The sequence below is a fragment of the Ixodes scapularis genome, unplaced genomic scaffold, assembly GCF_016920785.2.
Source record: "Ixodes scapularis isolate PalLabHiFi unplaced genomic scaffold, ASM1692078v2 PGA_scaffold44__24_contigs__length_19508400, whole genome shotgun sequence".
In the NCBI taxonomy this organism is placed as follows: Eukaryota; Metazoa; Arthropoda; class Arachnida; order Ixodida; family Ixodidae; genus Ixodes; species Ixodes scapularis.
The window spans coordinates 2,965,770-3,109,459 of record NW_024609873.1 but is presented as its reverse complement, the minus strand read 5'-3'; the positions used below and the strand labels follow the sequence as shown (position 1 = coordinate 3,109,459).

General features: G+C 47.3%; 4 protein-coding genes and 1 pseudogene across 5 annotated transcripts; 3 read left to right on the top strand and 2 right to left on the bottom strand.

Annotated features, from left to right (window-relative positions):
• Nucleotides 1–6,908: 6,908 nt before the first annotated feature.
• Nucleotides 6,909–9,601, bottom strand: LOC115311345 (annotated as a pseudogene).
• A 24,104-nt stretch (nucleotides 9,602–33,705) lies between these two features.
• On the top strand, nucleotides 33,706–128,264 carry LOC121837511 (polycomb group protein Psc-like). Its single transcript, XM_042293111.1, has 11 exons — nucleotides 33,706–33,821; nucleotides 81,883–82,024; nucleotides 82,096–82,192; nucleotides 82,275–82,330; nucleotides 82,577–82,624; nucleotides 85,303–85,408; nucleotides 86,793–86,859; nucleotides 112,978–113,088; nucleotides 119,581–119,661; nucleotides 124,407–124,765; nucleotides 126,690–128,264. The coding sequence occupies exons 2-11, from the start codon at nucleotides 81,922–81,924 to the stop codon at nucleotides 127,774–127,776; spliced, it is 2,115 nt and encodes a 704-aa protein (XP_042149045.1). The 5' UTR covers nucleotides 33,706–33,821; nucleotides 81,883–81,921; the 3' UTR covers nucleotides 127,777–128,264.
• Nucleotides 36,546–38,976, top strand: LOC121837491 (protein ALP1-like). The gene is made up of 2 exons (XM_042293086.1): nucleotides 36,546–37,281; nucleotides 38,376–38,976. Exons 1-2 carry the CDS (start codon nucleotides 36,605–36,607, stop codon nucleotides 38,974–38,976), a joined length of 1,278 nt encoding a protein of 425 aa, XP_042149020.1. The 5' UTR covers nucleotides 36,546–36,604.
• On the top strand, nucleotides 93,466–98,108 carry LOC121837512. The gene is made up of 11 exons (XM_042293114.1): nucleotides 93,466–93,747; nucleotides 93,933–94,040; nucleotides 94,284–94,389; nucleotides 94,536–94,625; nucleotides 94,712–95,078; nucleotides 95,412–95,576; nucleotides 95,901–96,087; nucleotides 96,842–97,081; nucleotides 97,159–97,330; nucleotides 97,393–97,538; nucleotides 97,610–98,108. The coding sequence occupies exons 1-11, from the start codon at nucleotides 93,648–93,650 to the stop codon at nucleotides 97,780–97,782; spliced, it is 1,854 nt and encodes a 617-aa protein (XP_042149048.1). The 5' UTR covers nucleotides 93,466–93,647; the 3' UTR covers nucleotides 97,783–98,108.
• On the bottom strand, nucleotides 99,674–105,893 carry LOC121047634 (P2X purinoceptor 7-like). 2 transcript variants are annotated; one of them, XM_042293112.1, is made up of 3 exons: nucleotides 105,273–105,893; nucleotides 104,640–104,861; nucleotides 99,674–103,109 (listed from the first exon to the last, which is right to left on the bottom strand). In XM_042293112.1, the coding sequence occupies exons 1-3, from the start codon at nucleotides 105,461–105,463 to the stop codon at nucleotides 102,956–102,958; spliced, it is 567 nt and encodes a 188-aa protein (XP_042149046.1). In that variant the 5' UTR covers nucleotides 105,464–105,893; the 3' UTR covers nucleotides 99,674–102,955. The 2 variants fall into 2 exon arrangements, with proteins under 2 accessions (XP_042149046.1, XP_042149047.1); XM_042293113.1 differs by having other exon boundaries at nucleotides 104,697–104,861.
• Nucleotides 128,265–143,690: the final 15,426 nt, after the last annotated feature.

Genomic DNA, 143,690 nt, shown 5'->3' with positions numbered 1-143,690 from the left:
TTTTTTTTCTTTTTCTTCGCTGTCTTTTTAAAACATACGCAAGGCATCTTATTCGTCGCGTACCAACAGTAGGGGTCGTTCTGACAATCGATTTTGGTCATTCCGTCTGTTTAGTAAAGAATTCTTTAGCTGTCTTTGATATCAGCAAAGGGAAGGGAAATCTCGTGATGGATTTCATTTCCTCCCCTTTTCCTACTCCTTCAAACTTTAACAATTTAATCCATATTACAAATTTTGTTTCTAGCTGAGCAGGTGCCACCCGGTATAAACCTTTATTTGTTCCGTTCCGGAGCATAACCTGAACCTAACCAAAATGTCTGAACCGTAACCCAAGCAGTAGCCGAAAAAAGTTTTGCGACACGTACCCTGTTTTGAAACGACCAGTAATGCATTTGTTCGCTGCTGTTCTTTCGTAAAGTTTTCCAGTGATTACTCACGGTTCCTAATAGAGCACCTTGGAGAAACCTGGGTTCATCGAGTACAAAGAACGGGCTCTTCTGCGTGCAGTGAGCCAACTTGCGAAGTACTTCCCGTCCCCCTTCCGAGCGAACGGAGTAGCGAGGCGCCGACCGATGACACCGGTGACCGCTTTCGGGGAGCCGGGATCAAGCGGGGAAACGCAATACAGAGAGCTTTCGTACACACACGGAGCCGCGTCAAGGCATGCGGCTGCAAACGAAAGTGTCAGAAAAGAAAACGCATTCTTTATATTCATTAGGGTCAAACCAAACCGCACTTCCGCGTCGGCTAGGGCAGTTTCCTGAAAGTTGTTTCAGCCCCCGCCGCAGGGTGGCGCCACTACATCGGCGCCGATGTGTGCGTCGATCTATATTCGTCCGGGTCATGTGGGGAGCGAGCAGAACTGGCAGAACCGCCGCCGACAGGAAAACAAATCGCAATCGCCACTCACAAGAAAAAACAAAAAGAAAAAGGAGGTACGGAGCATAAAAAAAAGAATTAATAAATACAAGAAGCAATAAAGTAAAAAGAGGAACAGCGCGCAGATGCCGTAAGCGAGGAAGGAAAAGCTACTGCAACAAAACACGAAAGAAAATCCTCCCCAAGGACGGGGAGGAACGTAGTGCCATCTCTGGGAGGTCGCTGTTACCAACGTTCGATGAGTGGTGGATTGCGGTTGCAAAGAGGCTAAACAATGACTTCCCCCTTTGTTTGCATTGTGTGTGCGCGTGGTAAATGTCGAGCGAATGTAATAAAGTGGCATAATAAAGGCTAGGTCCTCGTGCGGGATAAATCGACTTTTCAGTTAGTGTATAACATTTCTTTGAGGTTTCTCTCCCTGTGAGTTTGGTATTGCAGACAGAAACTTTTTTTTCACGCGGCATTCGAACCGCGGATATTACGCTGACTCGCGTTGGCCAACTGCCTTTTGTATGATGTATGTGCAGTGTTACCCTGGCTTAAAAAGATATCCCGACGTTTTCTTCATTTCCCCCGATGTGCCTGAAAATTTGACGAACACAAAAACAAACATCGCTGAAATTGTAACCCAACTATTGGGCCAAAATATTTTTGTTTGGCAAAGTTATTGAACTTGCAATTTCAGTCCTCGCAATAATTTTTTTTGAAGAGAAAGTATTCACTGGCAGGAATGAAAAAGTGCCGTCATGGGTAGGCAGGGGTTCGCTCTTTGGACTGTAGACTTTGTTCCCAACTGATTCCAAGCAGTTTCATGGAGCCAAATGAATGCCTGGGGAAGATCGCTGCAGCACCCTGGCAGAAGCAAAGGATAAATGCTTGTCCTAGTCCATTTTTAGACTGCCCACTGGACCTGCATGCAAGCCTGCCTTTCCCTGACGTAAGGCCACTGAAAGACGCGGGTCTCTTTGAATGTTGGTTTTGGCATCATTTTCACTTGCGGATTTCTAAAAAATAAAAAAAAACATTTTGAGTTTTGTGATACTAAATAGCATACCTGAAATAGTGGAGTTCGGTGATTCCGAAATTATAGTTAGTTGGAGAAGCTCAAAAAATCGCCGGAGTATACCTTTAAAGGTGTCCCCAGTTCTTCCGTTCTCTGTTTTCCACACAGAAAACCAAAAACTTCAGTCTACAGGTAAAATATAAATAAAGCGTGATATTCTTCCAAGACGAACATTTTCTTCAAGTGCGCGCAGTTCTTGTCCCCGGGGCCTTAGTGACACAAACAAACGCCTGTCCCCAACGCTGATCCCGTGGTTATATTTTTACCTTCAATAATTGTAAAAAATAATGAAAATACTTTCTTTGATTAGCCGACTTATCGTGACGAGTTTCTCTCTATATTATTTCCTCCTGGTCATATGCCTCACCTGCAAAGACCACTAAAAAACTCACTGTATATACTGCTACTCATTCCACTGTCGAAGCCAGTTGGTAGGGGATTACCAGGGATCCCATTCGCGTGTGAACAGCAATCCATACAACACCGCCCAAGCTAACCACACTTGTACGTAACGCGTTACAAGTAATAGATTGCTTGTAATCGATTGCATTTTACTGTAATTTTGTAGCGCTTCAATTACTTTCTCTAATGGGTAACGATCCTTGTGACTGAATTACTTTTTTGCTGTAATCGATTGCAAACTTACGCATTACAGTTTTTCTTAACTTTTTTTTTTCTGGGGAGCAGGGCGGGTGGGGGGAAGGGTGTAGGGGTCAGATGTGCTGGAGTCACTCAACTCTGGTCTATGGTCATTTTTTTTTTAATTAGTAAGCACGAGATTTTGAGGATTAGTAGGCCACTTCACTATGCTTCGTTCCCTGGGGACATTTTTTTTGTACACAGGAGACTACGTCCGTGTATAAAAAACGACTTTTTCCAGCCTCTTGTGAGTAATGTATTTAAACAGCGGTTTTTTATTTAATTATTTTTTCACGAGAGAAACTGAGTGTGTTAGCGTCACGCCGTCAGCTCTAAGCAAAAACAATCAAGGCTTACTATTTTTTTTGTTTTTGTTAACTGGGCGCAAGAGAACTATGTTGGAAGTAAATAAATACTCCCATTCATCCATGAACAGACTCCCGTACTAATGGGAGTTCTGTACTTACTCCCTTGCATCCCCCAAAAAACTCTCACCTGCGTGGGAGTTAACTCTGAACTCTCATCGGGCGGAGTTTATAAAGCTCTCATATGGGAATGAGCTAGAGGACAAGCGATTTACTCCCATTTGGGTATATTCTTGTTTAGTGTGTACAAGTTGTCGAGGATTTCGCAAGAATCTAAGGAAACTGCATCTATAGTTGACCTCGTTTTTGTAAGCGGTACAATTTCGTCTATATCTAAATGTGAGGTAATCCCTGGGATTTCTGATCGCAAAGCAGTATTGTTAACCTTAGAAGATATTTCTGTAAATAGAAAAATCAAGTAGAAGTGTTATCCCAATTTTTCTCGTGCAGATGAGGTCTCTGTTATAGACATGCTTTCATTTAATTTAGACGTTTTTGTAAACAGTACTGGTGATGTAAATGATCTTTTTAGTTTGTGTAAAATAATTGTAAGTGAATGTATTGACCATTTTGTGCCAGTAATTGTAAAAAAGCAAAATAAAAAGACCCCTGGATTTCTAGAAAGTCCTTACAGTTAAAAAGATAATTGAAACTATTGAAAAAGAAAATGAAAACAAGCGCCGACTCGTGTGAACTGACCGAAAAATTTCTTTCTCTTTCTTTGGAACCTAAAACTCAAGTTACATTACATAAAAGTCGTTATTTCGGCGAATCTTTGCCAAACTTCATATCTACTTCACGGAAGAAATTTTGGCGATTAATATCTCCACACTCTAGGGATTGTGATGTTTTTTTTTTAATTGGGGGTAACTCCTTAACCCATGAAGAAAAAATTATTTCAAACACATTTATTAGACTTTTTAAATCGGTATTTATTCCAGACAATGATGTGTTGCCAGCTTTTGACGCTGACTATCCGCCTATTCCTGATATTGTCATTAGTGAATGTGGTATATTAAATATACTTTTGAAATTTGATGTAAAAAAATTTCGTGGACCTGATAGTATCCCAAATGCATTTTTATCCAGGTATGCTGAATGCGTCTCAAAATATTTGTTTGGTCTGTTTGCACGATCGCTGTCCGAAGGTCAGGTTCCAGAAGACTGGAGAACGTCCTGAGTCAAACCACTTCACAAGAACGGAAACAAGCAGTGTATCCAAAATTACCGTCCAAATTCATTTATTTCAACTGCCTGTAAACTTCTTGAACATATAATATATAATCATTTATCAAAATTCCTAGACAAACAGAACATCTTGTCTAAAATCAGCATGGATTTCGAAAAGGCTTTTCAATAAGTACTCAATTAATTGAGACTGCACGACTTCTGCTGGGCAATAAACAATGGAAAACAAATTGATGCTATTTTTATGGATTTTTCGAAGGCGTTTGATAAGGCTTCTCTCACGAAAAGTTACTATACAAATTGGGAAAAATATGTGAGAACAGTTAGTCAAACGAATTTCAGCGTAGTTTTCAAAACGTCGACAATTCGTAGCTTAGGGTGAATATTGTCACGAGTGACAAGTGATGAGGCGACGAAAACTGAAGTAGACTAAACGTTTAATGGGGTGAACTTGTGCCCAAATAATAAAAGAAAAAGGAAACAGGAGAAAGAAGGAGAGCGTCGCGGGCGCCGATGTCGGCGAAGCCGCAGGATCGAACGCTGGGGCGAGACTGACTCGACAAGGTCGCGGGCGGCCTCTTATCTAGAGTGCGCGCGTCGCTATCTGGAAGATTTGGCGGAGAAGGTTCGAGCGTAGCGCGCTCGGGGCGAGAATGAACACACACTTTCTAGAACAACCAAAGCAGGGATAAACGATAGAGGGTATGTCCGCAGCAAGAATAAACAAGAACCTTCTACAAGCCTGTGACCCTGCGCGCGGCAATATTGCTCTGACAGATTTTTCCTTTGACTCTGGCGTTCCCCAGGGCTCTGTGCTCGGACCTCTCCCTTTCTTATTGTTTATTAATGATATAGCACAAGATGGTTCAAGTAAAAATCAGGTTATACGCTGATGATTGTATAATTTACTCAGAAATAGCTAGTGCTTCCGATCACCTTTTGTTAAATAGAGTTTTTCAAAAAATCCCGGAATGGTGTACGAAGTGGCAAATGACTATATTAACTTTGAAAAAACGGTTTTTATGAGAAGTACTCACGAAAAGAAATCCTTTTAAGTTTGTTTACAATACTAATAATATTCTTCTATTTGAAGTAACATAATATGAATACCTTGGACTATGGATCACTCATAATTTTACTTGGACAAAACAGATTGATTACGTAACATCAAATGCTCTTCGAAAGTTATTCTTTCTTAGAAGGACGTTAAGACTTTCTATCCCTTCCTTGCGTCGTCTAACGGATAAAGCTATAGTCTTGCCAACATTAGATTACGCGGCTATCATTTGAGATCCCAGTCAACTTTCCAGGGGAGGGTGGAGGGGCCGGTCAGTTAAGATGGTGACGACCGATGATGGTGTTCACCCGATGGAAGTCCCCCAGGAAGTTGAATAAGAAAAAAAAACTAAAAGTTGTTCGATCCCGCTGGACTCATTAAGACGTGGTTGGTTTACGATGGCCTGTGTGGCCACGTTTATTTTCAAAACAAAACGACAACAAGTCAACAGTAATTTACATTACAAAACTCCCAAAATTAAAACCCATACTTTAGTCCCCCGTCTCAAGAGCCGAATTCCCCGATCTCAAAAGCCGAATCTCCGAGAATCCTCTCGGCAGCCCTTTCCAAGACTCGTAGGGGCCTCCTTTCCCGCCAGAGATGGACCAATCACTTCAAATTTCACCACTCCCACGTGGTACACTGTCGCCCAATGGTCGGCGAGCTGTCAGCCTGACGCTCCAACCGCCAAATCCAAATTCCGTGTAGAGTCGGTCTCTGTAATTTTCTCAGACTAGTTGGCGCCAACAACTAAATTATTACATCGCGCAAAAAAAAAAAGACAATTTTACACTAAGCTGCAAAACCCTCTCAGGGGTGGGCAAGATACTTCGAAATTGTATCTTCGATACCGATACTCGATACCCTCGAAAATTGTATTTGAGATACCGATACAAGATACAGATGCAAAACTAATCTCCGATACAGATACTGAATACTGTATTTTAGATACCTCGATACATTGCTAAAACCTCATCCGAAGTACTTTAAAATGGGTGTATCTTATTGCTTTAGATTAATTAACAAAGGTATTAGTTGAATTCTTGTGTTTGTTATATTGCGTCTTTTTTTCAAACGTTTACACAAACGTACAAACCTCCGTAAAAATATTGCAGCCAAGAGAGCAGCGAGGTATAAAGATACACGCTATTTCAAATCCACAGAATCTACCAAACCAAAACGTTCTATCTATAATTGAGTTTTAGTCTCCGCAAGTTTTTTTTTCAGAAACACGGACTATGTGGTGTTAACGAGTTATAGTAGATCGTGTTTTCAGGGAAAGATATTTGTATTGGAAGCTCGCGCTGCCACATCGAAGCATGCTCTAAAGCGCGCGCATGGAGTGGTATCGATCCAATGAAAACGATATACTGAAATTCCCTACTGTCGCTGTCGGGGGCTGAAGCTCGAAAAGCAAATACAGGCATTGAAAGAATCAGGAGAGCGTGTTGGTTAAACATTCATGAGGAGGATTTAGAACGCAAGTAAGAAGGGACACACAGAAATATGAGACAGACATGGCAGTCGGTGTCTGTCTCGTTTTCATATTAGTCCCTTGAGTTTACCTGCGTTCTGAATCCTCAAGAAATGACAGACACTTTTAGATAGACGTACAAGTAGGAAACAATTTAGCACCATGTTTTGCGTCTTTTCGTTCTGGTCGCTTTATTGTAATATTGTCGCGCAAGAGCTTGCTGCCGGTTTTGCCGCCCTGGCGGTTGAAAAACCCTTCGGTCACGATGGCACCCGTGGGACCGCAGCCTTAAGCAGAAGCATTTGCTCAAAACGCCGGTCTGAAAGTCCGCCACGATGCGGGCGTAAGATTAGCGACGCGAAGGAGAACAGCCGTTCTACAGGAGCCGAGGAGCACGTTGGGGTGTATCTAATGAAGGCGCTTCTCAGAGAAGGGTATGAGCGGAGCGTATCGAATTCAACTCGAGGATCTTGCAGGTAGCTCAGGAACTCAAGTTTGACTTGATCTTCCTGACAACTGGGGCTCGTGCCGCAGTGGGCTTCAAAAGAAAAGAATGCATCAGCCGATACGTCAGAGGCTGCAGAGGTTGATGGCGCGCACGCCAAAGGACGCGTGGTATGCTTGGTTGCATTTACAAAGTCAATTGCAGCTTTTTCTGTGAGTTGCTGGCCATGCTCGCGGACATCTTGAGGTTCTCGTGACAACCACCGCAACTTAAAGTAAGGGTGAAGAACAGCAGCAACAGTCGCTTCATTTGCACTTGGTTTCATTCGCAGAAGCTCGTCAAATCTGCGAATGAACCCAGATGTAACCGCATCCAAAAGTGGTCTGCAGTAGACGAAGTCCATACCAGCCTTCTCCTGAAGCTTTGATTTTACGGTAAAAAGCGTTGGCAGCAGCTCCCCGAAGAAGCAATCGGACTGCGCTTGGAGTCGCGTCAGAGCGGAGGCGATGGGCTGCAGGATCTCACAGTACTCGGCAATAAATGCTAAGTCTCTTTCTTGGAATGTCTGCAGATTTGGTCCATCGCAGACATCTCGCAGTTTATCCTTCGAGCGAAGGAGGTCTTTCATGCTGTCATACAATGAATTCCAGCGTGTTACGCATGGCGTCTTCAGAGAATGCCCTAGGATGTCCACAATAACTTCAGACCACTTGGGTCTTCGAACGCAGTTCCATAGAGCCGAACACTTTGACATGACCGATGTGTTAGCACGTTCAAAGGACGGTGTCGACAAGGCTGCCTTCGCATCTGAAGTTGCCACAAGACTCAGCGTGTGACATGCGCATCAAAGATGACGAGGCAAGTTGATTTCAGCATCGTCCAGGTTGTCGGGTTCGACCATAATTTCAAAGGACAAGTCGGCGGCGACATCATCTGCCAGTTAAAAAGGAACACATTTAACCGAAATACTTAAAACAGCACTCAAGATTACATGTTTGGAAACATTTTACGGTGAATAACACATATTCATAGAAACTAAAAGAAAAACAGTTGTGCAATAATCAAAAACACTCTCGTTTGCATTAGCTCCAGTGGCTTCATCTTCAATTATTTGTATTGCGTATCAAAAGAAGAATTATATGTATCACAAAAATTAACCAAGTCAGCTGCACCAGACAAGAGGAAAATTAGAATCGGTGCATAACATGACGAATATTTTTCACACTTCTTGCATTTGTAATTGCACGTTACCCACTTGGGTTTAGGTTATTGAGACAGACGTAAATCAGTCCTTAAAAAATCTGAAAAAATGTTTGATAATAAGTACAGCCCTTACCCTGGTCAGTAATCTCAGAACAAAAGCCGAACTCCCTGAAGGCTTTGGCGAAGTTGCTGGCGTTGTCTGTGACCGTGGCTACGACCTTCTCCCGCGAGATGTTGAAGGACTGCCTAATGTCTTCCAGCATTTCTGCTATCCTGTCGTACGCGTGGCTTCCAGGAAACCTCCTGCAGGCCAGTGCGAGCGACCTCCGAGAAAGGGTGTCAGCATCGATCTAAATAAATATACAAATATTATCATTCATTAGTTACTTAATCATGATTTTTCACAACTTCTACTTTTTAATACAGAATATGTTATAGGAATGGCCTCAGGCACTTCCGGCGACGCCTTCTAGGTAACGAAGGTGCGGAACACGAAAATTGAAATATAAAAGACACCGGCAGCGCTCCGATACGAACCAGCGTCCCTCAGATTATGAATCCGATGTCTTAAACACTGAACTACTAGGGACTTTTTTACGAATCTCTGACCCTCATACTGTGAATCCGATGTCTTAACCACTGTACTACCGCTCTATGAGGAAACCATATGCTTCGATTCACCTTATACGTGGGCGAAGCATAAAATCTACGTGACCTACGCGTTCCACTCCCGCTCGAGCGCTACTTTTGGCAGGGCTTTCTTCCGGAGACGCTGTTTCCAGCAAGCTGATGGAAGCTCCCCAAAATAATGCGTACACATTCTGTGTTACCACTGCCTTTGCCACGGTAGTGAAGGAAATGGACACATTTTGTTTTATTCAAAACACAAAGCGCTTACCCATTGAACCGTGACACCCATGACGCTACGATGGTGAGTGGACCAGATGTCAGCTGTGGTTGCAACATAGCTTTGACCAGACAACTTCTCTCGCGCGTCATCCAGAAACTTTTTCCCATTCCTCGTCAATTCGCCGACCTAGGGAGCGTCGCGACATCATACTAGTCCCTGGGCGCAAGCCTAAAATAGAAAAAGAGACAATGTACAATTATAATGCAGTCTGATTTCGCATAGAATTGAAAGCTCACCTGTTACAAGCTGTATGAAGCCCGGCTCTTCGACTGTCGATAATGAATGCAACCCATCCACAACAAACTTGACGATCAGATTGTCTACTTTAGGCTGAGTCAGTTGACTCCTGGGAGAGCAAAACAGTTTCGTTTGGTGCATTTTGTCAGCAGGGGCGTCGGCCTTTCTCTTGACTGCTTGTTTTCTCCACCCTTCTTTGTACTCATCGAACCTTCTTAGCTCTTGTGGATGCACGCGCTGAAACAAAATAAGTATCGATTAATTATATAGCCGCCACACAAGTAATATCACACAAAGCGTACTTCCGTAAGCTATGCAAATGCACCGTTTTGATACATACGACAGCACTGAAAAATTAGATACATATAGATACACTCTGTTCGACTCAATGCATTTCTTGGCATGTTACAAGCAAACAAAAAAATCTAATTTATGTTGATTCTGCACCTACCTTTAAGTGAAGCTTGAAATTCGAGGTTGACGAGTAGGCGCCACAGATGGTCGCTTTACAAAACGAACAGGCAGCCTTTACTCTGTCGTCCCTAGATGAAATCACGGTAAAATACTTCCCGTCCAAGATGGCACAGCGAGGAGTATTGTCGTTGTCTGCCATTGCTAGCCCGTCGACGCGGCGGAACAAATAACTTTCAACTCCAACACTGGGACTGCGAAGTGCGCACCATACAGTCGGAAATATCAAGTGAAGTTCCGCGGAAAAGAAAACCAGGGACAGAGCTCAGCCTGGCCGCCTAGCGTTTTGCAGACGGCGCCCTCCTGTCTGGCTCCTGTAGTGCTCTGGGCGGCCGTGCAACCCGGGTTTGCTGTAGACACACAAAAAAAAAAGGACAATGCCCGTGCAGAGATTGCGAAACTGCTCGACTTTCTTTCGATCGTGTTTCTTTGTTTGTTGTTTTAGCCGCGGACACAAGATTTGTGTACTTGATGTTGTCTTTTCGGAGGCCTTCTATGCTCTAGCTTCCTCTGAACAAGAGTGAAAGAAAACGCAGCTTCAATTTAGAAGCGCACTTTTGCAAGTATCGGGTATTTTTACAATACACGATACTTTCAAAAAGTATCTTCGATACCGATACTTCAATACATGTTTTTCTGGCAAGCGATACCAGATACAAGATACTCAACTGTATCGAAAGATAGTATCGAAGATACATGTATCTTCGATACTGCCCAGCTCTGAACCCTCTATATACAGGCACACTCGGTTAAAACCCGCAAGCAGCTCCGCACACGTGTTCTCCCCTTACCGCCTCTCGAAACCCGAGACGTTTTTTAACGACCGGGGTCCGACTCTTCTCCACTGAGCCCCGCAGCTGCTCGAAGCCGCCCGCGCGTGGGGGCGGAAGACGCCCAAAATATGCAGACACAAACATAGGCGGATAAAAAAACACACTGCCGACGCAACTGTACAAAAATAGACTTTTCTAAAACAAATCTTACTTATTTCTAACAAAATCCTTCGTTACTTAACAATTCCTTCACCAAACTAAACATTAACAAGCTCGATCGTGTGCAGATGAAGGCAGCTCGCTACATTTATAATAGCTTTGGACGTACCTCGATAACCGAACTTTTAACCAGAGCTGACCTGAAGTCATTATCTCTCAGAAATCGGCATTCTCGACTAAAATGTTTGTATCAATTAATAAGTAGACATTATAGGATGGACCTGTCTTACTTGATAAACTTCTCATCAGGCTACGCTACTCGACGGAGGCATGCACTAACAATAACTCCTTTTCGATGGCATAATAATTGCTTCAAGTACTCTTTTTTTCCGCCAACAGTGACTAATCGGAATAGCCTTTCTGGAATTGTTATTATGCTGCCATCGTTGTCTTTATTTGAATCCCTCTTAAATTAGTTGTGTCAAAAAGGTAAGGGCACAAACGAGCTGCTGGTGGTTAAACATTTCGAAAAAAAAATCCGAGACTGGGACAATAAGGGACGGACAAACACAAAGTCTCTTCTTCTCTTTTGATTTGTGTAGGATTTGACGCGAGCACCCTTCGTTGTCAAATAAATTCAGCTGTGTTTGAGACTTTGTGTTTGTCCGTCCCTTATTGTCCCAGTCTCGGGGGTTTTTTTTTCGAAATGTTTAGTTGTGTCCCTCTGTAAATTATTTTTTTTTGCGACTTGTTTGCTGTATTGCATGCCTGCATGTCTTGTTACTCATATGTACCCATCTGCTAAAATTCCTTTCAGGGATTACAGTAGCAATAAATAAATAAATAAATAAATCACGGGTGTTTTAGGCGACCTACCTCACTTCGTGACAACCTTTTGATTCGGGTAAAATATGCGTGACTAAGGTAGACAAATACATGTTGAGTCGTATAGACACGACGTTCTGTATGTTAGTCTAGATTTTTTTTTTTTTAATTCTTGCGTTGTAGTTAATAAATGCAATTAATCCTTTTTGGAATCAGAAAATAAAAGTGGATTCTACGAAGCTGAACAGGAAGCCGCGAACCCGAACCGAACCGATAAAAATTTCCGTTCGAGACCCTGGGGCCACGCGACTTCGCACTACCGGGTTAAGCAGAAGATGCGTCGGCGATATTACACAGGTAGCTAATTCTAACAATCAAAATGTGTTATGAATTATGCTGTCAGTTTAAACGGAGAGCGGCCGAGGCCCGCAACTCCCGAGTATTATCACTTTTGACACCAGGCAATGAACTGGCGAGGGAACGAAGCCGCATTCATTGAAATGATAATGTAGGATGAAGTTCCAGTTGGGGCCAGTTGGCGGTTCTCGTTACCGGACTACGCGTGCGCGATGTGAGACCGAAACTATACGAAATAGGCAAGACGCCCTTTCCGGCAACTGATATGCACACTCGAGTCGAGAAAGGCGAAGACGGCTGTAAACGCGTGAGACACGGACGCATGTTCGCTACTGATGATGATACTTTTTTATGTAATTTCTTAACGGCCTACTAAATTAATTTGTGACTTTGTGCATTAAATTTTAATCTGAAGTACTGCTTCTGATCAATTTCGCACTGAAAAAAGAATGGGTCTTTCGGTCGGATAGCAACCCTCACCAAGCAGCAGCTTTGGAAACGTGTCCATACGCGAGTAGAACATTTCGTTACGCTATTAAAGGTAGCGCTAACGACGAGGATAAGTAGTAGACACAGGCACGGACAAGCGCTTGTCCGTGTCTGTGTCTTCTACTTGTCCTCGTCTTTAGCGCTGCCTTTAGGTGTGTAATGTATAACCGCCTAGAGCGGTCATATGATCTTAGTAGAACAGTTCAGTCTCACTACTAGTCCGTTTTAATTAGAAAAAAATACCCCGGTAGCAACATGCACCAACCAGTGCCGGCATGGGGAAGCAGTATCTTGCAGTCCGCCGATGTGGAGCTAGGATTTGTTCGAGTGGTGTGGCCTCCACCAGCGGTCAGCGATCGTAATGAATTCGTCGTATGTTCATGTGATCCAACTCTGCCTGGGTCGATGATCACAGGGTCCATTTATCTCAAACAACAGTTTTAGCCTTTTATTATTTAAAGATTCGACCTCTTAACGTTACTAGCCTAAAAAGAAAAAAAAAAAACTGCAAATTATAGTGAGCGCATTTTATTGGCATGTAATTTTAGATACGGCAATAAATTAAGCCCCGAAGACACGCGGTAGATATGTTATGACCTTTGCGAGTTAGTTTGCAGTAACGCGAAAGGAATTCAGAAAAGGAACAAAAAAAGTAGTCGATTACTTTTTACGGCGAGGAATTTATAACGGTAATACGTTACGTCAAGTAATTTTAATCGTAATTAATTACTTTTCTTCAGTAACGGGCACAAGTCTGTGTCCAAGAGCAACATATGAATAACTGAACCGCGAGGAAACTTGCCAGTTGAATTAGCTACCAGTACGCGTTCCCCTTTCTTCCGTGCCCGACCCTTTTCCAAGACCCTGGATCTCTCCAGCTGTAAGAGGAAGAGCGCCAGTAATCCCTCCGAGGAAGAGTAGAGACTGTGGAGTGCTCAAAAAGCCTCCTAGACTCTCGTTGTCGACACACTCCCTCTGAACATCGCTGGAGCGAACACCAGAGACCGCAGCAAGAAATGCGCACCTATTGCGTCCACGAGAAGGCTGAGAAAATGCATTTGAAGTCAACATACCTTAGGAAGATAATGCAGCTCATCCAGAGGTAGAAGCGAGCTGGACAACACTGATGAAAATAGTCCATGGAGAAGGGGAACAAGGGGGCAAAAAAGATGTGTGTCTGTCCTTTGTCCCCCTTCTCCGGGAATTATTTTCGTCGTACCTTAGGAATACCAGAAAACTAAAAGCGTGAGAGATAATACCCGCAAAAAGAAGGGGAAAGGAAAGAATCGCCATTTCGGGCGCACGCCCTCCGTCAGACTATGCGAAAACCATGGGAAGCCAACAAGATGAACGCCAGGGCTGTCGCCACTGAGCTCAAAGCGTACGCGCTATGAGCCTCCCTCTCTTCGATCCACGGGAAAGATAAATAGAGGGGAATAGGAGAGCGCCGTAATAGTCGAAACGACACCCACGCGAGTAACGCCAGGCTCTTTCCTCCTCGCAGACAGCGGCAGGCGGGGGACGAGGAGGCACGACCGCACAGGCAGGAAGGAGTCCGAGCGAGCGAGACGGGAGCCACGCCACTCGATAAAGAGCACTCAGTCCCCCACCCAGAAGAGAGGCTAGGCCAGGGGGGTCAGGAGGGCGGCCCCGCTCCTGAAATTATAACCAGAGGGGAGCATTCCCCTTGCCCTAAACACAATGCATACCGCTCCTCAGGACAAAAAGAGGAGGGCGCAGAAAGAGCAAACAGAAACCACGACTGATGAATGCGTTGAAGTATCGACCGAACGCCGCCACCGGAGCAGAACGGCGGCTTCGCGGAACGCTACCCCCTCGCTCTGCGTTCTGCGGGTGATCGACGCTGCGCGTCGCCACTTGCCGCCTGCCGCCGAGAGGTGCGTTCCAGAGGTGCGGTGTGGCGTTGCTCTTGTTGACGGGCTCTTCTGGAACCGGTTGAGGGCTCGAGCGGCACGGCGGTAGGCATTTGGCACAGCCGGCGCCTCTGTCCGCTCTGTTGCTCTGTCTCGCGACGCAGAGTCGGCATTGAGTAATAAACTAACCGTAACGAGTGGACACTTGGGCCCTTCGCGGCCGAGACAAGTACTCCATGCAGTGATATACTACGTAAAAAGTTACCATTTTTGCTTCTAGTGCCGCCTCTGCCGGCTGCTGACACCTCTGCTGGTAAAAAAGTTACATTTCTAGATTCCTGCTAATAATTTGCCTCGAAAAATTTGTATTAATAAACGTATTGTAATATTATTTGTATAAATACTGTAACCGCTTAAATTATTTGATGTTACATTATCAGTCCCGTCTTAGTAGCAGCCCCAGCCCAGGGACAGCACCGTTTGGTTGGGATATAGAGTTAGTATAATCTACGCTAGAGGTCCAACTGGCGCTAGTGTCTATGCGACTTTCCGGGGGCAAATTGAAGCAGTCAGGAACCGGTCTTTTGAACATGGATAACTCTTGTTATTTGGGTGGTACCGAATAGTCCATAACTTTATTAACATTGTAAAAGTGTAATTACATTAGTTACAGCATTTTTCTTTACCATGCTTAACGATGTTAAGCGTCGTCATATTTAAGGCCCAAACCTCCGTTTCATAGCATGTACGTAAAGTCGGCGACGATTCTAAGCAAAATAACGATCGAAAGGAATGTAGTGTTTTCAAGGTTCGCCAGCATTCCGGTAATGCTTTTATATTGCTAATGTGCAAGTCCTGTCACATATATGATGATGACCCCGTCGTGCATCTCTACGAGTGGTTGAAACATTCAAAACGTAAAGAATAAAGTATGTAGACTATAAAAAGTGTTTTTTTTTATTTCCTATATCAGGTAGCTTTTATCGGGCACGTGTTCTCTGGCTTTTCCCTATTTTCACATATTTCAAGCGTGCGGGTGATGGTTTGAACGCAGAACAAGCATCTCCGCGCATATTCATGAGCAGAAAGAATAAAGCATGAATTATTGATCGGAAATCGGGCTATATTACGTGCCTTCAATTTATTTTGACCATATATATGCACTGGGTGTTGCTGATCCAGTGTTACAGCGTATATAATTCTTGCCGTCTTTCTTGGTTTTCTAGTCCTTCGTTCGTTTGGCACGTATATCCCTCAGGCTGGAAAGCGCCGACGCCGTGTTCGCACTAACAGTGTTTGACAGTGCAAATAAATAGATATACGAATGTTTCAGCACAGTTTTTCATACCATGATTTTGCAATAAAAACGCCGTAACTAGCCAATTACTTCGTCTGCGCATGACTGAGAAATGTTCCAATCTACCTTGTACGTACGAATTATTCGTGACATTTGCTCTCATAATCGGGCGCAGAAAGAAAATGCGCTCGCTTTCTCCCTTAGAAATACACTACCGGAAGTAAGTTTCCGACTGGTTGCTGTCTGCTTCAATTTGCAGCAGCACACTAGCCCCATCTTAACCTCTGGCGTAAATTATAATAACTATTCGTTCAACCCATCAAATCAAAGCCAGAACAAGCAGCCACGTGATTTGGAGCCCGTTATAGGCCGCCAGTGGTCAAGGCTATTCGCGACGGCGACAGGTCGCTGCGCGTGCGTGCGTGTACTCGCCTTGTCGTTCTCTCCCTGCGCGGAAGAAGCCGGGCATCGACGCTTCCACCTGCCCAGGACGTGGGCTGGAAAAGCAGACATGTGTGCGTAACTCAAAAAATGTAAGAGATTACAATTATAAATTTGTCAGCCTTACAGGGACACTGATAGCCCTAACATCGATGTGTTTTGTTGTTTTCTTTTGGTCCCAAACGCAGATTCAGAAGCGCCTGACATAATTCCCCAAACATCTCATCGCAAAAACAAAACAAAAGAAGTTTTTTTTTTTGGGCTTGCCAAAGAGTTTCTTGAAGATCTTCGCCCTCCTCCCCCAAACCGGGCCCCTCCTCGCTCCTGTTTTATTTTTTTCTCCCTTTTCGACGACGTAAAAAAACAAATACATTTTTCAAAATTTTATGGATGTCGCAAGTGCAACAATTGTTAACGACATTCATCAAATAGGTTGTATATGACGCATATCAATTTTTGGATATCTCCTATCAGTTCTGATATAGATTCATATAACTTTTTCAGTAGGGAAGTAACCGTACACAAAATAATTATTTGCGAAAGTCTATAAAACAGCGTCCCTTTGTTCCCAGCAGCCTTGTTCGCGCTTCCCCGCATTGGCTGCCCCACTTTGCGTCTGCGCGTCTCCACGGCAACCGCATCGTCTATACGCTGTATTTCCGCTTCCTGGTCGATACTTTACGCTTTTACGGCTGCTGTCATGACCGAAGGCTGCTTCATGCCATCCAACCACCGAGAACACGGAGGCTGTGAAGAAGACGTTATGAGTGTCAAGAAGGAGCAAAGCCGCTAATGTTCTTGGACGGTGAAACACATGCCACTGAATCGGCCGAACAATCGCAGCCGATCGTTCGGCCGATTCAGTGCCCTATGACTCTGCGCATTCTAAGGTGGTAAAGAGAGGAATTGTAACGCTCTGCCTAGAGTCAGTTATCAAGAAGTCGTGTGCTCCTCGCATGCAGGCCAGCTTCCACAACCAATTGACTAGACTATTGTCAGCGGGCTTCCCTCAAACGGTGTTGACGAGTGTGGCAGAGGCCACCCTACAGAAAGTAAAAGGTCACAAAACCAGGAAAGTGACGCAGTCGGCACTGAGCAATATGAGGCCAGAGGTTGTACCATATGTACACAAAATGGCGCACAACCTCAAGAAGGTTGCGAACAGGTACGGAGTACCTCTCGTGTTTTCAGCGCCAAAGAAACTCGGACAACTTTGCCCTCGACTTACTGAAGAAATCAAGAACGAGCGAGGATGTGGCACGAAGCACGCCAGGCTGTATATCGAATGCGTCACAGGGGTCGTGTATGAAATTCCCCTAACGTGTGAAAAATCTTGCGTTGGACAAACGGGATGATGCACGAATGGCCGTTTAAGAGAGCACGCGCAAAATTTAAAGACAAATGACGGGGCACATTTGCCCGCGCACTGTAGGATCTGCAAATGCGAGCCACGCTTCGGTGATACCAAGATTCTCGGTAGAAGCAGAATTCAAAGGGCATGCGAACTGCAAGAGGCATATTTTATCAAGAAGAGGTGACCCCAGTGCGTCAGCGACACGTCAGTAGCATTGTATAACGCTGAGATTCGTTTTTTCGATAAATACATGGTAAACGGTTTTATGCTGTTGTATCTCGAGCATGAGTAGCCTGGGTGACGATAAGTAGCGCCCGTGTTTGTCTTCTATCTTGTGTACGTCTTTTTTTAGCGCTTTCAACCATGGTTCAATTCGATCGCAGTCGAGGGCGGATCCGGAAACGGGAGGACGCTCGGCACCAGCTCGTTAGGCCTATCCTTGGAGTAGTCCACGTCCACACACAGCGGCGGATGCCGGAATTTCTACAAAGGGGGGGGGGGGGGGGGGGGTTAGGCGTTGTTCTGTGTACCATATGTTCAGGACTCCCCCTCCCCCGTTTCCACACCCTAATTTTTTACACATGCAGAAATCAAGAGGAGGGTCACGATATCCCGACCCCCCCCCCCCCTCTAAATCTGCCCCTGTCCACACACACACTCCCCCAGTCGAGACTCAAGCGCGCGAACTTTAACTGTGCACGCCAACACGAGAACAGCACACGACAACGGCAAAAACGGCAGATTCGAATCGCAGAGAGAGAAAACATGTTCATTGGAAAGACGAATCGCAGAAATGAGTGTCTTGCAAACCGCAAACTAGGATTATAGTCCCAACCTGCTTGTCCTGCAATGTTGCCAAGCACATCTTGCAAAAGAAAAACATATATTAAAAAAAAAATACAAGTATTAAAAAAAATGATCCTTTCGTTCGTGTCTTTGGAAACGTTTTTAGCGCGTGCTGAGTGGCTATTTTTATCCCAGTTAAATCCAAAATGAAGGTAAAAACGCTTCCAAAGGAATGCAAACAAGAAGGAAGGTCTGAAGCCGCATGGCCATTACATCGACAATGACTGCGCTCGCGGTAGCACTGGCTTCCACGGTATGCTGAACGGAGGCTGCGATTGTTATAAAATCAGCTTGCATGCAACGTTGGCTCCAACTAGTGCCACTAAATAAGCTACGCTTCAGAGTAACGACACTTGGCCATATTGTGGCTTAAAATCATGGTTGCCAGTTATCTGAAGCTTTATCTGAAATCACAGGAAACGCTTTTCCGCCCTCCACAAATGTTTAAACCTTTCGCGACAGAGCAACGCAATATTACATTACATTCCTAACACCGAATCTAATGCTCAGGAAGTCGCACTTTTGAATCATGACGATCGGCCGTTGCGTCTGCTCTGCATACGAGCCAAAATGGCGGCGCCCACAACAATGTCGGGCAACGGAGTGCCGATACTCTAAGCGCAGCTTATTTAGTGGCTCTAGCTCCAACCTTTAAAGGGACACTGACAGCCCCCCAAACACACACCAATTACTTTCCCCAGGTGATTTATTATAGTGTTAGAAAACTACCTAATCAATATTTCCCTACAGTGTCTAGTATATGTTTAATAAAGTAAAAAAAAATGAAAGCCGTTTACAACTCCCTGTAACGCCGAATTAGAGTGCAGCTCTTGAGGAGGAGGAGGGAAGGCAACTGAGGGTGGGTCAAGTGACCTCGGTGGTGGAGGGGTCATGTGACCTTAGGGGGGTCGTGACCTAAGGGTTCACGTGACGATGACGTCATCAGTGACGTCACTGATGACGTCATTAATGATGATGACGATGCGGATGCCGGTGACGTCACTGATGACATCATCGGTGATGATGACGATGCAGATGACGTCACTGATGACGTCATCAGTGATGATGACGATGAGAACGCGGATGCCGGTGACGTCACCGATGACGTTATCAGTGGCGATGGCGTCAACGGGGTCACGTGACCTGTGGGAGGGGTTCACGTGACCTTAGGGGGTCACGTGACCCCGGGGGGGTTACGTGACCTGGGTAACCATCGCGACCCTCGTGAGGTTACCCAGGTCACGTGACCCCCAGGTCACGTGACCCCGGGGGGTTACGTGACCTGGGTAACCATGGCGACCCTCGTGAGGGTAACCCTAGTAACCCTTGTGAGGGTAACTTTCGTGACCCTCTTGAGGGTAACTCTCGTGACCCTAGTAAGGGTAACTCTCATGACCCTCGTGAGGGTAACTCTCATACCCTCGTGAGGGTAACTCTCATAACCCTCGTGAGTGTAACCCTTTTGAGGGTAACTAACCCTCGTAGCCCTCGTGATCCTCGTGAAGGTAACCCTCGGGAGAGTAACCCTCGAAACCCTTACGAGGGTTGCGAGGGTTACTCGCGCTTACGCCGACGGCGACGGCGACGGCGAAGCCGCTCAAGCCGGGAACGGGCGCCTAAGAGCCGCGCTCTGAAATGCAATTTCTCAAAACCGACACTGAAACTGGACTGGGTGGACGGAGAAGTATACGTGCCTTGCACATGACGTCATTTCCGATGCCCTCCAGAGAAAAGGGGAAGAAGGAGCTCCCCTCTTATGAGGAACCTTCTTTGTGCCTCCCAGATTTGCACAGGCGTCGCTATTCTCCTCCCAGAAGATTATAGAAGATGAACCTGTCACTCAAAATTCTTGCAAAAGCAGCTTCCCTCTCCTCTTAATTGGTCTTCAAAAGTATGCAATGTGACGTCAGAGCAAGGAGCCTCTACATGGCTTGCACATGACGTCATTTCCGATGACCTCCAGAGGAGAGGGAAGAAGGAGCTCCCTCTTATCAGGATCCTCCTTTGTGCCACCCGGATTTGCACAGGCCGTCACTATTCTCCTCCGAGAAGATTAAATGAGATTAACCCGTCAATCAAAATTCTTACAAAAGCAGCTTCCCTCTCCTCTTACTTGGTCTTCAAAAGTATGCAATGTGACGTCCGTGCAAGGAGCCTATACATCGCTTGCACATGACGTCATTTCCGATGACCTCGAGATAAGAGGGGAAGAAGGAGCTCCCTCTTATCAGGGTCCTCCTTTGTGCCACCCGGATTTGCACAGGCCGTCACTATTCTCCTCCGAGAAGATTAAATGAGATTAACCCGTCACTCAAAATTCTTACAAAAGCAGCTTCCCTCTATTCTTACTTGGTCTTCAAAAGTATGCAATGTGACGTCCGTGCAAGGAGCCTCTACATCGCTTGCACATTACGTCGTTTCCGATGACCTCGAGAGAAGAGGGGAAGAAGGAGCTCCCTCTTATCAGGGTCCTCCTTTGTGCCACCCGGATTTGCACAGGCCGTCACTATTCTCCTCCGAGAAGATTAAATGAGATTAACCCGTCACTCAAAATTCTTTCAAAAGCAGCTTCCCTCTATTCTTACTTGGGCTTCAAAAGTATGCAATGTGACGTCCGTGCAAGGAGCCTATACATCGCTTGCACATGACGTCGTTTCCGATGACCTCCAGAGAAGAGGGGAACAAGGAGCTCCCTCTTATCAGGATCCTCCTTTGTGCCACCCGGATCTGCACAGGCCGTCACTATTCTCCTCCGAGAAGATTAAATGAGATTAACCCGTCACTCAAAATTCTTACAAAAGCAGCTTCCCTCTATTCTTACTTGGTCTTCAAAAGTATGCAATGTGACGTCCGTGCAAGGAGCCAATACATCGCTTGCACATGACGTCGTTTCCGATGACCTCCAGAGAAGAGGGGAACAAGGAGCTCCCTCTTATCAGGATCCTCCTTTGTGCCACCCGGATCTGCACAGGCCGTCACTATTCTCCTCCCAAAAGATTATATGAGATTAACCCGTCACTCAAAATTCTTACAAAAGCAGCTTCCCTCTATTCTTACTTGGTCTTCAAAAGTATGCAATGTGACGTCCGTGCAAGGAGCCTATACATCGCTTGCACATGACGTCGTTTCCGATGACCTCCAGAGAAGAGGGGAACAAGGAGCTCCGTCTTATCAGGATCCTCCTTTGTGCCACCCGGATCTGCACAGGCCGTCACTATTCTCCTCCGAGAAGATTAAATGAGATTAACCCGTCACTCAAAATTCTTACAAAAGCAGCTTCCCTCTATTCTTACTTGGTCTTCAAAAGTATGTAATGTGACGTCCGTGCAAGGAGCCTATACATCGCTTGCACATGACGTCGTTTCCGATGACCTCCAGAGAAGAGGGGAACAAGGAGCTCCCTCTTATCAGGATCCTCCTTTGTGCCACCCGGATCTGCACAGGCCGTCACTATTCTCCTCCCAAAAGATTATATGAGATTAACCCGTCACTCAAAATTCTTACAAAAGCAGCTTCCCTCTATTCTTACTTGGTCTTCAAAAGTATGCAATGTGACGTCCGTGCAAGGAGCCTATACATCGCTTGCACATGACGTCGTTTCCGATGACCTCCAGAGAAGAGGGGAACAAGGAGCTCCGTCTTATCAGGATCCTCCTTTGTGCCACCCGGATCTGCACAGGCCGTCACTATTCTCCTCCGAGAAGATTAAATGAGATTAACCCGTCACTCAAAATTCTTACAAAAGCAGCTTCCCTCTATTCTTACTTGGTCTTCAAAAGTATGTAATGTGACGTCCGTGCAAGGAGCCTATACATCGCTTGCACATGACGTCGTTTCCGATGACCTCCAGAGAAGAGGGGAACAAGGAGCTCCCTCTTATCAGGATCCTCCTTTGTGCCACCCGGATCTGCACAGGCCGTCACTATTCTCCTCCCAAAAAATTATATGAGATTAACCCGTCACTCAAAATTCTTACAAAAGCAGCTTCCCTCTATTCTTACTTGGTCTTCAAAAGTATGCAATGTGACGTCCGTGCAAGGAGCCTATACATCGCTTGCACATGACGTCGTTTCCGATGACCTCCAGAGAAGAGGGGAACAAGGAGCTCCCTCTTATCAGGATCCTCCTTTGTGCCACCCGGATCTGCACAGGCCGTCACTATTCTCCTCCCAAAAGATTATATGAGATTAACCCGTCACTCAAAATTCTTTCAAAAGCAGCTTCCCTCTATTCTTACTTGGTCTTCAAAAGTATGCAATGTGACGTCCGTGCAAGGAGCCTATACATCGCTTGCACATGACGTCGTTTCCGATGACCTCCAGAGAAGAGGGGAACAAGGAGCTCCCTCTTATCAGGATCCTCCTTTGCGCCACCCGGATTTGCACAGGCCGTCACTATTCTCCTCCGAGAAGATTAAATGAGATTAACCCGTCACTCAAAATTCTTACAAAAGCAGCTTCCCTCTATTCTTACTTGGTCTTCAAAAGTATGCAATGTGACGTCCGTGCAAGGAGCCTATACATCGCTTGCACATGACGTCGTTTCCGATGACCTCCAGAGAAGAGGGGAACAAGGAGCTCCCTCTTATCAGGATCCACCTTTGTGCCACCCGGATCTGCACAGGCCGTCACTATTCTCCTCCCAAAAGATTATATGAGATTAACCCGTCACTCAAAATTCTTACAAAAGCAGCTTCCCTCTATTCCTACTTGGTCTTCAAAAGTATGCAATGTGACGTCCGTGCAAGGAGCCTATACATCGCTTGCACATGACGTCGTTTCCGATGACGTCCAGAGAAGAGGGGAACAAGGAGCTCCCTCTTATCAGGATCCTCCTTTGCGCCACCCGGATTTGCACAGGCCGTCACTATTCTCCTCCGAGAAGATTAAATGAGATTAACCCGTCACTCAAAATTCTTACAAAAGCAGCTTCCCTCTATTCTTACTTGGTCTTCAAAAGTATGCAATGTGACGTCCGTGCAAGGAGCCTATACATCGCTTGCACATGACGTCGTTTCCGATGACCTCCAGAGAAGAGGGGAACAAGGAGCTCCCTCTTATCAGGACCCTCCTTTGTGCCACCCGGATCTGCACAGGCCGTCACTATTCTCCTCCCAAAAGATTATATGAGATTAACCCGTCACTCAAAATTCTTACAAAAGCAGCTTCCCTCTATTCTTACTTGGTCTTCAAAAGTATGCAATGTGACGTCCGTGCAGGGAGCCTATACATCGCTTGCACATGACGTCGTTTCCGATGACCTCCAGAGAAGAGGAAAACAAGGAGCTCCCTCTTATCAGGATCCTCCTTTGTGCCACCCGGATCTGCACAGGCCGTCACTATTCTCCTCCCAAAAGATTATGAGATTAACCCGTCACTCAAAATTCTTACAAAAGCAGCTTCCCTCTATTCTTACTTGGTCTTCAAAAGTATGCAATGTGACGTCCGTGCAAGGAGCCTATACATCGCTTGCACATGACGTCGTTTCCGATGACCTCCAGAGAAGAGGGGAACAAGGAGCTGCCTCTTATCAGGATCCTCCTTTGTGCCACCCGGATCTGCACAGGCCGTCACTATTCTCCTCCCAAAAGATTATATGAGATTAACCCGTCACTCAAAATTCTTACAAAAGCAGCTTCCCTCTATTCTTACTTGGTCTTCAAAAGTATGCAATGTGACGTCCGTGCAAGGAGCCTATACATCGCTTGCACATGACGTCGTTTCCGATGACCTCCAGAGAAGAGGGGAACAAGGAGCTCCCTCTTATCAGGATCCTCCTTTGTGCCACCCGGATCTGCACAGGCCGTCACTATTCTCCTCCCAAAAGATTATATGAGATTAACCCGTCACTCAAAATTCTTACAAAAGCAGCTTCCCTCTATTCTTACTTGGTCTTCAAAAGTATGCAATGTGACGTCCGTGCAAGGAGCCTATACATCGCTTGCACATGACGTCGTTTCCGATGACCTCCAGAGAAGAGGGAACAAGGAGCTCCCTCTTATCAGGATACTCCTTTGTGCCACCCGGATCTGCACAGGCCGTCACTATTCTCCTCCCAAAAGATTATATGAGATTAACCCGTCACTCAAAATTCTTACAAAAGCAGCTTCCCTCTATTCTTACTTGGTCTTCAAAAGTATGCAATGTGACGTCCGTGCAAGGAGCCTATACATCGCTTGCACATGACGTCGTTTCCGATGACCTCCAGAGAAGAGGGGAACAAGGAGCTCCCTCTTATCAGGATCCTCCTTTGTGCCACCCGGATCTGCACAGGCCGTCACTATTCTCCTCCCAAAAGATTATATGAGATTAACCCGTCACTCAAAATTCTTACAAAAGCAGCTTCCCTCTATTCTTACTTGGTCTTCAAAAGTATGCAATGTGACGTCAGTGCAAGGAGCCTATACATCGCTTGCACATGACGTCGTTTCCGATGACCTCCAGAGAAGAGGGGAACAAGGAGCTCCCTCTTATCAGGATCCTCCTTTGTGCCACCCGGATCTGCACAGGCCGTCACTATTCTCCTCCCAAAAGATTATATGAGATTAACCCGTCACTCAAAATTCTTACAAAAGCAGCTTCCCTCTATTCTTACTTGGTCTTCAAAAGTATGCAATGTGACGTCCGTGCAAGGAGCCTATACATCGCTTGCACATGACGTCGTTTCCGATGACCTCCAGAGAAGAGGGGAACAAGGAGCTCCGTCTTATCAGGATCCTCCTTTGTGCCACCCGGATCTGCACAGGCCGTCACTATTCTCCTCCGAGAAGATTAAATGAGATTAACCCGTCACTCAAAATTCTTACAAAAGCAGCTTCCCTCTATTCTTACTTGGTCTTCAAAAGTATGTAATGTGACGTCCGTGCAAGGAGCCTATACATCGCTTGCACATGACGTCGTTTCCGATGACCTCCAGAGAAGAGGGGAACAAGGAGCTCCCTCTTATCAGGATCCTCCTTTGTGCCACCCGGATCTGCACAGGCCGTCACTATTCTCCTCCCAAAAGATTATATGAGATTAACCCGTCACTCAAAATTCTTACAAAAGCAGCTTCCCTCTATTCTTACTTGGTCTTCAAAAGTATGCAATGTGACGTCCGTGCAAGGAGCCTATACATCGCTTGCACATGACGTCGTTTCCGATGACCTCCAGAGAAGAGGGGAACAAGGAGCTCCGTCTTATCAGGATCCTCCTTTGTGCCACCCGGATCTGCACAGGCCGTCACTATTCTCCTCCGAGAAGATTAAATGAGATTAACCCGTCACTCAAAATTCTTACAAAAGCAGCTTCCCTCTATTCTTACTTGGTCTTCAAAAGTATGTAATGTGACGTCCGTGCAAGGAGCCTATACATCGCTTGCACATGACGTCGTTTCCGATGACCTCCAGAGAAGAGGGGAACAAGGAGCTCCGTCTTATCAGGATCCTCCTTTGTGCCACCCGGATCTGCACAGGCCGTCACTATTCTCCTCCCAAAAGATTATATGAGATTAACCCGTCACTCAAAATTCTTACAAAAGCAGCTTCCCTCTATTCTTACTTGGTCTTCAAAAGTATGCAATGTGACGTCCGTGCAAGGAGCCTATACATCGCTTGCACATGACGTCGTTTCCGATGACCTCCAGAGAAGAGGGGAACAAGGAGCTCCGTCTTATCAGGATCCTCCTTTGTGCCACCCGGATCTGCACAGGCCGTCACTATTCTCCTCCCAAAAGATTATATGAGATTAACCCGTCACTCAAGATTCTTACAAAAGCAGCTTCCCTCTATTCTTACTTGGTCTTCAAAAGTATGCAATGTGACGTCCGTGCAAGGAGCCTATACATCGCTTGCACATGACGTCGTTTCCGATGACCTCCAGAGAAGAGGGGAACAAGGAGCTCCCTCTTATCAGGATCCTCCTTTGTGCCACCCGGATCTGCACAGGCCGTCACTATTCTCCTCCCAAAAAATTATATGAGATTAACCCGTCACTCAAAATTCTTACAAAAGCAGCTTCCCTCTATTCTTACTTGGTCTTCAAAAGTATGCAATGTGACGTCAGTGCAAGAAGCCTATAGGGGAGGAGAAAGATACCAAAAATCACGTGCCTGTGCGATTTCTTTTTTTTTTTTTTAATTTCAACTTTGCAGAGTCTTAGAATCCACAGAAAATGGATATAGTTTTTTTTACCCATTTGTAGTATTGAGTGCGTGCCTTGGATGACCCATGACTTTGATTTTCATTGGTGGTTGTGTCTAAGCCATACAAAACGACACGTGACTACAGAGAAGAGAGTGAGCGCGTCTTTTAGCGCATTCACACTGCAGGTTGAGATGCGTTTGCGACGCGGTTGCGAATGCGGTTCGTCAGCGACTCCGTTCAGACCCACCGAGACGCGATTGTCGGCGATCAAGCGTGATCTTTTGAAACTTGCGTTCGGCAATTTTGTCTTGCAAACCAAAGTCCAGTTTATTCCACGATCCAAGGCCAAAATTGAGCTACTTAGCACTGTGAAGATGTTTCTTTAGGCTGTTGGGCACGCATTACGAGTTTCGGGCACCGAAATAGCCTGTCAGTATCCCTTGAAACATACCCCCTCCTGCAATATTTCATGGTATACGATCCTGCGTGAATACCTCCCCTTCGTACGTCAATAACGCTGGTCATCGGCGATGCAGCAGACGCCGCCATCTTCTCCGCCGGTTTGGAGTATAGTAAATGGCTAGTAAAAAGTAACAACGGTCAGAAAAAGACAGTGACTACAGCATTTACTAACTGTTTATTACCTATCGCGTGTTTGATTTAATAAATAGTAAAAGGCAAAAAAAAAGTAGTGACTGCTGCAGTTACTAGCTTTTTTTTTTTAAGGGAGTATGATCCCATGCTGAGGCTTACGGCCGGCGCGTCGACCCATCGGACGCGTGCTCGAAGTGACGGCCAAACAGAGCTCAGCAGCATGTAGGCCTCCCAAGCATTTCGCTCACTTGACTGATCAGGGATTTCATCTCCACTCTGGAAACACGCTACCAGTGGACTTGCAAGTCCACTGGTAGCGTGTTTCCAGAATGCCTTTCCCACAGAATGCTCCGCCCATGGGCGGAGCATTCTGTGGGAAAGGCGTCTAACGGTGGTGCACGAGCGATAGACGTCTTCGGGTAAGCAACGAACAATAGTAAGTTACAGGTCAAGAAGGTAGCAGCGAATACTTCTCAAAGGCATTCATATATCCTCCGTCACCTCAGCGTCCAATAGCGTCCCATCGTTAGCGTGACGTCGCGGGCAGCGCGGGAGAGGGTTTTGCCTTTCTGTACATATTTGCTTTTTCTTTCGACTTTGACTTACGTTGTGGAAGCCACGAGAGGGAGGTTGGAATTTTCCCCCTCGATAGAAATAAAAATGGCATTCGGGGGTTAGGTCCCCCCTCCGATGGATACAAAGGCTGCTTTCAGGGGCTCGGTTCCCTCTCCGATGAATACAAAGGTAGCTTTCTTAAAAAGTGGGGCCTGAGACAAGTTGGGCATCACTCTGTAGCCATTTTCAATTCATTGAAGCGTAACAAGGGGCATTTCCAGAGAACTATTATTTCGACTGCGGATGGATAGGAAACGGCCGCATCACGCTTGTGGAGCGTGATGCGGCCAGAAGGTAGGAGGAGCTTCTCCTACCTTCTTGACTTGTCACCGGCTGGAGTCAGTATCTTTCTGGAGAACTAGGAACACTGGAAACGTTCGTAAGGGCTCGCGTTTATGGTACACGTATCAAGTTTGTTGGACCCAACTGTACCTAAATCTACAATCTTGATATTGTATAAGCATGACAACCGTATGCTGTACGGATGGTTTTGGGCAGCGCGTGGGCATATTTTCAATTGCATAACACAGATGTCAGAGATCTTCGACATAGTCACTTCCACGTGTGTTATTCTACGTGAACTGCAACGTTCCCGGCCCTTGGAATGTACACACGTCGTCGAGCTATCGATGCGATGAAAACTAGCGTTGTGATTTGTGATAATCGATTTCACCTACCTGCCCACTTTGTTTTGGCCACGCGACTATGGAAGTTGTGAAATCGAAACCATTTTGACCAACGACACAAAACATCAGCATTTTGGGTCCGTGTTGTTTGATGTGCTATTTCTCCCTATCTCCGACGTATCTGAAGAAGCCTATCTTGTGAAGTATATGTCTCTAAAATATTAAATTATTTCATGTGGTTTCTCGGAATGTTTTGTTAAAAATTTTGCAACGCTCAATAATACGGTCTGGCCAGTCTGGCAACGCTCCGGAACTACTCATTCAAACCTGTCCGGTTTCGTCCGAAACACATCGAGGTTCGGTCGTCCTTCCGAAACTTTTTTAAATCTCCTCTTTCGGAAAAAGTTTCGCCCAATCACTAATGAGCAGTGTGCCCCCGGCTTTATGCTTGGTTACGAGGAGCTTAGGGTGGATCTGGACGCATTGCACACACGACGCACTCATGTGCTCACCGGGTTTATCGGAATGATCGAGGTACATGGGGCGTAGGAGGGTCAGGCACGTAGCCAGGATTTCGTTTCGGGGGGGCCCGCCCATGACAAAATGCTGTATGAGGGGGAGGTGGGAGTGGAGGTCCCAACAAAATGGGAGATTTCGGGAGGAGGGGGGAGCCGCTCCCCCCCCCCCCCCCCCCCCCGGTTACCTGCCTGAGAAGTTTTATGATAATTACGTGGTTATACAATCGCTTGAACGCAGTACCGAAGCACAGTACTCACATCCGAAGTCACTAAGCCAGCACGCACAGTGACGCTGTGAGGGTAGCACGTACCTGTAGGTAACACGCACAAACTACTCACAAAAAAATTTAGTCGTAAGTTGTTTAGACAGCAGGAGTTTCGTCTGCTCGAGTATTGCGACATTGTTAACAATGTATATGAGAAATGTATCAAGCGCAGTACGACTAACAGTCTTTAGGCGGCGTCACGCAGTTCTGAGACACGAACGACCCCATGCGATGCTCATCCAGATCGAAACGCCCATCTATACACCCACACCGCACGGCCGAACAACATGCCCGAGCGACTGAGTTGAAGAGGAGAAAGACAGCGAAGACCGGGCGAAAGACGATGAAAACAGAAAAGGACCTAAAAAAGTCAACGGGCGACTTTGCTGCATCTATCCATAATCTCCCGCCACGCGTTGAGTCCTTGGTCGAAAGAAATGCGCCGTTAACACATACCGTCTATTGCTTAACGTCGTTCTCGCATATAAAAATTACTAAATAATTCGCAAAATAAAGTGAACTTAATTAGGTTTAGAAAAAAACATATTCTACAAGTTTTACAAAAAAAAACCTTACAAAAAAAATGATTTGACTTTCAATTGAAAGTGTAAAGGACTCACTCAATAGACCGCATTGAGTCTCAGTTGAAACTTAATTGACTTTTTCTATTGAGTCGCTATTGATCCGTACCAGGGTATTGGCCACTGAGTCTTAATTGAATTTTTAGCAATTGCGTTTGAATTGAAATTTGGCAATAGTCGTTCAATGGAAATTTTTGCTATTGAGGTTCAATAAAATATTGCAATTGACTTTCAATTGAATTTTTGCAACGTGTTTCAATGGAATTTATTGCAACTGCGTTGAAAAAAAATTGCTCTGGTTGACAATTTTTTTTTTGTATAATTCTTTAAAGCATGCAACATGAACGAAACAAAGCACATAGAGGAAACGAACACAAACATCGTAACTAAGCACTCACAACCCACTAATCGTACTCCCCTTGACTACCCCACCGCCTTATATACCCTACATAAGAAAGGTATTCAATTGGCCGGTGACCACCTCAGCATCTACTAAGGTTCCCAGTTTGCTATTTTCCCCTTGGAAGTCTCATAAATGGTAAACAGTGTTTCGACGTCATTGGACTCTATCCGTTAATAGAAAATCATTGGTACAAGCAATAATCGTTCGGTGCACACGGGTGCAGTAATCCACAAACGACCAAACTCAATTGCATTCCTAGTGAGTAAATTCAATAGAATCGATATTGATTTTCTTATGACCAAACTGAATTGTACTCCTAATGAGTAAATTCAATAGGATCGATATTGAGTTTATTATGACCAAACTCAATTGCATTCCTAATGAGTAAATTCAAAAGAATACATATTGCATTTCTAATTAGCAAACCCAATTTCAATTTTAATGAGCAATCTCAAAAGAATGTATATTCAGTTCTTAATGACCAAACTCAATTGCATTCATAATGGGTAAATTCAATAGAATCGATATTGAGTTTCTTATTACCAAACTCAATTGCATTCCTAATGATTAAATTCAATAGGATCGATATTGAGTTTCTTATGACCAAACTCAATTGCATTCCTAATGAGTAAATTTTATAGAATCGATATTGAGTTTCTTATGACTAAACTCAATTGCCTTCCTAATGAGCAAATTCAATTAAATCGATATTGAGTTCTTAATGACCAAACTCAATTGCATTCCTAATGAGAAAATTCAATATAATCGATATTGACTTTCTTATGATAAAACTCTATTGCATCCCTAATGAGGAAATTCATTAGAATTGATATTGAGTTTCTAATGATCAAGCTCAATTGCATTCCTAGTGAGTAAAGTCAATAGAATCGATATTGAGTTTCTTGTGATCAGTCTCAATTGCATTCCTAATGAGTAAATTCAATAGAATCAAAATTGAGTTTCTAAGGATCAAACTCATTAGACATTGAGTTTATATTGAGTTTCAATTGACTCTATAGGAACACAATAGAAAGTCAATTGAAACTCATTGATCGTTTTTGTAAGGGAATATTGAAGGCTATAAAATCGCTTTAAAAGTGTCATTGTTGGGGACGTTCGCATCCCCGGCTAATCGTTGTAGAATTATACGAAAAAATCTAACTTACCGGGAAAGTGAAATGCGTTATGGTTCTTTGAAGTAACTTTATTGACCTTGCGTTACTTTTCAGGGGAGCTAATGAATCTCATTTACCCGAAATTTTATACTAACGAGTATAAGGCTGTTTCGCCCCTTTTTATTTTCGGCAACGGGTACAATGGGCAGCGAACGATAATAGGGAGTTGTAGTAGATCGTTTTTCTTATCCGCTACGGTATCCGTGAAGAAAACGCCGTAGCTGCGCATGCGCGATGCCAACCTTGTCTGCATAGTTCAAGGTCTTGTGGCGGATTACGGAGCCCCATCCGGGTGCTTAGCGGGCTGCGGAAACGGTCTACTACAATTCCCTATTAAGTATTAACCCATGAAAGTTTTGCGTCCGGGAACAGCGTGTGCTGAAACCCGTCTACACACAGCAACCTAATGGCTGCGACTTGCCATCGTCGTCATAAAATTTGATTTTTCGTGCACTCTCTAGACGCACAGCTACGCACTAAAAACGTGTTTTTATATCTTTGAATTGTGTCGAAAATACTACCTCATCTTTCTTAAAAAAATTATTTCCAAAAACGATCCATTTCAAACCAGAACCAAGTCTTCAGCTGGCATCATCATCACCACAGGGGTATCACGTGAAAATATCGCGTCCCTGATTGATTGCAGCCGCTTCAAACGTCTTCGAATTGCTCCTAGTTGCTCGCGTGTTCGAGCCGGGCCAGATCTCAGCAATTCGGGTCGATCTAGGGAAAGCTAGGGATCAACCTGCGAGCAACCACAAAATTACTGGAAAAGTTTCCCCGTCTGAAGCGGGCCTTAGCGGCATAGCACACAATCCACGGGGGCTGCTATACACGGGCATGGAGCCTGAAACGAGTCTTCGACTATAGTGGCGTTAATTTACCGCCTCCAAAACAAGAAAAAAAAAGACAAAACTGTACGGTCCTGAATTTTTTGTCTCATGACGTCATAAAAGTCTCACGCTCTTGCATGGAGAATAGAAGGGTAGGAGAGGGCATGACGTTGGCCGCGTAGCCTCCACAAGCCATGCTCCCTTGACGCCTCGCCTCTTTCTCATTTTCCTCCTTACTCTCCTCACTTACCATGCCAAGTGACCACACCACGTGACCGAAGCTATACTTCGTCTTGCTATGGGGGTACTAGAATACACCACAGTCTAGCCTTCGATCTGATAAAACCTACCGGACGGAACGCGCGCCAGCCTGCAAGGAGTCCTTCTACAATCAACCATCCATCTCACACGTGACATGTCACGCGCACCAATCGTCAGAGAGATTTGCGGTCACGCTGGGCACAAAATCGTTTAAACTTTTTATGACTAGGCTTCACCAATATTCCAACGTGCCCCCTCCTAGTACTTCTAACCTCCTTGCGCTCTAGTCGTCCGCCATGCTGGCGTTTTAACATGTGGCGGACGCGTGTTCTGCCACAACTAGTTCTTCAATTTGACAGCCCTCAAAAGCTTCAGCAGCCAGGATTTGGGTCTCTCTGATGACAGCGACACTCGCCTTCCCCCGTGATATTTTTTTTTTTTGGTTTCTCCAGAACTTAGATGCCCAACTGCCAGGATCCCGACATCCGACAGCATGACATATGGAGCGCCTAGATTGTAGAGAGGGTCCGTCTCAGGACCGCGAGGAGCGTTTGCAATTTAATGGCGGACCCCTTCCTCACCAATTGGTCGCGAGTGCGCATGCGCTGCGTTTTCATGACGACCACCGCATTCGTCACCTGCTCGTATTGCAAACGCGGCCCACAAACCCCCTGACCATCCTCGAACGGTCGGGCACTCTCTGTAATACATGCTGTCTATAGCATCACACGCCGGCTCCCGTGACGTCATTTGTCACCACTTCCGGTCCACTTTTGATGTATAGCACAGGGATAGAACGTTACGCTAGACACACCAGTTGGAGACGTCTTTGAGGCACTTCCTTTGAACACTGTTCATTGTCTTCCAGCATTCGAGCCGCGAACAATAGGTAAAAAGTGCGCGCCGCCAAAAAGAAATGAAAAAGACAAACACCGTCAATCAACCTCCGACGAGTGGGTCACCGGCCGCCCGACAATGCATCGCCGTCGCGCTCCCGCGCAATCCCCGACCGGAGACGGAGACGGCGTAATTGTGCCCCCGAGAGCGCCGACGGCGCGGAGCTAATGAACTCCGACGCGTCCTCGTTCCGGTTACAAATAAATAAAGTTTTACGCATGGTGCTGGAGCAGACGACCTCGCTCCCCTCTCCCGGGGAGTAGCGCGGCGTCGCCATTAGCGTCCGAGGGAGCGGGCACAGCCAAGACCGCCGCGCTCCCATTTGCTGGAGAGCGCCGACAAAGGCTCTACGGGAAGGTCCCACGTGACCTTCCCCAGCCAATCAGGGATTCGCAATGGGCTTCCATCCACCGCCCGCTCCGGAGGTTCTCCCTGCACCAAGACGCGGACGGCTGTGCCGCGGCTTCCTCCCCGACCGCACCGGCTCCCGCGTCGAAGCCGCCGTGCCGAGTGAGCGACTCGTCTGGCTTCATCTACAACCGCCGCTTCGGGCCGCTTCCGGGTCCCCGTCAACTCGTCCGAGGGTGAGTGCAGGTGCACGGACTCCTGGCGCGGATGCTGCCGTAAACGGCGCGTCGCTACGACGAGGCGTCGAGGAGTCGCGAGCGATTTCTCGAGCCCCGTCGGCGAGACGCTCTGGCCGAGCGTCGTCCCAACATGGCGGCCATGACGGCGCGGCGCTCGCTCGCGGCGGCGGCTGCTCCTTTTCGCGGCGGCTCGCTTCGGCGCTCGCCGGCCGCTCGGGCGAGCTGTCGGAGGTCGCTTTGGGGTCTTGGTCCGCGCGCGGAGACTTCGCCGGGGTCGCCCCGGCGCTGGGAGGGCGGTAGAGACACGATTTGCCGAGGCCCTCGTGGCAACTCGGCGGCCATTGCCGGCGTATGCACGCGGACACGGCCGAGAGTGTGCGCGTTCGGTGCCCCAACTCGCGGAAGGGCCGTCGACGACGGTGCCGCACCCCGGGGTCGGAGGTCGGGGAGTGCGGCAAAGTCGACTTGGTTGTGAAGTGGGTTAGCGTCAGTCGGAAGGAGGTGTTCGCGGCTCATGCGTGCCACCGTTGTGGCACGCGCGGGAGCTCCCCGTACAAACACTTCGCTTCGAGGAAGGTTCCAGTCCGCTTATCCGCTGCCGTCTCACGGGCCGACTCGACAACTACCCGGCAGAGATGCTGAGAAAGCAGCGTGGTCTCCTCCAACCGAAACTCGACCCGGGAGCGAACAGAAACCCGTCGCGTCCGCGGCGCGTGCTTTACGAACGGGGGGAGCGGGCGATGCTAGGCCGAACTGCGTTTCCCGCCTTCCGATGACGCGCCGCTGGCTCGATCTGCGGCGAATAGTTTCGATTCTCCTTGCGGACGTGGTGCTCGTCGTGTACGGTATGGCTGAAATTGTTCCGGGTATAGAGTCCCATCGGAGCAGTCGCGTCTGGTTCGGGCCTTTCGTGGTCTGCCAGACGAAGGGCCACCCATGAACCGTTTTACCCGGTCTCTCTATTTGTGCACCATTGATGGCTACGCGTGGCACCGCCAAAGGACGATTCGGTGTCGAAATCTTGCCCGCCGCGGGCCACCCGTCTGGAAGTTGCGGGGGTTTTTCGGGGGCGACTATGGCGGTACTCGTGTCCGCCCGGAGTTCCCTTCGGGGAGTGCCCCTTGGGCCCGTCTTCGCCCTGTCCCCTCCGGTGTTAAATTAGGCCCCAGACGGACTCACAACCAAAAATCTCTGTCCACGTTTTCCTCTGATTTGGAAGATACGCCGCGATGGGGACGTCGGTGCACCGCCATCTTTGGTCGAACAGGGCTTCACCCAGACACCACAATACCAGTAGACACCCGCCGCCAAGCTGCCCGAAAAGATAATCTTCGTCGAGGGTTTAAGAAATGAACAAATGAACGCCCCCCCCCCCCCCCCCTTTCCTTGCGTTCTCTGACCACCCACTCCTCGGCAGCAACGAAATGTCAAGAAAGAAACATGAAATGTTTCTTTCTTGGTGTTTAAGTTTAATTCTAAAGTTCAAGCTCATATATTTTCAAAACGATGCCTGGACATTATACCCTCAAAGTCGGAAACTTGGGAACTCAGTATTTGTGGAGTGAAAAACAATGTCCAAAAGCCGAATTTGAAGTTCTTGCGCGATCCGCGTCAGTGCAGTGACGTCAATTGAGTCGTCCTACAACTCGAGTTTTTCCCACGCCTCCGCCTGTCGTGTTCGGCCGCGTCCCGCGATCAACCGCTCCGTGCGTGCCGCCGATCATTGTGAGCAGACGACGATTCACTTTCGAGTTTGAAGTTCTTTTCGAGTTCTTTCAGCGATCTCAAATTCATTGACACGGTGTGAGGTCGAAGACAGGACACGGTGTGAGGCAGTGGACTTTCGTGAGCGACATAAGGGGCCATGTCGCGCTGGTTATGCGGGAGACGCTGCCCGGGCGGTGTCGCAACCGAAACTACGACACAGACGCCAAACCAGACATGAACGTAACGCGTTACAAGTAACGAGCTACTTCTACCTATAGTTACTATTTTCGGTAACGAGTAACGTATTTAGTTACTTCTCTAGAAAAGGAACGAGTAACGCTCTCTCGTTACTTTTGAAAAGTATTGTGTACAACAACGTTTAAACAGTCTCGTTTTTTTTTCTAACTTGAGTATCTGTCTATATTGCGAGAACGGTAGCTGGGCAACCCGAAAAACAACTAAATAGTATGGCAGCAACGTATATGGCTGAAGACGACAGTCAACAGTTCGACTCACGTGTCCAGAGATAAACGTTGCTGTACTGAACTGTATACAGCTGGGAATGTCCTTCACTTAGCGAACACAATAATACCCCTGTCAGACGGTCAACTCAAATGCCATTTAGGCCAAAGGCCTTCGAGATTCTCAAAGGTCATTCAAGCTTTCGGGTGTCAGACGTGTCGGAGAACATCTCGAATGCCATTTAGGAGATGTTTATTGCAATTGTATTTTTCGATTTGTTAGAGAGAGCAGTCACTCATTTATCAAAATAAATGGCTCAATAAAACAAAATTACTGATGTATTGCCATTTATTTGTGTAAAAAATATTATGGATTGTGTTTATATAGTGTTTTTTCAACAAATACACGCAGTGTTTTTGCTAGCGAAGCGACTTTTGGGTGGTACTGGCTGGTATGACCCGCTCTAAAGGCAACAATGATGTTCCCGCTCGAAAACTGAGCTTCTGAGCGACTGAGCTCGCCATCGTTCCTCGCGCTGCCGTGATTCCTCGTCTGCTCGGTCAGGACGGTTCCTCGTCTGCTCGATTTGTTTGCTTCTGAGAGTGTCAACAATGGAACATTCAGAGCCGCCAGAGACTCAGGTCGCTCTACTTTTATGCATGCACGCGCAGCAGCAAAGCTCTCTGGCTGCCGTCCGAGCTGCCGTGTCATCGGCAAAAAGTGAGGCCGATCGCTTGGAGGACCAAATGCTGGCAAATAACTTCGTGCTCGCAACAACAGCGGTGGACTGCCTCACAGTGCATCGGCAGGTGCAGTCCTTCGCGAGGCACGAGCGATGGTTCGAAGACACCCTGCCCAACATGCCGGAGTACTTTTTCAAACAGGCGTTCCGTGTAAGGCCAGCTACATTTCGCTACCTTGTTGATGTGTGCCGGCCTTACATGGAGCGACAAGTCACCTGCATGCGGGAGACGATCGCGATGGAGAAGCGGGTGGGAGTGGCCCTCTTCAAACTATGCTCCACGGCCGAGGACAGGACGGTGGCCACCCTGTTCGGTATCGGCCGATCGACAGTCAATGAACTGTACCGGGAGTTTTGCGAGACGATCGTGGCTGTCCTCGAGCCCGAATGGGTCAAACTGATGACTCCAAAGGAGCTGCCGGAACATATCCGAGAGTTCCAAGCTGCGTTGGAGTTTCCGCAAGGAGTTGGAGCGCTGGATGGGTGCCACTTCCCGGTGTCACCACCACAAGAAAATGCAAGCGACTACCACAACTACAAGGGCTGGTATGTAGTGGTGGTGGCCTGTTTGTGTTTAACTTTCCCTAGGTTACGCCAGCATCTAGCGCTGGTGCTGTCATTGGCTAGTTAAGGGTTTAGCCCGAGAGCTCTCTTGAACCATACGTCTCTGTATGCAAATTGTCGTCTGTTTACACAGCCGGAAGTTAGCCTGCCTCAGTGGGCGTCTGGTGTCTCAGCTGTAGATGAGCAATTTAGCCAGTGCGGTACAATCGCTAATCTGGGGTCTTTAACAAGCACCACGCAGTAGCAGTACATGACCACACGCCAGTACGATGCTCATCCAGATCGAAACAAGCAGTGATGGGGATCCCAGGATCCCTGGGTTCTGCAGCGCGAGCTTTCGCTCCACATGCTCCGAGCTGTTGTGCGCTAGCCCTCTCGGCCACTGATCCCTCCCTCCCTCCCTTCCCTCCCCTCCCCCCCCCCCCCCCACCCCGGGTCTCTGTTGTTTTGGTGTATTCTGCAAGAGTCCTTTACCACAAAAAAAATTCAAGGGTGCATTGACAGATGTTTCGCATCTTTTTAATAGCACCAGAAACAATATTATCCGTAGAAACTTGCCTCTTGACAGCGAGTCTGGTGTACACATTGTCCCTGTTCCTGTCATAATTGGGGCACTCGGTAATGATGGCTTGAAGTACAGTTTCTGCCGTCGGACAGCTATACTCCGGGCTCAGTCGTTTTCTTGTCTGGTTCTAGCGGGGTTTGTAAATTGTCCTAGGCCATCGCCAAGAGGGTCTTGTCTCTCTCCGTCCTACTCAGTTGCAGGTGTGAACAGGCCTTTACTTGCATGTTATTGGCACGACATTCCATTGAAGCTTTCAAGACATCCACGAGATGGTTCTTGGTTATCATTGTATTCAGTTCAAATTATGTTTTCTTGCATTATCCTACGAAATATTGGTGTTGGTGAAGTTCCATAAGCAAAGAGATGAGCTCCAGACTTTGGTTTCTGTATCCATTTAACATTTGGGATATCAACAATTAGAAGATCTCCGTGCCAAACAGCCAAACGAAGCATTTCAAAGTGTTGGGATTTTCATATTTAAATCTGCCTGCATGCAATGCTTCTTTTTCAGGTATAGCATCATTCTGCTGGCTCTGGTGGACCACCGCTACAGGTTCCGCTATGTCAACGTGGGAGCACCAGGGCGATGCCACGACGCACACGTCTTCCGCAGGTCGGAGCTTGCAAAGGTCTTGGAAGGACCGTTGTTTCGAGCTCCGCTTGTCACTGTGAATGGAGCTGTTGTGCCACCACTGATCTTGTGCGATCAGGCCTTCCCTCTCACATCAAACCTCCTCAAGCCCTATCCGCGCAAGGGCTTAAAGGATAGTTCTCCGGAAGCTAGCTTCAACAAGCAGCTCTCGGGAGCACGAAGGATAGTAGAGAACGCCTTTGGCAGAGTGAAGGCACGCTTTCGCTGCATAATGAAAAGAATGGAGTGCCATGTAGACAATGCCAGGGTCATCATCCGAGCCTGCTGTGTGCTCAACAACATCTGCGAGCACTTCAATGATGGGGTTGAGCCACAGTGGGTCACCGAGGTGCAGCTCTACGACCGCATGTTCCTGCAACCTTTCTGTAGAACGGATGTTGCCGCTGGAAATGGACAGGACGTGAGGGCAGCCATAGCAGCCTACCTCCATAGGCGGAACACGCAGCAGCACGCAACGTAATCTAGTGATGACATCACATGTACAAGTGGCAGGAAGGACTCGATGGAAGATCATCCAACTTCCAAACGAAATGTGAAGCCAACTTACTGCACTAGCCCTGTGCATGCCCACACCTCTTGGTGAAGCTAGCTGGCCTTACTGTTTGTTCGGAAGTTGCATGGTTTATCGTCAATCCCTCCCTGCCACCTGCATATGTGCTGGTCTGTTTACCGGTATGTATGTGCAGCATTACTATGTCCAAATTTCATACTTTGCTCATACATACAGTAATTCAGCTACCCAACATATTTGGAGAACAAGACTCTTAATGGAAACCTTTTTTTGTAATAGCTTCTTCACTTAGTACGACTGTTTCAAGGAACTTGCATATCTAATGATTTTTCTGACATTGACTTTCTGTGGCAGTAACTTAATTTATGAGCTTGAAGCGTCCCAAAAATTCAATAATTGCAATCATGCACATTCTATTTTCATATTAAAAGCTTGATCCAAAAACGTAACACACACTTTTATTTGAGATATTTCAGAACAGTGAAACGGTCGATAAAGGGCAAGCGATTGCGTGTGGCTGACCAACATAGTGATTATCAATTAAATGCGAATCAGACTCTTTTCAAAATTAATGACAATATTGATCAGAGCTCCGCATATTGAGTGCTCTTATTGATAGCGAAGACCTAGACCGCAAGAGATTATATCCGCATGCATTTCTCCCATACTGAGACTCGTGAGCGGTTTTGTACTCTGGTTGTGGAAATATTCATCAATTGACATCTATTGAACAATATAGCACTGAAAAATACTCTTTTGTATTTTCTTTTTTCAGGGATGTTTTTTTTGGTATGTTAGAGCTTTAGGAGGATTGGTGGCTGAGTAGGCTAGCACACACGAGCTTGGAGCACGTGGAGCAAAAGCTCACGCTGCAGAATTGGGGGATCCTGGGTTCAATCCCCACCCCTGCCTGTTTCGATGTGGATGAGCGCATTGTACTGGCGTGCGGTCGTGTATCACTACTGCGTGATGAATTTTAAAGACCCCAGGCTAGCGGTTGTACTGCACTAGCTAAATTTCTCATCTACAGCTGGGAGACAAATTGCCCATTGAGGCAGACAAAGTGCTAGGCTGTATAAGCATTCAGACACCCCAATTTTTTTTTGTTAGTGCTTTTAACCTAAAGAGAAAACCCTGCAATTTATTTTTATTATTCTCCCTGCTGAAGAAAGAAGTTGCTTTGTTTCAAACAATTATGAACACGATAGTTAAAACTTGCACTTTCAGTTTATCGACATATATCTCGGGCTTTTGCTTCAGTTCAAGCACAGGGTCAATGGTGGCACAACAGTGTTGTCGAGGGAAACAATCCTTCCAGACCCTTGGCACATATGTTCATACTTGTGGATGTTGCTTGATATAGTTATTCTATTATCGTTCCCATGTAAAGAAAACACCAAGTTCTTTTTTTTACAATGTTCATAAGGTGCACTAAGTAGTTCTTACTAAAATCCCAGAATTAGAATCGTAACATCATCGCCCTCTTCTCTCCTGCTGCATTTGATTGGATTAGCCCCTAAGAATGCCCTCTAGGAAAGAGGAGAGCCTTAACGTTGCTCTTTTGCATGCCGTGATTGGCGCCATCAGCTCCTGGCATCCGCTGCACTCTGAAGCCTACACACTGCATCGTCCGCCGTCATGTACTCTTTTCAAATTTGTTTGTGCTTGAAACATGTTTTGATATTGTAACAATGACTAACCACAAACTCCCATAAAGTATCTTGATGCACCGTATAAAGGGTGAAAATTTGTAAATGTCCGCAAGGAGTCAGACTTTTTTTTGTTGCGGTTCCAAAGGTAAAAAGAAGTATAGGAGAGAAAAAAAAAAGCTTTTCCAGAGTGTACTTGATTTAAGCGTTGTAGTAAACTTTTAAATGCTTTGATGTGATGATGTAATCAATTCTTTTGCTATGTCTCGGAACATTTCAGCTGCAGGCTTGGAAAGATGTTTTCAACAATTGGATGGAACATGCCTTAACAGGCTTGTGTGTGGCTTGCTCTTTTTTAATTTTTCTCTATCTAGTTTATGCAGCATGCCTGTTCATTGTATTTCACATTGTATGATTACTATTTTGCCGATGGTTGCCACACTCTTATTTACTGTCCACCTTCGGAATGTGGACCTGTGTATCTTTGGATCCCAGCTGTGGTGAATAAATACCCATTGTTGCTGTCACTGTTGTAATGTCATGCAAGCACTATCTGTTCTAAACTTGTTATTTGTGGTTTTAAGATGATGTTACTTCCCTGGTAAGCCCAAAATAATTTGTCAGCAAAGAAAAACAAAAAAAAAAAAAAAGCAGCACCACTTTTTTGAAGCTACAGCTTCCGCTCTAGCCTGTTTTATTGAAAAAGGCCATCATGGCATTCGCAAGCTTTTCTTGCACGGCCAGTGCTTTTTCTTGAATTTTGAGCTCCTGCTCCCGCAGAGTGAACTCACGGCCCCGAGCCGTTTCCAAACTTAAACGGAGCAACTTCTGCTCCTCAATTACCGCCTTTGCGAGGGTGGCAGAGGGGTGCGGGGGTCTTTTCCTTTTTCCTGACTCTGGCACCTGCGGCAACATGATAGTTGTGCCATTACTGGCACCACCGGCCTTCTTTCCACGGCCAGCAGGGTTGCTGCTGCCAGCATTGTGGCCGCTCCTAGATTTGCTGGTGCTCGCACCAGGCAGCTCGCCGGTACTTGCACCAGGCAGTTCGCTGGTACTCGCACCAGGCAGCTCCTGGGACGTCTCGTCGGATGTGTCGTCCCTCATGTCGTCTGACGGGACATCCTCTGCCTGTGTTTCTGAAAGCAACTGATAGGATAAATTTTGTTAGAAACTAGAAACACAGTAATCTCTCGTACCTTGAACACTGCAGCAAGTCAGCGCTCTGTCCTGTCCGTCGCTTCCTTTTATGACTTTTTGCGCCGTTTTATCTCATTATGTTTAACAACTACCAATTAGCCCAACCCTCAAACTCGTTATTCCTTCTGGTAGGTGCATGGCAAGTGTCATTTGTACACAGTCTCCCTCTGAAACTAGTTTGGCTTTCTACCTACTCTGTGTATAGGGTGGTTTCACGTGTACCATTTCAATTCAAAATCCGGCCGACATCCATCTTGGTGCGCAGCCGTTCTATGCTTTTTCAATGGGCAGAGGCAATGAAGGCCATATGTTTTCTCCTTGCTCTACTTTAGCATTTTGATCAACTGCACTTGCCGTATTTCTCAGCAACATAAAGAAGCAAAGGCCAGCACCCAATTTTAAATATTACCAGCCTTCATCCTTCATTCAGAGTTAATACATGCTAGCAAGTTAGCAGATGACCAAGATGGCTCCGGTAGACGTGCCCAAAGCTTCTACGATGGGGATAAAAACAGAGTAAATGAAGGTTTACATGACTCGAGAGCTATCCCTGATCGTGCTTCCAGAGTTCCGTCGTTGAAGAAGCCACTTGGGGCCGTGATTCTGAGGCTCACCAGAACAAAAATAGACACTAGCAAAGATTCGCTTTCGCGTAAAACAATATGACAAACGGCAGAAAGTGTACACCAATCTGCTCAAAACCTACATGCCCGAACGGCAAGTGTGTACCAATCCGTTTGAAAATTACGAACCAGAAGCGAAACAGTTTTATTAAATTGGCCTATTCTCATCTCCAAGCACATGCCCTCCAGCCCTCATTTGACAACTTTAGGCTTTATTCGCCAAGCAACCAGGAATCTTGAAGCAAAAAAAAAAAAAAATTGGCGCAAGACTGTCACTGGGTTGGTTAGAATTTAGAACACTTGGTGCCATATGCCCAGCTCGAGTTGCAGATAGTCCTTCCTGCACTATGATCATTGTCCAGACAAGTCCCCTGTTTATGTCCAAACATGACTTAGCAGGAGACAACTTCATTGCAGCATGTGATGTGTGTCTGTAAATCCCAAATGCCCAATTAGGCATGCACAAAGATTCACTTATAGCTTGATGATTGTGTGAATGAGGCACTGACTCCACTGGTGGATGGGATGTTTTTTAAACCAAGTAGACTGCACATCATCTCAATGGGCGCGTTCAGTAGCGGCTCCAGGAGTCAAGAGTCAGCGCTCCTTCTTAGGCGCTGACTCATTCACACATTTTCTTTGAATTTCTTTTCAGGTAAGGCTTTTTCGGAAAATGCATTGGACCGTATTTTGTTGGGTTTGAATATGCTAATAAACAATGTAAACGTTCACTGGACGGCATGTCTTGATCGCCGTTGCTCTGAAACTCGGTGAATATCGACGAAAATCCTGTCCGTGCTGAACAGAGCAAGGCAGGCTATGAATGCGAATTCGGTAGCCAGTTGGACACTCACACAGAGCATGATCCCGATTAAGGTTTTGTTTGCATAGCTAAATCGGGGTGCACGTTGGCCGACGCTCGCCTTGGCCGACAAAACCTAGATCGCCGAGCGCAGCCGAACTTCCCGGTGTGTATACGAGTACATTTTATAGGAAGTTTGTTGCGAAGGGCAGAACAGACGTATGGCCATATAAAAGTATCGCAACCGGCGGCGTAGATTTGCCGAGCTCCATATTTTGCGTCCGCTGACGACATTTTGTCTGTTTTTATAACAGTAGCTGCCTTTGCACCGCCAAGTGAAGTGCTTGATCGCGTTGGATCGCTTCGAACTGCAGCGCTGATGTGTACAGTGACTCGCTTTTTATTTAACGACCTTGTCAAGACTTTATGAATACCGGTGTCAAATAAAAGCGATCGTGCTCGCTATCGTCTGCTTCCAGTTTATTCGGAGACCGTCTGGCACAGGGGAGGAAGCGGAAATAGCGTAGAAGCAGGTTTGGAGCCGCGGTTTTTTTGGCCGTTCAGTAGGCGCTCTGAGGATTCCGACTCGAGTGACTCCGTTCGGAGCTGAGGGAGCCGCTACTGAACACGCCCAACAAATCATCCCTAATTTACAATTCTTGTAAGGCTCCGAAGAACCGCGACATAGTTTTGTCACGATTTGCGAAACATACGAGAGCGGGAACGAAAAACTAATCTCGGCAGTTTGGTTGATGGTGGGCGTGAAGAACTTTATTTACTCTCTCACCACTGCATCATTGGCTGTTTCGATTAAAGGTTGTTTAGTCCTCATTGAAGACGAAATTACGGGCGGACAGATTCATGAAGTGTTTTAGCTTACAACATCTGCACTAAAGTTTGTACTTTGTTACTGAGAGATTTTCTGTAAAGGAGATTACGAATGCATGCACAAATTTGGAGATTAGGAATGTTGTTAGTACTCTGTGGGTGAAACGTTAGTGCAACATGTACTGCCTACCTCCAACACAGCTGGAGTCACATCATCTGCACACAAGCTCTCGTCCACGAGAGTGTTGTCGTTTGCGGGCAGGGATCCCAGGAAACGGTGAATCTCCCAGTAGAACGGCCAGTTCACTCCTCCTGCTCCGGTTGTGCTGGCCGTCCGCAGGTGCTTCCTAATAATATAGCAAGCTCAATAAAATTTATAATGTATGCAAATATGTTTGCAAAGGCAACCTCCAGTGCAAGGCTGGGCCATTTTACAAAGCTAGTGACCACTCCAAAGTCTGCCAAGTTTTTGGGAATGCATAAGCAAAAGTGTCTTTTGTCACTTGTGATTTAAAGTCATAAGCATTGCTATCCTGTCATGAGCTGGATCTTGTAACCACCCAAAAGGCAGCATTCATTAATTGGTTCTAGGTGCTGAGGATCTGCTACTCCAACAGTTTCCATCTGATGCAAAAAGGGCAGCAAACAAGCAAGACATTCAAACAGACAAGAGGGCAACATTTAAAATACTTAAGAGCTTGCTTAGGAACGAGAATACAAGATTTTTGAGGTTCTGAGCAGTGACTAAGGACTGCATATCAAACTCGGTGGTGGAAACACCCAAGCGTAATGAGTCCCCCTCCATTGTCTTTTCTTAAATAGTGCTTTGCGTGTTATTGCCACGAGTCTCAACTAGTTTGTGTACTTCAGGAACTGGAGGATTCAACTTCTGGAAGCTTTACAAGCCACTCCGCTGAGTTTTGAGCACGACTACTTCAGATGTGGTTCAGAATCTTGCGGTGGAACAAGCAAATCTTTTCTCGCTAGCCACATGATCACAGCATTTAAAGACTCATGTTGCCAAGAAATCCTTTTTGGGGTGCAGTCATCCACTCAGCCTGTGTTTGCTGAGCCCTGTTAAAAATTGGTGCCCCATATGGTTCTCAATACCACCCATGACACAATCTCTGCGATACATATTTTGAATTATTTCACGTGTTCAGAAAGGAAAGCAAACGTTTATAGTGATCGTTTCAGGTAACTTCTTATCCTGATGTTTCGAGTAATAATTATTATTTTGTTCCCCAGCAATCGCTTATGCCATTTCCAAACAAAGCATTTTTGTTCCTCAGCAATCGCTTGTGTCATTTCCAAACAAAGCACGGTCGTCGGTTCCGTACTTCGGTAAATGGCAGACAATCCCAATTCAAGTTTGTTTTCGATCTCACCGCCCACGGGGCCGAACTCGGAGCAGACGACCCACTTTTTTTTTTTTCTCCCGTGTTAGCAGATGTTTTATTTTAATTACTCATAGCAGACGAACTCCCCCTTTTCCCTCACGTCAGCAGACGATATTCTGCTACGATATTTTAGTTCCGTGAATGCGAGCCGGCTGAGTTAAAAATCAATAGAGGCCGAGATCTTGCTCTCATCGTTGACCAAATCCGACCCTAGAGCCAGAGGCAAATATTAAAGCTACATATTTACGATAATATTTCTCCCAAAGTTCTTACACCCGATTTCGGGTCTTGGTGCACCATAATATCGAAGAAAACAGGGTTCATGAAAATTGCTTACCGGTAGACGCTCGTGAGGTTTTCGATCTTGTTGTGCACTTGATCCTTGGACTTGTGATGCCCAATTAACTTCATCGCCTCTGACATTTCGGCGTAAATCCCCCCATTCCTTTTTTGGCGTCGGAGGTCGCACAACCTATCCTCCCAAAGGCCGATCAAGGCCCAAATCTCGGAGACGGACCACTGGACTCGCGGGCCCTTCTGCGACGGCTCCGTCATCGTTCGACAAAATACAAACTAAATACAAACTATGAAAAAGGAGGAATTAAAACTTACTACTTAGGAATACAAAAGAACACTGCAAAATGAAAGTTAAGTAATAAAACGAAAGCACAAGCGAAGGAGAAGGAAGTACACAAAAACAAGATCAAAAGCGAAGAGATAAGGAGAGCGGCGAGCACAATGGCGAGTCGAGTTACGACGAACAGGAAGGAGCAGAGAACATGATTGCTGTGGTCGCGCTAAAGTCTTTTTAAAGTAAGCAGACAGCTTCGTAAATTGTTTTAAAATGTAGTCTAACTGATGAATTCCTAAGTGAGACTATCTATTTTTTATTATTTTCGTCGTCATCCGTGATCGCTGTCGACGAGAGTAGGCAGTTGGGGAGTTAACGGAGTTGTTGTAACTCCGTTGAACGTAAATGTCATTTAGCCCGAATGACATTTGACTTGCGCGTCTGACACCGCCTAAATGACATTTGAGTTAAAGGACCTTTACCCTAAAGGCCTTCAAGATGCCCGTCTGACAGGGGTATAAGGTTCGTTGGTTGAACCTGTTAGAACTGGGTATGGACCGAATGTAAACCCCGTGGTTGCGAGCACGGGAAGGCACAGAACCCATTTCCCGCTGCTGTCCTCAATGAAGGTGCAGTTCCCGAAGATTCACCAGCTCTTTCTGGAGCACAACACCGCCGTTCCTTCGAGCGCGTCGGTAGAACGAATCGTCGCCGGAGGTGTCTCAAGGGAGCGGTGAAGAATAACTGAGGAAAACTTGGCGAGGCAGCTACTGCTTAAGTTCGACGACTACTAAAAAGAAAAACAAAAAAACTATGAAACAAAAAAACAGTTGTGTATTCGGTCGTCAAAGTAACGTGAAAAGTAACCCGTTACTTTTGAATTAACTCGTGCGTTCCTTTTGAGAATCGGTAACGAGCAGACTTGTACGTCGTTCAACTACTCTACTCAAGTTACTGTAGTTGAACTACTTTTCTGAGTAGTTTAGTAACTTCCAATTACAATTTTATTTTGGTAATTAGTAGTTTGCTTTAATTACTTTTTTTAGTAACTTCTACTCAAGTTACAAATTACATTCGAATTTTAGTGGTTGTTTTGCTTATCAACAAACATTCCTGCACAAAGGAGATAAGATGTTCGAAGATCAGCTGATATTTGCAAAGAGATAGAGGCATGTGGCGTAGGAAAGGGGGGGGGGGGGTGAAAATTGTTTGTAGAGACCGAAACTCCCCCAAAAGACTCACAAGCCCCCCCCCCCCCCCCTCGCCACACACACACACACACTCACACACACTCCAACAACACTGCTACGAGGCTTGGGGAGCGAACAGACACGACGCAAGAGAGGCCGAGTAACTGCAGGATTTGCGCCGAAGACTGGCGTTTCTTTGTGACCCGAAGCTCAAGGAGACTCGACCCTTTGGAAGCAAGGGCTGGTCCCGCTTCTGCCAGCGTGGGAACTCTCGCCCACTACAGGAGGTGCACACACTGCATCCTCACTCAAAGGAGGCAAGAAAATGCAGCACCATGCTCTGAAACTCACCTTGTGCTCCCGTAGTTTGTGCTGTACTCGAAGAGTCGCGTGCTAGAGGTCAACGCAAAGGTTATCTTTTTGCGTTGCTTTCCCTCCCAAAACTCAGAATATGCAGATCTTCAATGATTCACAGATCGTTCGAGAAACGTGTAGTAATTCCCCCACCGTTTTTATATAAAAAATAATAAACAAGCAGTGTAGAGAAGTAATCTATGTACATGTTACTTAAAGTACTGTTTAGAAAAATGGTACTTGAAGTAAATTTTCTGAGCATGTACTTCTATTTTTTTGAGGAAAGTAGAACTCCCAGCTTCAATGCACATTCCTCGAATTTGGAAAAAAAATAATGGCGGTATCGCCGTGTGAAAACGCGCTCTTTCAAGACGTCATCTGGTCATTTCTCTGAGTGAAGTGATGGCGGCTGTAAGACCGATGGAAATAAGTGCCTTTAAGTTGATTGTGTCAAATAGCTCGTCAGCGAGAGTAAAACAACTACCCTGTGGTGACTTGACCTTATACAATATTTGCTGCCATTGTTGTAAAAAACTGATGCGCCTCCGATTATCCCTGGTGAAATGCATATCATTTAAAAAAACACAGCATAGGGAATGAAAGGGCACCATGAAAGATTGTGTTAAAATTGCTTGTACTTTACCGTGAAATATATAGTATTTATATACTTACTTCAAGTACATTGCAGCCGGTGTACTTACTACTTTACTTGAAGTACATAACCTCTCATTTACTTTGTACTTCAAGTACTTTTAGATGTACTTTATGCAACACTGTGAACAAGCAACACTGTCTAAAAAATCTATCTCAGACAGTGCTAAACCTCTAAGTAGAAATGACACATTCGCTGTACATCATTGACCAAACAAACAAGAAAGTACAAAACAATTAGGCACGCAGTAGCAGAACCAGCTATTAAAGCATTTCTGTTTAAAAAGAAACGATTCATATTTGGGTTGCACAATTTCGCTAACGGACCAAAACCTCTGTGCTTTCTTTTTACCATAAAAAAAACATAAAAGTAACTTCAAAAGTAATTCGCTACTTTTTTACGGTAATTAGTAATTTTTTCGATTACTTTCTATATGAGTAATTTCTACTCTACCCAAATTACTTTTGACGTCAATATTCAGTAACTTAACTACTTTTTTGAGTAACTTGTACATGCCTAGTAACGAGTAACGTACCTATTTAGTTACTTTTTCTTCGAGTTACGAGTAACGATATTTAGTTTTTTTGGGGGGTATACGTGTACACGTGTCTGGCGCCAAACCCAGTTGTCTTGACCGTTTGACGATTTTCTTTTTGAAGTCTGGGAGGTCGTGCGTGGGCACCTAAGAAAGAGAACTTCGTCCGATTCTCCGACTCCCCGATCACCCTCAGTGCTATACACTCTAAAAAACCGTGCCAACTAGCATCTTTTAGGGTTCTTTCGCTTGTCCAATGGGCGGCACCCCTATAGGTGCAGAAAAGAGCCCACAAAAAGGGTTCTTTCTAATGAACCCTATATCGGGGTTCTTTTCGGATCGTTTATTGGTTCTTCTTAATGAACCCTATTTTTGGTTCTTTTTAGAACGCTTCAGGGGTTCTATTTAATGAACCCTATTTCGGGGTTCTAGGTTCTTTTTTTGGTTCTTCCTAATCAACCCTATTTCGGGTTCTTTTCCGAACCCTTTTTGGTGCTCTTAATGAATTCTATTTCGGGTTCTTTCCAGAACCGTTTTTGGTGCTCTTAATGAACCCTGTTTCAGGTTTCTTTTCGTATCCTTTATTGGCTCTTCTTAATGAACCCTATTCGGGTTGTTTCCAGAACCCTTCTTTGTGCTCTTAATGAACCTTATTTCGAGGTGCTTTACGGATCCTTCTTCGGTTTTTCTTTATGAACCCTATTTCATGCTTTATTCGGAACTCTTCTTGGTTCTTTCAATAAATCCCGAGCGATTTAGATTATGTTATCTTTATTTTAGTAAACCATATTTTGTGCTTCGATCTAACCCTCTTTTATGACAAATCGTTTTGTTTTCACATTCCTAGTTAGTTTTTAGTAAATCGTATTTTGTATTTCTTGCTCCATAAGGCGAATATTTTTCTACCAACCAAAGTGTCGTTAGATTGTTCATTAATCACTAGCACTGGGCCTTTTCGACAGGTTGGCAAACATCAGTCTGGCCAGCGTCACGACACTTTATTCCTGTACGTAATTAACGAGCTGACAGGCAGAAAAGTAAACATCATGTCCATTCATATACTTTATTAGGGTCGCAAAAATTGATTCTTCTGTTCGCAGTAAAAAAACTAGCAAAATTTGAAACAATTTTAAGACGAGAGGGGTATCACTGCCAGCAATGTGCACACAGCTTCTACTGTCGTTCTTATGCCGCTCACTGTCAGGACACCATCCAAAAAGATGTCAAATTTATTTTTCTGGAGATGGATTAGTGGCATCATTGTCCGGACTTCCGACAACAAGAAAGCAAAAATCTAAACACATGTATTTTCCTCTGTATGATTATGCTGCGAGTTACTCATTCGCGACGCTTTCAGATCAAATATAATTGCATATGTTTCACTAAGCATTTTATTTCTCGTTTAGCCTTACGCTCTAAAACATTCCCGCAGATCTTATGTCCTTTAAAACATTTAGTGGGTCAATCAGTGCGATCTAGAGAGCGCGACCAGCGGATGACGAAGCGTGAAAGGAGGACTTTGCTCGGAAACGTTTTCTACGCAGGGACAATGAGCAAGCGAAGCGTATGCTGCCTGCGGAGATCGTGCTTTCGAACCAAAGTCGTTATTTAGGCGTCGTCTTTCGATAGTTCCGCTCCCTAAATTATAGCGGTTGACCCACCGCAACTTACGGAAAAGTAAGCATGAGAACATTTTTGGTGCAGTTAAAGGCTGCTCCTTTTGATTCCACTTAAATTGATGCAATCCATAGGTTTCCTGCTCTAATTCCTTTAGGAATATGTTTTTACAAATGAAAATGTCGTGCACTTATTAATAAAGCTATGTATGAACAGATTCAAGTACCTCTGAAGTGAAAAGAAGCTACCGCTTCTCATTGAATACGAGAGGCAAGTTTAGGAGAGCCACGTCCCCTGGATCCTCTGAAGAAAATATATATACAGGGTGCGGCCGTAAAAACTTTCAAATTTGGGACGCCTAGCTAAAAACGAATTTCAAACGTACATACCTGAAATTGGGCACACGAACGTCGTTTACTCCAAAGTTTTTTGTCTATTTTTTTCAGACGTCAACTCTGGACTAGCGAATTACTAGAAAGATAGCAAAAATGGCAGACGTGCATTTCCTATGGCCTATACCCGCCCGTTCGCCGTCTGCTATCTAATTCGCGACGCCGCTCCCAGATGGCGCACTGAACGCAAAAACGAGGGAAACGCCGCACGAAAGGCTGGTGTCGGGCGAGATAATCGCGATAAAAAGTGATTTTACCGAAATATGTGAACGATTATGCCCTTTTACTTGAAATTTAGAAACTGGCGGACGCCCTCGTTTAATAAAAATATGTTCTAAAGCAGACGAACGTGTGTCTTCCTTTGTCGTCTGCTTATCTGTTGACACGTCCGTTCCCGGTGAAAGCTCAACTTTGGAATCAAGAGTGCCGCTGCTGAGGCATCTTGATTGTTCCTATTTATTGTTTTTGTTGCACTACCTTCTGCAGTTATTATCAAATACTTTCCGCGCCGCCCTGCGATGCCGCAATACTCGGCAAGTGAGTGTGCCCAGGCAGTCAAGTGGTACGTGGAGCGGAACTCGATGGCCACAGCACAACGAAAATTTCGCACTGCACTTCATCAACGCCCGCCTTCACGCCCGACTGTTTTGAGTTGGACGGATCATTTTGTGAGTGGAGAAGACTTTAAAAAGAAGAATCCAGTCAGTGAACGTGAGAGCCTGCTGAAAAATGAGGAGCTCATTGAAGCGGTGCTTGCTGTCCTCGAGAGCGACCCGCAATTGTCAACAAGACGAGCAGCTGTAAATAAATGATCTCGTCGCATCATGGTGTCTTCTTGCTTGCATGACGATCTGTCAGAACTTGACTCGAAACAGGTAATTTCAACGATCGTTCATATATTTCGTTCAAATACCTTTCTATCGCGATTATCTCGCCCGACACCAGCCTTTCGTGCGGCGTTTCCCGCGTTTTAGTGTTCAGTGCGCCACCTGGGAGCGGCGTCGCGAACCAGATAGCAGACGGCGAACGGGCGGGTATAGGCCATAGGAAATGCACGTCTGCCATTTTTGTTATCTTTCTAATAATTCGCTACTCCAGAGTTGACGTCTGAAAAAAATAGGCAAAAAACTTTGGAATAAACGACGTTCGTGTGCCCAATTTCAGGTATGTATGTTTGAAATTCGATTTTCGCTAGGCGTGCCAAATGTGAAAGTTTTTACGGCCGCACCCTGTATATATATACAGGGATGGGCAGTATTTCAAATAGAAGTATTTGAAATACGTATTTCAAATACTTTGTGTATTTTGCCTTTGTATTTAATTACAAATTGGATATTGTATTTGACGTGTGTATTTAAATACTAAAATGTGGGTATTTCAAATACAATTGTAATTAAATACAATTTTGTAAGCGAAAATACATCTTGTTTTTATGCATGTGCTTGTAAGATATAGTCTCCATCCTTTATTCGGCCATGGGGCTTTTTTCTTTTTCTCCTCTGGCTTTATTTCAAAGGCACTCTCTAGAGCAGGAAGAAAACTACGTCCTGCACCAAATGCAGTGTCTTAATCAAGCACAAGCGTTTAGTGACTTTGTGATTACGGTGCTGGTTCAGGGCAAGAATGCGGAGGGCCAGTTCGTCTGCTTCTTGCACAGGGGGTAGCGGTGACGTCATAACGCCGAGCCCTGATTGGCTGATCGCGCCCTCCTATCTGAACGTCGTCTGCTCCTTTGCAACGTCGTCTGCTCGCAACGTCGTCTGTCTTACCTTTCCTGCGACTTTCGGAAGTGCATAGGCCAGATTCACGAAACGATCTTACGCCAAAAATGTGCGTAAGACGAAACTTAAGAACCAATTCGTATTCACGAAACAAAATTTTCGTGAGTTTTGCGCAGGTTACGACGAAATCCTACGACAGCTCCGAAGCTGTCTTACGCACTTCTTACGATCAAATCAGCATGGCCGACAGCGTCGCGGTGGCGACGACCCACGGACGTTTATTTTTCTACGTGCGCTTCTCACGCGTCCCGACTTCAAGCAGCAAGAAAAAAGTAAAAAGCACTCGAAACAGACGACGACGAACAAGAACGCTAGATCCACAAACACCCGGGAAAAGCTCCAACGGCCACGATTCCACCGAACGCGACCAAGCGAGCTTCGGCAGTTAGGCCTAGCAGGTACTCCGCGACCCGGCGACCGTCTGCCCACGACCGGCTGGCGTGCTGAATGGAATATGCCCGTGCGACCCTTGTGAACCCTTCCCGTATTATACTTTGATCGCTGACCTCCATTTTAGATTAAGAGGCCAATTTCTTCCTTTTGTTATCTCCTTGTTTCCCGAGGCAACGGTGACCCTCGCCGGTGAAAAAGCGGTGAATCTCCGACAGACGCAGCAAAGGTAAAGCAGCCATCGCTTTGAATAGCAGACGTAAAGCAGACGACGTTAACTGCGCCAACCTCTCACCGCACACGAAAGGAGGGAAAAAGTATTTGGGAGGGAACTTGCGGACACCATGCTCGGTTCTTAGCAAACAAACCTCGGCGCCTCAGGACACCTCGCCAGTGAGTCCTTCGACTTCCCTCCTTGTTGCGCGTCTGCTAGGTGTTCGACAAAAACAAAGTACCGCTCAAGTTATTTCGTCTTCCCTCTCTGAAAGGCGAAGTCGAGCTCGCTTGTAAAGACCTGCACTTCCGAAAGTCGCAGGAAAGGTAAGACAGACGCAGACGATGTTGCGAGCAGACGACGTTGCAAAGGAGCAGAAGACGCTAAGATAGGGGGTCGTGATCAGCCAATCAGGGCTCGCCGTTCTGACGTCACTGCTACTTCCCTTCTCATGCGCAGAAGACGAGAATGAGCCCACTTGCGAGGCGCATAGTGACGAAATTGACGTTCACAGGCAGACTGGCTAAATAAGTGCCTGTGACAGCTTGTGATACTTTCCAGCCTGATTTCCATTGATATTTTTGCCTGGAACATTCTAAATGCGCGGGTCATCCAGATTTTCGTAACTGGTGCGAGTTGCAACAATAAAAAATTCTCTAGCTAGTGCTGCGCCTCTTGGTCGTGTCGGTTCTTTGTTGGTCTATACCAAAATGTAATCGACAAAAAAAGCTCATTGAAGCTCTGTACTTTTTTCGCCTATTACGTCCAAGCTGATCACATTTTTTGTGATTATATTTCTATTACGTTACTAGAGCCTCGCACACTAACTCCCGAGTTTGTGATGCAAAATTAAAATGAGATACCCAGAAACCCGTTGCAGGTGCCCTGAAGTCGCGACGCAAATTTTGAGGAATGTATTTGAAAAAGTATTTGGAGGGGACCAAATACATTGGGTGGTATTTGTATCTTGTATTTAAATGCTTTCTTGGAAATTAATTAGATTTGTAATTAAATACATTTTTGACGATTTATTTTGTATTTGTATTTCGATACATCTTTGCATGTATTTTGCCCATCCCTGTATATATATATATATATATATATATATATATGCAGCCATTAAAATCTCTATTTGACTTTTTTAGGTATGAAATAATTGGTTCGCTCTTGTTGACAAATACTGTTATTTTATTTGTAATAATATAATGTATACTCTATGTGCTTTCGCCCAAACCGATCTTTAATCATTAGCCTCACGATGTGATCGCAGCAACAAAAAACAATAGGACTGTTTTGACAGGATTGTTTAACATTAAGCTAAATAGGTTAAAGGGGCGATGCAACGATTTTTGTATTTTGCGGAAATACCGCTTAGGATGGATCCCTGACGTTAATGACCTGTGAAATACTCATTCGTTTTTCACCACACGTAATCGAAGTCGCAGAAAAAACTAAAGAAAAACGAGCAGAGTTCACCCCCTCAACTCGCAGCCAGAACAAGCGGCCACGTGATCTGGAGCCGATTATATGCCGCCAATCTTGATCATAGCCATGCGCTGGTGTTGACAAGGCACAGGACACGCGCTGAGTTCCAGACATTGTTGTGGTTCGGCTGGTGTCGTGATTGCAGCGATTGGACACAGGACACTACCCGAATGCTTCTCGAGCTATCGATTATCACGAGCCCAAATCGAGTGTCCACGCCATGCTCGGGTCCAATCTATGAGCCGCATTCAAATATCGTCACTGGGCGGTACTGCTACTGCCCAGCTACGTCATCAGGTTTTGGGAAGGAGAGATTGAATGAAAATGATCACTTCTGTCCTTGAAATTACACCGCAGCAAATAAGTTTCTTGGCCAGTGGCGTTGGGTGCGAGTATCCTTGAGTCCCACTAGTGCCAGCAAGCTCGTGTGAAGTGAAAAACATTCCAATTGAATATCGTTGCACCGCTCCTTTAAGCTAGAAGAGACAGCGTGTGGATCCGTCACAATCTATATGGAGGTGAGCACAGGTGTGCTAACGGCGTGCATTCGTGTGAATGTTGCATGGATGGCCGTTAAAGAACCCTCGGGTTAATACCCCTTGTTTATCGGAGGAGGAAGCGGACAGAAGCTTGTAGGGGAGAGGAGAAACCTCTCCACTCCAAGCGTCCGTCGGCTTTCTTCTTTTAGATTTTTCTTAACCTGTCATTGACTTTAGTCGCTTATATACAGAGGTCGGCATTTTAGGTCGCCCTCACTCACCCTCACCCTTACAGCCACACTCACCTAAGCCCCTCACTCACCCTCACCCTCACAGCTACACTCACCTTGAGCCCCTCACTCACCCTCACCCTCACAGTCACACTCACCTTCAGCCCTTCACTCACCCTCACTGAACCTCGCGGCCCTCACGGCCCTCACGCCCCTCACGGCCCTCGCGGCCCTCACGCCCCTCACCGCCCTCACGCCCCTCACTCACTCATGGCCCTCACGAAACTCACCGCCCTCACGGCCCTCACCGCCCTCATAGCCCTCACGCCACTCACCGCCCTCACGGCCCTCACCGCCCTCACGCCACTCACCGCCCTCACGCCACTCACCGGCGTCACCGCCCTCACGCCACTCACCGCCCATTAAGAATACTAGTGCACCTTTCTGAAACAGTTTATTTCCAAAAAACGATCGATTTCAAACCAGAACCAAGTCTTTCGGTGTCATCGTCACCGGCACGAGGTATCACGTGAAAATTTTGCGTCCCTGATTGGATGCAGCCGCTTCAAACGTATTCGAATTGCTCCGAGTTGCTTGCTTATTTCGAGCCGGACCCTATCTCAGCAATTCGTGTCGATCTAGGGAAAGCTAGAGAACAACCCGTCATTAACACCAAAATTGCTGAGAAAGATGCTCGATCTGAACGGGGCCTCACGCACTCACCGCCCTCACGGCCCTCACACCACCTCATGCACTCGCCGCCCTCACGGCCCTCACTGCTCACACGCACTCGTGGCCCTCACACCCCTCACGCACTCAACGCTCTCACACCACTCACGCGCTCATGGCCCTCGCGCCACTCGCCGCCCTCACGCCCCTCACGCACTCATGGCCCTCATACCCTTACCGCCCTCACCGCCCTCATGGCCCTCACGGCCCACACCGCCCTCACGGCCCTCACGGCCCTCACCGCCCTCATGGCCCTCACCGCCCTCACGGCCCTCACGGCCCTCACCGCCCTCACGGCCCTCACCGCCCTGACGGCCCTCATAGCCCCTCACGGCCCTCACCGCCCTCACAGCCCTCACGGCCCTCACTCACCCTCACACTCATGAATTTTCCTGGTTCAGAAACTCACTCACCCTCACCTCACCTGTGAGGATGAGGGTGAGTGAGGGTGAGTGAGGGCCCTCATGAGTGAGGTTTGCCGAGGTATGCTTATATATTTCCTTCAAATTATCTTCAGAAAATAAAGCAAGGATTTGTTTTATATTACTAGCTCGTATATTGAGAATACGACTCTGACAAGCTTGCACTACCATCTGTGACAATGCACTACACTCGGGGGTGACTTGGGCAACTTTTTTTTGGCAGTCTAGTCGAAGTTAAAAACGCCCGCGCATCTTGAGCGCCAATCAAAGCTATGCACACGCACTCTTCACTTCAGAAACGCCACAGAAAGTTGTTTCCGTGTGTAAGTTAACCCTGTCTTAAACGAATGGCGCCGATAAGCGGTCATCAGTTCGTAATGAGGTAGTAAGTTAACCCAACATATTTATGCTGGACGAAGGTAAACCTCTGCGTCATCGCAGCCTGAAACTTGTGGTAGATTACAAAAACACCGACTAAAGTATACGTTCAAGCAGGTCTTAGAGGTTCAGAGTGACGTTTTTTTTTTTTTTTTTTTTTTTTTTGCTTTGCGGAACACCAGTGAAGAAGCTGTAAATGCCTCCATTTTGGCTCTCATGTCCTCCGGATGTCTTTGCCGAACGGCAATTTACCGTCTTGTAGTGACTGGAAAATAAACAACGAATGGAGAGTGTTGCTGGTTTACAAAAGTACATTTATGTGCTATTGATTTGTACACACGGTTTATATATATATGGGTGATTTCATCTCAAATCGGGCAGGCTAAAAGGGTGTTAATTTTTAATTTTCACGAAAAAAATATATGTTTCGGGGGTATTTCTCAGATGAAGGAGGGCGCAAACCGCATGTTCTCCCGATTTTTTGTTTTCGAGTTACGAGCCGTAGAAGCCGCAGTGGCAGAAACTAGTGTTTTTGCCTGCCGTCGCAGGTCGCGTGTTTGACACCGTCTGCTGACGCTATTGTTTTCTCTACACCCTTTTAACTTTTCCACCTCATTTAATAGGTATTATAAAGATAGCTTGATGTATTCAAATATTTGTAGGAATTTGATTGTTTTCTAAAACACATGTCAAACTCGTCACTCCGGTTGCTTTTCGGTCAAATTTGACAGGTCATTTAAGTACCTTAAGTACAGACTTTGTCTGTACTTAAGGTAAATTTTCTTTCTTTGACTCTACAGAAAGCCCAAAGCAAGCCCATTATAGATATAATGATAACATGATCTGTCGACTAGCCTCTCCGCTACCTTCACGTAAACGTTGTAAGAAATAACAAATGTTGAAAGTTTGAGATCGACTTTGTCAAAAACCCCATTTTTGTAAATCTTTATTTTTTAAATTCTTTTAGACATGCTAGTCGACTACAAGAAAAAACTGTCTAGAAATGTATATTTTGGTTGTATGTCCTCTGTTTGAGCCGCAATCGCGTGAAATGTGTGAACATTTGTTATTTTTCACAAGGTTTACGTGAAGGTAGTGGAGCGGCTACTCGTCATATAATAATGTAATTATTATATCTATAATGGGCTTGTTTTGGGCTTTCTGTAGAGCCAAAGAAAGAAAATTTACCTTAAGTACAGACAAAGTAATGACCTATCAAATTTGACCGAAAAGCGACCGGAGTGACGAGTTTGACATGTTTTTAAAAAAACAATCAAATTCCTAAAACAATTTGAATACATCAAGGTATCTCTATAATACCTATTAAATGAGGGGGAAAAGTTAAAATGGTCTATAAAATGCAATAGCGCCAGCAGAGGGTGTCAAACACAGGACCTCCGACGGCAGGCAAAAACACTAGTTTCTGCCACTGCGGCTTTGCGCTTCGTAACTGAAGAACAAAAAACCTGGGGAACATGCGGTTTGCGCCCTCCTTCATTTGAGAAATGCCCCCAAAACATATATTTTTTTCCGTGAAAATTAAAAATCAGACGTTTTTTAGTCTGCCCGATTTGAGATGAAACCTCCCATATCGGGCAGGCTGAAAGGATCCAGGTATTATTTTTACAAACAAAATACATATGTTATGGGGGCATTTCTCAAATGAATGAAATCGCAAACCGCATGTGCCCCAGATTTTTTGTTCTCGAGTTACGAAGCGTAGAAGCCGCAGTGGCAGAAACTAGTGTTTTTGCCTGCCGTCGCAGGTCGCGTGTTTGACACCCTCTGCTGGCGCTAGTGTCTTTTCTACACCATTTTAACTTTTCCTCCTCTTTTAATAGGTACTATAAAAATAACTTCACGTATTCAAATATCCCTAATAGTTTGATTGTTTTCTAAACAAAATGTCAAACTCGTCACTCAGGTCGATTTTTGGTCAACTTTGACAAGTCATTACTTTGTCTGTACTTAAGGTAAATTTTCTTTCCTTGGCTCTACAGAAAGCCCAAAGCAAGCCCATTATAGATATAATAATATCATTATAATCTGCCGAGTAGCCGCTCCGCCACCTTCACGTAAACGTTGTGAAAAATAATAAATGTTCACACATTTCACGCGATTGCGGCTCAAACAGAGGATATACAACCAAAATATTACATTTCTAGATTGTTTTTTCTTGGAGTCGACTAATATATCTAAAAGAATTTAAAAAATAAAAATTTACAAAAATGGGGTTTTTGAGGAAATCGATTTCAAACTTACATTTGTTATTTAAAACGTTTACGTGAAGGTAGCGGAGCGGCTAGACGACAGATCATAATGATATTATTATATCTATAATGGCCTTGCTTTGGGCTTTCTGTAGAGCCAAGGAAAGAAAATTTACCTTAAGTACAGGCAAAGTAATGACCTGTCAAATTTGACCGAAAAGCGACCGGAGTGACGAGTTTGACATGTGTTTTAGAAAACAATCAAATTCCTAAAAATATTTGAATACATCAAGCTATCTTTATAATACCTATTAAATGAGGTGGAAAAGTTAAAAGGGTGTAGAGAAAACAATAGCGTCAGCAGACGGTGTCAAACACGCGACCTGCGACGGCATGCAAAAACACTAGTTTCTGCCACTGCGGCTTCTACGGCTTACTCGAGAACAAAAAATCTGGGGAACATGCGGTTTGCGCACTCCTTCATTTGAGAAATACCCCCAAAACATATATTTTCTTCGTGAAAATTAAAAATTACACCCTTTTAGCCTGCCCGATTTGAGATGAAATCACCCATATATATATGTATAACAAAATGAGAAGGGACGGACCTTCTCCATCCCTTCTCATTTTATTCCTCAAGTTTAATTGTCCATACCAACCCGCTCGTTTTGTCCTTTCGTTTTTGCCCGTTTTCGGTTTCTGGTGTTATAGAGCCCCATGTGTTGGAAAACTCCGTCGGCCGCCATTTTCCCATTGAAATTTTCAGAAAATCACTTATAACTTTTGATTAAGTTATCGGATCGGGCTGAAACTTTGGCATCTGGTTGTGACCTTTATCGCTATACCTTTGAGCGGAGAATGAGCGTTCGGCGATGCCTAGTTTATTTTTCCCGGAAAAAAGACCGTGTAAATTTTCTTTTGTGACACCCTTTACATAGCAACTTGTCATTGTGCCTCATACAGAAGTAAGGCATGGCAAACATTTAAAATAAAATATCTGTACATATTTGTACAATAACAAGTTCAAATAGCAACTTGCCATTGTGCCTCATACACAAGAAAAACATGGCAAACATTTGAAATAAAATATTTGTAAGTTATTATTTAAACTTCTCTACCACTCTAGATACTATTCATATGAAACACTAAATTAGCCATGAGAGACAATTGGGTTATACACCCACAAAAAGAATTAAATGAGTATTCTTTTTACTTTTTTTGTTTTGTTTATAAGACTTTTCATTACTCTAAATTCAATTAATATGCCCATTAAACTCACTTGATTTAGAGTAAAGCAATAGTTAATTAATCGGAATGTTAATTAATTCATTGCTTATTCTTATTACGAGATAGAATTATATCATTTAGCATGTATCAAAAGCCCTTATCTCATTCAAAGGCAATAAAACGGGTAGTAAGAAACTTTCGAAGTCCTGATGACCTGTAAAAATCTCGAAACTTTAAGACTAAATATAAAGAAGACAATATTGAATTACCATTCCGGGAATCGTCATTGCCGGAAATTCCTCAAGGACTGTGCGGACCCCAGCCTCGCTGAGGACCAATTCTTGGCAATACTGAAACGTCCGCACCATGCGGTCTTGTATCAGGTCGACGTTCAGGGGCACTTTAGTTCTCTCTTCTTTCATGAGCAAGACATGACGGCGAACGCTCACGGCGTCTTCACATTTGTCAGTATCAACGAGTCCCTAAAACAAAAAGAATTTGTTTTATGCGCTGTTTACGCATGTAAGCTCTTGACATAATAGCAGCACTGGATGTAGGACCAAGTAAAACAGTTACTTTTATCAAACATACATCCACATTTGTGCAAACACAAAATGCACAAAAAGTTCACGCCTGTTGATTCCCGCACAACACTCCGAGAGCCAATCGTTACAACCTGCGAAGCCCGCACAGCGTATGACGACGCGGAACATACGTTTAGACCAAGAAATGGAGTCTGCGCTGTTATATTAAGCAATGCAAGCGTGACGTTCTGCATTCCTTAATGTCACAGCGCAGACTGCATCTTTGGGTCTAACCAGCAGCCGAACGCTGACGCGGCGCAAATGCCCAGTCTGCCTCAGCCTTTTCTATGCGTGACGTCGAAAATTTAGCGTCTCCTTTTTGTACAAGGTGCATGGTGCGCAGCGCGCTTTCCTCCGCGACAACGCCAAGAGAAAAAGAGAGAAGCGCCTGTTCTGGCGGCCGTGCTAATCAACGTCTGCCTGCCTCGCCTTCCGCTGGCGGCACGCACGTTGCGTCGGTCGGCCTCGCCGAGGGCTTCCCCCTCTCTAACAACATCACCTCGCTCGCTCTCTTCGTCCTCTCTTTCTCTCCCCACGGCTATCGATTTTCGAGGGCGTCCTCCGCATGGAAACGGCTTTGGCGCTTTTGCCGGATTCGGCTCGCTCTTCCGCCGAGGTAGCGTGGGCACGTTTCCGCAAACTGGCTCTGGCGCGTGTGTGCGGCGCGCGCTACTCGGGGCTCGGAAGGCTGCCTGTCTTCGGGACGGCTCCCTCGGGGCAAGTGTCGGCTTCTTCGGGAGCCGCCTTTCGACGACTGCTGCTCGTCACAGGCGGTGGCTTGGCATCGTATCCGATGTGCTCGACACCTCGAAGCTCGAGGGGATGAGCACCATTTTGTGAAGGGCTTCCCTTTGCAGGTGCCGAACACGAGCAGAGGTTATCGAATGGTGGCTTAAGCGAAGGGAAGAATAATGTCCGGTGCTTTTCCTGTCGATCCGTTGGGCGGAAGCTGGCACACCCAGTTGCGAAGACGTGTGTGGCGTTGACTTTATTATTTCAAATGGGAACCCTCGGAGGCGATGCGAGACTCAGGTATTCGAATAATTTCAATAAAGATAAAGGTTCAAAAATATTAGATAAAAAAAGGTAAATCTCGTCGAGGGCCACTGGCCGTGTCCCTCGGGGCACGGCGAGTGTGTTGTTGGCCAGTCTTGAGCATACCTCGGCAATCCTCACTCATGAGGGCCCTCACTCACCCTCACTCACCCTCATCTTCACAGGTGAGGTGAGGGTGAGTGAGTTTCTGAACCAGGAAAATTCATGAGTGTGAGGGTGAGTGAGGGCCGTGAGGGCCGTGAGGGCTGTGAGGGCGCTGAGGGCGGTGAGGGCCGTGAGGGCTGTGAGGGCTGTGAGGGCGGTGAGGGCCGTGAGGGCGGTGAGGGCCGTGAGGGCCGTGAGGGTGGTGAGGGCCGTGAGGGCGGTGAGGGCCGTGAGGGCCGTGAGGGCGGTGAGGGCGGTGAGGGCCGTGAGGGCCGTGAGGGCTGTGAGGGCCGTGAGGGCCATGCAACTCGGAGCAATTCGAATGCGTTTGAAGCGGCTGCATCCAATCAGGGACGCAAAATTTTCACGTGATACCTCGTGCCGGTGATGATGACACCGAAAGACTTGGTTCTGGTTTGAAATCGATCGTTTTTTTTTTGGAAATAAACTGTTTTAGAAAGGTGCATTAGTATTCTTAACGAGATTTAAATGCATAAAAACACGTTTATAAACGTTTATAACGCGTAATTGTGTCTAAATAGTGCAAGAAAAATAAAATTTTATGATGACGATAACAAATTGCAGCAATTCGTTGCTGCGTGTGATCGCGGGCGGCCCGTGTTGCTGGTGTTGCGACGTAAAGTTTCTGGGCGAAATTGCCCCATCTGAAGCTGGCCTGAGTGGCGTGAGGGCCATCAGTGCGTGAGGGGCGTGAGGGGTGTGAGGGCCGCAAGGGCGGTGAGGCGCTTGAGGGCGGTGAGTGGCGTGAGGGCGGTGAGTGGCGTGAGGGCCGTGAGGGCGGTGAGGGCCGTGAGGGCGGTGAGAGCCGTGAGGGCGGTGAGGGCGGTGAGTGGCGTGAGGGCTATGAGTGCGTGAGGGCCGTGAGGGCGGTGAGGGCCGTGAGGGCCGTGAGGGCGGTGAGGGCCGTGAGGGCGGTGAGGGCCGTGAGGGCGGTGAGGGCCGTGAGGGCGGTGAGTGAGTGAGGGGCGTGAGGGCCGTGAGGGCGGTGAGGGCCGTGAGGGCGGTGAGGGCCGTGAGGGCCGTGAGGGGCGTGAGGGCCGTGAGGGCGGTGAGTGCGTGAGGGCCGTGAGGTTCAGTGAGGGTGAGTGAAGGGCTGAAGGTGAGTGTGACTGTGAGGGTGAGGGTGAGTGAGGGGCTGAAGGTGAGTGTAGCTGTGAGGGTGAGGGTGAGTGAGGGGCTTAGGTAAGTGTGGCTGTGAGGGTGAGGGTGAGTGAGGGCGACCTAAAATGCCGACCTCTGGTCTTGAGATGCTTTGGGGATGGTTGTCGCATCGGCCGCACGGTTCTAGTGTCTGCGACTTCCGATATTGCTACTAGGCAGGCACGTAGCGAGGATTTTGTTTGGGGGGAGGGGGGGGGGGGGCCGCCCATGACAAAATGGTGTATGAAAGCCTAGGGAGGGGGGAGAGGAGGCCTTAGCAAAATGTAAGATTTCGGGGGGGGGAGGGGGCGGGGGCCGGGCCCCATGGGCCGCCCCTGGCTACGTGCCTGCCACTAGGGCCTGGGCAAACCTACTGGCTCACCGCTGCCTCTTCCTCGGTCGCTTTCAGCTCTTCGCAGTGGGTGGCAGCGGCCCGATTCCGAAGTGGTTGGAGGCTGTGTCTCATGTTCCTTTCAGCTGGCTCAGTGTTTTAGGCGTTAGTGACATAATATGGAACCACACTCTTTGCTAATTTCCCGCAGACAAAAGAAATGCGTTGCCTCCCTACGTTACGTATCAATAAACGCAAGCCGTTATTTTCACACACACACACACACACACACAAAACGCCCATTACTTTAAAACAAATTAAAACACAATACAATGAATGTTTTTCATCTTTTGTTCAAACCGCCCGGGAGTGGAATGCCCTTCCGGAAGAACTGATAGCTGTAATCAATAATGACGTCTTTTATGACAGACTGCAGAGAAGCGTGCTCGAGTGAAATTGTAGTACTGAATGATTGTCGATTGCGTTACTGAAAATCTCTTTTGAATGTTTTTCTTTTGTTCCCTCCCGCATAATGCCTAACGGCGCAGCAGGTATTTGTGTAAATGCTAATAAATAAATAAAATATCATTGACGAATTTGCACTTGGTTATTTTTTCGCGAGAGATAAGTTATACTCTCTTGGCATTGCAATACGCATGCGGGATATTGTCACGGGTGGTGACCAATAAACAATAGATAAACAGAAAGAAATAAACGTTTAATGTGGCGAACTTGTGCCAAAAATAAAAGGGTACAAAAGATAATAACGAAGCGTCGCGGGCGTCGAAGTCGGCGTAGCAGCAGAGTCGAACGCTAGGCGAAAACTGACTCCGCTCGCCTTGCGGAATCCCTTATGTACCCTCGTGGGTTTCTGGATCGTTCGGCGTAGAAGGTTCGGCGCGTGGAACATTCTAACCTCGAATCAGCAAGACGGTTCTCGAATTCACCAGAACCTTACATTACAGTGTCAACAAAAATGCGCCTCCGCGGCCAGGAATCGAACCCTGGCTTTCAGCGTGGGAAGCAAGCGCGATAACCGTTAGGCCACGCGCGCGCTGCCTGCTTGGCCAGCTGCGCGCGCGGCATTACTCCCCCCTTTAAAAAGTGCATCGTCCCGATGCAATCTGAAAACAAAACAAATAAAAATAGCGGTAAACTAAGAGTCATTTGGAACACATAAGATCCACAGTCCTATCGAGCGTGGTACGGCTTCAGTCGCACGACGTGGACGACTTCCGGACGTGGAGGGCGGCGTGACGAAGTCCGTGTTCCGTCGGGCATCACTTCGTAGTTCAGATCCCCGAGTCGACGAAGCACTTTGTAGGGTCCAAAGTATCGTTTCAGCAATTTCTCACTGAGGCCGCGGCGACGGATGGGCGTCCATACCCATACCCTATCTCCGGGCTGGAAGTGGACGTCCCTGCGACGAAGGTTGTAGCGGCCGGCGTCGACGCGTTGCTGGTCTTGAATCAGGAGTCGGGCGAGCTGGCGAACTTCTTCGGCGCGTTGAGCAACCGCCTGGGCGTCGTTGCTCTCGTTGTCAGATGGCTCATGGGGCAGCATGGCGTCCAGCATGGTCGTTACCTTCCGACCATGTACCAGCTGGAAAGGGGTGAATCCAGTGGTCTCTTGAACCGCCGTATTGTAGGCGAACGTGACGTAGGGCAGCACCTCGTCCCACGTCTTGTGGTCTACGTCGACGTACATAGAGATCATATCGGCGATTGTCTTGTTGAGTCGCTCGGTCAGCCCGTTGGTCTGCGGGTGGTATGCAGTGGTTCGACGATGGCCGGTGCCACTGAGACGAAGGATCTCTTGCGTCAGCTGGGCCATGAACGAAGATCCGCGATCTGTAATCAGAACTTCGGGAGCGCCGTGCCGGAGGACGATGGACTCGATGAAAAACCTGGCGACTTCCACAGCAGTCCCTGAAGGAAGAGCTTTCGTTTCGGCGTACCGCGTGAGATAATCTGTGGCGACGATGATCCAGCGGTTCCCCGACGTCGAAGGCGGAAAAGGACCAAGTAGATCCATTCCGATCTGCTGGAAGGGTGTAGTTGGAGGAGGAATGGGCTGCAGAAGTCCGGCCGGCCTCGTCGGCGGTTTCTTGCGTCGCTGGCACTCGTGGCATGATCGCGTGTATAGGTGGACGGTCTTGGGGAGCTTCGGCCAGTAATACTTTTCACGAATACGGGCCAGTGTCCGGCTGTAACCAAGGTGTCCGGATGTCGGGTCGTCGTGGCAGGCTTGGAAGATCTCCTCTCGAAGGTCACTCGGGATTACCAGCAACCACGGTGTGTTGTTGTTGCCGAAGTTCTCTTTGTAGAGTACACCTTGCCGGATGGCGAAGGTCGGCAGTACTCGTGAGAAGACACGTGGCACGGTACTCCTGCCCCCTTCCAGGTGCTCGATTAATGCGCGCAGCTCAGGATCGTCCCGTTGACGTCGTGCCATATCGTCGGTGTTCACTGCTCCTAGGAAGCACTCGTCGTCATTGTCGTCGCTGCAGCCGGAAGGGGTTTCGACGGGGGCTCTGGACAGGCAGTCGGCGTCGCTGTGCTTGCGGCCTGACTTATAGACCACTGTCATGTTGAACTCTTGTAGTCGAAGACTCCATCGAGCGAGGCGTCCTGACGGGTCCTTCAGCTTCGCAAGCCAGCAGAGCGAGTGGTGGTCCGTGACTACACGGAACGGGCTCCCGTACAAGTACGGACGAAACTTCGTTATTGCCCAGACGACCGCAAGGCATTCTTTCTCAGTTGTGGAGTAATTTTTCTCCGCCTTGGACAATGTCCGACTTGCGTAGGCGATGACTCGCTCGATGCCTTCTTGCACTTGTACTAGTACTGCACCCAGCCCCGCGTTACTTGCGTCCGTGTGAATTTCTGTTTTCGCATCCTGGTCGAAATGTCCAAGCACAGGAGGAGTCTGGAGTCGTCGTTTCAGTTCGTCGAATGCCTGCTGTTGCTCCTCGGCCCATTCGAACTTCTCGGCGTTCTTCGTGAGATTCGTAAGTGGTGCGGAAATCCTTGCGAAATCCCGAACGAAGCGTCGATAATAGGCACAAAGTCCAAGGAATCTTCGCACGGCCTTCTTATCTGTCGGCGCTGGAAATGCCGCGACGGCGCGAGTCTTCTCGGGGTCTGGGCGGACGCCTTCGTTACTAACCACGTGGCCAAGGAACTTCAGTTCGTCATAGGCGAACCGGCACTTTGACGGCTTGAGTGTGAGTCCGGCGGTCTGAATGGCTTGAAGAACAGCTCGGAGTCGTCTCAAGTGCTCGTCGAAGTCACCTGAAAATACTACGACGTCGTCAAGGTAGACGAGACAACTCTGCCACTTCAGCCCTGCCAGTACGGTGTCCATGACACGCTGGAAAGTTGCTGGCGCCGTGCATAGTCCGAAGGGCATCACCTTGAACTCGTACAGTCCATCCGGCGTGACGAAGGCTGTCTTCTCTCGGTCCCGTTCGTCGACCTCGATTTGCCAGTAGCCGCTCTTCAGGTCCATCGATGAAAAGTATCGCGAGTGGCGCAGCCGGTCTAGAGTGTCGTCGATGCGGGGGAGTGGGTAGACGTCTTTCTTCGTAACCGTGTTGAGCTGCCGGTAGTCCACGCAGAACCGAAGAGTTCCGTCCTTCTTCTTAACCAGCACGACTGGAGAGGCCCATGGACTGCTTGAAGGTTGGATTATGTCGTCATTCAGCATCTCTTGAACTTGCTGATGGATCACCTCCCTTTCCTTAGCGGAGACTCTGTACGGCGATCGATGCACAGGGCGCGCGTCGTCCTCGGTAACAATGCGGTGCTTGGCAACCGCGGTCTGGCGCACCTTCGACGACGTCGCAAAGCAGTCGCGGTATTCGGCGAGGAGGTTAACCAGCTGACGCCGTTTAGGGTCCGGAAGCTTAGGGTCAATGTCGAGCTGCGCTGGCGACGTACGGTCTTGCTGGGGCGGCGAGGATTCGTCAGTAATCGCGGTGATTTCGGCGGGGTTTCGGAGTTTCTCGACGTGGCCCACGGCTGCACCTTTCGTGAGGTGTTGCGTTTCGTTTCGGAAGTTCGTCACGAGGGCCACAGTCCGCCCATCCTGAAGTTCAGCTACTCCCCTTGCGACGCCTATGCCTCTTCCCAGTAGCAATTGGAGGCTTCCCTCGAGAAGAACTTCGCCACAGGAAGCTTCATCGATCCCGACAAGTACGAAAACACTCGACCGCGGTGGTAGGTTTACGTGGTTTGCGAGGACTCGGACCGTGGGTGACGTCGCTTGGGGTTCCTGCGCTGGTGGAGCAGGTTTTCGTAGCGTCAGCCGGTTTGTTCCAAGGTCGATGACGGCGCCATACTCGCAGAGGAAGTCCATTCCGAGGATAACGTCCCTCGAACAGTCTTGCAGAACGACGAACTTGACAGGGCACGTTTCACCGTGGATCTCGACGCGAGCAGTGCATCTCCCGACTGGTGTGATGAGATGTCCTCCGGCGGTTCGTATTTGGGGTCCTTCCCACGGCGTCATGACTTTTCGAAGGCGGCGGGAGAGCCTCCCACTCAAGACTGAGTAGTCTGCTCCGGTGTCCACGAGTGCCGATGCGTCGTGGCCGTCGATGACGACGTTTAGGTTGTTGGGCACCGTTGCAGGCGCGTCGTAGCGATGCGTGGCGTCGGGAGAGTGGGAGCGCTCCGGCGTTCTTGGAGGCTCTTTACTCGGGTCGTCTTCGGCAACGGCACCTCCAGGCGTTGCCTCACTTAGTTTTCCCGACGAGATAGGGGGGACAGGCTGTCACGGCGCGACCGACGGAAAGGCGACGCGGAACGTCGGGGGGATGGAGAACGGGAACCTCGAGGTGCGGTGGGCGCTGGTGACGGAGGGCGACGGAGGTATTCCTCGATGTCCCTTGGTCGTTCTCCAACGCGAGGTCGACGGTCGTTTGGAGCGAATCCTCGCAGGCCGAGCTGGCGGTAGGGGCACCTCCGGTAAACGTGGTCAGCCTCCCCGCAGTGGAAGCACACCGGGCGTCCGTCATCCGTCAGCCACACGTCGGTCTTTCGAAGTCCACGCTGCTCTTGGCGCGGCGCGTACTGCGGCGCAGAGATTTCTCGTCGGGGTGCAGATGGGTACTGCCGAGCAATAGGAGGCTGCGGACGACGAACAACGGCGGCATAGGTCACAGCTGGTGGTTCCGGTGCGGCGTCGGCGAGAACGTCTGGCTGGAGCGCCTGCTGGACCTCTTCTCGAACAATCTCGGCGATCGAGAGTGAAGCTGGACGTTCGGCGGCAGGTATCAGCTTCTTCAGTTCTTCACGGACGATGTCCCGGACTATTTCTCGGATCCCCGGAATATTGGGGCTGAGGGCGCAGCTTGACGGCGTGGGTGCAGCGACGGCAGGAGCTCGATGGAAGTGAGCGGCTCGTGCTTGCAGGGCCCGTTCAATGTTGGTCGCCTCTGTGACAAACGTTTCGACAGTGGTCGGCGGGTTGCGGACGAGGCCTCCGAAGATGTCATCTCGTACGCCTCGCATCAGGATCCGCAACTTCTTTTCGTCGGTGGCTTGAGGGTCGGCGCGAGTGACCAGGCGCAGGACATCCTCGACGAAACTGGTGATGGTCTCGTTTGCGCCCTGGGTTCTCATTCGAAGAAGGTCCTCGGCCCTCTCCCGTCGATACTGGTTAGTGAAACTTCGCCTCAACTCATTCTTGCAGGCGGTCCACGAGATCAATGATGTCTCCCGATTCTCGAACCAGTGCCTGGCCGTTTCTTCGAGCGCGAAGTAAAGGTTCTGCAGGCGCTGGTCCTCCGTCCATCGGTTGTGCTGGGCCACCCGCTCGTACTGTTGAAGCCAGTCCTCGACGTCTTCGTGGGCGTCCCCGTGGAATGGCGTCGGAGTCCGGGGTGCGACTGGCAGGTAGATGAAGGCAGGAGCGGCCGGGGTCTGTAACTGCTGGCCGTCCATCGTTGGCTTCGTTGGCTGCTTGGTCCTGGGTGGCAGAAGTCCGTATTCCGGGTTTAGTCCTTGGGTGCGGCGACTGGTCCGAGTTTCGGGTTCCGCGGGGACTGGTCTCCTCACTGGGCTTCGAAGTGGACTTGCACTGCGGACTCTTGGAGGGGAACGCTGCACGGGCATGCGGTACCCCGCACCTCCACCAAAATGTCACGGGTGGTGACCAATAAACAATAAATAAACAGAAAGAAATAAACGTTTAATGTGGCGAACTTGTGCCAAAAATAAAAGGGTACAAAAGATAATAACGAAGCGTCGCGGGCGTCGAAGTCGGCGTAGCAGCAGAGTCGAACGCTAGGCGAAAACTGACTCCGCTCGCCTTGCGGAATCCCTTATGTACCCTCGTGGGTTTCTGGATCGTTCGGCGTAGAAGGTTCGGCGCGTGGAACATTCTAACCTCGAATCAGCAAGACGGTTCTCGAATTCACCAGAACCTTACATTACAGTGTCAACAAAAATGCGCCTCCGCGGCCAGGAATCGAACCCTGGCTTTCAGCGTGGGAAGCAAGCGCGATAACCGTTAGGCCACGCGCGCGCTGCCTGCTTGGCCAGCTGCGCGCGCGGCAATATTGTTCAAGGAAGAACATATGCATCCAAATAATTTTGCAGAAAGATCATATCTTGCTCCCTCGTTGTGCGTCCCTCGTTTTTTTTTTCTTTTTTTCAATAATTAATTATTAATAATGCTCTCGGGCTGTGACAGCCATTTCATTTTTTTATTTATTTTTTGACAAGGGCTAAATTTAATATTTTCTTCTCGCATGAAACGAAATGTCAGCTTAGAAATATTGCCACTTTAGGGAAGAGTGAGGCGGTTACAGAACCTCCGCCAAAAAACACCCAGCAGGGCAGTCAAGTGCACGCAACGCTTCCTTCAATTTTACGCGATGCAGTGTGCAGTGTACCAAGCACTTTTACCGCCCGTGTTCAACTCTCAGGGATGAAAAGGTACGTTGAATGAGGGCCAGGTCATTACGTCAGCGCCCTTGCGGTCCATAAATAACTATAACTCGCAAACGAATTTAATTTTGAAAGCTCTGGCAATAATGTACAATGAGTAACGTAATCCGCCACGCTATTGAAAATTGTCGTATGTTGCACGTTACTGTTGGGGAAGGTCACGAGTTCGTTTCTACGCTTCCACAAAAAGTAAAATACCTCAATGCCAATTAACAATCCGGCACATGCGATGAACCCCTGGCGGCAGAGTAACATTGTTCCACAGGAACAAAACTTGTAAGCAGCACGGTAAATACTGACGAACCCAACCGCATGGGTAGCGCCATCAGTAGAATGCAAAAATGTACGCTATTAAAAATATTGCGCTTTCGTTTAAGCCGTGATATTTTCAATCTATTTCATACCGATAATGCTCCGAGGAAATCTATGAGGACCCATTGGTTTACTATTGAACTGTCTACTGCAACCCGGCGTCAACATTTTTTTTATTAACGCTTTCATTTCTTTTTTTTTTTTTTTTTGTCGTGCGTTTAATTGTTTGTTAGAAGGAAGACACTTTTGTGACATTGGAATGCTCAGTAGAAATGTCTTTGGAGCACAATACACTCCGACACTCGGAGGCAAATGTAGTTCTGCGGTTTTCGGTGCACTAGGATGGCCACCTCCTAGCGTCGGGGCGCGCCCTGTCGGTACCTCGTGGTCGGCGGCGGGGATCTCCCGAGCCACGCGGTCTCCCCTCCCTGAATGGCTCCGTCGGAGGGGACGGACCCTCTTTTCTGGCTTTGTTCGATTTTCTTTTTTTCACTTTTGTTCCCTCTTTGGGAAGTGGCGGGAGGCCAGTAGGGGGAACACGGGGAGTGGGTGAAGGGGGAACGAGGGGGGGGGGGGGGGGATCAAGTGCGTAGCGAGGTGCATCGTGAGCCGACGCACGGAGCTATCTGCAGCATTTAGCCCTCTCCTTCGGAGACCCCTCTTTCTGTTTTCTTGATCTGTGCAGGTTGTTACCTCACAAAGTGTTTCTCTTTTTCTCTACGTTTTTTTTTTCTTCTTGTCTTTGAGCGGCATGCTCGCGTGCAGTCAGTCGATTGAGAGCTGCCGTGTGCGGCCTTGGCCGGCGGCATTTCTCCGTCCCCCCATTCACCGGTAGTCGTTGTAACAAAATGTCAAACCGTAATTTTCATTTTTTTTTTTTTTCATTTTTTGTTTTCTTCTGTTCGGGTAGGGGGAACGGTTTCATTCCGGTTGAGTTCCGCGGAGCGAAAATAAGGGTTTAAACCGGTTGGAACCGTTTTGGACCGCTAAATTGAGAATCTATTTTCCGCGTTCTTACAATGCGCACCTTTTTCCGCCGTGAAACACGAGTAATTATACAGTTTTCTTTCGTTCGTACAATCCACTTTTATTTTGAGGTATCAAAAAGTAAAAACTGCCGTAATTCCTATCGACAAACAAACCGATAGCCGGTTGGATAGGAGCGCCGAAGGACAGGGTTACAGTGAAGAAGGTAACGGCAACACTGAGCGCTTTGTCCCTCTCCTTCGCCGCTTCTATCCAGTCATGAACCAACTAGCTCAACTAAACATTTTGTTCACCCCATACCATTTGTTTACCTCAATCACAAATGTTTTGCCTAGAATCGAAAGGTTGTCACGAAGTGTGGTTGGTCGCATAAAATATCAATTTTTGGTACAACTTTGCGTCGCAGCATTAAAAGTTGAATCGTAGTTATGCTCTTCGACTAAGGAATTAATGGCAGCGTTTTAAGTCATGGTATGGGCACCTCGTCACCATCTATATCGCGAAATATAGTTTACGAAATAAGTTTCACAAGGCACGGCTAGGGTGCAGCCGTAAGGACCAACAGATTTGGCAGGCCGTGCCAAATTCGAATTCCAAACGTTCTACATACCTGAAATTGGGCACGAGGACGTAGTTTCGCAAGCAGTTATATGTTATTTTTTTATAGATCATTTCTGAGATAGGGAAATATATATATATATATATATATATATGACCAGGTGGAAGCAAGCTCACAAACCAGTGGGCAGACGACGAACATCCGCTATAGGGCATAGGAAATGGCAGGCCGCCGTTTTTGCTTTAATTTTAGTAATACACAATCTCTGTTCAGAGCTCTAAAGAAATAGTCGTAACACTTATTGTGAAAATACGTTCGCGAACGGAATTTCTAGCATGTATATTTAGAATTCGAATATTGCGAGGCGCGCGAAATGTATTGATCCTTACGGCCGCAGTCTCTATTTGACGACGACGCAGTCGAGCTAAACGCAATACTTTCAAAATGTCACGCAAGTTTTAGTCCCAGCTCTTCAGTCTAGATTTTTTGGAAACACTGAGCGGCAATCACGGCGCTTGTTTTTCTAACCCAGATTGTTTACACTTAGCACCGTGGTGCAGGTAAAGAATCAAGCAGGAAGGAGTGATCGAAATTCTTCACTCTAATCTATATGCACCTTCGTGCACTCAGATCGAATCTGCTCTAAAATAGCGTGTATACCCAAGTCAACATTTTCTTTGACCGAGTAAACTGGCATAGCCTGGCTGTTGAAGTTTGTTCTTGACAAGATGCCGGTCAATTCAAGTCACAATTATGTACCACCGTTGCTAATTTATGACGTTGGGTTAAATAGTGCTCAGTAGTATTTAATGTTCTACTCGACATGGCCGCTACTTAATTGATGCACTTCGTAACGGTCTGCGTGTGTAATCGTCATAGTTTTGCCACACGCCCTTTGTTTTCGTCCAGCTAGCCCACATACACATAGAATTTCTGGCCATCACATAAAAGAGGCAATACTTATATAGGTATTTACTGAGAGAAAGCAAGAGAAAAGAGGGGAAAGGGCTACTGGCACTTTCATCCTTTCTGGGTAGCTGCCCGTACAAAATGTCAGATATGGCTCTGATGTATTTTATATATGGCCATATCTGATAATATCAGGAGTCAAATATGGCAGTATACCACTATATATGGGCGGACATGTACAAATTACTCAGAAACGTAGTTAAGTTACTGAGTATTGATGCCAAAAGTAATTGGAGTAGAGTAGAAATTACGCATTTGTAATAGTAATTGAATAAACTACTAACTACTGTAAAAAGTAGCGAGTTACTTTGAAGTTACTTTCGAAGTTACTTTTTATATTTTTGTGGTAGCAAAATGAACAGCTGTTTTGATCCGTCAAAACCCCTGCGAGCCTAAAATAAATGCAGTCACTTTATGGCTAGCATTTCCACCAAAATAGTTTATTCGCTCGCAGAAACAATCGACTTTAAAAGTCCTTATCGGAGAGTTTTGCCCTTTTCGTCCTAAAGACATTCCCAGCCAAGCTAAAAAGACGTTCCACCGACGCGCTGGGGGGAACGGCAGCGTTCAATCTCAGAAATAAGCTGTGCAGGGTCGGGAAAGCGAGTTTCAGCATCGTCGGTGTCCACGACGAAACATGTGAGGTATGCCTCCGCTAAAAAGTCATTTATAAAAAAAAAAAAAAGAAAGAAACGCTATTTTTTTATTTTTTTAGGCAAGTTGAGACTGTTATGACTGACCCCTCTTTATTCCCACGACGTTCGGAGTGCGCTGAGCGAATGCACCTGACCGTCAAGAGTTCAAGTCTCGCGCCACGGCGATGAGATCATCCGAGCCACTGCACGTTTCGTCGCGGTGCTAGTGCTACGCTACAGAAGAAAAAAAAATTGTTTTGGTTTAACGAAAGATGAAACGAAGCATACTTCGGCGCTGACGCCGGGTCCAACAAAAGTGTGACTCGCAATCCCTTCCGCCGACTACGGTATCGGAAGGACGCGAAGAATTACGTGAACAAGCGTCGTCGCCCGTACACTTGCAGCTGGAAGCGGGAAGGTGCTCCCATGAACGGATTATCCGTCTCTGCGTTTGTGCGCGGGGGAGTCCGGCTATGCAAGGGAGAATGCACTGACGACGAGAAGACCATGGGAACAGGCGCCCAGCTGCGAGGTCATTCCAGGGGCGCCTACGCGTGGAACCCCCAAACCGCTTGAGTCAGAACTCACTAAAGGCTGACAACATTAAAACAACAACCCTCGGAATGTCCCCGTCTTTTTTGGTTGCTGCTGGAGGCGCGGCGCCTGCGTGCATTACCGGATTAGGTCAATACCCGTCCAAGTGTGCGCACCAGTGCTATGTCTTGGCTGCTCGTCGCCACCTTGGCCTAAGGACGCTTGTGATGCAGTTTCTACGACTGCTGAGTATAAGTTTATGGGAACGGAATGTGAGGGGGGCCATGCTCGGGAATGTCACTTCATCTGCCGGCGTCTTATTTATTTCTTTGCTCAAACGTTTCTGGTGAGCAAAATTAGCACTAGATTTCGAAAGTAGTTAGTAACTTGAGTAGAAGTTACCTGAAAAATGTAGTTAAGTCAAACTACTAATTATTGAAATAAAGTTGTAATTGAAAGTTACGAATTCACTCAGAAAAGTAGTTAAACTACAGTAGTTTGAGTAGAGTAGTTGAACTACGTCCAAGTCTGTATGGGAGCAAATACGGCCAGATATCGCCATGTAAGTCGGCAAATACTGCCATATGTGGCCATATAAGTGCATAAATACAGTCATATATCGCTATATCGCTGTATGAAAGGTCAAATACTGCCATATACGACATATATGGGGAAAATGTGTCCCGTGATAATAATAGAGGGGCCCGTTTCGGTCGTGCAAGCAAAGCGTCAAATGTACTCACCAAGACAGTTGATTGGTCTATATTGCATGAGTCTCATGTAATTGGTTAACTAGTGTTAACCTCATTAAAGTGAAGTTATTCCAGATATTTGGACCAATTAATCAATTGCGCATTTCGAAGATTCAAAGACAAGTTAAATGTGGTTGTATGTTTGAAATGTCACTTGATGAAGTGCATAAGATCGGAAAGCGAGTTAATCAAATAGTGGATTTTAGATCGCAGCTTTTAGGCGCCCGTTTCCGAGTTAAGCGGTGTTGGCGTCGCCATCAGTGTAACCGCCCCGCTAAATTTAGCCAAAAATTGCATTGGTACTTATGTCACGACGGGAAGTTTCCCGCTAAATCTAGCAGTTAAACTAATTTTCTTCATGTTTCCCCGCTAAATCGAGCGGGGAAGCACGAACCGTTAGCTCACTGAAGATGCAAGGCGGTACTTCGATGTCACGAATCCGTTTCCCTTCGAACGGCTGCCAATACGTTGCGCCCGGAGTACCCTACGCAGCATCTTTAAAATCTGTTCGTGCAGCATCGCAACCTTCCGTTTGCGAGTGTCTGCGATTCATTCTGTGTTGAAATTCGGAAGATGTGCTGTCCGTGGTGTCTTTTATGTGTAACTCTTTCGTAAAAAAATTTGAAATGTAAAAACGCGAACCTAGCAGTGTACACATAATTTTAAATTTATTGGTAATATATATATATATATATATATATATATATATATATATTTGTGGACATCGCACAAAAAATTGTCGCGCTCATTTTTTCATTTAAAATTATAATGTGGGTTATACAACGTAAAACATTGTATCTTCAAACTCGCATCGTTTTCGGTCACTTTTGAGCTGGACAGCTCCTTTGGAAGTTTAAAATCTGGACTCCGAAGAGCTGTAGTTCACTCGGTATTGACAGCAGGGTAGACGCTATGCATGTATTAGGCCAATCGTGTTTCCGGTTAGGGTCACTTGTCTACAGTCTAGAAGCTGGTGATAACGCAGAACACGGCACCTGCCTGGAGTCCAAGGCCCCACACATAGCATTCACAGCACTATCAACCATGGGTACATGTGACAAATACGCTCGTTGCGGTCGTTGATGCCCCATAAGATAAGCTTTTTGTTTGTGCACTCCCGTTTTGGCCTTTCCTTCTTTCCTTTTCTCTCTCTCCCTAAGCTGAAAGCGTGTAGAAGGTACGTGGTCGCGTGGTTTGACGGATTACGCATTAGTTGTCGGCAATCTGGGAATGGGTTCTGCCGGACCTAGTTTGGCTCGTGTTGCACCCTGCGTGGCTGCTGCGAATTTCTGCTTCTGCAATAAATTCGAAAAGTCCTACCCGTATATCGGCAACAAGCGATTTCTTCAAAGAAGCCCAAGAATTTTTTCGTGATATGTTTAGTGTTCAGTTCTACAAATGAGAGCTTGTGCTACATCGTGTTCATTGTTCACGAACACCTTCCTTCTCGTTTTTGTGTTTGAGTGGTTGTCATGCCCGTGTCAACGTATATCTCGGATTACACCTTTCAAGTCCGGTATCGTCAACGTAAGTGCGCTGCGACCTACTTTGCGATAATTGATCGTTTTTCTACAGGTACTCTTCCAGATTACCTCTTCAATTAGGCCGTGTCTATCTCCTGGCAGCCGGGAGAATAATTTCTCCGAAATCCTAAAATCATGTCACAACTGAGGGTAGAATACTGAATTTTTTATTCTCCCTGCGTTTCGTTATAACAGGTTCCACGGCCACCTTCTCGTGGATACAAGCTTCATGGACGCACGTTTCGTCGACATTAACGTTTCATCGTCATTCGTTAAGCGAATATCGATAATCCTGCTTTCCCTGGGAATTAAGTTGAGCGAAAGCGGGAGTGGCATAAAGCGCAGCTCATGTAAAAATATTAAAAGTTGGTATATGTTCAATATCCAATTCTTGTAGAGATGAGAAGTCACTTTGGTAATTATTTGTAGAAAACAATATATATATATATAAAGCATGCCTTATTTGACTTGGACATATCGGGCCTTATATGGCAGGCAGATATACCCCTATTTGGTAGCCCCATTTGTGGATATATAAAAAAAAATCGGGCATATCTGGCCAGATATGCCTTATATAAACCGATGTGCTTGATATGGCCAGAGATGCCCAACTTTTTATGCAACCATATTTGTTTTATTTTTTACATAAGTCGTGACATGCTATTTTCGTAAGGGTGGGAATCCGCGTGCTCTGACCGCTCAGGTTTTAAAATGTGTCGATTTCACTGGTAATGCTCCCTTCATATTATGGCAGCTATAAGCCGTTAATCCGTAAGCTGACAGTGTGGTGGAAGCGATGTGCTAGTTGGACCGGTCACACCTGTGTCTTTAGCCACATAACCACGCTCTCGTTCATACTCACGCGCACACACGGGGTCAGGTGATTAAAGGAGGGTCGTTGATTGGTTCCGGTGAGGTTGTAGCTCCCACCGCATTGTGAGCTGAGGGACGAATGACGCACGGTACCGTCGTGATGAAGTGACGCCGTGAATCTCTCCTGCCTGCGGAATTCGTGAGCCGTGGCCCAATTGTAGCGGTAATATACCTATCGATCTATTATCGCTACAAATCACTTTCGCGGAAAAGTCACGGATTACTTTACTCGTTAGTTACAAATTACAACCATGTTAATTTTTTTCTAAGACTTATTGAGAGAATCAGTATAAACAATTTTTATGTTTTCAAAAATGTTGTGCAACATTACGTTCGATGTCTGTGCAGGTAGTGGGCAACGTCGAAGAAGTTCGAATAGGTGATATAGTTGAACTTGCTATCTGTATGCTGCTCATATCAATGCAGTTTCTCTATTGGGTCATATTTTTCTAATGTAAAGATTTATTCAAGTAATCTTTTAGCAATATTGTAACGGAATTACCTGACAGGTTACTTCCGCAAAAAAAGTAACGTGACAATTACAAAAGTACTTGAAAAAGTAAAGGTTAATTCCTAAGTCTGCTCATTCGGGACAAAAGTAGCGAGTATGTTTTTTTAAACTACTGCTTGTCAGTAATTCATTACAGTAGCAAATTACCGACCTACAAAAGTAATTAATTACATCACTCATTACCCCAGAAAGTAATTTAATTACAGTAACGTTATTACTGCCATCTCTCGAGGCGAAAGACCGCACCCGCGCCGGCACCGATCCGGGCTTCAATTCGACCTCACGACGTGACCATATGCGCGGCGTGTGCGCACGAACTCCCCGCAGCTGTGGATGGAACGCGCCAGGTCCCGCACGAGTCTGGGCGTCGTTGCCCGCACGGTGAACGTTTGGCGCATTTTCTCGTCACTTTGGGCCGGTCTGCGTCCGCGGGAGTGCGAGCGAAGGTCAGACGGTGCTGGAACAATGGGCAGAGCGTCGCGGGGACCAGCTGAGCCAAGGGGGTGTGGGCACCGGCGGACCGCCGCGCATGTGCGCGTGTCGACCAGCGTTGGCTGATGGATGACCGACGGACCCCGCACCAACTGCGTTCCCTTCCAAGACAGCGGCCACTCTGACAGGAGGGCCGCCGAGCACGGTTTGCCTGCGGACGAGCGACTGCTCCCCCCCTCATGTGTTGCTACCGGCCGCCTACATTTCGAGCGATGTCGGCCGAGGGTACGACTTTCAAACGCCCACGAGGACTATACGGCGATGCCTATGCTTTATTTTCAAAAATGCTTAGCATTTATAGGGCCAGCCTCGGGGGAGTTTGGGCCCTTGGCACGTAGCCTCGATGACGTCACAGTGTCGCGTGCCATGTAAACCTATGCATTAATGTGGGCGTTACTGAAAACAAAGTAACGAAATATGGTACTCGTTACTTTCCAACAGAATTTACCCGTTACCGACCTACATTACCTCAAAATAAAAGGAAGGCAATAGCGTTAGAGATAAATGCGTAACTTTTTTTCCCATTTATAAATGAGGACGTTTTGTGGTTTTAGGGTGTTTTCGTAGACTGCGTTTCCTCCCCCGCTGAGCCCTCCGGAACGAAGGCCGCTTGTGCGACTGCGCGCCGGTGGCCTTGACTCTAGAGTTCCAGGTATCGCAGCGGGTTGCGGAGAGCGTTGCGGGACGGCGAAAACGTTCTACGAAAACTCCCGATTAACCAGACTGCCGAACCGGAACCGAACCGAAAACCGAACCGTGATTTTTAATCGAATTGGAACTGAGCCGAACCGAAATCGCCGTCACCATCTTGGAGCACCACCGGACCTGGACCAGGAAAAAAGCAAACGGTAGCCGGTTCAAAACAGTTCCGCTTTTTTTTTCTTTTTTGTTTTGTTAAATATTTTATTTTGTAAACAAAATATTTAGGATCACAAACGGAAAAAAAAAGGTTTTTCTATAATGGACCTTTTGTAGAAACATCGGTTCCAGAGTAAATGGTTCCAGCACCCTCTCTCTCTCTCTTCCTTCTGGCCGAGCAGAGAGGAAAGGTGGTTTCTTTGTGTCGACTTCGGGGCAGAAGATAAGCCACGATAGGGAGAAAGGCGAGCTTGGGGGAGTCGTATCAAGGTCAAAGCGCCTCAATGGGTGAACTGGATGTAGCTGACGTTTTGGGTGTGGAACGGGTGGGAGAGGCCTTGCGAGCGGCCCTACAAACAAAGTATTACAATTTCCGTTGGTAGTCTCTGATAGACTACTATATTAAATAACCGTGAATAAAATATAAAAGAAATAAAAAGAGTTTTTTTTAAGATATTCGACTTCAAACTTGCCAGTTTTTCAAAATTTTGTTTTTCAGGCACATGTAGTGCATTGTATGCTTATTGCAAAATATTAAAATTATACTCAAAAGAAAAAGCTTAATTGGAGCTTTACGGTGATATAAATATCATAAAAATATGTCGATTTGGTCACAAAGCACAGCTTGCTGAACTTCGTCAAATATCGTCGCAGAAAGGCGGGTTGACAAATAAAAATAAGACCATTAAGAATGTTATGACCTAGCCGCTTAATTAGCATAAAAAAGCCTATGTCTAGGGTGTTCCCAAAAATTTATATTGATGTAGCATAAAAAGTAGGGAAAAGGGATGGAATGAAATATGGCTCCTCCGATAGGCTGGAAAAACGTCAGTTTTCACCTTGGCCGCTTCAACGGTCCATAACTTGACAACAAGAAATCCGACGAAATTGCCGTTTGCCTCTTTTTTTATTATAGAAAATGCCCCAAAACATGTATATTTTTCGTCAAAATTAAAAATTCGCCCTAAATTCGTGCCTGAGTTGTGATGAAATCACCCATAAAATATATGTATATATATATTTGTGTTAAGTAGTTCTGAAAGGTTGGCTTCTGTTTTAGATCGCTACTGCTACATTTGGGTAGAGGATGAACGTTCGCCGATGCGTATTTTATTTTTTCGATGAAAAAAAAAAAAAACACTATATAAGCTGTTTTAAGACACGCTGCATAACAGAGAAAAGAAAGCGTGGCCCCGGAAACTACTTTGTTTGCACAAACACTCGTGCCTGAAGGCGCGTCTTTATGATGTCACACTGTCGCGCCACTCTTGACAACACCGCATCAAGCAGAACTAATTTGTTGCTCTCAAACACACTGCAGTGATTTAACACTAAGTGCCATTTTAGTGGCCTTGCAGCTGCTGGTCACGTACCCTCTGCAGCATACATTCCTCATGGCCAAATTTGTTTTCTGCCCGCAAAAAATAGTGGCAATTAACAGCAGCATGTTTCGATCACTTCAAATGCAAGATGTTTATTAGAAAAAGTTTAGTTTCCTGGCGAAATGCCGTATTCGCCGCACATCAGCCAAGCAGACGGCATTATAACCGTCCAAGTTAAAGAGTTTTCCAGTGTGGAGAAAAAAGCTATAAAAGGCTTCAAGATCAGTTTTAATGTGTTTTCTGCCTGCTCAGTTCGTCTGAAAACTGGGATAAGCGCCGTGAAAAGGAAACCAGAGACCGTCAGACCACGATTGCTTGTGCGGGAAGCACTTAAAGTTGAATTCACGGATATTTGTGGTCTTCACATTTATTTGTTTTATTCCAACATGAACTTGGGAAAACCGCCAAGTTGTCAGGACGTTGAGTGCGCGTTTTTACCTTCGAACGGGCGTCGATCGTTCAAACTGCCGTCTGCTGATTGAAACGACAGCGGCCAGTAGACCAAACGTTGCGACAAGAAATGAGTGCAGGCCTCAAAAGACTTCTAAGTTTGAAGTTTGATCGGGGCAAGTAGTGTCGGTGTAAACAGTAGACAGAAGGAGATGTTGACTATTGTTACCAGTGGTCATCGCTGACTTGTTATTGCGCGATTCAGGTAATGTCGCCCCGTGATATTGGGACATAACGTAGATGGTTCGCATAGCTCATTCTTATGAGTTACCACATTATCCGCTAAAGCGGCAATGCTAAACTGCGTCGCCACTCTCCCGTCAAAAAGCACCGGCCGTTGGGCGCCGTATAGTGAAAGAGGTTGAGGGTATGCTTGACGACTGGCGATTAGTTCATTCTCGTTCTCTCTCTCTCTGCCCACTCGGCAGTGTGACAGATGAGGAGGAGAAGGGCAGCGTTCCGAGAGGATGCCCCGCGCCCTGCTGCGCGACCTGAACGCCGCGCTGTCCTGCATGCTGTGCGGGGGCTACCTGGTGAACGCCGCCACGCTGGTCGATTGCCTCCACTCCTGTGAGTGTGCCTTCCTTTTCCTCTCTCGTGGGAGGCACTGATGGGGACGTGTCATCCCTCCCTCCTTGCAGTCTGCAAGGTGTGCATCGTGCGCTACCTGGACACCAGCAAACTGTGCCCCATCTGCGACGTGCCCGTCCACAAGTCCAGGCCGCTCAGCTGCCTCAGGTACGTCCAAGCCGCTCTGCTTGCCGTCGTACCCGTCTTTCTAGCACCCTCGACACTTACTTCGTTCCTGCCCCTCACCCAGGGTGGACAAGACTCTGCAGGACATCGTCTACAAGGTGGTTCCGGGACTCTACCAGAGTAAGCGTTATTCTCAAGTATTTTGCCTTTTTTCCTCTGGCGTCGGTCTTCTGGCCTCGATCAGAACGAGTCTTGCCAGAGGTGTCGGGATCCCGACACCTCTGGCAAGCGGTGCGGGCTGCTTGGTGACACTCCCCGTCACCAAGCAGCCCGCACCACTCTCACTGCTCCTTCTATAGTTTTGTGTTTTGTTCCTTGTCTGCGGGAACTAGATGTGAGCGTTGGTCATTCTCTTTTTTTTCCCAGGGGAGATGAAGCAGCGCCGGGAGTTCTACGACCAGCACCCCGACGCAGGTGAGAACCATTGTAATGTACATGGTCGGTGCAATGGATGCCGTCGCCGGATAAACCGGCGCTGAAGCTTCGCTGCTCTGTACTCGACGGGCTAGCTAGCTGGTGGACGTCAACGACGACTTGTGGCTCGGCGGTATAGTCATAGCCTTTGCCGCTTCTCAGGTCTTGCTGTAAATGCAGTATAGCAGCTTTATCCGTTGCCATGTGGTTATAGCTATTGCTCTCTTTTATTATTCTCTCCATTGAGTTTTCGCCATTCTTTTGTACCTCTGAATGCATGTGCGTCTGTTGAGGAAAAGGGGCGGGGGCTGAGTTTGCCAGGTCATATCAGTTATCATACCTATCCAGCGGACATAGCTTCCATGATTATTGTGTATACACACAGTATCACTACTTGGTAAGTTCAAAGGGTAACTACTGTCAAAAGTCGAACTAAAATAAATGACTGATCTCGATGAACGGAGACTAAGTACGAGCACTGCCAAAGGATGACACTAATGGGAACCGCGATCCACTCTGAATCCGCTATTAGAAATACTAGCACAGGCTTCTCAGCGGGTTGACTGTTTGAAAAGCAACCTTGTGCCATGACGTCATGTTCGCGTATTCCAGTAGGTCATTGTTCCTACTGCCACTTCTTTAAGCCGCGTTTTTCTGCTGCTTTTTCGGCCGTCCCAGTGGACGATATCTGCCTATTGCGTTATGTTTTAGCTGCCGTAGTTCGTAAGTGATCCTCAGCGATTGCGCAGGATTATTTATATACCCTGTTCGCTCAAGTGCGTCCTCGTGCCGAAGGCGGCATGCACTGGCAGCCATGGTTTAGTGCGTGTCTGCTTAGTGCGAGCTTACGATTATGAATATGTATTATTTGCTACAGCCGTTTGTATCTACGATGCAAAGCAGTAAAACAGAGGTAGTATCTTACCTGAATAATGGGAACTGCTCTTGATACTAGACCAATCCGTTTTGCGGTACCGCGGTACAAACTTTCCGTGACACGATGGTCTTGCAGCGGATCACAAGGATCGCCGTCCTGCACGAGCCGGTATAGGGAGTATTCACTGGCGGCCATATCCGTGGGCGCTGGTGCTCAGCGCGTGCTGACGGCGAGCTTCCGCAGTCCTTTTGGAGCGTGCACTTAGCACCATCAAGGTTGCCGGTCTTAGCTGGCTATTAATGTGAGCTCGTTCTGAGCATGCGCTGCAAACATCGTCCTCAAATATGGCGTCCAGTGAATACCTCCTGTAGTTTCGGTTTCACCGTAGACCCCTTTAACAAAACTTTGATATAGTAGGGAGTTTTAGAATAGCGCACGCTAAAGCTTTGCGTCCGCAAAATATAGCGTCGTCGCCACTGCGCATGCGCCGAACGCTAACCACGTTTTGCGCTTTTCGTGCGCTATTTTTCGGAAATTGCGTGCGTACGCAAAGAATGTTTCCGCTCCTCAATGGGAGTCGTGAAAAGAAGTTGGCTAAAGCCAAGACGAGCAAAGTTAAAAAATGGCGGCCCCCAGGACCAAGGCTGCGGCCACTTTGACGGCGTCGTGAGGGCAACGTTGGCGGCATCTTCGCAACAGCAATTTTCAATATGGGACGTCATTGCAGTCGGTTTGGAAAACCTAGTAAGGTGGGCAACGATCACCGGCAACTTAATGCTTGCGAGGCGCGAACATTTCTCGCCAAAAATACGGGTGCGAAGGTCAGTAAACGAGACAACTCTTGCCGAGGCGACGCAAGCGGGGGTCCACTATCAAACGACCGCTCGCGTCGTATTCTCGTGTTTCACCAAAGCGAAAATGTTACTCTGGGCCAAAAAGCTTGTTTTTTTATGAAGTTATAGCGTTTCGTGTGTGAAATAAAAATTATGACTGTATCTCGGTGGCGTTGCAAGCACGAGATGCTTGGGCTTTTGCATCGTGATGGAGAAACGTTATTGTAAAACTCTCCTGCGTAGCGTGCGCTAACGCAAGCGCTAAATTTAGCACCAGCGTGCGCTAAAATTGGGTATACGTTATTCTAAAACTCCCTAATATATCTACAAAATTACACCAGCCATAGAAAAAAATTACACTTCGTAACCCTAAAATCGGCAAAATGTACCGTATTTAGGGGTTCTCCAGACCAAGAACGGAAAGCGGGAAGTGTGCACTTTTAGCGGGAAGCGGAAACTGTTCGTTCCGTTTATCGGTTTGGATGTGATTTTTGCCGGAGTAAGACGGACACATCGGGGAGAGAGGGTGCGCGCGACATCGATTCAATCGTCAGAAAGATGTCACTCGTCGTAGCCGACCAATGAGAATGTCTGTCCACCTGCTCCTTCGCGCACGTCGCCTCTCTTGGCCGCTTCCTTGATCCGGTTCGAAGTTCCTGTTTGCTGCTTCCTGCCTGATTTGCCCGCTGCTCTGCACTTTCCTCGTTTCCCTGATTGGTTGCGCCCAGTGGTTTCGTCACGCACGCATTCCAAGACCCCACCCGGGTGCCCCCCTCAAAAGACGGGACGAAGCGGAACGTGTCGGGAAAGGGCACGCTTCCCGCTTTCCGTTTTTGGTTTGGAGACCCCTTTGTGCTTTAAAGATCCAAAGGGGAAGAAGGATGGGTTCCCGTTCTTTGGCTCTCCATGGGTGAATCCGTCGCCATAGGGGCCTAACGTCCCCCTCTCTCCGGCTCCTGCGTTTGCAGCTGCCAAGGTGTCGTGCCTCGAGGACCGCGGCGTGGTGGACGCCTCGACCAGGCTCATCTTCAGCCCCCAAGACACCGTGAGCGTGTCGCTGGAGTATTTCACCGGGTGAGTGGGTATATAAGCATGACAGGAACACCCGGACGCTTTTGCCCGAGGGACGCACCCATCACCACCGGCCGCTGGCGGGCAGTCCCTCCAAAGCCCCGCGGAGTCCCAGTGTTTGACGCTCTTGGTTTTCTCCCAAAGGTTTCGTGCAGGGAGTGAAGAAATCACGTTTGGTATTATTGTAAAACTCACCTTAATGTGGGGAAGTGGTACCGCCCTTTCTGTCTTTCACTGTAAACTGCTTTGGCCATTTGTTTTTTTGCTTTTTGCTTTTTCTCGACAATTGAAATATAAAAAAAGGGAGATATTTCAGTAGATCATGTCGTTTGTTTCGTTGCCAGTTTGTATTACAACACGATTGTGGAGGCAAAGCTGAACTTTGATAAGTATCTCGTCAAGTGGACACTCAAAAAGTGTGACGTTGTATAAATGCCATTTCTTGAGATTCCTGTAATTTTCGCTAAATCAACAGAATCCCGATGGATAGTGACAAAGTAAAGTCGGTCGGATATGAATAGCGTCGAAGCGTTTAATACTAGAAAATGTTGTTCATAGGTTCGTTTGGGTCATCAGCATATTGTTAAAGGGATACTTCAACGAAATTTGAAATATTCCCGTCGTGTTAAAAAATAGGTTGAATATGATCCACAATATCCGTAAATGACAATCGCACGTTTGTATTTTGATCCTGGTGGCTGTATTTTTCGTTATAAACGGCCCACTCTGTCAAGCGCTCGGAGAAGGCCCAGCTTAGAGCACGTGACATCCAACGCAATCGTGGCGTAGGTCGTCTCAAGACGAGCAAAGCTACGGCGAGGCTGACGTCGAGGGGATGGCCTAGTCGTTCCAGCCACCGAAACGGCTGCTTTCGTACGAATTTTGAGTGACAAGTTATTCTTCTATAATCTTCTAGGGGGACAATAGCGACTTCTGCGACACACAAAAGGGATTCTCGGGAAAAGGGGAGTTCCTCCTTCCCACCTTCTCTCGTCGTGGCCGGAGACGAGACACTCACCGTCACTAGCTGTCAAGGTTCCTAGACGGGCATTACGAGCGAGACGTTAGCGACATCCACCAGGTGCTCTTTGCTAATCGTTTAATTCGTTTTAAAATTCCTTTTTGAGACTTTTTTAACAAGATATTGGTATGTTCCATGTGATACTGCTCTTTTGAACACATATAGACCAAAAAATGAGCGCCGAAATTTCGTTGTAGTATCCCTTTAAGGCTAGTGTTTGTTCCGGATTGCGTTATCCTGAGACGGGTGCCGTGCGATAGAAGCGGCCGGTTCATCCCAGAAGCTATAGCTTTTCATTGAGTGTGGTCTCTCGGGGTCTGGTTCTGTGCGTCCCGGTCGTCACGTCGCCTCATCCCGCTTGTCCAGCCCGACGGATACCGAAGAGCCGGAAGACGATGGCAAAGGCGGTGCTGCCGAGGCTGCTGATGGCGCGGTAAGTTGACTCTCGCCACCCTTAAAGGGATACTACAACGAAATTTTGGCGCCTATTTTATGGTCTATATGTGTTCAAAGGAGCAGTATCACATCGAACACACCAATATCTTGTTAAAAAAGTCACGAAAACGAATTTTAGAACGAATTAAACGATTCCCAAACAGCACCTGGTGTTTGTCGCGAACGCCTCGTTTGGAATGTCCGTCTAGGTACATTGCCGGGAAGTGACCTAGGTCGTCTCACGGGTTGTCTCCTGGAAGAACGGAGCAGCGCCGCTCTGCGGAAGTACGGCTCACTACGCCTCTTCTCTAGTTCTGAACGCAATTATCAAGCCTTCGCTGCCTGCTCTGCCTTCACCCCTTCGCCATTTTCCCGACGATGGCGACGGTGGACTCGTTGCATTGAGTTGTGGTGGCCCGATCGCTTGCGTACCTCGGTCTCTAGAACGCTTAGATCATCCTGTCGCGTTCTAATGCCGAGATGGTGCGGCACTGTGCGGTAGAGGACTGCGGCAACCTCCTGATTCGGTGCGGAAAACCTATTCACCAGTTCCCAAAGGACGAACAACTTCGTGCGCTTTGGATCCGGCTCGCACGACCGTCCTCCCCGGCGTGGCTTCCAACTACGAGTGATCGCTTGTGTTCCTATCACTTTCGTGATGAGGACTACGTGCGAAGCCCCAGGGTGATGGAGTCCTTGGGCTTCCCGGTGAGGAACGTACAACTCAAACCAGGAGTTTTGCCCCGTTTATTTTCAAAGAAGCGGAGATCTGGCGAGCGCAGCGAACCCCTTGACAAGCGACGCAGAGTGGTAAGGGAGCATGTTGTCTGTCGAGTATTTCCGAGTTCTGCAATGAAAGCCGAACCGCATGTAAGCGATTTAGCGAGTGACGAGACGAGCGACGGCGTCGAGAGTCTGCGACGAGCGACGGAGATTTCTCACTGTCGCCAGTCGCATCGCTCGGTTCTTAGATTACTGGAAAGAGTAAAGCTATACGCACTACGTCGTGCACCTTGACTGGAAATGGCCCTACGCACTACGCGAAGCTCGTATCAGCGGCGAGTTTCCAAAGAGGTGGCGTAGCATGATAGTAAGGTGTCTGCTTTATACGCAGCGGTCCGCGGTTCGATCCCCAATGAGGGCGACGTTTCCTTAGTTTTTTTTTTTTTTTATCACTATTTTTTTTTGTAGGGCATTAACGATGTTTAAGACATTTCTTTACTACAAATAACACTGAAAAAAAAAAAAAAAAAAAGATAAGGATTGATATTTACGAAATTTTGCAGAACTGAATGGTATGGGACTCGCTTTCCGGAGGTGCAGGAGGGGACAGCGGGGCTTGGGTTGCCGGCTGGACGCCGCGAAGCGGCGTGTACAGGTTAAGTTTTGCAATTAGCAGCCGCACAGTGTCGCCGCGAAGCGGCTTGAACGCAGGCAAGGGGGGTAAGGTTCGGTTAAACACACGCCGTCCGAAAAGGGTGACCCAAATGACATGATGGCATCAGCTCTCTGCGTAGTGTTTATAGCCATTTCCGATCGAGGTGCACGACATAGTGCGTATAGCTTTACTCTTCTAGAAAACGTCGCTCACCGTCCTGGCCACTTGCCCCCGTCGCTTTCATGCGGTTTGCCTCCTCGCGCGACCGACCGAGCAACAGCGAAGCGGGTCGCCGTTGCTTGTCTCGTCACTTGCCAAGTCGCTTTCATGCGGTTTATGCTTGTCTGTTTCATCCAGCATGTGAGCGATTTTCCAGGAGACCTGTTGCTCAGTTTGTCACTCGCCGAGGCAAATCGCACGCAGCGACCTCCAGGCGATGACCAAAGTGTTCAGGGAATTTAGAACCGAACACTGCGACAGGCGACAGCGACCAGCGATAGCCTAGCTCATCGCTCGCCAAATCGCTTTCATGCGGTTCAGCCGTGGCCGATCGTGCTTTCTTTTTCAAGCCGTTCCGCTCATCATCGAAGAGCTTTGGCAAGGTGGGTTAGAGCGCCGGATCGAACGCACGCACTGCAGCAATTCAAGGATCTAGGGTTCGACCCCTACCTTACCAGTCTTAACTTGGATAAACATTGTGCTGGCATGCGGTAGTATATCAGTAGTATGTGACGTCCCTTCAAAACCCCGGGGTAGCGGTAGTACTGCACTGGCTGGATTTCCTACCTACAGTGTAGAGCGTATCTGCAACGACAACCATCCACCTCTCTAAATTTCCATGCACTTTATTTTTCTTAATGGCCAGTAAATCATATGCTATTTTCCCCTGAGCATCAGGCACCTCTGCGTGATTCCACCAACTTCCTGGTCGGAGGTGCAGACACATGTTGGGAGCCTACAAACGAGCTAGAAGAAACAGCCGTTAGAACAGGTAAGGTTATTGACGTAACTTGAATGTCTTTTAACGTAACAATGTGTGGGCTGTGAGTGCTGCACCAGTGGGCCCATACTCCTGGGCCAAAAGCAATAACACCCCCTTAACATTCTTCCGTCTTCTCTCTTGCATCTCTCCAGTGACTCCAAGTGTGTTGGCATGTCGGCTGGTTGCACCTGCGGCCTCCCCCACTGCAATAACGCGGACAGACAGTGCCAGCACCTTTACAGGTATGCAGGCACTCCAATGGGACCTATACTGCGTGGTGTCACCTGCTTCAAGCGGAACTGCCAGACGCATCCACACAGTGCTAATGTTGCTCTAAGGCTTTTTGTGTCTCGATCATGCACTTCTATGCTGATTCATGTCTGTTCATAGGCGCCCCTGGAGCGTTGGGTTGCCCACCTGCGGCCTCGCCGACCGCTCCGACACGAACAGATGGAGCCCGCACCCCGACAGGTATGAAGGCACTCCGATGGGACCTATACTGCGTGGTGTCACCTGCTTCAAGCGGAACTGCCAGACGCATCCACACAGTGCTAATGTTGCTCTAAGGTTTTTTGTGTCTCGATCATGCACTTCTATGCTGATTCATGTCTGTTCATAGGCACCCCTGGAGCGTTGGGTTGCCCACCTGCGGCCTCGCCGACCGCTCCGACACGAACAGATGGAGCCCGCACCCCAACAGGTATGAAGGCACTCCGATGGGACCTATACTGCGTGGTGTCACCTGCTTCAAGCGGAACTGCCAGACGCATCCACACAGTGCTAATGTTGCTCTAAGGTTTTTTGTGTCTCGATCATGCACTTCTATGCTGATTCATGTCTGTTCATAGGCGCCCCTGGAGCGTTGGGTTGCCCACCTGCGGCCTCGCCGACCGCTCCGACACGAACAGATGGAGCCCGCACCCCGACAGGTATGAAGGTACTCCGATGGGACCTATACTGCGTGGTGTCACCTGCTTCAAGCGGAACTGCCAGACGCATCCACACAGTGCTAATGTTGCTCTAAGGTTTTTTGTGTCCCGATCATGCACTTCTATGCTGATTCATGTCTGTTCATAGGCACCCCTAGAGCGTTGGGTTGCCCACCTGCGGCCTCGCCGACCGCTCCGACACGAACAGATGGAGCCCGCACCCCAACAGGTATGAAGGCACTCCGATGGGACCTATACTGCCTGGTGTCACCTGCTTCAAGCGGAACTGCCAGACGCATCCACACAGTGCTAATGTTGCTCTAAGGTTTTTTGTGTCTCGATCATGCACTTCTATGCTGATTCATGTCTGTTCATAGGCGCCCCTGGAGCGTTGGGTTGCCCACCTGCGGCCTCGCCGACTGCTCCGACACGAACAGATGGAGCCCGCACCCCGACAGGTATGAAGGCACTCCGATGGGACCTATACTGCGTGGTGTCACCTGCTTCAAGCGGAACTGCCAGACGCATCCACACAGTGCTAATGTTGCTCTAAGGTTTTTTGTGTCTCGATCATGCACTTCTATGCTGATTCATGTCTGTTCATAGGCGCCCCTCGAGCGTTGGGTTCCAGGCTGCCTCTACCAGCGGCCTCACCCACTGCTTTGACGCGGACGAATGGAGCCTGCACCCCGACAGGTATGCAGGCACTCCGATAGGACCTATACTGCGTGGTGTCACCTGCTTCAAGCGGAACTGCCAGACGCATCTACACAGTGCTAATGTTGCTCTAAGGTTTTTTGTGTCTCGATCATGCACTTCTATGCTGATTCATGTCTGTTCATAGGCGCCCCTCGAGCGTTGGGTTCCAGGCTGTCTCTACCAGCGGCCTCACCCACTGCTTTGACGCGGACGAATGGAGCCTGCACCCCGACAGGTATGCAGGCACTCCGATGGGACCTATACTGCGTGGTGTCACCTGCTTCAAGCGGAACTGCCAGACGCATCCACACAGTGCTAATGTTGCTCTAAGGTTTTTTGTGTCTCGATCATGCACTTCTATGCTGATTCATGTCTGTTCATAGGCACCCCTGGAGCGTTGGGTTGCCCACCTGCGGCCTCGCCGACCGCTCTGACACGAACAGATGGAGCCCGCACCCCAACAGGTATGAAGGCACTCCGATGGGACCTATACTGCGTGGTGTCACCTGCTTCAAGCGGAACTGCCAGACGCATCCACACAGTGCTAATGTTGCTCTAAGGTTTTTTGTGTCTCGATCAGGCACTTCTATGCTGATTCATGTCTGTTCATAGGCGCCCCTGGAGCGTTGGGTTGCCCACCTGCGGCCTCGCCGACTGCTCCGACACGAACAGATGGAGCCCGCACCCCGACAGGTATGAAGGCACTCCGATGGGACCTATACTGCGTGGTGTCACCTGCTTCAAGCGGAACTGCCAGACGCATCCACACAGTGCTAATGTTGCTCTAAGGTTTTTTGTGTCTCGATCATGCACTTCTATGCTGATTCATGTCTGTTCATAGGCGCCCCTCGAGCGTTGGGTTCCAGGCTGCCTCTACCAGCGGCCTCACCCACTGCTTTGACGCGGACGAATGGAGCCTGCACCCCGACAGGTATGCAGGCACTCCGATGGGACCTATACTGCGTGGTGTCACCTGCTTCAAGCGGAACTGCCAGACGCATCTACACAGTGCTAATGTTGCTCTAAGGTTTTTTGTGTCTCGATCATGCACTTCTATGCTGATTCATGTCTGTTCATAGGCGCCCCTGGAGCGTTGGGTTCCAGGCTGCCTCTACCAGCGGCCTCACCCACTGCCTTGACGCGGACGAATGGAGCCTGCACCCCGACAGGTATGAAGGCACTCCGATGGGACCTATACTGCGTGGTGTCACCTGCTTCAAGCGGAACTGCCAGACGCATCCACACAGTGCTAATGTTGCTCTAAGGTTTTTTGTGTCTCGATCAGGCACTTCTATGCTGATTCATGTCTGTTCATAGGCGCCCCTGGAGCGTTGGGTTGCCCACCTGCGGCCTCGCCGACTGCTCCGACACGAACAGATGGAGCCCGCACCCCGACAGGTATGAAGGCACTCCGATGGGACCTATACTGCGTGGTGTCACCTGCTTCAAGCGGAACTGCCAGATGCATCCACACAGTGCTAATGTTGCTCTAAGGTTTTTTGTGTCTCGATCATGCACTTCTATGCTGATTCATGTCTGTTCATAGGCGCCCCTCGAGCGTTGGGTTCCAGGCTGCCTCTACCAGCGGCCTCACCCACTGCTTTGACGCGGACGAATGGAGCCTGCACCCCGACAGGTATGCAGGCACTCCGATGGGACCTATACTGCGTGGTGTCACCTGCTTCAAGCGGAACTGCCAGACGCATCTACACAGTGCTAATGTTGCTCTAAGGTTTTTTGTGTCTCGATCATGCACTTCTATGCTGATTCATGTCTGTTCATAGGCGCCCCTGGAGCGTTGGGTTCCAGGCTGCCTCTACCAGCGGCCTCACCCACTGCTTTGACGCGGACGAATGGAGCCTGCACCCCGACAGGTATGAAGGCACTCCGATGGGACCTATACTGCGTGGTGTCACCTGCTTCAAGCGGAACTGCCAGACGCATCCACACAGTGCTAATGTTGCTCTAAGGTTTTTTGTGTCTCGATCATGCACTTCTATGCTGATTCATGTCTGTTCATAGGCGCCCCTGGAGCGTTGGGTTGCCCACCTGCGGCCTCGCCGACCGCTCCGACACGAACAGATGGAGCCCGCACCCCGACAGGTATGAAGGCACTCCGATGGGACCTATACTGCGTGGTGTCACCTGCTTCAAGCGGAACTGCCAGACGCATCCACACAGTGCTAATGTTGCTCTAAGGTTTTTTGTGTCTCGATCATGCACTTCTATGCTGATTCATGTCTGTTCATAGGCGCCCCTCGAGCGTTGGGTTCCAGGCTGGCTCTACCAGCGGCCTCACCCACTGCTTTGACGCTGACGAATGGAGCCTGCACCCCGACAGGTATGCAGGTGCTTCAAGAAAAAAAAAAAAATTGGGTTGTGTGTATGTTTATAAAGTCTAGAACTTGGTCTACCTCAACGGGCGACGTGTCTCCCAGCTGTAGATGAGAAATTTACCCAGTGCAGTACAGCCACTAGCCTGGGGTCCTTAACGAACATCACGCACTAGTGATGCACGACCGCACGCTGGTACGATGCTCATTCAGATCAAAACAGGCAGGGGTGGGGATAAAACCCAGCATCTTGGGTTCTGCAGCGCGAGCTTTCGCTCCACGTGCTCTGAGCTGGTGTGCGCTAGCCCACTCGGCCACCGATCCCCCCTCAGGTGCTCCAAGCGGGACCTATACTTCGTAGTGTCACCTGCTTCAAGCAGAACCACCAGACGCATGTACACAGTGCTTGTGTTGCTTCTAAAGTTTTCTTGTCGCTCAATCATGCACCTTTACGCTGATTGATATATGTCCATAGGTACGTTTGGTGCGTTGGTTTCCATTCTGCGTCCACCTGTGGCCTCCCCCACCTCTCTGATATGGACTGACGACGCCCGCACCCAGACAGGTATGCAAGCACACCGAAGGGGGACTATACTCTTTTGCGTCACCTGTATCGAGCAAAACCGTCAAAGGCCTCTTCATATTGGCAAAGTGATTGTCACGTTTGACATCTACACAGCGCTTTTGTTGCTACAAAGGTTCCTTTGTTTCTCAATCATTGACTATTTCTGCTTTTCGTTTACTTTACAGCAGCCTTGAGAGCAATGACTGCTGCTAGACATCCTGTGTTTTCAGCATCGTCACGTTACGAGACACGGTCCGTGATGACGCAGACAACAGGCTTCGGCAGAAACGCAGGTACGGTCATTCATGTAAACTAAATATACTGACACGAGAATCATTTTAATTCTGTTCGAATTCTACTTGAGCGAGTTAAACTGAGAAGGAGGCGGTGTCAGATATATCTCAATGTTTGAGCTGTGCAGATGTTTGGTATTTGTTAAAGAGAGCTTGGTGTAGTTAGCACACAGAGTTTAAGTCAAAAACCCATTCATTATATTTAAATGGAGCACATTTCTAATGCCTTAGATTTTTTGCTAGGTACACAAGCATGTATACCATCGAGGAACAAGAAAGTGCAGACGGAGCTTTCTGGAATTATGCCGCAGACCTCTTCCTCGTCAAACTGTGGTGATCCAGAACAGAGGTATGCAAAGGTCTTGGGCCTACAATGCCTAGAGCATCTGAACGCCATCTGGCAACAACCTCTCCACCTATTTCTGTGTTAGTTTTAGGAGTTCCCTGAGGCCCTGCAACTCCCAGACATCACTTTGTGACCCCCCTTTTGTGCAGTTCTGATTCAGAAGACCTGGGTGTATCAGGGAAGCAGCCACTGGAAAGAGATGACCCTACGTATTGTCCACCAGAGGACAGCTCTGTTAGGTCCGTATGCAGTCGTGTAAGAATTTATGAGATCATCTATCATGCCTAGACAGTTTGTTGAGATGATGTTGGTTTTTGTGTCGCAGGCTTGAGAGGGAAACACCATCTTTGGTAAAGGAGAGGAAATTCATTGTATTCGAGTCTTGCCTTGACCTTCTCCTGGGGAAGTGCCAAGTATGTGCTGCTCCCCTGATCCACGTGGACAAGAGTGTCGTTGGCTGCAGCCTGCAAGTCTACTCAATTTGTCGGAGTGGACACGTGAATGACTGGTGCAGCCAGCCCATCATCAAGCGGAAGCCGGTGGGGAGTATCCTAATGGCTGCGGCAATCCTGTTCAGTGGCAGCTGCGTAAAGAAGACACTCAGAACACTCACCAGCATGGGGATTGTCTGTTTCTCCTATGGCACCTTCTTCAACATCCAGAAGGCCTTTCTCCTGCCCTCAATCGAAAAGGTACTCTGAAGTTAAAAACTGACAGAAACACCCCCCCCCCCCCCCCCCATGTTTTCCCTGTGCTCTTTGCTCCTCGTGACCACAATAAAGTGGGCCTAGAAACTGTTTACTACAGAAACGAGTGGTTTCGTTCCTGGTTTGGAAAGGAGTAACCCATGGCTGAAATTCCTTCTTTCTGCTCGTGTGTTGGTCTTGTAGGCCAAATTTGGTCCTCGAACCATTAAAACACATTCATTAAGACATAATAGTAGATTCTGTAAAGAAAATGTGACCTAATTTAAACTCGGTCTCTGTTTCAAGCCCAGTTGCCTATCCTGTATTTTTCGTAACCAGGTCTGGAACAAGCATCAGAACGAGTTGTTCGCAGCTGCTGCAGGCAGGCACCTCACCATCGCCGCTGACGGGAGAGCAGACTCACCTGGCCACTCGGCCAAGTATGGCTCCTACACGATGCTTGATGCCGATGACAACAAGGTCATTCACGTTGAAACCGTCCAGGTATGTACACAAATTCTATAGGTGCTCCAGATTCTATGCTGCCATAAGCATATAATGTTATACTTGCAACTAGGTAAATATCTGCTGAGCATTTTTTCGGCCATGTAGCTTGTAATTTTTTTAATAATTTGTTATCATCATTACAAAGTGTGGAAATGTGAATTACAAAATCGAGAGATGTGAGTTACACTCATTTCCCTTTACTGTGACTTGGACACAGCAATGGAAAGACACGCACCTCAATGTTCAGACATTGAGGTGTACAAACTGGCATATTTTGTTTCGTTTGTGCTGCTTCATGTTGTCCTCGTTTGTTTCTTTTAGTCCAATGAAACTGGGGGCAGCTATCATATGGAGCTGGAAGGCCTCAAGAGGTCCCTCAGCATTTTTGAGGCCCACTCGTTGATTGTGGCCATCCTGGTAACCGACCGGCATCCCCAGCTCAATGCTTGGCTGGGACGAGAACACCCAGATATCTGCCACCTTTTTGATTGCTGGCATGTGGGGAAGGGTAAGATTTAAAAAGGTTCCATCTATCCCAATGAGACTATCACCAGCTTGGGCAGTGGTCCTGAAGGCAGCCTTTGGGAAAATGTAAACTTCCCCAGCCGTGGGAAGTGTTAAGAGTTGCAAAAGATATAAAATTGAGCTATCTAACTAACTAAAATGGGCTATTTAAATTTCTAATTCGCAATTTTTAGGGCCATGTTGCAATTAGGGTTTTGAAGGCTGCCACCATGGTCATCTAAAGCAATTTACAAAAAGTAAAAAGAAGCAACTGGCTTAGAGATATTCACCGACAGACTTTGCGCTGTAATGGGTATGATTTTCGAAATTTGATATCACTATACGCACCTGTCCTACCATACCCATTACGGCGCAAAGTTTGTTGGTGACTATCTTGAAGCTGGTTGCTTCTTTTTACTTTTTACTTTACTTACTACCATGGTGGTAGCCTTCAAAATTCTTTGTTTTTGTTTTGCCTCTTTGCTTTTCAGATAACCTATTTTCAGTAATTTTTAAAAGCTTTCACTGAAAGACCTGGTATATCTAGACATAAAAATATGAACGGCGTTGTGGCAGCTTCCAGAAAAAGAAGGTCTGCCAGCTTCGGCCACGCTTTGTTGTTGCTGCTGCTAGTAAAAAAGAGATTGAAGTATGCGTGACAGGTTCCAGCTGGCACTGGAGTTTCAAAAGAGCCTGTTGGCTTTCCAAAGGTGCCCTGCATGCATCATGTTTACCTTGTTTACAACATTTCACTTCAGGCATCAAGAAAAAGCTGGCTGCAGCTGCCAAGTCACGGCATTTAGAGGAGCTCGGGTCTTGGACAAGGGCAGTGGTGAACCATCTGTACTGGTGTGCTGGGTCAAGTGTCGACAACCAGGACCTCATCCTGCCAAAATGGAAGTCTCTGGTGGCACACGTAGTGGGTGTGCATACCCACGCTGACCCTCTCTTCCCAGAGTGTGAGCATGAGGAGCTAGAGAAAAAGTGGCTAGCAGAAGGTAAGGACAGATTTTTATTTTTGTGAGGCTTGAAATACGCTTTCTGCATTGCACTATGTCCCACGTTCTTGTTGTAGGGTCCCCTGCGCACCAGAAGCTGGTGGAGATCGTGCTCTCCACTCACCTGCTTCGCGACATTCCTCGACTGTCCACATCGGCGCAGACATTTGCAACAGAGTGCTTTCATAGTACTCTGTTGCAGTTTGCGCCGAAGCAGGTCCACTTCAGCTTCCGAAGCATGAAGGCCAGGTGTGTAAGAAATTTGGTTATTTCCTGTTTAGGTGTTTTTTTGTCATGCATATCTTGTACAGGACCTACCTCGCTGCCCTCCATTACAACGAAAATGCGGGAAGGCCCCAAGCGGTGACCAAGAAAGGAGAGAAGATGTGGGTCATCAAGTATCCAAAAGCAAAGAAAGGACCCACTGTTGCTAAGCGCAAGACTGACTGCACCTATGGTATATGCCCGTGCTCATATTTGTACGTGGCTGGTGCAGATTTTTTAATTGCTTTGAATGTCTCATTACAGAGTATGTGGGAGAGCTCATGGCAGTTGTGCTGCACCTCTGCTCAACGCTGCCATCCTACAAGGCTGCAGCTGCCCTCTGCAACCAGGATGCACCTCCATTTCTTTCTAGTGCGTATCAGCATGGAGATAAACAGGCATTGGTGCAACAGCACTGCTCTAGGTTTACTCGGTAGTCTGATGTAGGCCAAGGTTCCACTTGCTTGATGCAGCTTCTTGCGCTACGCTCCAGCTTTTTCACTTCACCGTGTTTGACCGTTCGGAAAACCTCAGCAAGAATGGGATCCACTGCTGTGTTGTCGGCCAGTTCCTTTTCAGTCATGGGAGGTTTCGTCGGGGCTTCTAACATCAGTACGTTGCCTGAAGGATGTTGCTCATTGTCAGTCTCGGGCAATGGTAGTCTGCCTAAAGCATCAGCGTTTTAATTTCGCTTTCCTGGTCTAGAGATTAGGTTATAATCATAGGCTCCCAGCTTAACACACCAGCATGTCCTACTTGGTGAAAGCACTGTCGGTACTGGGGACTCCTGTCCTATGAGGCCCAACAGTGGTTGGTGGTCAGTCGTTATGGTCACGTGATGCGCCGCAACGTAGCGATGAAAACGGTCCATGGCGAATATAATAGCCAGCCTTTTACGATCCAATTGGGAGTAATTCTTTTCACGTGACGCCTTGCGACGTAGTGATGAAAACGGTGTATGGCAAAGATAGTAGCCAGCCCCTCACAATCCAGTTAGAAGAAATCCTTTTCGACCTTAATGAGCATTCTTGATGTAAAGACGATCGGTGTTTTGTTTCTATCTGAATCTAGCTGAGCTAATACTGCCTCGATGCCGTAGAGGGTTGCGTCACATGACACGCTCAAGCTTTTGTTTTTATCGTAGTGTGCGAGAACTGCACGCTGTGCAATAACATACTTTAACTGTCTAAAGGCTCGCCAATTTGTTTCCTGCCATTCACCGGGGACGTCTTTCTCTAGAAATATGTAGAGGTCTTTCGTGATTGTTGCCCTGTTTGCCAAAAACCGATCGAAAAACGCTAGAAGACGAAGAAACGACTGCAGCATTGTTTGGCATGTTGGTTCGGGCATCTCTTTGGTCGCTTTCAGTTTCTCCTCTGTCGGGTGTATCCCGGCAGTATCGATGATGTATCCGAGGTATACAACTTGTTCCACTGCAAAACGTAACTTGCACCTCTTGAGTTGAAGTCCAGCCTGAGCAAGTCGCATCAAAACTGTATCCAGTTGAGTCATGTTCTGCTGCGGTCGTACCGCTGATAGCGTCATCGAGGTATACCCCGATCCGCGGGATTTTAGGTAGTACTGCTTTCATGAATCGATAGAAAATCGCTGGTGTTGGCAGCGATCCCAAATGGCATTCTTTTTACCCTGTAGAGGCCTTTTGCAGTGTTAATGGTTAACACGTCGGCTGTTTCTGTTGTTAACTGTAGTTGTTGATACGCTTGAGCAAGGTCCAGTGTAGAAAATACCAACCTGTTTTGCAGATTGGTTAGGATTTCTGGAATCGTCAGCATAGGGTGCACTGCGGCTTTCGCCTCCTTGTTTACCATACTTCGGTAGTCTCCACATAGCCAAATGGTCCCGCCTTTCTTTCGGACAACTACCACCGGTATAGCCCACTCTAAGTGCTTTGTCGGTTCGAAAATACCTTGGTTCTCGAGAGTTTTCAATTCAACCTCTACTGCGGTACGCAGTGCGAACGGCACGGGCTGTGATTGGAGGGAATTGGCAGTAGCGTCCCCTTTTAAATCAAAGTTTACAGGCGGACCCTTGTGCCCCGTGATCTTCGCATCAGAAACATCCTCATGTACACATCGCGACACTGTTAGCGCGAACACGACATCGGCGCATTTTCGCATTTTACTTCTAAATAGTATTAGCGAGCACGAAATTTTATTGCTCACATTATAAAGCTAAATGAGCTCTTTCCGTAGCAATAACAACTTGGATGGCATCCCTTGGTTTCAAAGAGAAAAACTGCAAAAACCGGCGATCGCTTGTTCGCGCTAACAGTGTCGCGCTCTGTACCTTCAAAATGTTCACAATGTTGTTTCTGGTGCCGAGGAGGTGAATTCCACAGACCCTAATCTTCAGCTCTTTGAACCAGTCTCTTCCTGAAGACTGGAACTGGTTCCACGTGTCACTACCAACGACAAGATGTATTGTTTCAATCAATGCCTGACGCAAACATTCGCCTTTCCAAGTACTTGTAAAATTTCTCCTGACCAGGTATGAAGGATTATTCCCTCCTGGTTCAGTGATTGGGGCTTCGTGGGCTACAGAGGACAATACGTGGCTTCATTGATGATTGAGCAAGCATCTGTCGAATTGATCTCAAATTCCAGCTCTCGGTTTTCAATCTCCAGGATGACCTTAGGCAGCATTCAGCTCATGCAGGCTCCATGACTTGTCCGAAAGATCATCATCAGAATCAAGGGTCTCATTGTCCTGTTCCACGTTGTGTGTCATCCACGCTTGGTGCTGCGCCCTTAACTTCTTGAAACAAGCCTTTTTGACATGCCCCTTCTTGGGGCAGAGGTTACATCGTGTATTTTGGAACTTGCACGAGAACGCCGAATGCTGTTCTTGGCATCGGTAGCACGTCTGGGATTCTGACAGTTTGTTTTGTCTTTCCGTTTCCACAATTTCAGCAGTAATATTGCTTTTTTGACAGCTTAAACCTAAGATTTTTGGGTTTTCAAATCTCGTTGATGTTGTGCAGCACTTTCTGTCCGCACGGCCATGTCGTATGCTTTATGAAACGTTAAGTTGGTCCCTGCAAACAGACTCTGTTGTAGATGCTCGTCTCTTATGCCACGAACAAAACAATCTCAGCCTGACGTCGAGAGGTAGCATGGTTGGGTTGAAAACTGGTTGACTCACCGGAACTGAAGTTCCAGTTGCTCCCAAGTTGACGGAACCAGCTGTCGTTCCAGTTGTAGCCAAACCCATGCCTGCGGTACTGGAAGTTGTTGCAGCCGCCTGTGTCACTAGAATCCCAAAGTTACAATCAGCAGCTAGCTTCTTTAGGGCTGTCGTGTAGCTGGAAATTGACTCCCAGGCTGCTGGTCTCTTCGCTGGAACTTCGTTGTGCCGAAGAGCTCCGACGGCTGCGGGTCAAAGCAGCATCACCATGAGTTCACCGAAATTGACACTTCTGGGTGTTCTCGGTGCAGCCAGTGCTCGCACGACTTTGTACGTCTGTGCTCCACAACGTGTAAGCAGTAGGGCCCTTTTCTTTTAAGGATCTGTTATTCTGTTCGCCTTGCAGTAGAAGCTGTCTGGTCGAATTCTTCCAGCTTGCCTTGGGTGGTCATCCCGCTGTAGTTCTTGGACGTTGACCGACCTCGTCGCTAAAATGTAATGTATCCTGGGTAAAGCCCAAGCACAACACCAAGGAGCGTCCAAACGTTGCTTTTTAATGGTGCCTCGAATCCCAATGCCCGTGCACACGTACCGTGCCCCAGGCCTGTGCTTTTGAAGAGCGCTGGTAAGTGCATTTGCCTGGCAACGCTATCTCTTGGCCACCAGCCGATACATGACAGAAGCCAGTTCTTGGCCGACTTGCATCCGAAGATTTTGTTTAAAGGCTCAAAGTTTCAATCTTTGCATGAGGAAAAAGTTGATCGCCACATGCAGTAGTAGAGTAAAAATGTTTCAGGAGCCAAAAGACAAGAAAGGGGGTTATCGGAGGCTGCTGATATTAGCGAGGACAGGGCAGATGGTATAGGAAGGAGGTTGGGTTAAAAAAAAAAATCCCAACTTGCCTCATGAATATGATCAAGAATGGAACGCAGGAAGTGTTGTTGCTTGTAAGGAGGCCCTCTAGAGGTGGCTCTTTACAGTGCTTGGCTGGTAGTTTGAAGACCATGGCATTCTCAAAGGAGGCATCCGAGACCAATTGGACTACTGGAATTTTTACGGAATTTGCAGACTGGTAGTTGTCCTTCTCAGCTCTACTTTGCTCTTCTCTCGGGTGTGCACGCCATATCCTCTGCGATTCTTCTCAGTAGTACCCTTGCTTGTCTCCCAAGCCACCTGGGAACGAGCCCATTCATTGGGAATGAGACCATTGGAGACGGAGTTTGCTCTCCGCTTGGTCATTACGATTTTCATCCTCATCTGCTGCTTGGTCATCTGGTGGTGAGCAGTCATAATCCTGCAGATGGTGAAAGCCGTGGTGTATCCTATGACGATGATACAAAAACTAACTAATTTGCAAAGTGGGTTGGTATTTTTTACACTGGACCTTACTCAAGCATATGAACTACAGTTGCCAGCTGCATTTTTGTGCCTTGCTTGAAGACTTGATCACCACAAGTGTTACAAATCTGGTTTAGACAGTGATTTCCAAGGTGACTACGTATCAGCTGTTTAATAACAAATGTAAATTTTCTTACATTCATTGGCAAAGAACCACCGCCTTTTCCCACCTCTTTGTTTTGTCCTTCCAGCGAGCAACACTTGCAACTTCATTTTGGTCAATCAACCGTTTGAACCCAATGACTGCCTCGGAATTCTCGAGTTTCAGGTGCTACTGTGACACTTTGTTTTATGTTAGTCTGCCTTTTCTGTGGACAAATGCAGCTTTGCTTTGAATGGAAGCTCATATGCAGGATATATGCGCCAATTTTGCTGGAGGCTCAAGTTCTTGCTACAAAGATATACGAGAATTTGGAATTACCATACATGTATTTGTCTACACCTTCGACTTGGTTGCCGGTGTTGCACCATGCACACGGTGCAGTGCGGTTAATGCGAATAAGCTATCGCTAGTTTTTAACTTCTACTTTTGCAAATCAAATGTTTATCACTAAAACCACTTATGCAGTAAATAGGAGCGACTTACCATAATATACCAAGAGACAGCCCACGTAAAACTGAGAGCATATTAGGCGAAAATACAGGGTGGACTAACTTGCAGCGTGCAAAATTGAGTTCAACTAAAGCCATTAGGATAATAAGAAGTTATGCTGAAAATCAGGGTGGGCTATCTTTTGGGGATGGGTCTTCTCTTGAGATATTATGGTAGATGATAAAACTTAGCTTCTCCCTCTTCACTGCCTGAACAGTCTGAAAAAGCACAGGTGAAGTTCCGCTCTGTTGAATGAAAAATGCATTATAATCAGGAAAACTTAACTGTTCACGTTATCGTACCTACTAGTCATTAACGACCTCGCAAGCCATTCTTAGGTTCATAGGTTGCAACCTATTGCTAAACTTACGAGCCTAGAGCTTGGTGACATTTGCTGTCTTTTATTGATGAAGGTGTCTTTGAAGGGCTGGACAAAACATGCCGTAAACGAGTCCTTCAGGTGGCCAATACTTTTTTTATTTTTTGAACCCCCTGTATGTCCCATCTGTGGACGGGAATTCTTGCCGAATCTGACAGACGACGCAGCTGGGCAGCACCACTCGGTTTCCCCGCCCCAGCCTCTTGTGCACCCACCAGGTGAACTGGTGGTATGCCGTGTAGCGGTACTTCCTGTAATGAGATGAGGTGGCAGAAACCAGCGTTGAACTCTGAGCAAAGAGAAAAACTAATCACTATTTGCTTCTGACCTTCTCTACTATCCGTTTGTATAGTGTCAACAATCTCCAATGACATCTCGCAGTTTACATCATTACTGTCCTGTAGCATGGGGAACTTCTAACAACATTTTGTATGCAGAAGGATTTTAATTATATTTAATACTGCTTGAACAAGTGTATCTTCACTGTTTGTTGGCATTTAGTTTTTCGGGCTTTTCATTGCAGTATCGATATTTATGTTGTGGTCTATAGACAATTGTGCGGTTTCACGGTAACGAGATTGTCATTGTAGGAAAGAGCAATAAACTTTTTTTGGTGGAATTCTGAAAGCATGGGTACTCTCTCTAATTATTCTGAAATGATGTCTGACCCTGTTTATTTACATGCACAGTGTGGCAGTTAACAGATAAATGATGTCTGACCCTGTTTATTTACATGCACAGTGTGGTAGTTAACAGATAAATGATGTCTGATTCTGTTTATTTACATGCACAGTGTTGCAGTTACCAGATAAGCACACTGCTGTTATTCTTTTTTTTTTTCTTGAAAGGTGTGCGAGTACCTAATCGTAGTAGCTAAATCGAATTAAGAACCGATCATCGAATAGAAGACCATGTGTATGTAACAAGCTCAAATACAAGTTCCTGTGCAGTACCAGCTGCTGAACATTATTGGTGGTCAGTCATGCTAATTGGGCCATAACAATGTGGCCACTGAAATAAAATTGCCTATCACATTTTTTTTCTTGTAACACATTGTGCTTTCCAACTATGTTTTCATTTTAAACGCTCCAGTGCCCCCTAAAATTGGTATCCGTTAGTGGCACAAAAGCTTGCTTTTAATTTATCTTTACCCTGTCGCACTACACCAGGGTGGACCGGTAAAATTAAAATGTATTTTGCATATTTGGAAGTTCAATACAACAGCCTGCTAGAATGGAGGGAAGGAAAAAGTATTTCGCTTGTGCTGCACCAACCACATCTTTCGCAATACCTAATATGAGAAATCAGATTTGCAAATAGAATTATTTGAGAGCTTCATGTTCGATTCATATTCAAATATTTGCACACCGTATAAATTTCTTGTTCTTAGGAGAATAATGACATTTATCAATATTACTAGTGTGGTGAAATGACCACATATCAAGATTTTGATTTTAGAGACAGGATTTTTCATAATGCCTGAAAAAAGCATGACACCAACGCTGTGTTTGTAGCTGTAAACACGAATATTTGGAGTGGAAGCCAGCGGTAACAACTAGAATGACTGCAATAAGCTGCAGGGGTGTAATCAACAAGGGGGGGGGGGGGGTCTACAGCCCCCCCCCCCCCCCCCCAAATATTTAGCTGACACTATAATATACACATGCATTTTGAACCCCCTCCCCCTCTCCGCACCCCAAGTCGTGGACATCCCGGCCACCTTGGCCCCGACCCCGAAAAAAAATTCCTGGCTACACCACTGATCAGTTGAATATACATACTCCTCTTGGGTCCGGTTCCCCGCATCCAAAGGGCAGAAGTATTGCATTGTGACATACGCCAGGTCCAGCACTGGCCTGTTCAGGCAGTAGAGCTCGAACCAGGGGTGCTTGGTGATACAGGACACCCCCTGGTCCTGGCAGAGCTCTCTTGCACGGTCAACCTCTCGGCAGCACAGGGACTCGTAGTCCGTCAGCATCGCTCTGCAGCCGTTGCAAGAGCACCTGTTGGGACAAATTTTGCTCAACGAATGAATGCCGGAAATACAAGGGCACTACGAAACTTTACTCGATGTTTTCTAAGGTGTTTGCAACATCTACCTCATCCATAAAACTTTGATAATGGCAGTTTTCGGTGCCGAAAACTGCCATTATTATCGCTCGCGCGTTGGAGCCTGTCGGGCTGAGGCGACCGCACGCCGGCAATCGCCACAGCGTATCTATGTTTTGCAACTGCTAATTCGTAAAGGTAGAGTGCGCATGCATAGCCTTGATCGGCACCAAGAAGATGGAGGCATATCCTGATATCATAGCAACATCCCGCCATTTCAATACATGCCGCGCCTGCCAATCGCGAAAATATGTACGAAATAAAAATGAAATATTTCTTGATCGCGAATGAAATAGAAAACTTACCAATTCGCGGAGCCCACACGACGGGCTGGTGGTGGCGTGTCCGGCCCGTCCCCGTCGCCTTCAGATGAAGACGACGCAGATGGGTCGTAAATGTACGGCTGTAAGCCGAATCGGCGATCTTTCACCATCGCAGAAGCGATGTCTTCGTCCTCGCTGGTGTCGCTAAGTTTTCTGTTTCCGCGACACGCCATCGCGACACAAAGCACGAACCGACTACCGTGTTTGGCACGGGATTAGTGGGTTCACGGACACTGGGATCACAGGGTGGCCGTGTTTGCCGGGTTGTGACTTGTGAGGCCGTTCAGACCGCAGGCAGGTCAAACGTATAGGTTGTAACATAACTTTACTCGTGAACGCCACCAAGTGACGAAATTCATAATCACGTCAGCCTCGCCGCAGCTTTCCTCCAATCGTTGATTGAGACGTCCTACGTCATGACTGCGCCGGATGTGACGTGGCCTCCGCTGGCTGTTCTCCGACTGCTTGCCAGAGTGGGCCGTTTAGAACGAAAAATACAGCCATCTGCTCAAAATACGGACGTGCGGTTGTCATTTTCGAGTATTGTGGATCATAGTCGACCTATTTCTGTACACGGCGGGTAAAATTCAAATTTCGTTGAAGTATCCCTTTAAACCCTACACTCTAAAAAAAAAGGGTATCACCTTACACCCTTTTGTCCCAAATAATACACCCCAAAACTTCATTTCGACGTACAGCGCCCTAGAGTCGAACAGACGGCACGAAATTTTACCAGGGGCTTGATAACGGTGCAACACAACTTATTAAATTGCTAAAGCACGTATCAAAGACCAAAGAAAGAAAACATGAAGCTTTTGCAGTGCGGCCAAGAAAACTCCGATAATCTTTTTTGTAGTCAATAATACGTCCATCAGCTCTCTTAATAAGTTGTACGACACGGCTATCAAGCCCCTCGTAAACTTTTGGGCCGCTTGTTCGATTATGGGGCGCTGTACGTCGAATTGAAGTTTTGGGGTGTATTATATGGGACAAGGGGTGTAATATTACACCTTTTTTTCTGAGAGTGTACCCTCAGATTCTATGTGTGAATCTATACACTGCATTCAGGATCAGGGGCTCGTTTTATCGTGCCGCTCGCAGAGCGATCGGTAAAGTCTGCAACTAGACGGCGGTGGTAATACTGCTGCCGTTTTCGCGTATAGCTGAGACAAGGGATGGACAGTATTTCAGATGCAGGTTTTTAGTATACGTATTTAAAATGCTTTGATGATTATGTTTTAGAGCGCAGCTCTTAGGCGGCCGTTTCCGGCTTGAGCGGCGTCGGCGTAACCGCGCGGTGCATTATGGGAAACGTCCCAAAATGCAACGCGCGGGTGTCACTCGTGACCGTCGGGTTGCATTATGAGACGTTTCCCATAATGACGTGACACGTGACGTCACCAGTCACGTCACGAGGGTCCCGCGCGTTGCATTATGGGAAACGTACCATAATACGTACCATCCTCTACTGCTCCTGAAGAGCTGCGCTCTAATTCGGCGTTACAGGAAGTTGTAAACGTCTTTTCATTTTTATTTCGTATCTAGATACATATTGCGGAATGTATTTGACAATTGTATTTTAATAACTGACATTTTAATATTTACAATACCTGTATTTTAGAAACGGCCGAAGAACCATTTTGGTCACTGTTTTTCGCGGCTATGGGCGCTTTTCGAAATGGGAGTCATGCAGGGAGCATGAAACTTGCTGCGTTTTCCTCATAATAAACTTCACAGAAAGAAGGAAGAGCGGAACAAAGAATTAAAGGGATGGGTACAGTTATTCACGTTTTGGTTGACTCATTTATATTTTTAGACGTCGCATCAGCGGCATGTTGTTTGGAAGGACTTTTTTCAACTTAACCTTTCGAGACTAAACTCAAAATATATTGTTCGCTGTCCTTTTACCCACCTATATCATGATAAACAACATTTATTTTTGAAGCTCCAACTTCTTTTCGGCGCTTGATTATTGATTTCTACTTCACTCTATTTCAATGTGGCTTTTTTTTTCTTTTTTTTACTCATGTTTACATGTACATTAAAGACGTCAGGTTAAGGGAACAAAATATATTAGCAAAAGTATAGGAAGATGATCAAATACTCTTGTTACATTCGTATCCTGTATATTAAAAACATTTATTAAAATTGTAATTGAATTTGTAAATAGATAAATACATTTCTGTTAAAGTATTTGATATTTGTATTTCGATACATTTTTGGAAGTATTCTGCCCATCCCTGGCTAAGGCTGTATGCCTCATTCTACATGGAGATTTGCTGAACCATCTGCCCAGCTTATCGTTTGCTTGAGTGGCACTGGCATATATCTCCGGCTGTGTAACAGGATACGGAAACGCCAGTGCACAGCAGTTCGCAGTTTTCACTGGGCTGTCCTTATATCTCTGCTCATAATTTAGAAACAGAAGCGTACCTCGAACTGTTTCTAACGAGCTCCATTTCTTGCGTGTCCTCTCATTGCTGGATATTTGTTCTCGCCTCAGTGCCGAACGCAGCGCTATCGCAACGAGCCGTTGAACACCGGTCGGATTGCTGTTGTGTCTCATTCAGCCGCAGTTTCGTTGAGTAAATGCTCGACCGACGCAAATTGTCGCGCGAACAAGACCGGGCCCTGTTCAAAGCAAGCAGCCGTGGACAGCCGATGAAAGGGAATACTGAACCTCCGCTTTGTCGTCGTGGTTTCAAACCTCTGCAACAGGTTCGGAGGATCGGTCATCACGGATTCTGTTCAAGACACCGATGTCGCCTGATTTTAATTCCAGGCTTACAAACGCTGCAGCAAAAAACACAAAACATGTTTTATTCATTTTTTATAAAACCGAAATCCACAGGGTTTGAATGACAAACTTCGCTCCTTAGACATTTTGTGCATGTTGTCCGGTACGGGGCGTGCGTCTGTTTAGTATAATAATGACGATGATGATGATGTTAGGCTGATCAGGAAAGTGAAGACATTTGGGGAAAAGAAAGAATGATGGACGACGTTCTCGACCGCGGCGGACGTACGCCAGGGCGCGTCTGTTGCGTCATGTTAATAAATCATCTAGGGACCCAAATTTTAGGAATTAGCTTTTTAGATATTTGTTTTAGCGCACGTATTCTAATCAGAGACTAAAATGTCGCAAAATGGGCGAGAGGAGTTTTTCGGTTTTAAGAAGGAAACGTGTACGCCGCCCAATTGGCTAGGTGTGTGGGTATGTTTATTAGCGGCGAGGTGTTTCGGTGGCGCCCTCCTATGGTTCCCCCTTGTTACGTCATTACCTTGCGAACAACAAGTTCGATGGTGTTTGTAAATAGCATGGTGGAAGCCTGAAATCATTGCGTTCTCATAGCAACACTGCAAACACCGTCGAAATTAAATTTCTTTCATTCCTCTCATTTCCGTCGATGGTATACCGTTTCCGACGTCATAGTCAGCTTTTGGGCCAATCGTGGAAGGCCGACCACAGCGACGCTTTCGGTCGCGCACGTCGCCAATACAGCCTGAGCTTAGTCTGCCTGAACGGGCGACTTGTCCCTCAGCTGTAGATGAGAAATTGAGCCAGTGCAGTACAAACCGCTAGTCCGGGGTCTTTAACGGGCATTACACAGCAGTAATACACGACCGCACTCCGATCTAGATGCTCACCCAGATCGAAACGGGCAGGGGGCGGGGACTGAGCCCCGGGTGCCTGGGTTCTGCAGCGCGAGCTTTTGCTCCACGTGCTCCGAGCTGCAAGTGTGCGCTAGCCCACTTGGCCGCCGATCCCCCAATAGACCGATCTCACCAGCTACTTTGAGAACGCCATCGCTGCCGCCAAGCATCATGGGAGCTGTAGTCTTTCTACACGCGCGATAACCCCGCTGGAGGTCTGCGCGAGCAGAGCACGAGGCAGCATGAGCTCTCTCGTGAACTGGCGTCTGCCTCCTACGAACTACAGTTATGGCGGCGTCACGCATGCGTGGAACGCTTGGTGAGATCGGTCTATTCGCTGTGGGTTCCAATAGGCTCCAATAGATTGAGTTCGTTTCTTCTGCTATTGTTACAAGATCCTGTGGTGACAATCGCTTATTGTATGGAAAGCCCCTGTTGGCACAGGCATACATATTAAGCTACGAAATTAGAAACAAAATAAAATAATCAGAAACGACGTTGATATGTGAATGCTCTCGACGAGAATTCTTTGCACGGAGTGAAGTTGTTTCTTTTGCTTGCGACGCATCTGTGGACGAGTCAAATGTAAGTGAAAACTGCGCGCCAGAGAATGAAGCCAGAAAAAGCTGGCAGTGAAACAGTTCGGAGGCCTTGCCTAGAGGAAATTCAGGAAATGCTCTTGTGTACGAGTCAGTTCGCACACCAAACAAATGGGTATAATAATAGGGCATGTGACATTGTTTAGGAAAAAAACAATTAAACAAAGAGGGCCTGTTTATGTAATTTGGAGAAGACGACATAGGGGTTTATGAACGCACAACACGCTTGCGAGTTCTGTGCATGCACGCGGAGCGCGCTGAGCCATGACGTGGCGGCATGGTCGGTGGCGGGGTGGCACGAAACAGACACGGTCTATTCTTGGCTCATTTGCTTTCGGGTTCTTGGCGTCGGTAGCCGGAAAAGTATTCCGCGTGAAATATCCGCGCGCTCGTTTCTGTCTGCGGTGTACAACAACAGTGCACTCCGTGTACTACAACAGCTTGCTCCGTGAGTGCAGCGTAGATGTGCGGGGGCACAGTGCTGTACACAGCTATCAGGGAAAGTAAAACGTCGCTAAGTCATTATTTTTTTAGGCGTCCTTCATCCTGGGCCCGGTATTCTCAGAAACAGAGATACGAAAGTGGTAACAGAAGCGCCTGAGTATCCGACACTTTTAATAACTAAAACACAAATGCGTTTTTTTTGTGTGTGTGTGTGTGTGTGTGTGTGTGTGTTTTTGTTTAAGGGGGGGGGGTATGTTTTTAATTGCAGAATTGCATTATTTTCTTACGCTAACTCTATTTAGCATTTAAAGTGTGAGTTAAGCGTGCCAACGTCGAAGAGATTTGGCATGGTTTGCCGGATTCCGAACGCCTGTACCACGAGCTCCGCCCTCCAAACAACGCAACTGTGAAAAAGAACAGGACAAGCAGGAGAGAGGTCTCCAAAACCATAGCCTCCCAAAACACTCCGAGAAGATCTCGCCAGCTGCGAAATCCTCAATACAAGAGAGAGAAAAGAAAAGACGAAAAAAGAAACTGACACACGATGTGGCGTGCCTGTAATGCTGAAACTAGAGTTAGCGTCTCCTGCATTCCTCATAGGACGCAATTCTGCATCTGATCGTTTATTCAATAAATTAAAATACAACAGCGATATTTTTTTTTTTTTACTTTTGTATTAAAGGTGAATGTTTTAGAAAACCTGAAAAGAAAGAGTTCATCGTCAAAACCTGACAGTGAAATTTTCGACAACAAAGGTAACGAGATACTTAAGCCCGGCAGTGTATCGATATGCAAGCGATACATTGTAAACGTATTTTCCCTGGGAGATACAACGCTCGACTGCATCTCGATACAGAAATACAGATGCCCGAAAGATTCTCCGACGTACTATCCCGATACATTTGTATTGCGATACTGCCTTGCCCTGATAATGACCGACGTTTTTTCCTTTTTCAACGTTATCATCATCATCTCAACCGGCCCGAGCTGGAACTTCCTCTAACTTTCGCGTTTCTATGAACGTCTGAAGCCGTTTCGGCAGCGTTCCTGTGGCAGCTCCCTGCCTGCCTTGGAAACTGTCGAGGGTTTGCGGCCGATCTCCGTTCAAACTGGCAGCTTTAACAGCAAACATACATTTTTGGTATAAAAGCAAGCTTCCGGTGTCACATCTTCTGCTTACACCGACGCGCTAGTGGGAAGTCACGTGGCACAAAGTGCATAGCTGGTTGGCCCGCATTATTTAGCTTTCACAACGCTCAGGCGTGAACAGGGGCGAGGCCCCACGCTGGCTTTTGTGTGTTTTCGAGGTGGGCCGCTCAGGCGGAAACAGCAACAATCAATAACAAGACCATTCTCAAAACGTCCTTCTCGGTTGGACCCGCCGCATTTGGTCCGTTCTGGACACATCCTTCACGTTTCATCGCCCAAAGGGGGAAAAAATCAAATGGGGGCTATTTATAAGCTGACAGTGTCATTCATGACCTGGTCACCGCATATCCCCGAAGAAGCTTCTTCGAGTCCGCCCACCTCTCCTCCCAACTCGCCTATACACGCACGCGTTCGCTTACACGCGCAAAGGTGTTTTGATCCCCCGGTTTGGCTAATGGTTCGTGGAATACGTCCGTTCTGCTCTTGAAACATGCAGCGAAAGTTACGACCCGCTTGTTGCGTTGCGTTGTCTGGAAGTGATTGCATAATGCCTGTGTCCTACTAAAATGACAAACAAAAACGAACGACAGCGACAAGCCTCAAACCATAGTCTTTCGCGATTTAACAGGGTTTCTGGAATAAGAGACGTTACGCTCAGCATCATGCACGCGAGGGTATCTTTGGCGGGCTTGTATTCACGAGCACCGAACGACTAAACGCCTGCCAAAGGTGCCATCGCGAGCATGCTGCATGTGTTTGAGGTTTGTCGCTGTCATTTCTTTCTGTTTGCCGCTCGAGTGGGACTCGGGCATTTTGAGAAGCACGGATCTAATCGCATCGCTCTTCTGCCATCATATTTTCTTTCGGCCGGATGGTACAAATGGAACCAGTAATTGTCAGTAATTCGTTTCTCAGAAGGTAATTAAATTTCTGAACAAATTACACTTCTCAAAGAAATGAAATAATTACTAAATTACATTAAAAGAAATAACGGATTACAAGTAATTTTGTTACTTGTAACGGACTACCTCCATGTCTGGTTGCTGCCAGCCCATTTCAAAGACGCACGCTCTCGCCGTTCGCGCAACAGCGTCCCAAGGCGGACTAAAGCACCTAAACAAACGCAGATCTGTCCCTTCAAAGAGAAAAGGAAACCGCGCACCAAAAAGCGGATGTAGGCGCGTTTCGTGAGGACAGCCCCCGTTAATTAGGCACTCTCTCCATAAATACCCTCGCATCTTACCCCCCCTTCTCCCGTACTTCCTCTCCGCAACGACGCTCCTCCGCAGCTTCGCACACCATTCTGAGGGCTGCGAGCAAAACCGAAAGAGAAAACAAATGCACCGCGAGACAGGTCTCCGTCGTGCGAGAAAGGTACGATAAAAAAGACATCCTGTAAAGGCGAAAAAAAAAAAAAAAGAGCAGCGGCCGGCGTGATTGCATCGTCACGTGGTCGACCCGACCGACGAGAGGAAAGGGAAAGCGGCGAGCGGAAAACGAGCTTGTGCAGTGGCGGTGCGATACAAAATCTTCCCCCCTTCTCGCCTTTTCGACGATTGTTGTTGAAATCGCGCGAGCACCGTTGGTCGCTGCCGGTCTCGAGCCAGTTGCGGTTGACCCTAGCCTCGGCAGTGTCCTCCGGCTTCGCCGCCTCTTTTGTCGTCGAACCAACGCCTCCAAGATAGCAAGGGCAAAGCGCCGAATTTTTCGACGCTTCGCCCTTTCCGTAGTGCAAGCTTTCGCCGCCTGGTGTCTGTGAACCGTGGTGGCGAAAATTCCGGACTAAAGCCTCGCTATCTAGGAGGAAATGTTGCCGACAGCGCCTCTCTCTCTCTCGACAGGGCAAGGAGGACCGGAGGCAGCGTCGGTTCCTCAGCTGCCCTGCTGCCTTCACCGTCAACCATCTCCAGAAGTTCCTCCGCACCAAGTACGCCCTGTCACCCAGCCTGAAGGTACGTTCGCCGAAAACGTTTCGTTGACGTTCTGGGCGACCGTAGTTCTTCTTTTTGGGGATTCCCGTCGTAGCCACCTGGTGGCAAGCTAAAGTGTTAGGTGCCGCCTTGTGCCTGAGAAGGCAGCCTGGGAACGGCTTGAAAATTCTGATGGATCCTTCGAAACTCTGAGGGCGTTCTGAATCAGCCGTGCCTAGATCGCTGTGACTAGTCGTCTCGCTGAAAGCATTTCTCGCCAATCTCAACGCGTCTGGCGCCCTACACTCGACCGGCCTGTCTGCGTGGCTTATCTCGACCGATTTGTTAAAATATGACATTACAATTCGTGTGTGTGTGTGTGTGTGTGTGCGTGTGTGTATCTGTGTGTGTGTTTGGTCAACACGAGGATTATCTTGTTTAAAGGTCAACTACGGTCGAAAACGAAACCGAAATAAATTACTGGTATCGCTTTAGTGGCACGAAATATGATCCCAGTCGAAATATTACGTCAAAGTGAAGCGGCCTACTCCACTAGAACCGATTTTAAGGAAGCGACCAGCTGCTCTCTAGCGGGCGGCAAGCGGGTTCGCTTTTAGTCGAGAAACCCTGGCGCAGCACCTTTGTGGCGTCATATCGTGGCCGTATTGCTGAAGATCAGTGTTGCCATCCCTCTAGCAGATAGTTTTGGTTTTGCCATAGACGCCCGAAACCAAACTTTGAGCCGTGATATCTGTAGGGCTACACACAATACAGAGTAAATAAATTATACCTTGAAATTCAGGGACACTGCTTTAGCTGAAAACAGTCGTAATCCCAGATTATATATGTATATATATTTGTAGCTTTAGTTGAAGCTTTTCGTGCTCATATACATGTAGCGGGAGCTGTAGCCGCTGGCAGTATGAGAACTGGGGCTCCGATCTCGACATTAGGCAAAAAAGTCGGCAAGGAATTCGACCGCCGTGATTGACCGGCACCAAGGTGATGCGCGGATCCGGCCAGTCGCGGCCGCCGAGTCCCTCGTCGACTTTTACGCCGTGTCCATATTAGATCCCCTGCAGGGATGTCCTTCGGTTATCCCGTCTTCTTGAATCTGCTGGATCTGCTGGGTCTATTGTTTTGTTCATCGAACACTTGCTGTCGTACCAAAAGCTACACATTTCTTCTTAACACAACTGGTGTCTGTCGATTTTATTTTTTTTTTCATTTAACGAGGCGATTTTAAAGAGCTGAGGGAGAACGGCCGCCCTCCTCTCCCCATTCCCTTCCACCTTAAATCTGTCGATGATAAATCAGACAGTTTACGTTTTCCTCCATGTACATAAAAATGCAAGAATATTTTTACTTGATTTTTTTTTCAGAGCCCTACACTTATGAAATCTAACGATGCTAAATGATCCACCTTAAGACAGCTTGTGAAAAGTTTAATTTCACTCCGTCTATTCCTCATAGTATAAATTTGTTCACGAACGAGTACGCTCAAAAACACCTTGGTCAACTTAGCAGAAGAACAAGGGAGGAAGAACGTGGACACAGGATAGAGCGCTCTATCCTGTCACTACGTTCTTCCTCCCTTGTCTTTGTGCTACTTTTAGCAAGATGTATAGCCAACGAGGCCGCCAGATGATTTCAGCTTAGAAACAGCCCGTACAGTTAGCGAACTATGCTGATCAAAATTATATCAGCGTCCCTGCACGAACACGCCCCCGTACCGTGCGGGCCTAATTCACGACAACATGCTCGCGTCTTAGTAGTTTCCACAACCTTGGCACATAAAGTGAAACGAGCTAGAGATCGACGGCGTTAGATCCGGTCTTCGCAAATTCTTTGCTAAAGTTTTAAGTTTTTTTTATGTAAATTGTATTTTGTTTTGCTCGCTAGCATCTTTAACTGATGGTTGTTTGTACACGTCTTCCTAGGCATAAGGCAAGTAGCCATGATCTTGATTCCGGGGAGAGGGGGGGCGCCTATGACAAAATGCTGTAGGGGGGGGGGGGAGAGGAGGCCCCAGCAAAATGGAAGATTTTGGGGGGGGGGGGGGGGAGGGCGTGCCTGCTGGACTGTATTCAAACTGCGAGTCGGGCTAGTTGGTACTTATGCGGGGGGTAAATACGCCTAAAAAAAAAACACGGACAAACAAAGACGGACACGGACGAGGCGTATACGCCTCGTCCTGTGTGCTTTTTTTTTGTCCGTGTTTTTGAGGCGTATTTACCACCATGCCTGCTAGACATTGACATGCTCATGTTACGGTGAAAAGTAAGTGAATACCCTTACTCGTTACTCCGCCAAAAGGTAAGGAAAATACGTTACTCGCTCCTTCTCTTGAAAAGGAACTAAGCTTTCGGAAGCAAAGCTTTTTGTAACCGAAAACTGAAATTACAGCGTGCCCACGATTTCGGATGAAGCCTCTATAGGGGTCGCACAAATCGGCTTAGTAACGTATCCCGCTACGATGTACTACAGAGGTGCCCGAAGGAGGTGGAAGCGTCGTATGAACATTTAAAAAAAAAAAAACTTACCCGAGTAGAAAAAAAAAAAAAAAAAATCTCGCGATAAGTTATTAAGCCGATTTACACGGCCAAAATGTTTCATCCGGGTTCGTCGGCACACTGTAGATACAACTTAGCACTTTACTTGTAGCACGTTATGTACAAAGGCGTTTCCTAACCCCCATTACCCAAAGAGCGTCGAAAACTGGCGCCGCGCGGCGGTTTCCATGGCAACCGCCGCGGGCGCTGTGACGTGACGCCACGGCATCGGTCTACGTCACAGCGTCCGCGGCAGTCGCTATGGTAACCGCCGCTCGTCGTCGTCCGTTTCCGTCGCTCGTGTGTGACGGGCTTCTTGCTTTCAAACGGCGTTGGAGTGTGTTCTGCGCGAACGCGGCGTGTGCGCCGAGCAGCATCCCCCTCCCTCCCCCCTTTCTCGCGGCCGCCGATGGATTCGCCCGCCGCCCTCCCTACAGCGGTCGACTGCTGTGGGGAGGGCGGCGGGCGAATCCACGCGCGTGCCTGGGGGAGTGTCGGCACGCCGGACGTGTGTGTCGACTCTCGAGACGCTACGCGGAGCTCCCCGCCAGCCTCTCCTTCCTCTCCGCGTGGATCAATGAGCGGTGGAGGAGGAAGGACAGGCTGCCGCTAGAAAACCGGGCCCGTGTCATGCCATGGGGGCTGTCTAGACTCCTCTTCTCTTGGCAAACGGTGTACGCTGCGGCTGCGGCCCACTTCATTGAATGAGAGAGATAGAACGAGGCACGTGAGAAAACTCCGGCTACTTCGCCAAGCCCACGGGGCCGCTGTGCCGTTCCCTGCTACGACGCCTACGAAGTTTGGAAAAACGTCCATCTTCCCCACCAATGCACCGACCGCTCGTGAAATGGCATTGGGTTCTTTCGAGGATTCGTTCGTGTAATATATATGTGAGATGCTGTCGGGTCGGCTTGCCAACTTGCATTGGACGCTCCTCCGGGAGTCGAGGAGCTTGCGCTCCTTCCACTACACGGCGAAAAGCGACTTCCGGTGCACGAAGGAAAGTACTTGCGCTCTCGTACACCCTGGTCCTCAGGCGGTGCGCGAGGAGTGCAAGGAGCGCCTTGTGACGTATTTCCGGATCGCAGGCGAAGTTCCGCTGCTGAAAGAGAAGAAACAAACAAAATGGCGGGAGAAGCTGCGGCGTGGGTGTGCGCGGTTTGCTCGCCTTTGTTGCTAAAAAGTGCTGAATGCGGTCTTGGGTAGTATCGCGGTACTGGAACTTGTTACTGCTTTTCTTTTTTTAGAGCGCAGCTCTTAGGGGCCCGTTTCCAACCTGAGCGGCGTCGGCGCAACCGGGGGGGGGGGGTCACGTGACCCCCCCCCCCCGAGGTCACGTGACCCCCCCCCCCCTTCCCGAGATCACGTGACCCCCCCCCCCCCGAGATCACGTGACCCCCCCCCTCCCCCGAGGCCACGTGACCCCCCGGGGTCACGTGACTACCCGCAGGTGACGTGACCCCCCTCAGTGCCCTTCCCTACTCCTCCTCAAGAGCTGCGCTCCAATTCGGCGTTACAGGGATTTGTAAACGGCTTTCATTTTAGAGCGCAGCTCTTAGGGGCCCGTTCCCGGCTTGAGCGGCGTCGCCGTCGGCGTCGCCGTCGCCGTCGGCGTCGGCGTCGGCGTTGGCGTCGGCGTCGGCGTAACCAAGGTCATCCCAAGGTCACGTGGCCCCAAGGTCACGTAACCCCCAAGGTCACATGACACCCAAAGTCACGTGACCCCCCTGAAGTCACGTGACCCCTCGAGGTCACGTGACCCCCCCCCCCCCGAAGTCACATGACACCCCCAGGTCACGTGACCACCCCCAGGGTCACGTGACCCCCGCCGAGGTCAGGTGACCTCCCCGATGACGTCACCGACATCCGCATCGTCATCGTCATCATCACTGTTGACGTCATCAGTGACGTCACTGATGACGTCATCAGTGACGATGACGATGCGGATGCTGGTGACGTCATCAGTGATGATGACGATGACGATGCGGATGCCGGTGACGTCATCAATGATGATGACGATGAAGATGCCGGTGAGGTCATCAGTGACGTCACTGATGACGTCATCAGTGATGATGACGATGCGGATGCCGGTGACGTCATCAATGACGATGGCGTCATCGGGAGGTCACGTGACCTCGGCGGGGGTCACGTGACCTGGGGGTGTCACGTGACTTCGGGGGGCATCCGCATCGTCATCGTCATCATCACAGCTGACGTCATCAGTGACGTCACTGATGACGTCACCGACATCCGCATCGTCATCATCGCTGATGACGTCATCGGAGTCCGCATCGTCATCGTCACTGATGACGTCATCAGTGACGTCACTGATGACATCATCGGCATGGTCACGTGACTCCCCAAGGTCACGCGACCCCCCCCCCAGGTCACTTCACCCCCCAGTACCCTTCCCTCCTCCTCCTCAAGAGCTGCGCTCTAATTCGGTGTTACAGGGAGTTGTAACCGGCTTTCACTTTTTTTTATAACTTCTAACTGTAACTTGATACATTTCTTTTTATGTAACTGAAACAATAACGTAAATACTTTTTTTAGTAACGTAAAAGTATCTGCAAAACAAATACTTTTCGAAAAAAAATTACCCTATTTTGTGAACACTACAGCGGGTTCGACCATGTTTGGAGTTTGGGCTCCGCATCAGACGCGACAAAATAGAACAAGAACTTGAGACTTTATTCCTCGGAGCAATATGGACGAGCAGAGTGCAGACGTTTCAGAGCGCAGCTCTCAGGCGCCCGTTTCCATGTTTCGTGGCGTCGGCATCGGCGTAATCGCGCTAAATTTAGCGGGAGAATTGACGTGACGTGACCTCAACACCAATTCTATTTCCCGGTAAATTTGGGAAGAAGTAACTATTTTACCCGTTACTTAAAAGTAACGTTAGTACGTTACCCATTAAATTATTGAAAAAGTAACCGGTACGTTACTACGTTACAGAAAAAATTAACGCCTTACCGGTAATGTCGTAGTTGCAACGCATTACCGCCAAAACTGGTATCAAGGCACACAGCCAGGAAAAGTCGCAAGTGTGTGAACCAGACTTTGTGTGTCTGGTTTCAAACTTTTTGAGAATTAAGTTTGCTTTAAACAAGGTAAAACGATTAAGTCGATCAATTAAGGGGGAAAATATAATATATTGCTCAGTTTTTTTATATATATAATAATACTGATAATAATAATGATAGATTTATTTCCCATCAAAGGTTGGAGGCGGAAAAAAAAAAGCTCTGAGTTTGACCGAGCTCCTTTCTCGCCAGGAAGTATACACGTGGACCTGAGACAAATCTAAGAAAAACGTGCGTGCACACATATATGGACAGAGAGAAAACAAATTCAACGTAATTCTGTACCTAGGATTACGCATAAACCAGATTCGCGCGAGACGTCTGCCGGCAAGCTCCGACAGCAGCGCCACCGTAGTAGCCTGACGTCAGGAGTGTGTGCATATTTTAACGCGAAAGGGAGTGTAGGGTGTCGAGGTTACGACACCCTACACTCCCTTCTTATGTATATCGCGAGCATAAAAGGAGGAAGAAAGAAGACTACGCTTTCTTCCTCTCTTGTCTTCGACGACGAACGTGCAACAACCCCAGTGATTTTCATTATTTTCGAGGAACTCCCCAAAGTGGAGAAGATATACAGAAGAATAAACGGACCTCCAGGTAACTCGCGCGCCCTCTAGGCAACCGGTGCGCTACTGAAGAAATCGGTCGGGGCATCGATCCCGGGACCTCTAAAAAGACATAGCGGACCGCTCGGCAAGTCTCGGAGAGGTCTCGGACCAAGCGGATTTCTTTATCCGAGCACCTGGTGGTCGCCGGTTGTGCTTCATCTCAGGTGGAAGCCAAATGATTCTCGCGTAATGCTAGCGATGCGTGCGAGTCGTCGAGCAAGACGAACTGATAGAGCTGGACCACAAAACCATGAATTATCTCTGTACTTATCAGGTGTTTCTCCTCCGCAGATTGACATCCTGCACATGGACGATGTTCTCAGCGACGATTACTCGCTCATGGACGTGGCCTACATCTACGCCTGGAAGAGGGTGAGCCTTTCGCATCCCGACGAACGCGTGGCCGCTGAGTGTAAAATAACTCCTGTTTGCAACTCCTCCGAAGGATCACCTCTCGCTTTCGCTAATTTTCTGACGTCGCCACCACTTCGCAGTGCTTTCGATACTCATTACTGCGGCGCATCCTTGGGCTTGTGACGCTGAGAAGCGCAAGCTTTTTTCTTTCCAATGCCAGGCCAACGGCCAGGCGTCGCGTAATAGTCCTAATTGATGATGAACGTCGCATACACTCTAAGCCCGGTCCCACTTAGTAAGAGGGACATTTCTTCGATTTTTTCCCACTTAACTTTAAGGGGGGCGACAGACCTCTTAAGATTACATGGAGATGCTCCCTCTTAATTAAGTGAGACACCACCCCTCTTAAAGTAAGCGAGGCGGCGTCTCCCTTAAATTTGAGGTCAGAGTCCCTTAATTAAGAGGGACAGTTTTTATATATTTTCTTCCTTAAATTCGGAGGGACGGTGGCCCGCTTAAAATGCAGGGGCATAGTCCCCCTTAAGTCGGGGTCACGCTGCTTATACTTCATACAAAATACATTCTGCAGACATGTTCCGAAACGAGTCGCCTCGACATCCGCGCTTCGTACGCCACGAGGTAACCAATCAAGAGGTTACTTTGTCACGTGGCATACAAAGCACGGATGTCGCGGTGACTCGCATTGGAACATGTCTGCAGAATGTATTTTTTATGATGTATAAGCAGCGTGACCCCGGCTTTAAGTTACCTCTGTTATTGTATCGTACAATTTCTGCTCCTTCGTGTTTTGAGTGTATGACATGCTGCACTGCACTTCTCGCACTTTTGCTGATATGGTTTAACCAAAGTTATTTTGTGCTGCGTAGCAGAATTGAAATTTGATCTGTATATCTTGTTTGATAAACGGAATCAATGTGTTAAAGAAAACAGTAACAATCTTTAAGAGTAAACACTGTTTTATTTGCCATGACACGAGAAAATATTTTGATATGTCTTCATCAAAATAATAATTCTATAGCGATGTTCTGGTAGCTTTTACGAATAAAAGAAGACTTAGAACGACGCCAGAAATCGGCGTTTCTTGGAAGCTATCACACAAAAAATTTCGTGCTGCAGAGTGACTCATTTTGCCTATCATAAACAACAACAATACAATCGTGCTGAAAAGAAAAAAAAGTTTTTTAGCGGATAACACAAAAAGAAAAGTGCATTCTAAAAAAAAGCCCGTGCGTCTACTTTCCCGCACAACACTTGGAAAGACAATCACCATAACTCTCGGAAGCAGCTCAGCAAATGCAGATGCCGAAACATATGATTATACCAAAAAAATGAGTTGCGACATTAAGCACAACAAGCGTGATGTTTTGCATTGGTTAATGTCACAACTCGGACTGGCTTTTTTGGTCTAATCTTATGTTTCGGCATCGTGATTCGCTGAGCTGCTTCCGTGAGTTACGGTGATTGACTTTCCAAGTGCTGGCTCGGGAAAGTATATTCCTGTGCTTTTTTTAGAGCGTAGTTACCTACTTCGTAGCATTAAAAACTAATTATTCGGCGTCTCTTGCCATCAGCAGAAGCTCAGAATTTCTGTTGTTTTTGAACGGCCATAAGCGATTTTATGAGCTTCTCCGACATAAACTGAATCGAAACACTTTATTTTCAACGAGCAGACCCTAGAGGAGTCCAAGGGTTTGTCCACATGCCACGGGGTAGGAAAGTCCCGTTATGTAATACACCCATAAGCACATGACTAGTGCCCCCTCCATAGTCGTGCTAGCGGTGAGTTTCACTGACCAGTTCCCAGAAACGATCCCTTTCTCCGAACCGAAGGAAGTCTTGGGTCTTGGAACTTTTTCGTCAGGGGTAAAATCGTCCTGCAAGCAACAATTCTTACAAAAAAAAAAAAAAAAATTGCGTCAGCGTCAAACTTAGATTTCTATTTTTGCATTCGCTTTTTCACATACCATAGGTGATGAAAGAACTTCTGGCCAATCGAGACCGGAGGATGATCTTAATGTTCAAGAATGTTGTTGGGTTGTCTCCGCAGAAGGCCCCTTTTACCTCCTCCAGGTTTCCCAGCATGGTGACGATCGTGTTATGGAACCGAAGTTGTGCATCCACCTTTAGCTGAATGAAAGACCATATTGTTTTCCTTTAGATACAGAGGGCGGGAATTAGAATAAAGGTAATGAAGCGCTTTCACCTGTTATCAAGCAGGCGATAGGAAACAAATGCGAAAATAAAGTGCAAACAGTTCAAAGATTCGGAACCCAATCTGTATGCGATGAAATAGCGAGTGACATTAGCTTATGACGCAACTTCTGCTACTATTAATTTTTGGTACGAGAATAGACTGCAGTTTTAATTAATTTACGAGAATCAATTGTTTCTGTATTACCAAGACAAAACGAAAACGCATTTAGTAGTAGATGAACTTTAGAAGCCCCATGTGCTTTGGAAAGCATGGATTGCATTTGCGGCTCGAAGCTGCAAAAGTGATCTAGCGCATGTTTTAGAAAGCAACATAATCAAATAGAAAATTACATTTCTGTAAATATTTCGCCGCAAGCCATTCATTTTTTTTTTTTTTTTTTTTTTTCAGAAGCAGTGCATATGCCAACAGAACGTAAATAGAGCCTACCTTCATACCGGAATACAAAAAGCAAATAATTACCGAGTTCGTTGTGAACCGTGTGCGGGTGGCCGCAGTAGGCTCACCACTCAGGGTGGTGCGTTCCACCGTGCAGAGGGTCCCGGTAGAGCTCTTTACACGAGCAATCCGAGCGGAACCCCCGCCTGATTCCCTTCATGTCAACGTTCGTTGCCATTGCCTCACTCTGAAAACAAGATTGTTAATAACGGTCAGTCATTTAACGCCCACAGTCAACGCACTAGCCCCAAAGCGCATAAGAAAGAAAAGAAAAAAAAAAAGCAAACTTCTGTTTATATATTTTTCGCGGATGGACGACACCGAAAAAAAAAATATTCAGCCAGCTACAGAAAACAAAGAGCATAATAAACATCATAAATAAAATCTCCAAAAACAAAAACATGGTCGGCGCCAAAAAAAAAACAAAAAACCGGTAGCTGTGCCGGCACGACCGTCAAAATATAACGAACAAAACAATACGCCAAAGAAATACAAAAAAAAAAATGTACTCCCTGGCCGCCACCCTTCCCCCAGACGACGCGACGCCGACGCAACGCGAACACGCGAAGAAAAAAAAACCTTTATTTCTTCTTTTTGTTTGTGCTCGTCCAATCCCCCTGCCCTTTTCACAAACATACACATACATTATGGGTTTTTACTCGCCGCCCACTTGAGAAAAAAATGTTCATAATCACTGCAACGCTAACGATGTCTACAACATAACGTTGCAGTGTAAATTGCTGTAATGAATTGTGAAGGCAAACAAACGCAAAATCGCCAACATTGTTTCTGTCAATCAACGCTCTCGAGCGGTCAACCTCAAGCATTTAGAGTGCACACCGAGAAAGAAATCGGCGAGCCAAGCTTACAAACACTGACTGCCCCAGCTAGGGTGCCTTTATGTTGGCTTTGCCTTAGGGAGGGTGATGCCATCCTTTGTAGTACTCGATGCCGACAGTGTACGCTCACGGATAAAATACCAGGAAATTGCCGGTAATAAAATGCCGGCGTAGCACTGCCAAAGTTAGCAGCTCGAGCTGGGAGAAGAACGATCGCGCGTTCGAAATTAAAAAGTAGACAAAAGCGTCGGACAGAAAATGGTCTGATATCACCAGCTTAAGACAGACGCGTACACATTGGGACACCCTAACCCACTAAAAGTGTTTTGTGCGAAAGACAGCCCTGCGGCTCACGGCAGGGCAAACGATTAGCGACGCTTTGTCCTAGCTGAACGAGCAGATCCAGGAAGCGACCGCGTCCGCGGACTACAGCTGAACACTCTCACTCTACGTGCAAAGCTCGTGCATCTCACAGCCAGCGTGAAAATATTGATGGCTCGTTATTCCCACCCGCAATGCACCCAAAACAAAAGCGCCAATATGACAGGATTACTCACCCGAAAGAAGTCAAACGAGCAGCATGACGCTTGCGACTCTCCGGCAACGACCGTTTCCAGCTCTCCGTGAATTGGCGCGAAGCCTTAGCACCGTCCGAACTCTTTGCCGTGGATTAGTGCGCCTGCCCCCCTCCTCCTGACCGAACTACATTGGTCCAGTTAAGAGGGACCGGTCCCCTCTTAATATGAAGGGACACGCGTGAATCTTTTTGTCTGTCTTTCCTGTTCAGAGGGACTAACGAAACGGTTTCCTTGGTCTCTCTTAATATGTTGGTGTCCCTCTAGATGTTGCTATTTTATTTTTCAATTTCCCTCTTAAAAAGGGCTGTCCCCCTGAAAGCATTGTTGTCCCCTCTAAAATCAGAGGGACAGCGTTTTTTATGAGGGACCGGTTTTAGAGTGTAGGCTACAGATGCGATAGGATCTGTATTCCCTGTTTCCCATGCAAGAACAAATGGCTGGTCTTCACCCCGTGGAACCTGCAAATATTCGCAATTATAAAAATAACGGAGAAGGTGCAGGCGAGCTGATAACCTGTTGTGTGTGTGCTGTCCACTTTTTTTTTTTCCTATAGTCCCGGGTGGTCCAGATGTGAAATGTTCGCACTTTAATTTGGGGTGGCGGTCCGCGCTCCGGTGGCTAACGTTCACCCGCCGCAATGCATAACCGCGGGGGACTGGATCCGAAAATTTGCAGGATTCTCCTCTCCGCCTCGCATTCCGAGTGTACCCCCGCCCTGCAAAGCGGCCGACCCCGAAGGAGAAGACTGAGGACGCGGCGTACGTCGACGCGAGGGGCTGCAGCGGGGACCCGGGCGGGCAGCGACAGCGTCCCCGGGAACAGCTGACGCCGGCCTGTCGACCGGTGCCGGAGTGTTTGGCGGCGGCCAGCGTGGAGGAAGGCGTTGCCCAGGGCGTCGCGAGTCCGGAGACGGGAGCGGGACCTCCCGCGGTGGTGGCGCGGGACGTCCGGCAGGAGGGGGAGGAGGAGGAGGAAGCTGCAGTTCGGACCGTCGTTCCCGCTGCCGAGACGCTCCGACCGACGACGCCGGACGGGTGGGTGCCCGAAACCGAAGCCTGGGACCTCCCAGATTGGATATTGGCCCTGTAAACTGAAACTCGGGAGGGGAGGGGAAGGGGGGGGGGGGGGGGGCGGCAAGGTTTACGTGACGGATGGGCCGATTGACCGTTGGCCCACGGACTCCTGAACAGGCTCCGTGCATTGGCAGGAAGAGAGGGCGTGGTCACGTGGATCAGTGTGGAGTTCGTGGACGGTTGATTGACGATGCAACCCGCATGTAGCCTGCACCCAACCATATGCCGTTTGGTGTTTACATTCTCACTTCTCCGAACCGTTTCTTTTTTCCTTGTCGCCATCCTTCATAGGCCCCTGTGTTCGAGCTCTCTCATCTGAACAGTCCATGCTTAAACTTTACGGAATGCAAAGTCTCTGGACAATCGCGTTGGACTATAGACGAGTTGTTGAGCGTGGTAGTCCCCTCGTGGAATTTGTCACGTGGCGGTGAGTTCAGCCTTTTGTGTGCCGACTGACGAAACATGTATTTGTATGCCCGTTTCAATCCAGGGGTCCTCCTCCTCTTTATATTGCTGGTTTAACTGTTCCGTCATTTATGAATGATCAAAAGGGCGATTTTGTTTAAATCGTGCAGGAAAATGGAATCATGGCTTGAAATCTTTTTAAGAAAATATATACGCAGGACAAATTCTTCACAAAAACAAAACTGAAAACCTTTTTTTTTTTCGTTATATTTTTTTACTTTTAAAGGGCCAAAGGCGGATATGGGGATGTGAATGATCGTCACAGGTCGCACACTTCGGATCTTCACCAAGCTCAAATACCCCCTGCACACACACACACACACACACACACACACACAAAAGTTTTTGCATAGCTTTTAACACTGCATTAATAGGGCCAAATGTTAAGAAACAAAATATGTCGCTGCTTTTAGTTATGTTTGTAAAAAGTGCAGAAACAGGCTTCTTTGACTGTAATTGACCTTCTTTGGATAACTTTTCTTACATTCAATGTTGTGGCATCAATAATATAGGAACAAAAAGCTTAAACAAATACCTATTTCACAAGTACATAATCGTTATTGTGAAGTCAATTTACCGCAGCGGAAAAAAGACTATATATTAGAGGAAATAAAAAAATTTCAACAAGAAAAAAATTTAAAGGACAGTATGGTCAAAAGCAAACTAAAAATTGCACGTAATATATTGTTTGGAAGTATAAATCCGTACTTTCAAAAAAATCCTGAGCCATTCCACTTTTTGAAGGTGGATGACCAGCCAAGCTGTTTGGCACTCGACAGAGACCCGCCCCGAGGAGCCGGAGGAGACTAGACACGCGCGACGGGACCGCCACCCGGCGGAAAGTAGACACGCGCTACGGGACCGCCATTTCGGGAGAGCCGAAGGAAAGGAAACTAGGCGCGAAAGCCGGGGGGGGGGGGGTGCTTGGAACGACGACAAAGCGTATACATGGCCGACGCGGGTCGCACATGCAGTAGCGAATCCTTGAGCAACCTTTATTATCTACCTGAGAGTCTGCTGATGTTGAAAATAGTGCCTAGTGATAACTTATTGAATAGACCTATTGCTGACTTACCCAAGCATCAAAGAGAATGCAGTTGATGGTGTTCCACGCGCCGCACGTACCGGCGTCTGCAGCAGTAACTGTTCGAAAGCAAAAGCCTAAAACAAATATCTTGCACGCGCGTTTGTCAACGCTTTATTTTGGTTGTTTACTTTGAATCTTTTATACGGGGAAGGCGTGCGCGTCCGGGCGGTGCGAGCGTAGAGTTCTTGGTCACGCACACGTAAAATCCACGGAACCCTAGCCATAAACAGCTTCGCTATAAAAGGCGATATATTTGAAGTTCACTTTTTAAGATGCGAATCTCGGTCTCATCTATTTGTTTCCGCCGGATTCTAATTTTATTTGTTGATCCAGCGCCTGTCCGGGGACTCCTTGTCGCATGGCGGGGACCGAGGGGTCGGCTGCCACAGGGATTGCCCAGGCCGCTGCCCCCGTACGGTCGTGCTCCCCGCCGCACTACCAGCGGCAGAAAGAGGCCGAGCCTCCCGCCGTGAGTCCCCCCGCCCTGTCCAAGATCACCATCAGCACCCTGGACAGGGGTAGCAACAAGATCACCATCCAGACGAAGGAGGTGCCCCCGGCGGTGGCGCTGGCCATGTCCCCGCCCCGCTCCCCGCAATCCAGGAAGTCCAGGCGCAAGGAGCAGCGGGACGCCGAGCGGCTACTGCAGCACGTCAGGCACCAGGGACGGCCCCCGGACAGCCAGGACGCCCAGAGGCCCCCGCGTCCCCGGAGCCGCTCTCCGGAGCGACCGGACGGAGCGACGCCGGCCAAGAACGCGAGGCTAAACGGCGCCGACGTCGCCGAGGTCGATGTCGCGGACGGCCGCCGCGTGTCCCGCTCCGCTTCGCCCGGCAGGCTGGTTCCCGAGCGCGCGTCTCTCCCGGAGCCGGCCCAGCAAAGCCAGAGTCTTGCCGAGAATGGCTCGAGGCCCGACAGTCCCGGGACGCCCGTGTCTCCACCCCGGGCCCACCCGCAGACCCCGAGGACTCCTCCCGCCGCCCCTCCACTTGCCCCGAGCGCGACGAAAAGCCAAGAGGACACGCGACCCCTTGACCTCTCGGTGTCGCATCGGGGCCTGCCAGCGCCGGCGCCCGTGCGCAGGCCTGTCGGGAGGCCGCCCTTCGTGTTGCCCACGGCGTGCCCACCGGGGATCGCCAAGGGACCCGCCTCGCCCTCCCCGCACCGCAGGGCGGCGGCGGCGTCCCCCGCGGTGTCGCTGTACCAGAAGCCGGCCGTGGCGGTCAACCAGGCCGCCACGTCTCCGCCCCTGTCGCAGAAGCACCACCACCACCACAACCACCACCGGAGCAGCAGCAGGGGCTTCCTCAAGGGCGCCAACCTGACGTGCATCAACCCGGACCCGGACGCCTTTCACCCGCGCATCGTCATCAAGAACCTGCCTCCGCGCGCTTCCGGTGCCAGCTTCCACAGGATGTGATATGTGAGGGCGCGTCGCTTTGCCGCCCTTTCCCTCGAAGAGACGGCGTGACTCGTGGTAGTGTGCGCCTTGTTTCTAGTCTCCTTGCGTGTCTCCTGCTTCTGCCGCGAGCGCACGTGCAGCTGGCGGGATTCGTGCGTGCGAGTGAATGGAAGCCGTCTTGGCGCCACTGAGAAAACATCTGGATACGCACTCCCTGCCGCTGGGATACATCCTGGTGGGTCGGGCAGATGTGCTCTTGTGTTTGCCGGCGGTCGTGTACGCTGTGCTCGCTCCCCGTGGCTCGTGGGGCCCGGCCGCCATGCGAGCCCGTGAGGAGGACTGCTTCATGCGCGGCCTCCGGCGTATGTGGGTGGCACAAATCTTGGTGCGCGCGAGTCGTGTCAAGCTGCGTGAGTGTCTTCAACTCGAGGAATATGTGCACACACCTGGATTACCTCGGAATACGGTCCTCGTGAACCTCAAGTCTGCTTCTTGGGAAGATTTCTTTCTCCTCTTCTCGCAAACTGCTCTTCGCCAAAGGGCAGACGCGGGAGCGCTCTTTGCGTAAGTGCGGCTCTGGGAACGTAGTCCTACCCTCCAATAGTACAGTAATGCGCCTTTACGTTTAGTGACTGCACTGCATCAAGATTGTGCAATACTGCGAATATGCGCACATGTTAGACCGAGAACTTCCGAAAGCAAGCAACGCACGTATTGTGAATTGTTTACATAGACCTCACTGCGTATAATTATTTCTTTTAATCCTGTGTCTAGAAAATTCCGGAAGATAAGGGTGCCCTGAGGAGATCTCCGAGATCGCCTAAATCTGGCTATAACTCATTCTGCGGACTCGAATCAACCCTAGACATCCATAAACCATTACGATGCGCGGTCCATTTCCCCATTAAAAAAAAAACAATCAAAGACAGAACACACCGCGAGGTCATCTCCGGCGATGGAGGAGCATGTTCCGAAACCAGGACCGCTGTCAGCCAATAGCAAGCAAAGGATTCTCGCGCCTCCACCCGGTGTAACCGGGGAGTGATATCTCGAATGTGCGCGCGGCTCGTCGCCCATACACCCCATACTACGATAGAACCCAGCGGGCGAGCGCTCGGGAGCTGACGACCAGACACTTCGCTACCCCCCCCCCCCCTCCCCAAAAAAAAAAAAAAAAAGCAACAGCGAAAAACAGTTCGATGTTTTTGACACGATTATTACAGCATTATGTTCCCTCTACAAAAACATTCACATTTTGTAAATATTGCGTTCACAATCTCAATGAAATGTCGCGTGTTCATTGGTCGCATATCCCGGCTGCCGGAGCAGTGATCCTCCCATTGCCGGAGAGGACCTCGGTGTGTTCGATCTTTAATTGCCTTTTGTAGCATGAGCTACACTGGCCGAAATTGAGCAGTTTCGTGTGGCTCCTGGAGAGCCGTGCTGCGCATGCGCGAGGAGCAGTGACGTCACACGGCGCACACCTGACGCGCCGGAGCCGCCGCCGTCGCGCGCATTCCAGAGGAGTGACGTCATAGCCGCGGCAGACGCACTGGCGCCTCCGCGTGCCCAGCTTGCGTCTGTGCCCAGACGTTGAGCAAAAAAAAAAAATATATATATATGTATACATGTCACATAATGCGTATAGGGTGTGTGTGTCTGAAACAGCAGTAAGCATGATAATCAAGCTAATCCTAGACTACCAGGAAAGCTAAGAATGACCAGCTGAACCTAAGCTCACGCTAGGTATATCCTGCCATAGTCGAGCTAAGCCCCTGCAATTTTTTAATAGGGAATTTGGCCGCGCATCGTTATGATTTATAGATTTACTTAGAGCCTGCAGAGCGAGGTATTGATATATATTTAGGCGATTCCAGAAACGTCCTCAGGGCACCTTTAATGAATGCATGTAGTCAGCTGCGCGTCGCGAAGACGGTCTTTAACGCTGATTGCTTTATTTGCCCCGAGAATAAAGACCCATTAATTCCAGAATATCATACGCGCACATGTATTGGTGTGCACTCGTACGATGAAAAAGTGACTCAGGCTGGACAGGGACAATTTCCTGTCCAGCCATCGGTGTTGTTCCTCGTCTACACCTGTTCGTCCTTGACAATCCAGGTAAGAACAAGCGACGAGGGGTGCACCTGGCGCTGATCCCACTTCTCCCCCTCAAATGCTTGAAAAAGGGTGCTGCGCAGTGTTGTAGGAACTGTGTATTGATATAGCAGACGCGGTACCATTTCACTGTCATGTTGTATGTGCGGTGGCATTACAGAGAACAGGAAATGAAGAAGAAGATTCCAAAGAAGGGGCGGGGCGCATAGTTGAGGGTGTCGTACATTCGCCATAAACCGATCTCATCAGCCAGTTACGTTACACCGCAGATGCCGGAATGCGAGGCACATAGCCAGGGGAGCGGCTTGCCCCCCCCCCCCCCCCCCCCCCCCGAAACCTTCCCTTTTGCTGGGGCCACCTTTCCCCACTCCCCCTCATACAGCATTTTGTCATGGGCGCCTAGTAAGATCGATCTATTCCTTCTCCTCATGTCGCATTGCATGCTGTTTCGATAGCAGGTGCAGCTCGTCGAGAAAAACATAAGTAAATGCTATCGCAATTTCACTCGCATCTGACGAATAAAGCGGGCGATTTATTTTTTGTTACGTTCGTGCGTTACGCTTTTCGCGTGAAGTCCCACTCTCGAACGGATCGTGTGGTAAAACATGCAATTGGATTTTCATTCAGTAAGTGGACAGTGAATTGAAACTAAAATGCCCCGACCATGCAGGAGGCACACTGGGACTTCCTTACGAAAAAAAAAACATGCAGCAAATCCAGGACCTTGATGTCCCATTGGAACGCGCCGTTCTGTCGCAAGCAGAAGACGGCCGTGAACCTTTCGCGCTCGGTTTGCTTTTCTTGAGATAAGAAGACCCTTGACAGTACAGTAAACCGAGCAGCGTTGACGCGCGACATACGAAGGGTTGAGAGCAAGCAAGTCTCCGAGGCGGCACCCATGTACGCGTGAAACACTGGCAGCTGTTTACCCAAGCGTCACGCCTTCTCTCCTCTCCTCTCTCTACCGCGCCGGGTAACATGTGGACTAGCAGAAGAAAGCCGCCGCCACAGCGTGTCTATTTGCCGGCGGGCGCGCATTTGTGACATTCTGAAGAAGAAAAAAAAAAAGGCCAATCAGGGGCTCCGGATTCGCCGCTTGGTTCTACTCCGTGAGGAGCCTACTGATGATAACCATACCTCTTTCTCAGGGCAACTACTAGTCCGCGAGGAAACAGTTATACGGGAGCCACTGCTGAGAAACTGCTCGGCTGTGACAGATGTGTACGCGTAGCACAGCTGAAAAGAGCCGATTTTCTTTTCTTTATCAATACAGAATTCAAATCGGTCTGGAGAACCGCGGTCGAAAGAGTTTGTTCCACGTCATCAGAAGCTTGATCAACTCAAAACGAAAGCATCTTTCATGCAACACAAGCTGGCGAAACGGTCGCCAATCAAAGGAACAGTTGCGTCTCGCTGCAGCGGACAGACGATTAAGAGTGCTGTCGCCAACTCCCAGTGCCACCTATACACAGATGACAAATCGAAAGGAAAACAGGTGTAACCGACTACACAACACGATGCGTGAAGTGGACCGATGTGTCTGGCAAATATTGCACGAAACCACAACCAGAATAGGGAGTTTGAGTAGGTCGTTTTCATAGCTACACTCCTCGCTTAGCCGGCACCTTTCCCGATGCATCTCATCGGTATGCTTATTATCGGAGCGGAGAAACAATCTGCTGTGTATCTAACATATTGCTGCGTCGCGGCTAAGTAAGAGAAAGCGCAGGCTTCGACGAGGGTTGTGAATCAGATTTGGCGGATAGGATGCGGATGCCCGGTCCTGCGAATGCGGATATCTGCGGGACCGAATAAACTTTTTTTTTTCCCGAGGTGATCTATAAATTTGTGCGACCGCAGGATGTAGAGTGGTAAAGTGAGTGATACTATCAAATGCATCGTCAAATTGTTAATTTTTGTTTTTGGTGAGGTGGGGGGGGGGGGGGGTGGAAATCAATAAGAAATTTGTCTTTTACGCCAAAAAGAAATCATTTTCACCAAAGATCGCTTTAGATCGTTTTGTATCTCGCCTAAAATGCTGTCCCTAGAAAATGAAAATAATGCAGACACACTAGTCGTCCCGGGAGAGCGTGTTCTTGCTGGGAAGGGAAAGATGGAAAATGTTCATCGGGCAAAGTAAAGCCCACAACGTGTAAGCCACAAGAAAGTAGAAACTTTCATCCTCGCCAAATAAAACAAAACGTCTGCGCGCGTTTTTTTTTTCTTTTTGCAAGTTGTTTTTAGGCAGTGTTGGAGGTAACGCGTTACTAGTAACGACGTTACTGGTAACGTGTTACATTTTTTGCTAACGCAGTAACGTACTCGTTAGTATTCTGAATGACTAACGAGGAAAGTGTTTCCGTCACTTTTTTTAGGGTATCCGCTATCAAATTACGTTACTCGTTACTTTTGACCCAAAACTGGTGGAATACATTAGGTATTTGGGAAAAGGTCACGACGCCTGATCTAGCGCTTGGAATAGCAATCTTGTTTATAAAACTGGGGACGTTAGGGGAACTAAATAATTATGTCGCTAAGCTCAATGGAGGATCTAGCTTCTCTGCTCAAGAGGCAACTACTTGCGCTCGAGCACGCAATGGCAATGCCGTATCTTGCTGCTAAGACTTCTGAACCTTCAATTTCCTAAAACGGTGGGTTTTCCACTTGGCAGTTCATCTATTCACCCATCCATCTCAAACTCCTCCGCAAGCTTATCCCTCTACGGAACCAACATCCCTCACAGTAAACTTAAAAAAAAAACAAAAAAACTTATGACCAAAAAAAGACATTCCTTAAAAAGCGACACTACCTCGCTTCTCGAAGTCGAAAAAAAACATTCGGCTACCAGCTAATTCCGTTCGTCCTCCTTTTCTTTTCTTTTTCACAGTGTCATCACTTACAAGGCTTGAACGAACGACTGCGTTACAGCCCCCTCCCCTCCCTCCTCTTCCCCCTCCGCTTTGTGCAGCAGAAGTGGACAGCGGGGTGGGGAGGGGGGGAGAGGAGGGAGGAGAGAGAGAGACATTCGTTTAAAACAGTATGGGCAGGAGATCGCTCTGACCCGTTTGTTTTCCCCACGCTCGGTGTTTACTCAACACAAGGCCTGTACACATGCCAACAGGCCTTATGAGCATGGCCATGTCATCTTCTACAATAGAGCGCGGGGCACAGTTTAATGTAAAAAATACTAACAATCGACGAAGCGACGTTAAGTGCCGGATCTATCTTCTGAGAATGCGAGCTTGACCCACTTCGGCTTTTGTGCTAAGCTGGGATCGTGCATGCTGCCTTGTTCATGCAGGCCGTCGTGGAAACCAAAGAGCCCCTCCTCCCCCTCGCCGGAGAACACGAACTCCAGTCGAACGCTGACGCCGCGTTCAGTTATGTCGGCCGAGCGCTGCGTCATTGTATTTGTTGTCCCCATCCGTGTAGTTGATAAGTTAACCGCTTGGGGCGTAACGGTCTGTCCTCCTCCCCAATAGTAAGTTACAGGTCAAGAAGGTAGCGGCAAATGCCCGTCAAAGGGAATCATATATCCCTCCGCCACCTCCGCATCCAATAGCGTCCCACCGTTTCCGTGACGTCGCGGCCAACACGCGAGGAGGGTCTTGCCTTTTTCAACATATTTGCTTTTCTTTTGACCTTCACTTAGCATTCTGGAGGCCACGACAGGTAGATTAGAGTTCTTTTCCCTCTATGGAAACAAATACGACTTTCGGGGGCTCGGTTCTCCCTCTGATGAATACAAAGGTCGCTTTCTCAAAAAGTGGGATCGGAGACAAACTGGAATCCATTGAAGCGGAGCAAGGAGCGTTTCTAGTGAACTCTTCTTTCGGCTGCGGAGGGATTTGAAACCGGCGCATCACGCTTGTGGGAGGAGCTTCTCCTACCTTCTTGACTTGGAACCGACTATAGTAGCGAAGCGATTTGCTCGTTTCTCTAGTTACAAAAAGAAAAATCTTTGTAGAATTGTTTACTCTCGCTCTCCCCCTCGCTGCCTCAAAGTTCCTGACCCACTTTCGTACATATAAGGATCTTTCGCTTAATTAGTCTTTACTTGCCTAAGGTCAAAATAAAAAAAAAAGTTTCTAACCGGAAAAGAGAACTTACAAACTCAAAACCTTTTTTTTTTGTTTTTTGTTTTGTTTTTCTCATAGAAAAATTAAGAGCTGCTGCTGGTAAGATGCAGCAAGTGATTATAACCAGTGTGCTGGTAACCGGTGTCCTGTTCCACATAGTGAAGTAAATCAGTCTCAGGTAATAGTATGAACCGGACTGTTACTAAAACCGGCGTAAAGATGAGGGATGTTGGTTGGCTGGTTGTGTTCCAGCAGTCCCCGTTCGCATGCTGCCAAACATGTACTAAAACACAAAAGTAACATTCGTTATTTTTTTTAAAGTAACGGTCACGGTATATCGTTACGTTTGTAAAAAAGTAACGTAGCTCAATAACGCGTTAATTTTTACCAAACTAACGAGTAACGCTATTTCGTTACTTGTTTTCGGTAACGGGCACAACACTCTTTTTAAGTAAGGTTTGGAGAACGCATTTTCCAGTTTGTGCTTAAAACGGACGCCAATATAATGTGTTGCAATATTAAATATTGAGATATTTTCGCAGTGATGTACTCTCGTCTTGCAGGTACGCACGAGTACTTCGCTGCGGCGAGCGACAGCCTTTCCTCGCGTTGTTATTGTGGACCTAAATAAGGTTACACAATGCTATTATTATTTCCTATGATAGTTTTTATTGCTAGAAAATACGCGTCTCTTTAATATAAATGCTACAAAGAAAAACAAATTCCCCTATTTAATTTAAGCGCTATTTTGGGGGGCAGAGCGTCAAACGCCCGTAATCAGGAAGGCTCCTTTTCTTCCACGAGCTCCTTTCCTCTCGTACGTGGGCGCACTTACGAATCTCAAATCAGCCTTACCTCAGAAGGTCTCGTTTAATCAAAGTTTTCCTTATTCGCTTCCTCAACTAATGAAGGGAGGGACGTTGCTACCTTGGATGCTTTCTTTCCTCTGTGAATATGGCGACGCTTCTTCTGGAGATTGACGATATATTTCACCGGCGCCGTTATATACATATAATCAGGAATGGGCAGTATTTTAAATACAAGTATTTGAAATAGCTATTTCAAATACAAGTATTTGAAATAGGTATTTCAAATACTTTGTGTATTTCGAATTTGTATTTAATTACAAATTGGGTAATGTATTTGACGTGTGTATTTAAATACTAAAACGTGGGTATTTCAAATACAATTGTAATTAAATACAATTTTGTGGGCGAAAATACATCCCTCAAATTTATTGTCACGACTCATTTTGCTCATCCTAAGTGTCCAAAGCTGCTCTTTCTTCATCTCAGCGCCAACGGGAACAACAAACCAAGAAAATTACACTGTACTGAGAAGGGCGAATATTCGAAATTTCAAATAGTAGTTCTGAATAATACACTATTCGATATTCGCTTCGAGAAGAACTTCACTATTCGCGTTTTTCGAAGTGTTGATTGCGGCGGGTTATCCCCGCTGAGTCCGCTTCTTACCGAGCGCCAGTGCACTCCGGAGAAGCAATACCCGCGGAAGAGAGCTTCGCGGACGTTGTTTCTCCGCATTACATCAGTGCTCGGTAAGAAGCGCACTCAACGGAGTAACCCGCCGCGATGAACACATGAAAAAGTATGAATACTGCAATTAGCGGCGAGATGTTTTGGTGGCGCCCTCCTATGGTTCCCCCTTGTGACGTCATTAGTTTGCGAACAAGTTCGATGGTGTTTGTAAATAGCATGGTGGAAGCCTGAAATCATTGCGCTCTCAGAGCAACACTGCCAACACCGTCGAAATTAAAGTTCTTTCATTCCTCTTATTTCCGTCGATGGTATACCCTTTCCGACGTCATAGTCAGCTTTTGGGCCAATCGTGGAAGGCCGACCACAGCGACGCTTTCGGTCGCGCACGGGGCTAATAGGCCGATCTCACCAGCCAGTTTGACTACGCCACCGCTGCCGCAACGCATCGAGGGAACTTCAGTCATTTTACAAGTGCGACAACCCCGCTGGAGCTCTGCGCGTGTTTAGCACGAGACGGCACGAGCTCTCGCATTCGCGGCCGTCTGCCTCCTGTGAACTAAAGTTAAGGCGGCGTCACGCATGCGCCGAACGCTTAGTGAGATCGGTCTATTGCGTGCTTGAAAAAAACACACAAAAAAACATACATTCAAAGCGGGATGGTGCACGCGTTCCGGCTGTATAGGGAGTATTCACTAGACGCCATTTTTGTGGGTGCTGTTTAGAGCGCATTCTCCGAACGAGCTCACATCAATAGGCTCCTAAGACCGGCACTCTTGATGGTGCGGAATGCACGTTGCAAAAGAACTGTGGAAGCTCGCCATCAGCTCGCGCTCAGCATTCGCGCACACAGCTATGGCCGCCAGTGAATACTCCCTATATGAAAATAAATGGAAACTTTGTGAATGTGTACACTGTAAAACCTTTCATCTTTGCGTCCCCTATTTCCTGCGAATCGGTCACAAGGGACATAATCGCGGCCACTAAATTTCACGAATTGCAGAGACCTGTATTGAAATTATTAAGGACCAAACATTTTCGCATGCCTTCAAATTTCGCAAATTTTTCAATTCGCGATATTCGCGAAAATTAAGGGCTCGCGAACATTAAGCGATGTACAGTATCTACATCATAGTAAAAGTTTCAAAATTAAACTGACTGTTTTGCAAGATTAATGTTAGGCAGAGATGCCCTTATAACCTGCGTTCATTATGCGTGATTCATTCTGTTTTAACTTCCAATTAAAGAAAAAAATATTTGAGATCTGTAAATTCAGTCAATTGGGTATAGTTGGCCATTTCTATCGGATTCATTTTATGTCAAACCCGTTGTTTACTTACCATCCCAAGACATCAGGCCTTATGAGGTCATGATTATAATGCAATTAAATGCAAAGGTGCAAGCGAGCTGGATAAGAATGACGAAAATAATCCCTGGAGAAGGGGAACAAGAGGGACAAAGGACAAACACAAATCTCCAAACACAGCTAGGTGACTGGTGAGCGACCGGGTTCGATACCTCTCCGGGTATCGAACCCGGGAGAGGTCCCGGGTTCGATACCCGGACCAGGCGGAATTTTTCGGTCGCTCACCAGTCACCTAGCTGTGTTTGGAGATTTGTGTTTGTCCTTTGTCCCTCTTGTTCCCCTTCTCCAGGGATTATTTTCATCATTACTGTCCAGCTCGCTTGCACCTTTGCATTTAATTGCATTATAATGATAACCTTAAATTGCAAGCTTCACCCTTGTTGGTGTTAGACTGGTGGCGGCTGATAAAACTCGTTTGCTCTACCGACGTCTAACCCCTGGTTAGCTCAGTTGGTAGAGCGCTCCACCTGTAATGGAGAGGTCCCGGGTTCGATACCCGGACCAGGCGGATTTTTTCGGTCGCTCACCAGTCACCTAGCTGTGTTTGGAGATTTGTGTTTGTCCTTTGTCCCTCTTGTTCCCCTTCTCCAGGGATTATTTTCGTCATCCTTATGAGGTCACAGTTCATAAATATAGGTAGATTAAATTTGGCTTATAAATGAACAAATGGAACAACCTTCACAAGTTTAGCTGGGATTTTGTCTAAGCATTATGCTATGGTAGTGAGAGGCGTGGAAAGACTATTCGATATTCAATTCGAAAATATTCGGCCAAAACCACTTTTCGCTTCTGATTCGCTTCGAACTCAAAATCCGCTATTCGCACAAGACTACTCTTTAATGTTGCACTTGCCTCTATTACATTAAATAAATGTTATTGCCAAATTTACAATTCTTGTTTTTATGCATGTAATTGTAAGATATAGTCTCCATCCTTTATTCGGCCATGGGGCTTTTTTCTTTTTCTCCTCCGGCTTTATTTTAAAGGCACTGTCCAGAGTAGGAAGAAAACTACGTTCTGCACCGAATGCAGTGTCTCTCAATCAAGCGCAAGCGTTTAGTGACTTTGTGATTACGGTGCTAGTCCAGGGCAAGAATAGTGACGAAATCGACGTTCACAGGCAAGCTGGCTAAATAAGTGCCTGTGACAACTTGCGATGCTTTCCAGCCTGATTTCCATCCATATTTTTGCCTGGAACATTCTAAATGCGCGGGTTGTCCAGATTTTTGTAACTGGTGCGAGTTGCAACAATAAAAAATTCTCTAGCTAGTGCTCCGCGTCTTGGTGGTCTCGGTTCTTTGTTGGTCTATACCAAAATCAATGTAATCGGCAGAAAAAAAAAAAAAAAAGCTGCTTGAAGCTCGGTACTTTTTTCACCTCTTACGTCCAAGCTGATTACATTGTTTTCTGATTATTTTTCTATTGCGTTACTAGAGCCTCGCACACTAACTCCCGAGTGTGCAATGCAAAATTAAAATGAGATAGCCAAAAACCGGTTGCAGGTGCCCTGAAGTCGCTGACACAAATTTTGAGGAATGTATTTGGAAAAGTATTTGGAGGAGACCAAATACATTTGGTTGTATTTGTATCTTGTACTTAAATGCTTTTTTTGAAATGTAATTAGATTTGTAATTAAATACATTTTTGACGAAGCATTTTGTATTTGTATTTCGATACAATTTGCATGTATTTTGCCCATCCCTGCATATAATGTAGGGCAGCTCAGCTCTTCGATGGGGAGGTGTACCGACTCCCAGCGATCGTTGTGGCTCCACTGAGGGATCGGCTAAACCCAATGGAGATATAAAACGAGCGAGAATTCTTGGCGCGCTTTGCGCAGAAGACAATGCTTGAGCTGCTCATCCTCCTGCCGCTTCAACCGAACAGGGATAATTGAGTTAAAATCGCTTTTGATTGCATCTGGTCCAACTACAAGTGGAATTACGGTTTTACGGGGCAGCCACGTTCCGCAATCACCGGTGATTTAGCGAATATTTCGCTGCCGACGGTGTGTCGCGTTGTCAGAGAAATCAGCAATCTAATCGCGCTGGAACTCTTTCCAATACTGGGGAAGTTCCCGGATAACGCCGGGTACCGACGCGTAAAGGCTCGTTCACACTCTTGCGACCGAGTAAGACCGAGAAAGACCAGACCGGTTTTTAAGCCTCTTGCGACTTTTTAGGACCAGTTCCGCTGCAGCGCATCCGGTCCTAAGACGTCGCAAAAGGCTTAAAAACCGGTCTGGTCTCTCTCGGTCGTACTCGGTCGCATATAGGCGCGTTCACACTCTTGCGACCTCTTAAAACTGGGTTCCTTAAAACCTCTTACAACGTGAGGACACACTGGCGCCGTCTACTGGGTATCAGTGTAAGTTCGGCATATTTACTATTTCTCTCGCTCATTATCCTTTCTTTCTTGGCGCGAAAAACTTTTGTCAACGTCCTAAACGAGCCTTTCTTATAGGTATTACGCACATTTGACCTCGGAAATCCCGCGAAACCTTCGCTCTTGTGAAATGCAGTTCGAGGGTCACCGCATAGATGGCACCAGCGTGGCTGTGTGTTCTCTCAGCCTAAGAAATTTTAAGAGGTTTTAACATGTCTCGGTCCCTCTCGGTGGTACTCGGTTGCAAGAGTGTGAATGGGCCTTTAATGTGAACGGCGCTTAATACACCAATTCAACAAGATGGGCAAGTTTCCGGGAATGAGCGGCTGCATAGACTGCCGACATATCCCCATCGAAAGCCCCGGCGGCGATGATACAGAAGTCTCCCGCAGCCGGAAAGGCTACTTCTCTGTCAATGTTAAGGTGAAAGTGGTTCAAGAGTCTTAGGTATGCCACCGTATGTGCCTTCACATTTGTTCATAATTTAATTCAGTGTGTTCCTGGGAACCAGGATATCTTCTATTTCATGTAGTGTGTCATGACTCTAAAAGTAGCTAATAAAATAAAAGTATTGAAGCCAGAATGTTTAATGCACTGCTCCTCGAGTTTCAGTTTGGCGATGGGTTAGATTACTACCCAAGGCTTCAGCCGCGCGACTCGATTCTCCCCTCTTCTCTCTTCAGTTTGATTGGTGATCAGCAGGAATTCCCGAGGATCCGACCACTGGTCCTTGGCGGGAATGAGAAGAAGGAAGGTTAGTCGGAAGCTTGAGTAGAAAGTTAATCTCTAAACCAACCTCTTGCTTGGCATCTAAGCCCCTAGGGAAACAATAGGACGATTTGCAAGCGTAAACCTACCCCCCGTTGTTTTTATTTGTATAGCCGCTGAGCAAAAAAAAAAAAAAAACTTTAATTTTTTGGGGGGTAGAAATGTAAAAAGCCACAAACTTTCCTTATTATTTCCTTCATTTCTTCACTTCATAAGCGCTTATGACCCTTACATACTTGCTTCTTCAGGTCATCACAGGACCTGAGCTTCAATTCTACGATGTTGTGGCAATACAAGGCTGAGGCCACCTTAAATAGGTCATTCAGTGCGTTAATAATAATAATAATAATAATCTTTATTTTGGTGCGCCCACAAAACACTTGAAGGTCTTCACTTTGGTACACAAAGAACGAGTACGCGCCAAATTAACACAAAATAAATCGAACACATCACCCATAGGTAGCGATCCATTGCGGTTGCTTGCGGTTAACATAAAGTCACTGAATATTTCAATACCTACATTGTCAAAGCGATTGAACAGTGATTGCATGCATGACAAGGATGAAGACCTGCATATGGTCTTGACACAAAAAGTAGAGCGATTCCTGGTCAAGCGGAGGCGACATGGATATTAATTAACCTTGGATAAAAGCGAATCATTATCTACTATAATCCCATTTACTATCTTGTGTAAAAGATCAAGTCACGTCCTGCTCTTCTGTCAGACAATGACCTCAACAAAAACGTATCTAGAGGAAAATTGTAATAAAAATAAAAGCGGCGCTGAAGACTAGAGATGTAAGAGGTTGAAAAAACTTTGAAAATATCGACAAAACAGATTTCTTTTTTTTTTTTTTTTCAGCCAGGATGAAATTAAAAAACAAAAAAAGCACAGCTCTCAAACTGTGATACGCTGTCGCGCGCCCGACCATCTCTCGCTGGACGTCGGGAAACTTTGGTCTAACGTCCCAGAATAGAGAACCTGCAAGGGAATTTCAAAAGAAGGAGTTTAAGAGTCTGCGAAGCACCTGATCCATTCACGTGGTGGGACTTTGCTTCAAACAACCCTTGAGCCCCCTCGCCTCTCGCGTACTGCACATCCCCCTTCTTCTGCGGCATGTGAAAGAAACTGGTCCGAGTTTGGAAATGTGCACACCAAGCTACGCAACAGGCTTGCAGGGGATTGCGTACAAAACCTTCTGTACGGGCATTCTAATCTGAATGTGCGGAATGCTTCGTCCGCTGCACAGCGAAGCATTGACGCGTCAAGCGGAAATGAAACGGAATGATCAGACACGGATTGATAAAAGTATTAGTTTTGACGCTTTGATGTGAAATCAATGCCTTGACGTGAAATCGTACCTAGATTTAGAAACCGAAAGCTCTGCTGGAGCCTGGGACTTTTGTGGTGCAGTAATGTAACAATTAAATTATTTTCAGTGTTAACCAATTAAATGTATCGGGCTTTTTATAGGTCTGTGCGCAATCGTACTTTTTCCAGTTTTTCGTATTTTTCTAAAAAAAAACGTGAAAGAACCTGTTTTTTTCAAGCCCCTCGAAATTTCGTGAAATTTTACATCTCTACGTGAAGACAGCGATCGTAAACGATGCGTATTAAGCGTTGTTGCACACTTTAAATTTTTGTTGATGGCGTTTCTGACAAAGGATTCCAAGCTGTAGAACTGAAGTCAAGCCTTGACCCAACAAGACAGCAAAATAAACAGATAATACAGGCAGGCTTCATAAATTGCTTCGTGATGCGAGATAATCAGTCCCAACATCTTTGTGTCGCGCTGCCAACACTAGAACACACATGCGAAATAAACGTCCATTCATTAGCTATGCTCACGATAAGATCTCTTACAACAGAGATGGGTTTGATTAAAGTCCCTTCCAATACATAATCGTTATGTAATACATTACGACGAGGCACGTAGCCAGGAGTTTGTTCGGGGGGGGGGGGGGGGGGGGGGCGGGCGCTCATGACAAAACGCTCTATGAGGGGGAGGGGGAGAGGAGGTCCCAGCAGAATAGAAGATTTCGGGGGGGGGGGGGGCATGGACCCTCCCCCCCCCTCCCCTTTGGCTACGTGCCTGATTACGACGTCTGCACAGGGACAAGACTTGTTTTGAGAGAGGTAAGTGACAAGATATTCACTTTACACCACTAAACTATGCGCGCGACACATCATTCTTTAAAGTTTCGCAGCCTACAGGAGTATGAACATTCATAAAAAGTTTAATGTCATCTGCAAACAACAACAACAGGGCATTTTCAATATAAGACGCTAAATGATTTACGAAGGTAAGGAACGAAAGGGGCCAAGAATAGACCGCTGGGAACACCAGATTTAGGAACAAAAAGTTCTTGAGCGACTCTTCTTGCCCATGACTGCATATTGCAGAAAGGTCTCAATTTCCGGAATTGGAAAAAAAGTTCTAAAAGCGAGTTGTTGGTGGAACGATCGGCTAAGTGAAACTCCAGCGAAGTTTTCACTTAACTCACATTCATATCTTGTGATATTTATATTTGTTGATAAAAACCTTTGAGGGTAAACTTGGTTCCAACTTAGTCGAACTTGTGTTCCGAAGTTCAATGTGCGCGACTAACTTTTGAACGTAGCAGAATCAAAAGTTTCAAAATCGTCAAATATTTTAACGTGAGAAGTTTGAAAATTATGGAATTCCTTAGGCAAAAAGTTTTGAAGGTTCGAAAACAATCGAATGTCTTAGCGCCGAAAACTTTGATGTTCAAAAGACGTCGAACGTTTTTTTGTAAAACGTTTGACATTTCAAACCTGTCGAACCCATTGGTTCGATCTTCGAACCTCAGGTTCGAGAACAGTTCGCCAAATTTGGGGTTTTACGTGCCAAACCAACGACGCGAGAACAGTTCGCGGCTCTCTACTAAGTAAGGAAGCTTGGTGAACACGCAGTCACTTTTGTTTGCACATTCCGACCACATCTCCAATGGCAAACCCGATCGGGCACTGAACTGTTTGTAACAAAAACGCAGGCGCTGCCACATCGAAAGATACGAAAACGACACGCTACTGGTGTGTGGACTGCTGCATTGCTCCATATACGGCACGAAACCCGTGTAGCGATCCTCACAGCCATGAGAGCTCTAAAAATCGTTGGCGGAGTATCTCGTAGCTCAAATAGACGTCTGTCGTTCTCAGCCACGTGGATTCCGTATCTGGTATACACCATGAACCGAGGCTCTGTTGACACATTTAATATGCTGTTTATACACCTGCAAATTATATTGCAGCAATTAGGCTAAAATAATTTTCCCTCCAAGTGATATATCTTTTTACGCCAAATATGTTATTAATGTGTCAAAGCTGAAAGCATAAATATCAACTGAAGCAGAACTCAATGCATCAAATGGAATTAAGAAACAATAAATCTTTGTCGGGTTACTGTTTCCTGTCGACGCTCACTTTTATTAACATAGTCATACACACATTTTTAGCATTATGTTCTTTTGCGACCGTTGTGAGTTGCGGGCTTTTTGCCTTGTGTAACTGTCTTCACAAAAAACCAAAATCCACAGTAACTTTTTAGCATAGACACAACGATTTCAAAATAATTACAATATTTTATATTTAAACTTTTGGCGGTCAATATTTCTTACATTTTGCCGCCAAGGGGAGAAGCACAAAGGAGCATGCGCATCTGTTCTCCTGCAAGAACGACGGTCGCTTCCTGGAATTCT

Excerpts from the sequence above, each read along its gene's own strand:
- LOC121837491 (XM_042293086.1), top strand. The coding sequence starts at position 36,605 with ATGGAACATTCAGAGCCGCCAGAGACTCAGGTCGCTCTACTTTTATGC. Across the intron at positions 37,282-38,375 it reads TACCACAACTACAAGGGCTG|GTATAGCATCATTCTGCTGG; the intron begins GTATGTAGTGGT and ends CTTCTTTTTCAG.
- LOC121047634 (XM_042293112.1), bottom strand. The coding sequence starts at position 105,463 with ATGGCGTGTCGCGGAAACAGAAAACTTAGCGACACCAGCGAGGACGAA. Across the intron at positions 104,862-105,272 it reads CGTGTGGGCTCCGCGAATTG|GTGCTCTTGCAACGGCTGCA; the intron begins GTAAGTTTTCTA and ends TTGTCCCAACAG. Across the intron at positions 103,110-104,639 it reads GGGAACCGGACCCAAGAGGA|GAAGTACCGCTACACGGCAT; the intron begins GTATGTATATTC and ends ATCTCATTACAG.
- LOC121837511 (XM_042293111.1), top strand. The coding sequence starts at position 81,922 with ATGCCCCGCGCCCTGCTGCGCGACCTGAACGCCGCGCTGTCCTGCATG. Across the intron at positions 82,625-85,302 it reads CGACCAGCACCCCGACGCAG|CTGCCAAGGTGTCGTGCCTC; the intron begins GTGAGAACCATT and ends CTGCGTTTGCAG. Across the intron at positions 86,860-112,977 it reads CCGAGGCTGCTGATGGCGCG|GGCAAGGAGGACCGGAGGCA; the intron begins GTAAGTTGACTC and ends CTCTCTCGACAG.
- LOC121837512 (XM_042293114.1), top strand. The coding sequence starts at position 93,648 with ATGTCCATAGGTACGTTTGGTGCGTTGGTTTCCATTCTGCGTCCACCT. Across the intron at positions 95,079-95,411 it reads TCCTGCCCTCAATCGAAAAG|GTCTGGAACAAGCATCAGAA; the intron begins GTACTCTGAAGT and ends TTTCGTAACCAG. Across the intron at positions 95,577-95,900 it reads TTCACGTTGAAACCGTCCAG|TCCAATGAAACTGGGGGCAG; the intron begins GTATGTACACAA and ends TGTTTCTTTTAG.